Genomic DNA, 136,201 nt, shown 5'->3' on the forward strand with positions numbered 1-136,201 from the left:
CAAAGACATGGTGGTGCTTTGGGACATAGGACAGGGATGTGGTGGTGCTGGGGGACACGGCACAGACATGGTCCAGGGTGGAGGACACGGGACAAGGATGGTCCAGGGCTGGGGGACACGGGACAGGGATGTGGTGGTGCTGAGGGACACAGAAGGATGGTTCAGGGATGGATGACATGGGACAAAGACATGGTGGTGCTGGGGGACACGGGACACGGATGTGCTGGTGCTGGGGGACACGGCACAGAGATGATCCAGAGCTGGGGGACACGGAACAGGGATGTGGTGGTGCTGGTGGCCACGGGACAATGATGGGACAGGGATGGGGGACACTGGACAGGTACGTGGTGGTGCTGGGGGACAGGAGACAGAGACACAGTGGTGGTGTCAGGGGACACAGGACAGGGATGGTCCATGGCTGGGGGACACAGAACAGGGATGTGGTGGTGCTGGTAGCCACGGCACAGGAATGGTCCAGGGCTGGGGGACAAGGGACAGCGATGTGGTGGTGCTGGGGGACACGGGACAAGGATGGTCCAGGGCCAGGGGACATGGGACAAAGACATGGTGGTGCTGGGGGGCACAGGACACGGATGTGCTGGTGCTGGGGGACACGGCACAGAGATGGTCCAGGGCTGGGTGACACGGGACAGGGATGTGGTGGTGCTGGTGGCCACTGGACAAGGATGGGACAAGGATGGGGAACATGGGACAGGGACGTGGTGGTGCTGGGGGACATGGGACAGAGACACAGTGGTGGTGGAGGACATGGCACAGGGAAGTGGTGGTGTCGGGGGACACAGGACAGGGATGGTCCAAGGCCGGAAGACATGGGACAGGGACATGGTGGTGCTGGGGGACATGGGACAGGGATGTGCCAGGGCTAAGGGACTTAGCTCACAGACGTGCTGGGGGACATGGGACAATGACCTTGGGCCTCAGCTGGCACCCACGGGCCACCGGAGCCCCCGCGGAAGCAGCTCAGGGGGAGCAGCATCCATGTCACGAGCGCAGGAGCCTCAGCAAAGGTGTCCCCCCGAGCTGGGCACACGCCCAGGCCCCCTCCTTGGCCATCGATCGAGCTGTCGATGCCACCGAGCAGAGCCATCCGTCACCGGTGGGGGACAGCTGCGCCATGTGGTCACCGCTGCAGACACAGGGGCAGACAGGCTCATCCTGGGGGGCTTTGGCTCTGGAGTGGGATGGGCTGGGACCTGGGGGGCTGCCACGGCGGGGTACCACGCAGCACCCCCAGGAGGGACATCAGAACCCCCAGGAGTGACATCGGCACCCACAAGAGGGATGCTGGCTCCCATGGAGGACACGAGCACCCACAGGAGGGACATCAGCACCCATGCAAGAGTGCTCCAGGAATGGGGTGCTCCAAGGAAAGGGTGATTCAGGAATGGGGTGTTCCAAGGAAGGGGTCATTCAGGAATGGGGTGTTCCAAGGAAGGGGTCATTCAGGAATGGAGTGCTCCAAGGAAGGGGTACTCCATGGAATGGGGTGCTCCAAGGAAAGGGTGCTCCAAGGAAGGGGTGGGTTCTCCAGGAATGGGGTGTTCCATGCAAGGGGTGCTCCTAGGAAGGGGTCATTCAGGAATGGGGTGCTCCAAGGAAAGGGATCTCCAAGGAAGGGGTGCTCCATGGAAGGCGTGCTCCAGGAATGGGGTGCTCCAAGGAAGGGGTCGTTCAGGAAAGGGTTGCACCAGGAAAGAGGTGCTTCAGGAATGAGGTGGGATGGGCTGGGATCGGGGAGCTGCCCACGGTGGGGTACCATACAGCACCCCCAGGAGGGACATCAGAAGCCCCAGGAGTGACATCAGCACCCACAAGAGGGACGCTGGCACCCATGGGAGGACACGAGCACCCATGGAAGGGCACAAGCTTGCACGGGAGGGACACTGGCACCCACAGAGGGACATCAGGACCCACAGGAGAGATATTGGTACCCCAGAAGGGACTCAGTGGCCAAGCATCAGATTCAGGAGCCACTCCCCAGTGGGTGCCGATGCCTGGGCATGCAGCCCCCCATGTGGTTGACCCCAGCTCAGCCCAGGCCACCAGGCACCCCCAAAGTGGGCACGCCAAGGCCACGCCAGCTCCGTGGTGTCCCAGCGCCTCGTGTCCCCCAGCTGTCCCTCGTTCCCGCTAACCTCGTTAGCACTGGCACCCGTCAGCAGGGCAGGAGCCGAACACCAAATGTGATTACGGTGCCCGCCTCGCGCTCTGCTTCCCCCCCGGCCTCCTCACAGCCTCATTTATCGCGGAGGCGGCGAGCGAGGAGGCGATCGGAGCTGATCTGGGGCCGAGGGCAGCCTGCGCCAGCCCTGATTTATGGCCGGCTGCGAGGGACTGGGCATTGCCACCGCAATTAAAGCAGCAGGGCAGGGAAATGCAGGGCAGGGAACCGCGACTGCATACGGCCCCACACGGTGCTGCCAGAGATGTTGGGGTACCCAGGGCATTCATCCCAGCTTGAGGATGTTCTCCCGGGGCTTTGCAAGGACCATGAGTTTGGGGATGCTCTCCCAGGGCTGTGCAAGGACCATGGGTTTAGGGATGCTCTCCTGAGGCTGCACAAGAACCATGGGTTTGAGGACACACTCCCGAGGCTTTGCAAGGACCACAACTTTGGGGATGCTCTCCTGGGGCTTTGCAAGGACCATGGTTTTGAGGATGCTCTCCTACAGCTGCACAAGGACCATGCGTTTGGGATGCTCTCCTGGGGCTGTGTGAGGACCATGGTTTTGAGGATGCTCTCCTACAGCTGCACAAGGACCATGCGTTTGGGATGCTCTCCTGGGGCTGTGTGAGGACCATGGGTTTGGGGATGCTCTACTGGAACTCCGCAAGGACCATGAGTTTGGGGATGCTCTCCTGGAGCTCTGCAAGGACCATGTGTTTGGGGATGCTTTCCTGGAGCTCTGCAAGAACCATGGGTTTGGGGATGCTCTCCTGGGGCTGTGCAAGGACCATGAGTTTGGGGATGCTCTCCTACAGCTGCACAGGGACCATGGGTTTGGGGATGCTCTCCTGGTGCTGCAGCTGCACAGGGACTGGCAGCAGGACAGGGGAGTGACAATGGGACAGGGATGGCAGTGGAACAGAGGGGGCAGTGCGGGACAGGGGATGGCAGTGGGACAGGGTGGGTGGCAGCAGGACCCAGAGGGTGGGAGTAGGACAGAGGGGAAGGTCCCTGGAGCACCCCAAGACCAGGCATCAGGACAGGGGGTGGCAAAGGGACTGGAAGAGTGACAGGCAGGATGTGGGTGTGGGAAAGGAAGGTGGCAGTGGGACAGAGGAGGTGGCTGTGGGACAGGGGGCAACAAGACAGAGGGAGTGGCAACATGACAGGGTGTGGGGTTGGAGGAGTAGGACAGGGGGAAAACAGTGACCACAGGAGACCACAGCCAGTCCAGGATGAACCCCAGGAAGCCAAACCCACATCATGGGGTGCCCAAAGCCAAAACGAAGTCGTGGCTCCCCAGAAGCTCAGAGCAAGGGCCGACGTTCTGAGAAACCCCTGAGATCAGTTCAGGGATGTGTACTGGGGGAGGGAAAAAAAGCATGATCACGTTCATCAGCTCTGCCTGCGTGTGGTGAACTTTACAGAGCGGAGCTGTGCCCCGGCATAGGAACAACCTGGGAACGGGCCAGGAAAGAGCAGCGCTCGCCGCTCGCGGGCTGCAGAGCCGCGGGGAGCTCGCTGCTGGTTAGCGCTTTATTAAACCAAATGTGAAGAGCCAGCACCCGCTTCGCCCCGACCCGTGCTCTCCCGCGGGGAAAATGCCAGGAAGGAAAGCTCAAACAGCAGTAAATGAGCTTCAGCGAGGCAGGTCTGGGGTCTCAGCCTGCTCCAGGGACATATCGGACCCACAGATCCAAAGACAAGGGTGACCCACAAGTGATGGTGGCAGAAAGAGAGGGCAGGAATGAGGGGAGAAGTGAAGTGGACACTCAGCCCATGTGAAATGAGGTGCTGTCCTCCCAGGAAGATTTAATTTGCTTCCATTCAATCAACATGATATGTCATGGCTAAATTCGGATTAACTGGGGCTGTGAGCTAGAAGGGGACCAACCTGGTAGCAGAAACAGGACTTGAGAGGCCACCTCAGTAAAGAGATTGTCCTGGAAGATGCTAAAGTGCCCAAATCCAGTGAAGTCCCACCATACAGACCCACAGGGGTAACAAGGCCTCATCCCCTCTGCGGGCTGCAGCCACGCATGGGGAACAGCCCCATCCCATGGGCACGGCTGGTGGGGAGAAACCTGAGCAGGAAGAAAGGAGATGGGAGAAGGTGTTGGAAAAAAAACCCCTACGTTCACCTTGGGAAGCCTGCAAGGAGACGCCTCATCCCACTGTCTGCATTCAGCAGGCAAAGCTCATTAAAAGAGGTGGCCTTTCACTGCCCTTTTCAAACGTGGAATTTCAGGCCTCTTCCACGCCAGAAAGAGAAGGTGGATTAAGAGCTGAAATGCCGGAGGAGGAGGTAAACCAGCCCTCCAAACCCCACAACAGCCGTGCCCAGCACCAGCCGTGCCCAGAGGAAATCCAGGGAATCCTCCAGGCGTGCGTGCAGCCTCAGGACCTGCTGGCGTGTGCTCTCCCGGTCCCCAGAGTTGTCAATGACGTGAGTCGCTAATTTGCGCTTCTCGTCCAGCGGTAGCTGAGAGGCGATGCGAGCTTCTGCCTGCGCCTGGGACAGCCCGTTCCTCTTCATCAGCCGGGAAAGCTGTGTCGGAGGGTCGCTGCCAGGATGGGAGGGTGGCACTGAGACAGGGGTGCAGGAGTAAAAGGAGGGGTTCTCTGCTTTCCTTGGCATGAAGGGGAAAAGCTGGGATAAAGTGCGGGGGAGAGATGTGCCCTGCTTCATCTCAGATCCGGCGCAGGCATCCTGTGCTCATGTGAGCGGAGGCAGCACCAGCCCAGGGCAATCCCACTGCACGCTTTTGGCATTTCCATGGCCCAAAACACCAGGACAGAGCCCCAAACCCTGCCCCAGCCAATGCAGCACAGGTTCTGGGAGGTCTACAGACAGAGATTTGCCCCGTATGACGGTGCCAGGTTGCAGGGAAGCCTCAACGAGAAGCCCCTTGCACATTAGGATAAAGGAAGGTTCTGCATCTCATGCTTAAAAAAGCAGCTTTGCACCAGGGTGGCAACTAAATCCTGACAGAGCAGGAGGGTTGTGACAGTCTCCTCAGCCTCTGAGAGAGGTGGCGGTGTCCTGGTCCTCGTGGCACTTACCAATAAACCAGGATGGTGTATTTCATAAACTTGGTCAATCTGTTGGTCTCGAAGAGCAGAGGGATGTCAAGGATCACGTAGCGGTACCCTGCAGAAATGCCAACACCCCCCAAAAAAGAGGGAAAAGCGTTACTCGGATTCCTAAATCCCTCGTGCTGCATGTGCATCGCAGCCTCGGCTGCTCCAGCAAAGCAAGAGAGCTCTACAGCTCCACAATTACAGCCGAAAGGAGAGCACAGCCTGCTTCCCCTCCTCCCTCTTGGAAGGAAGAAATGGTTTTGTTCCAAGTTTCCAGAGGGAAAAACAAACCAACCCTAACCTGGATGATCTCAGACCAAAGGTGAAGCTGCAGAAATGTAATGAGGAGCTGAAACAAGAAGCTGAAATGAAAGCGCCTGTGCCTGGCTGGCGGGAGCGGCAGGCGCGCTGTCGATGCCGGCCTCTCCAGGGGAGCAGTGCCCACAGCAGAATCTGCTCTTCTCTCTTTCCCTTGTCCGAGGCTCTGCCAGGCTGCGGTCCTTTGAGCTGCTGTTTCCCAGCTCAGTTTTCTTCTCTTTTTGGAAGGCTTTGGCTAATCAGTGCCTTTTTTTCCATGGAGAGAAAGGAAACCTTTGCAGACCTCTCAGAGCCTTGACGTTGAAAGGTGGGGGGGTGCCTCCAGACCCCAAGGCCTGAAATCTCATCCCAACTGGTCACATATGGTTTAAAAACCCCATTGTCCCACAGAGCAGCCAGCGGAGGGGAGCTCGCCGTCCTCCAGACCCTCCAGCCCACCCCAGGCTCCCCATGTGCTCTTCGCAAGCACCAACTTCCCCTGCAGCGTTTGCGGATGGGGGATACACGAGAGGAGGGGAAAGCTGTAAATCAGGACCCGTGTGTGCCCCAACATCTTTGGCCCGGCTTGTGTCCCCTCTTCCTAAGCCAAACCCCCTAACCGAGCTGGCCACAAGCAAGGAAAGCCTTGACAAAGACATCAGCGTCCAACGAGACACCATTTTAGCAGCATCTCCGCCCAGAGACACTTCTTGCTGCCCTCTGGTTTGATCGATAAGAGCTTTCCTTACACAGCGATCCTTAGAGACAACATCCAGTTATCCCAAATCATTAAAACCTGACTAATGAGGACAAAGCAGCCTTCTGAAGACACACAGCGCTCTCGCCAAGGGGCAGGACAGCATCCGCCTACCGAGCCTGCAGCCTTGGGTTCAAGACTCCATCTCTGGCTCCCGGCTTTCCTGCCCACTGCTGCTTCCTTGGCGCTTCCTCCTCCTCCTCCTCACCCCGCAGCGGAGCGCAGCCCCCGCGGTGCTCGGGCACAGGCCTATTCAGCTGTCACACAGCTCAGCTTTGATAAGCGCCGCAAAACCAGACTGACTCTATTAAGACATCCTTCTGTCTACACCGAGACCTCCAAACCAGCTGGTGATCCTATCTGGCATTTGATCAGACCGAGTTTGACAGCTGTATTTGTTATATTTATCAAGGGAAAAAGCGGGACTTTGGAAACCACAGCTGTCAGCCCCGTTCTCACCTTATCGAGACTAAAAGGGCTCCACAGCTTTCACGGAAGCCCAGGGAGGTTGGGGGTAGGGAGGAATATTTGGCCATTTTGGAAGGTGTGACATTACCCAGCGAGTAATCTCAGAAAAGGCCTCACAATGCTTTCCTCAGGCCTTCCAGATGCACTTTAAACCATAGAGGAAGGTGGTGAAGGGCAGCAGTGAAAGGCAGGAACGAATCCTCCAAACACCACCGTGAAAGGCCACCGGCGTCAGAGCACAAAGGCCGTCACTCAGCGTCGGTTCCCTTTCTCCTTCCCCATCCCTCTCCCCACCTTCACACCAGAGGCAGAGCGAGCAGGAGTCCCGGCGTGCCAGGACACGGCCTCTTACCGAGCAAAAAGTACTTGAGGATCTGCTTCAGCATCTCCTTTTGGATCTCCGGGTGCGTGATGTGGTTCAGCAGCTGCCGTTTCTCCGGCTGGGAGAAGATAATGTTTCCTAGAGCCTCACGATTTATCTCTCCGTTCTCCAAGAGGATCTCGGTGCCAAAGCAACGCACTATGTGCCGATGGGCCTTGGAGTGGGGCTGCACCACTGATAACATTAAACAGCCGGAGGTTAGAGCCAGTTCTACAGCACAGGCGGTGTTTGCATCAGCAATCGGCCTCAAATGAGTTTTGTTCATTAAATAACCCAGCTTAATTCTCCTCGGCGGGCAGCGCATCTGCCTGCCAGCACACGCTGAAGCGAGCGCGGCGCGGCGCTGCAGCCGGGCAGACACCTGGCATTGGCGCTGCAGAACCGCGGCGTCAAACCAACCCCTCAGCCCAAGGTCCTTTCGAGGGCTGACGCCCAGGAGATCGAAGCAGCCTGCAGACATTAATTCAGCGCCACAACCCTCCCTCCTGCGTGCGGCTGCTCGGGGTTAGGAGTCAGCGGGGCAGGAAGGAGGACTCGCTAAGGCTGAGCTGATTCCCACTGCCCACGGGGACAGGAGATGCTGGAGGGAGCAGGACCAGCGTCAGGTTGATTTTAGCTGAAAACTTCAGCGCTAGGTGAATTCAGCCCAGCTGCTACAAGTTGGCTCTAGCTGCTACTCAGGGTTTTTACTGTTTTTCGCCTCAGATATCAAATTCTGCACGAGGATGTACACAGAAACCTGCTACGAGATCAATTCCCGATCGCAGGGACGCTGATGTTACACGAGTGTATAATTTTATGGCCACCAAAAAAATCACCATTGAAAAGGATGCAGTAATAAAACCATAATTAAGATCAAGCCAAGAGTAAACACCAAGAACCACAGCCCATATATAATTTCCTTTCCGAAATCCAGGAACGTTGCCACAGGTTGTCACCTCAGGCCAACCTAATAAAAGTCTTTAAGAGCAATTTCTTTCTCTTGTGGAATTTCTCATCCAGGCAGTTTCAGGATGGGTGAAATCCATACAGTAAATAAACACATATCAAAAAGGAATTGGAGAAAAATGAAGTGATTGGTAGAACACTGACACTCAGTGTCTGTAGTGTTTTCCTATCGTCTCTGAGGGCATTCAGCACCTCCAGCAAATTTCCAGTACCTCGAAGGGAATTACAGAGCAATAAAACATGAAGAGCATCGCAGCTTTGAGTGGCTACACGGTTAAGTTCTTTGCTAAACACAAAAGCGCAGGCACTTCAGAATGACACCGCCTGCAGCACCGCTCAGCTGCAGACCCGAAACCCTCCGCATACAGAATCAGCAGCCCCTCCTGGAGCCAGCGCCGCTCTTCTCGTTATCCCGGTGGTGCGGAGGGATTAACATCTCACCCTGCATCACGCAGGTAATCAAGGAGAGCAGGGACTGCTCCAGTCCTGCTGAGGCAACAGATCTGGATTGCTGGGTCTTTTCTGTGCCAGGAGAGCACGTTTCCAGAGTGGCGAGAGGCAGCTGTGCTGTGCAGATGCCCAGACCGAATTCCCTCTGATCTGGGGTATTTGGAGCCTCTTTTTGTTTGAGCACATTAAGTAATTTTGTGGACCAATCTCTCAGTATTTAAAACACCCAGCACAGAGGGAAATTCTCTTTCAGGCGTTTCAGCGATCCCACCTAACGTAACCGTGTTATGAGATGGGGCTGAGGGGGAACACCAGATCAGACGAAGGAACCCGCTTTCCTGAGAACCACGTTTATCCTTGGATTTCCAAGCTGGGAAGCGCTGCACTGCAGGAGAGGGAAACTCAGCATAAGATCTCGCCATGGTGTTTATTAGGACATGATCTTATATTTTTTCTTTATTAAAAATATATCCCAATTCCAATCCCGCTTGAGACAGAGGCTCCACGCAGCCTCACCAGTGGGGGAATGGGAGGGAAACGCTTATCCAATGTAGCCAGAGCACCCTCTGCCGTCTGCGCTTCCCAGCATCCATCCCAGTTGTCAGGGGAACCTCAGGAAGAAAAAGCAACCATGCAAAACTCACCCTCTCTGGCAATAACATCAGCATCAATCACAGCACAGCCCACCTCCTGGAGAACAGCCACCACCGTGCTCTTCCCCGACGCGATTCCACCCGAGAGTCCAACCAGGAACATTGTGATCTGAAATGGAAAGAAAAGAGCTTGAAAACACACCGGGATAGGGCTGTTTTGTTCCTACTGTGCACATCTAAAACAGGCAACTTCATTCAAAGCTTGTTTTCCTACATTCTCAGGGCATTATCAAGACTTTACGATGATTTTGGCACTCTCTGGGCTGGGATTCAAAGGGAGTGAGAAGAGGCATCTAAAATAAACAGTGGTGCCTTGTGAAGCCTGATATAAACCCCAAACTCTGCTGCCAAGCGAGTGCCCAGTCGCCACAAGGAGCCTTTCCCGGCGTTACGGTAGGTTCAGCACAACAGAAGGGCTGTTTCTCTGTTTATCGCAGCAGATTAAAATCCAGCCCTCCCTGGTAGGACTTCACATGCCTTCCGCAAGGGCAGATGCTGCGTGAGGAATCATAGAATCCCTAGCTTGGAAAAGACCTTTGAGATCATCAAGCCAAACTGTACCTGTCCACTACTAAATCATATCCCTAAGCACCACATCCACCTGTCTTTTAAACACCTTCATGGATGAGGACTCCACCACTGCCTGGGCAGCCAGTGCTTGAGAACCCTTTCAGTGAAGAAACTTGTCCTGATGTCCAATCTGAACCTGCCCTGCAGCAACTTGAGGCCATTCCCTCTTGTCTTATCACCTATAACTTGGGAGAAGAGACTACAACATCCCTCGGGAGGTTGTAGACAGTGATGAGGTCTCCCCTCAGTCTCCTTTTCTCCAGGCCAAACACCCCCAGGTCCCTCAGCTGCTCCCAGACCTCTTGCTCTCCAGTCTCTTCTGCAGCTCCGTTCCCTTCTCCAGACACGCTCCAGCCCCTCAATTTCCTTCTTGGCGTGAGGGGTCCAAAACTGAACCCAGGATTCGAGGTGCAGCTTCACCAGCGCCAAACACAGGGGTCAATCCCTACCCTGCTCCTGCTGGCCACGCTGTTCCTGGTCCAAGCCAAGATGTCACTGGCCTTCTTGGCCACCCGCGCACACAGAACCAGGCCTTTCCTGCACTGCCTTGAGGGGCGTTGGCTGCACTCACACGGCTTTCAAAAATACAGAAATCTCCTCTGTTCATGGAGAGCAAAACCAAGGTTTTCACTGTGGCAACCCTGATGCTCTGACCTGCGGCCACAGCAGGTCTCTCTGTCTCTGCGTTCCAAACCTCCACGGGCAGACGGCCGCTGCGAGAGTTACTGCAGGGGAAAAAGAGCACTTGGAAGGATTCACTCCGAAATCACAGCCAAACGGGGTTTCAAAACACTCGTGACGTCACAGGGCCTGCACAGAGAGAAGATCCACAGTACGGTGTGTAAATATTTAATGAGCTCAGGTCTGAACTGCACACGGGGTAGAGAGGCCAGCCCACTCCCGCAGATGTTACAGCCAGGAGCCAGAACCAGTTTTCCCCTCAAATACACTGGATTTTGGTGTATTTGGTCTGCACCAACTAAAACAAACAAGGGGAAACATGAAATGTGAGCCATAGAGGTTCATCAGCCTGGAAAACCAGCGAGTTATTTGTCCCATAAGGAATGGTGCCTCAGGAGATATAGAATCGTAGAATCATAGAAACACAGAATCATAGAACAGTTTGGGTTGGAAGGGACCTTAAAGATCATCCAGTTCCAACCCCCTGCCATGGGCAGGGACACCCCATTGGATCCAATTGAGCCAAGGCCCATCCAACCTGGCCTTGAACACCTCCAGGGATGGGGCAGCCACAACTTCCCTGGGCAACCTGGGCCAGCATCTCACCACTCTCATGGGGAACAAATTCTTCTTTATATCAAGCCTAAATCTGCCCCTCTCCAGTTTATCTCCGTTCCCCCTCGTCCTGTCCCCACAAGCCTTTATAAACAGCCCATCTCCAGCTTTCCTGAAGCCCCTTCAGGTACTGGAAGGTCGCTATAAGATCTCCTCGGAGCCTTCTCCTCTCCAGGCTGAACAACCCCAACTCTCTCAGCCTGTCCTCATATGGAAGGTGCTCCAGCCCTCAGATCACCCTTGTAGCCTCCTCTGGACCCGTTCCAACAGCTCCATCTCCTTCTTACATTGAGGATTCCAGAACTGGACATGCTGGGATTAACCTGAGCTACAAGAAGGAGGAATGCAAAAGGAATCAGCTTAAAATAAAGAGCAGTGCCCTGTGGACCCTGACATGAACCCCAAGCTTTGCTGCCATGTGAGTGCCGGGAAACCATGAGGAGCCTTTCCCAGCATTACGGGGCTCAGCACAACACAGGGGCTCTTTCTATTTATTGCAACTGATTCGTACGCCCTCCGTGAGGAGAGCTGCAGGAGGAGGCGTTTTGGCTCTGTCCCTGACCCCAGAGTTGTGCGGATGGTGGCTCCGGGGGAGCAACTCGCACACACCCAACTGGAGCACCAGCACAGCCCGATGCAGGGGAAACTGAGGCACCTTGGTCTACAGAAGCCCTTTCCTCAGAGTTATATCTCCCAGGGCAGGGAGATGTTAGATTCCCGAAAGCAGGAGTAATTCGCTGTTTTTGCAAGCTGATTAACATTTGTGACTTGCGTTTCTGCTTTCCCCTTGTTTGATTTAGTTGGCACAGGCCAAATGTACTTTAAAAAAACGGTGTATTTCAGGGAAAATTGTTTCTGGCTCGTGGCTGTAACACCTGCAGGAGCGGGCTGGCCTCTCTGCTGTCCCCTGGCTTGTGCTCAGAGAAGGCAACTCGTGCCTGGCTCGAGACCAAGTCTGGATGTGAGAGAAAATGGAGCACCTTGGTCCTCAAAAGTCGCTTCTTCAGGGTTACAGCAGGGCGAGGGAGGGGATTCTGCCCCTCTGTTCCTCTCTTGGGAGACCTCATCTGGAGGATTGTGTCCAGTTCTGGAGCCCTCAGCATATGAAGGAATCTTCCAACCCTGACTAGTCTATGATTCTACGATCAGCGTTACCTCAGCGGGGGTAAAGCCGCCACCCCATTCCCCCGGCACCGAGCCCCGTGTGCTCGCAGCGATGGCACCGATGGCCGCGCCAACCTCGCGGCGCCCTCTGTTCCGCCCTCACCCGCCCCCTTCCGCCTGGCTTCAGGCGCCGCTGGGTGTCCCGCGCACTGATTGGCTGGCGCTCGCTCGGAGCGCCCTTTCAGCCAATCAGCTCAGCTCTCGCTGCAGGCAACAGGGAAGTAGGTGAAGTCACCGCCCCTCCAGCATACCGGAAGTAGGGGAAGGCACCTCCTCCTCCAACCGGAAGTGGGGGCGGCCGCGGCTCCGGGCCCCGGCTGCTGGCCCCTCTGAGAGCTATCCCGCTGCGAACTGCCCCTCCCGCCCCCTCCCGGGAGCCAACGGAAGCCGGAGGGAACCGCGGTCCCGGCGCTGTCGCCGGCCGGACCCCGCAGACTACCGTTCCCGGCATGCCCCGCGGCGCGCGGCCCAATCGCGTCGCGCTTTGTTGCGGGGGGCGCGGCGGGCGCCGGGGCCCCGTTTCAAGATGGCGGAGGACGGTGAGACAGCAGTGAGGCGGCCCCCGGCCAGGCCCCCGCGGCCGCCGGCGGAAGACAACGACCACGAGCACTGCAGCGACTGCGAGAACGAGGCGGAGCGCGGCTCGGGCCGGGGGTGAGGAGGCGCCGCCCGGGGTGCCTGGCGGGGGCCGCGGTTCCCGGGGCCCATTGAGGCGGCGGCGCTCGGGGCCGCGCGGGCGCCCCGCCCTCCTCCCCCCATCCCGCGCGCTGATTGGCCGCGGCGCGTCGGTGCGAGCCCCCATTGGCCGGACCGCGCCCCGAAGCTGAGCAGGGTCCGGCCGGTCCGCGCCGTGGATGGGGGACCGGGTGCGGGGCGGCGGCCGCGGAGCGGCCCGCGAGGAGAAATGACCCCCAGTTCGCGGCTGTTCTTGTCCTTGCGTTAGGGTGTGTCTTCCCCCATTGGGATATGGAGGTGTTGGAGCGAGTCCAGAGGAGGGCGTGGAGGTGATAGGAGGGCTGCAGCGGCTCTGCTGTGGGGACAGGCTGAGAGAGCTCGGGATGTACAGCCTGGAGAAGAGAAGGCTCCGAGGAGACCTTAGAGCGACCTTCCAGTACCTAAAAGGGGCTACAGGAAAGGGACTGTCCATAAATGCCTGTGGTGATAGGATGAGAGGGAACAGATATAAACTGGAGAGGGGCAGATTTAGGCTTCATATAAGGAAGAGTTTCTTTTCCACGGGAGTGGTGAGACACTGGCCCAGGTTGCCCAGGGCAGTTGTGGCTGCCCCATCCCCGGAGGTGTTCAAGGCCAGTTTGGATGGGCCTTCAGCAGCCTGATCCAGTGGGATGTCCCTACCCATGGCAGGGGAGTGGAACTGGATGATCTTTCAGGTCTCTTCCAACCCAAACTATTCTATGATTCTGTGATCCAAGGGCTGGAGCACCTCTGCTGTAAGAACAGGCTGAGAGAGTTGGGGTTATTCAGCCTGGGGAAGAGAAGGCTCTGGGGATATCTTAGAGCAGCTTCCAGTACTGAAAGGGGCTCCAGGAAAGCTGGGAATGGGCTCTTGATGAGAGTGTGTAGGGACAGGATGAGGAGGAAGGGTTTTCAGCTGAAAGAGGGGAGATCGAGGTGAGATCCTAAGGAGAAATCTTTTTCTTTGAGGGTGGGGAGGCCCTGGCCCAGGTTGCCCAGAACAGTGGTGGCTGCCCCATCCCTGGAGGGGTTCAAGACCAGGTTGGATGGGGCTTGGAGCAAACAGATCCAGTGGGAGGTGTCCCTGCCCATGGCAGGGGCTTGATCTGGATGGGCTTTGAGGTCTCTTCCAACCCAAACCACTACCCCTGTCCTCCAGCACCAGCCCTGTCCCCCTCCTGGCATCTCTGGTGGCACCAGAGTGGTGGCATGGCTAGGAGCTTTGTCCCACTTCCTGAAGCCTGTGGCTTCCCCCGACCATCCCTGTGAGAATTCTGAGCTTCTTCTGTTATCCTAAACACAGCCCTGGATTTGGCAAAGCTCAGCCAATGTCGTCTTGTGGTTGGAGGAGTGTGGTGTCCAAAGGTTTGGAATGGTGATAGAGTGACAGTGAGGCTGAGAATGAGCACATGTGGTGAGGCAGTGCCTTAACTTGGGTAGGAAGCATGTAAACCCCCTGTTGTTGTATCTGTGTTTCTCACTGCCTTAATTAACGAGGTGCAGATCTGCCTCGCCATGCCTGTGGTATGCAGGAGAGCCCGCTCATTCCCAATGGCCTTGCACGCGGCAGGGCAGGGAACATTGTGTGTTTCCAGAGGCTTCCAGAGGTTTTGTGCCTTGTGTTTTGCACACTGGAGTCTCACCAGAGTCCTATTCCCACTCGCCTGGTGCCCCAGGAGCTGCTTTCCCAACCCTGCAACACGGAGACCATTGGTTTGAAGAGCTCTTCTCCCTCCATCGGCAGCTTTCCGTAGGCAATCCCGCCTGTCCAGCGACTGAAGGGAATAAAAGGTCACGCAAGAAATATCACAGAGGCTTTTTTTATGACAGCACAGATGCCGGTTTGTGTTTCCCTTGCCTCCCGGCTGCGGCACCGTGTCTCTGTAATAGGTTTAGCTGAGCTCGGGGAGATTTTTCTTGTCTTTCCCTCTGCCATGATTAGGTTTGTGGAAACCAGAGACAGGCAGAGAGGAGACATGGTGCTTAATCACCAGCCCAGCAGTGCAGCCTGCTGGGAAAAGGTCTGGCTTTGAGCCCTCGTCGTGTCCGAGCGTGGGCATTGTGCCGTCTGTAGCCCTCAGGAGTCGAAATGTTGTTCCCTGTCCCAGCCAGGGCGAGTGTGAAAGTGCAGCAAGCTGAGCAATGGCAAATACACTCAGAGAGTTTGGATCGCTTGCGAAATCATGTTAAGAGTGTGGCTGACAGGCACAGTAATAACCAGGGAAGCATCTGGCAAACCTTCTGTCCCCCCAAACCTGATGGGGGATCCATGTAGCAGAGGAGAAACCAAGCGTTTGGAAAGCTGGTGGTTTCTTTCTTAATCCACATTGATTCAATTGATCTTGTACCGCCGTGTTACACTCGGATGTGGGAGCATTTCTGCTCGCCCCAAAACTGGGGCAGAGGAAGAGCTTTGAGCTGCCGGGGTTTGCAGAGTGGTGCTTGAAGTCCTTCCCTGACCAGTTCGTGTCAGGAGTCACTGGGTCTTGGCTCAGGGGTTTAAAAAATAAAAGTATTACTTAGCGAGAGCGATGCTTCCTTTCCTTTTAAGGACAGGAAAGAGGAATTGAGTTTCCTCTGCCTCAGTCCCGTGTCAGCACTGGGAAGTGGCTGCACCGCTCTCTGCTGTGGCCGATCCCACTTTTCTATGTCACGCTTTCCTTTGTGTGGAGAGACCTTCTGCCACATCTCCAGTCCTTGGGAGTTGTACCTGCTGAGATAAAAGACACTGGAAGGACAGGGACGCTGGCACAGGCTTTGCTCCGGGGGGCTGCTGCGAGCTCGGTAGGATTCCTTGGTTCCCACGCAGTGTTGGGACCAAGGTTTTGAGTTACAAGGTTTGAGCCCTGTGAAATGGATCTGTTGTTGGCAAAACCACATGGGGAAGTGGTTTTGGGTGGGAAGAGTTCGGAGAGGATCCTGTGGCATGATATGGGTTGTTGATGGATGGGATATGGGGAAGCAAAGTGGCTTTTCCTGGTGAGACAGCAGCCTGGTCTGGTGATTCTAGTCCACGCTTACGCGGCGATGGGATATTCCTGGGACAACTGCCTTGCTCCAACACACGGGATTTTGCTCTGGGCATTGTATGGAGCCCAGCGGCGGCACGCTTAGCTGCGGGACCTGCACTCCACCATCTGCAGAGCCTCCGTCCTCGCCGCAGCCCTAATGAGATTACAGCCTAAGTACCGTGCCCGATTAGCCCCAGGTTTGGCAGCTGGATTTTCCAGCACCTAAATATGGAGCAGGGATCTACTCTTTCTCATCTGACACCTTAAGACCAGGAAGCCAGGCTGTGCTGCGGAGGGATTGCGAACTGCACAAACCATTATCCAAATTCGTGTTTCCAGCTGGGTTTTGAGGAAGAACTGGCAGCATTTGGTAGCAGTTACTGCCGTAGATGTGAGGTGGTCTGAGATCATAGAATAGTTGGGGTTAGAAGGGACCTCAAAGACCATTCAATTCCAACCCCCTGGATTCCTCTCACTGGAACCGGTTGCTCCAAGCCCCATCCAACCTGGCCTTGAACCCCTCCAGGGATGGGGCAGCCACCACTGCTCTGGGCAACCTGGGCCAGGGCCTCTCCTCCCTCACAGCAAAACATTTCTCCCTAAGATCTCATCTCCCCTCCCCTCCCCTCTTGCATCTGAAAACTGTTCCCCTCATCCTCTCCCTGCCCTCCTTGATCCAGAGCCCCTCCGCAGCTTTCCTGGAGCCCCTTTCAGTATTGGAAGCTGCTCTAAGGTCTCCCTAAAGCCTTCTCTTCTCCAGGCTGAACAGTTCCAACTCTCTCAGCCTGTCCTTGTACAGGAGGTGCTCCAGGCCTTGGATCATCTCTGTGGCCTCCTCTGCACTTGTTCTAACAGCTCCATGTCTGTCCAGAAGGGAAAAGTGTTCTCCTTTGTCAGAGAATGAACCATTGCCATCCCACAGGGAGACATTTCACAGCCTGCGTGCCCTTCTCCACCCGCTGTATCTCTCAGAGCAGCTCAGGCTTGAAAGGAGACACGGGAGGAAAGAAGCCGTGGGCTGTCGGACAGTATGGTATGGTATGGTATGGCAGTGAACCCTTCCTGGTGTGAAACAGGGTCTCCCCTCACAGAAGTGATTTTGGAACAGTGGATCTGGGACAGTGGTGGCTCTGTCCCGGGGCAGTGGTGGGCAATGCCGTTAATTTGAGAAGCATCCGAGAGGCTGCAGCTACACTGGACCATAAAGCAGATGATATTGGCTTTGCTAAGCAGACTCTGAAGTGGCAGATACCCATAACTGTTGCTTCCCTTGGTTGGATTTTTGTGTTTTCCAGTATTTTCCTTTGCTGCCGATTCCTCTGCTGTGTTGATTTTCATCTCCTGACAGAAGCAGGGCCCTTCCCCACACTTGGAATGCAAAACCTTCTCCCACCTGATGACCCCCTGATTTCTTCCAGGTCACGGCAGCTTTGCTCATAAATCAGGGAGGATTTTTCTCAGCTCCTTTACCCGTGAGCCCAGGCAGGGGCGAAGCGATATTGCTTGGGCTGAACTCATTGGCAGCAGGCTGGGAGTTTGCAGCTCTGATGGATGAAGCAAAGCGACGCTGACTGAATACGCAGGGGCTGGGAGGATTTTGGTTGTCACATCTGACACCCACAGCATCCCAATGTGGAGGTGACCTGGGAAAACACATCCATCTCTTTCTGAAGGGGCTGTTTTCAGCATCTGCCCTCGGATGTGCTCTCGACCCTTCCTTGTGCTGTCAACTTTGTGGTGTTAAATGTGTTTATTGCAGCTCACGGAGGTTGGTTTGGCTCATCCCAGGCCCTTGGCGTGGTCATCCTAGCTGGTTGGGGATCTGCCAGGTCTTGTTTCTCTGCAAGGAGTTAAAAAATCCCCCATTGCACATTTGTCACCAAAATCGATAGCGGTGTCAGCACTGCTTTGTCGTAATTACTTTTGCTGTCATGTTGGAGCTCACCTCTCCCGGAGGAGGCAAAGTGGTGGGAGGAGAGGTGAGGGATCCCTCCTGGGGATGGGTCAGCAGCACCGCGGGATGCTGAGTCCAGTGCGATGCAGCTCCTCCTTCTGCTCCGCTGCAAAGCGCTTCTGGAGAAGAGGGAGAGCTTCTCATGGAGCCCCCTTTTCGCATTGTTTGTTCCCTGTACTGGTGAGCAAGCGCTTGCTGTCTCCCTCCCAGTGTTTCATCTGGGGCTCTGCTCATAGACAGGATTCTTTTTCCCCAGCAAATGCCGTCTGCGGAGTCTCTGCTCTGTTCAGGCTTTGTCCGAGGAAAACCTTCCTCAGCTTAGCTGCTCCGTGTCCTGCAAACCAGGCGTCTCTGCTCCGCCAGGTGGCAGCTGCCTGTCATGTCAGGTTCCACCTCTCTCTCCACTTTTCCCTGATTTCCAAACTCCCTTGCAATTCAGCCCAGGGATTGTTTTAAACCTTATTCCCCTCCACGCTCTCTCCTTTTCCTGCCCTTGCCGGAATAAATAGTTGGATGCTGCTCCAACATATTTTCCAGTGTTTCTTCTTTCCTTTCCCTGCTCCTCCCTGTTCACTGCTATCTTGTGTTTGGAAAGGACACATTAAGTTGGTCCAGGAGCGAGCAGTACTCGGTGGATTTCCAGGCTTGCTGTCGCCTTGGATTCACTGTCTGGGCAGCTCAGAGCTGTGGGGTTGTCCCTGCTGTGATGACATCAATTGTTTTGGGGGTGCAAGGAAGGAGACAGCTCTGTATCATGGAGTAAACAGTCATGGAATGGTTTGGGTTGGAAGGGGCCTCAAAGCCCACCCAGTTCTAACCCCTGCCACGGGCAGGGACACCTCCCACGGGATCTGGTTGCTCCAAGCTCCATCCAACCTGGCCTTGAACCCCTCCAGGGATGGGGCAGCCACCACTGCTCTGGGCAACCTGGGCCAGGGCCTCCCCACCCTCACAAGAAAACATTTCTTCTAAGATGTCATCTCAGTCTCCCCTCTTTCAGCTTAAAACTCTCATCCTACCCCTGCCCTTCCTGATCAAGAGCCCCTCCCCACCTTTCCTGGCTTGAATCCCTGAGCTGGGATTTGGGGAAAGAAAAGGACAGGGTCTGTGGGCAGGGGCAAGCAGGGACACACCCCACAGCCTCTTGGCTGGTGGGACAGATCCAGTCCTGCAGAGCTGGTACCAGTTCCCAGCCAGACCCGCTCTGGTGGGGGGGCTTTGTGGTCGTAGATGCTGTGGATGTGGCACTTGATGGAAAGAGTGGCTCCCACCTAGGATTCCCCATGACTTTCATCTCTTTGGCCCCTCGCTGTCGAGTCAGACACGGGTTATCTTCCTTGGTGAAAGCAGGAGAGGAAAGGTGCTGTGGTTTTACTGCAAAACAAACAGGGCCAGGCCAGCGCTGAGCCATGCTGCGGGCACACGCACCATCCCCCTGCCTCGCTTTGCAGACCCCTTGTGTGTGTGGACAGCTGACAAAGTGCCCTGACTCGGTGTCACCCACGCGTCCCCTCTTATGCCTATGCTCCATCCCTCTCCAGCCATCTCTGGGGTTGAGTTTCCCCCTGAGCCGTGATGCTCTTGGGGGCTGTAACCTTGTTTTTGGGACTGTTGGCAAGTCGGGGTGACCTCACTCTGCAGCAGTAACCCCGCCTGTCCCACACTGGGATCTCTCACGCAGGGCTGGGATCACGTATCCCGTGCCGGGGCAGAGGCCTCTCTGCTGTTTCAGCCTCAGGTCTCTGCCAGACTTGCCCATCGGTGAGGCCGGACTCTAAGGGTTTCATGCTGCAGCTGCTTTGGGGTGATGGTCATCAGGATGTCCAGGAGCATCCCTGGAAGGAGGAGTGATGCCCTTCACCTGCACTCCCAGAGAGCTTTGCTGTTTGGTCTCGGTTTTCCAGCTCTGGCATAACAATGTAATCATTTCTCAATAGAACAGCTTCCCGTCTCCCTGGATCGTCACCTCCACAGGTGGGGTGACATTTGCCGTAGAATCATTGAGGTTGGAAAAGTCCTCTCAGCTCATTCAGTCCAGCCCTCAGCCCAACCCCGCTTTTTGAACCCCCTCCAGGGATGGAGACTCCACCCCTGCCCTGGGCCGCCTCTGCAGGGCTTCACCACTCTTTCTGGAAATAATTTTTTCTCAGTGTCCAATCTAGGCCTCCTCTGGCACAACTGGAGGCCATTTCCTCTCATCCCGTCTTTTGTCACTTGGGGGAAGAGCCCAGCACCCACCTTACCACAGTCTCCTTTCCAGGAGCTGCACAGAGTGATGAGGTCTCCCCTTGACTCCTCTTCTCCAGACCAAACAGCCCCAGGTCCCTCAGCTGCTCCCAGAACCTCTATTCTCCAGACCCTTCACCAGCTCTGTTCTGCTCTCCGGATGCACTCCAGCCCCTCAGTGTCCTTCTTGCAGTGAGGGGCCCAAAACTGAACCCAGGATTCAAGGTGCAGCCTCCGCAGTGCTGAGCACAGGGGAACATTCCCTGCCCTGCTCCTGCTGGCCACCCCGTGGCTGGTCCAACCCAAGATGCCAATGGCCTTCTTGGCCACCTGGGCCACTGCTGGCTCATGTTCAGCCACTGTCATCCAGCACCCCCAGGTCCTTTTCCACCAGGCAGCTTTCCAGGCGCTCCTCTCCAAGCCTGGACCATTGTGTGAGGTTGTTGTGTCCCAAGTGCAAGATCGAGCATTTGGTGTAGTGTCCTCCAGCCCCTCCGTGGTGCCTGGTCCTGCTGCAGTGCCGTATCTCCAAGGCTGGACCAGTATTTGCTGCTCCCGCATCCAGCCTTGGACTCAGAGAGGATGCAAAACCCTACCCTGAGCATCACTGCTGCTCCGTAATGTGGGTTTGGGCATGTGGGGCTGACTCGGGTGAGGTGAGGACAATGACCTGGTCACCTGTGGTGTGGGACTCACTCCTCATCACCGAGCAGTCCTGTGGGGTGGAGGGTGTTGGTGCGGGTCCCTTTTGGAGCTCGCTGCGGGGAAGAACGCCAAGGAGAGGGTGTGTGACTGCACCCCATGTGCACCTCGTGTTCCGTCTCCTGGAGACTTGGAGCAGGGAGCTTGTGTTTTCTTTAAGAGAGCTTCAGAAACCCCATAAATGTTCTCCAATAAAAGAATGACTCCAATGCTGTTTCTTTTATTCCCTAGCGGCTTGAGTCCAGCAAATGACAGCGGAGCCAAAAAGAAGAAAAAGAAACCGAAACGGAAGAAAGAGAAAGGAGGAGATCACCCTGACCAGACACAGGATCAGGCGGTGAAGGTAACCAATCTCTTCCCAAAATCCCACCTCACACAACAACCAGCCCCATCCTGAACCTCTGATGTAGCTTAGGGCAAGGAAAGAGTCTCCCCATCCTGGTTTTAGGCACTTGGCTGCTCAAAAAACTTCAAGTTTCGAGTAATTTCCCACCCTGGCTCCGTGCGTGGGAATTCCTGTTGCTGCGGGAGGTGTTTGTGGAGCAGCCCAAGGTAGATACGGGCCTGGATGTCCCAGCCTGTTCCTGCACTGCAGTGAAAGGGTCAGGCTGGCGCCTCCGCCTTATTTCCAGACACCAGCTGCCTCCTCGCAGGGAGGGAGCCGCCGCGTTGCCCCCTGCCAGCTCCCTCTCCCGCCCGCAGCCAGCACAACAAATGCCTTCTCCTACTTAGACAACAGCTAATGTTGTTGATTTTTACTTCATTAACATAAGAACAGCAGCAGGGTCAGAGCAGGGGCTGTTTTACCCCTCTTGGCATTGCCCAGTCCTGACAAGCAGCCAGTGCTTTGTGAAGGAGCATGGGACATGCAAGCGTTGTCCCTCCTGGTGCTGGCAGTCACCCCTCTTGTTCCCTCTGGGCCTGTGGCGGGGGACAAACACACAGATCTGCACATCAACAGAGGCTGGTTTCTGTCTGGTGGCCAGTTCCCATCCAAATATTCCTAACATTTTGTCCTTCTGACTGCTCAGAGCATTAAACTTGGGCTTTGAGGGTTTCAAACTTTGCTGGGAATCAAGGAGGAGGTGGGTTTGTGAATTCAGAGCTGCCCACCCTGCCAAGGTCTGCCTGAGGAGGAGGAGGGAAGTGTCTTTCACCTTGACTCAGCCCCCTCAGCCTTGTCCTGGTCTCCTCTGGAAGCTGTAGTTGACAGATATGGATCCAGCTCAGATGGAGGAGACTGAAACAGCGAGGGAGAAAGGCCACTGCAGAAAGCCCAAGTGTGGGGTGTGAGTTTACCCAAGGTGTCTCACGTCAGCCAAGGCGAGGCAGGGGGTTTGCGGCTCACAGTGCACTCCTTAACGAAGCTGAAAGCATTTGAAGGCACTTCATCGATCCCCTTCCACCCAGGAGTGTCTAGGAACCAGGGCAAGGTGTGTGGCGGGTGCCTGGTAAGAGGGTTCATCCATCTCATAGATGAGAGGTTCTAGGCTGGAGAGCGAGTCCTCTCCCTTCGCTCCCCTTTCTGCCAGGGTCGACTCCAGGTCCCCTAATGAGGAGCTGAAATACAGACCTGGTGGCTCAGCTTACTCATTTTTGTCTTCCCACCCTCCTTTTCTGCCCTCAGGTGAACTCTTTACCTGCTGAGAGGATCCAGGAGATTCAAAAAGCCATCGAGCTCTTCTCCGTAGGTCAAGGCCCTGCCAAAACCATGGAGGAAGCCAGCAAGAGGAGCTACCAGTTCTGGGACACGCAGCCGGTGCCCAAGCTAGGTACGTACAGCCCCTTCCCATTCCCTGCTCCTGGGAAGAAGCCTTGTGGGGCCAAAGCTATGCAAAAAAGCCCTCAGAGAAGCTGGCATCTGGCCTACAAGCAAGTCTCTGGACAGCACCTCACTGCTGTCCAAACTGAAGCTTCGAAGGCATCCATGGCAGTTGTCCACTGTTCTATGTCATGGACCGAGTGGCCAGCCCTGCTCCCAGAGAGCCATGCGGGCAGCTGGGGGGGTCAAGAGGGACAAGGAACTGTTTTGGATGTCCGCTTTGATGCCTCCTGCATTTGGGCATCCCTTAATCTCAGTCTTTAGCCCATGAATTAGGTCTTCCTAATGTGCCCATGTTTCATATAGGGTTTTTCCAGCCTTCCTCTTGCCAAGTCATAGAGTCATGGAATCATTATGATTGGAAAAGCTCTCTCAGCTCATCCAGTCCAACCATGAGCCCAACCCCACCGTACCAACTGAACTGTGACCCCAAGTGGCACAGGTACACATTGTTTGAACCCTTCCAGGGATGGAGACTCCCCCGCCCCCCTGCCCTGGGCAGCCTCTGCCAGGGCTTCACCACTCTGTCAGGGAAGACATTTGTCTTGATATCCAATCTAAACCTCCTCTGGTGCAACTTGAGGCCATTTCCTCTCATCCTATCGCTTTTTACGTGGGAGAAGAGACCAGGACCCAGGGTCTTCAGGGATGTGGAGCTCACCAGCTCTCCCCTTTCTAGGGGAGCCTTCCTAGTGAGGGGTCCTCAGGGTGAGATGGGGGCAGCCGGTGATCAGAGCCACTCAGGGAAACGGGTCTATGTCCTGAGCTGCCACGTTGTTGGTTTGCTGGGCTCACATCACTCTTGAACACTGGCAGGTGCTGGGGCTGGGCTGGGCGAGGGGAGCACCAACCTCTTGAGCATTTATGAGGGCAAGCAGTGATAGGACGAGAGGAGTGGCTTTAAATTGGAAGGGGGAAGATTTAGATTGGACGTTAGGAAGAAATTCTTCACAGTCAGGGTGGGGAGGCCCTGGCCCAGGTTGCCCAGAGCAGTGGTGGCTGCCCCATCCTTGAGGTGTTCAAGGCCAGGTTGGATGGGGCTTGGAGCAACCGGATCCAGTGGGAGGTGTCCCTGCCCGTGGCAGGGGGTGGGACTGGGTAGGCTTTGAGGTCCCATCCAACCTAAACCATTCTATGAGTCTGCCTGCACCCCCAAGCTGCCTTGCTGGTCTAAAGATGGGGAATCCCATCCCTCCATCCCCTTTTTCCCACTGCAAACAGCCTGGCTGCAATTCACAGCTCTAGAGCTTGCTCCAGCCCTTTCTCCTGCTTGCTCTTGATGCTGTCAGCCCATGTTAAAAGTGAGCTGTGAGCTGAAACGAGGCGTTTTCTCAGTGTGACAGGAGTGCCCGGCAGCTGAGTGGGTATGAAAGGAAGAGGGCAGCGCTGCCGTGGAGCTGCGAGGCTGGAAGGCTCTTGTTCCTGAGCTAATTGGAACAAACCTGCAGTGCTCCCGGGGTGCCCGAGGTTTCTTCGTTTAGTCTCTTTGCTCCTGCATTGCCCGGCAAAATCCACACAGAGCTCAGGAGAACCAGAGAATGAGTTCAAGCCCATCATTTTTAGATTCTCCTGAATCTTTTCATGGCTTCAGATTGGCTGCTCTGCAGTAATTTCCTCCATGGGGTTGTGTCCAGCCCCTCTTGCTGTGAACAGGTGTTTGATTCCCTCTTGGTGTTGTCAGCACCACCATGAGGCTTCCTTTGGTCTCAAAGCCTGTTTGCTGGAGGTGATAGTCTCAGCTTTGTGCTGGGAAAATCACGGTGAGACACTCCAGGCATGGGTTTACCTGTGACAGCAAAGCCTGATCTTGTGTTTGCCCTTCTTTCCAGAGGATACTGGACATAGGATCATGGAATGATTTGGGTTGGAAGGGACCTCAAAATCCATCCGGTCCCACCCTCTGCCATGGGCAGGGACACCTCCCACTGGATCCGGTTGCTCCAAGCCCCATCCAACCTGGCCTTGAACCCCTCCAGGGATGGGGCAGCCACCACTGCTCTGGGCAACCTGGGCCAGGGCCTCCCCACCCTCACAGGAAAACATTTCTCCCTAAGATCTCATCTCAGTCTCCCCTCTTTCAGCTCAAAACCGTTCCCCTCATCCTCCCTCTGTCCTCCCTGGTCCAGAGCCCCTCCCCAGCTTTCCTGGAGCCCCTTTCAGCACTGGAAGCTGCTCTAAAGTCTCCTTGAAGCCTTCTCTTCTCCAGGCTGAACAACTCCAACTCTCTCAGCCTGTCCTCGTACGGGAGGTGCTCCAGCCCTTGGATCATCTTCATGGCCCATGACAGACATCATTTGTGCTTGGGTAGACCCTGGAGGAAGGGTGGAAGGTGTCTCCTGGGGAAGGAGAGGCACAAACCACCTTGCTCCTCTGTGCACCTCATCGCTGGCTGCTCTCTGGCTGCTGCCTCGCGTGTCTTCCTTGGTGGGGATCGCGCTCTGGCACACAGCGCTATGTACAAAAGTACAGTTGGATTTTCGATTCCGGCTCACAGAGCGGTTCAGCCCCTGCTCCAAACAGCGAGGACGGCCAAGGTTCCTGGAAGCTGCCTGGGGTGGGTGTGATGGAGACAGTTCTTGCTGTGGGTTTCTTTTCACCTCCCCATTGCCTGGAAACCTTTTCAATCCTTTTTTAAGGGAATTCCTAATTAGCGTGATTTGCTTCTCTTGGCAGCGCTCAAGTGATGCCGCTGTGTTGACACCCCTGAGAAAGCTGGTGTTTGAACCGATGTCTCTTGGCTGAGTTGGGGGCTTTAGGGATTGGTGTTTGGTCAACAAAAGTTGTCTTGTTCATTGCAGCTCTTCTTTAAACACAGGAAACCCTGACACTTGCCAAATGGCCAGAGTTGGCAGGGAGAGAACTGTTCGATAGAGCAGCTCATGGGAAAGTGCTGGCCAAGACTGGGATTGTGGGGGACAGAGGGGGATAAGGCGTTGCCCGTGGACCTGGAAGACGCCTTAGAAGACGCCTGGAAGACATAGTTCTGACCCTCTGATCCGTTTGGTTGCCTCCTCTCTGCTCCACCATTGCTCCTGAGAGAGGAGTTTTGGTTCTCTGGCCCCGTGTTGCGCTGACTGTGTGGCACATCCCGAACTGTGTGGAGGAAGTGGTGATCTGTGGCTGCCGGCACGGGGAACCTGGGGTGGGAGAACACGCTGGGGAAGTGGGGCACGTTGGTCACCAGCTTGAGGTGTCGTGAGGCTTGGCCTCAGGTGACAGCATCTTCATGGCTCCCTGCTCTCTCTTGCAGGAGAAGTGGTGAACACCCACGGTCCTGTGGAGCCAGACAAAGACAATATCCGCCAGGAGCCATACACCTTGCCTCAGGGCTTCACCTGGGACGCCCTGGACCTTGGGGACAGAGGTGTGGTGAGTACAGGCATCTTGGCACACGTAGGCCGGGAGGGTGTCTCTGTTGTGCAGTCAGCAGTTCTGTGCTTGGACTGCCCAGAATGGTTTAGGGGACAGGAACATGTCCATCACCACACCGAGCAGCTCCAGCTCAGTGGTCACACCATCTCCTTGGAGTTGGGTGGGTCTGGCTTCCCTCACCCTGCAGTACCTCTCACCCATCCCATGTTGGCCTGGTTTCTTCATGGAGGTGAATGAGGACTTCTGCACAAGCTCTTTAAGCATCAGGAAGCCTGAAGCCAGGAGTTTTCAATTGGGAAGACTCTCCAGACCACGGAGCTGGTGGGAAGCAGGACTTATCTTTGTGTCCTGCTACTTAACCCAGCTCTGCAGTGGCACCAGTTCAGGACCCCAGAGCAGGAACAAGTGCCAGGAGCAGGGACACGGCTGCATGTGACACTATTGCTGTGGCCACACGAGAAGCATTCAGGGTCCCATCTCAACGCAACGGGAGGCTGTGATGGCTGAATAACTCTCCTGACCTTCTTGTTCTCTCCTGCTTTAGCTGAAAGAGCTGTACACGCTTCTGAACGAGAACTACGTGGAGGATGACGACAACATGTTCCGGTTCGATTACTCTCCCGAGTTCCTGCTGTGGTGAGTGGCACCATGACCGCGGAGCAGAGCGTGTTGGATTCTGGCAAGCCTGATCCCAGTGACAGCACACCAGCTGCCTTTGCTTATCCCATCTCTCTTCTTTCTGAAATCTCCCTTCCCCATCTGTCACCATGTGTGTCCCAGGTTCACTGCGAGAGGGGTCTCCTCCCCCAGCCTGTGATTTCTTTGAGATATGGAAGCTTAAAACCGTTTTTTTTTCCCCTCTTTGGTTTGATCCTCTGGGGTTTGTAAAACTCCCAGTAGCTGAGAAGCTTCCCAGTGTCCCGGATCCGTAGGATGAAGGCAGCTGCCAAGTAATGTTGCCAGCAGTGACACTTGGAGACCTGTTGTAGCAAAGCTGCTGTTTCCTCGGGGCATTTGTAAATCAAAGAACACGGTTTCCCTCCTGTGTCACCAGTGAGAACTCGCTTTGGCCGCAGAATTGGCCAAGAGTGCAGCAGTCCTGCCTTGTCACATCTCTGTCACCCTCTCATCCTCCTGTGTTGGGCAGTAGGAGCAAGACACAAGGCGTCCAAGGACAGAATGGGGAGGCAGAGCAGGTACACGAGGGATCTTTGGATGTGACTTCTGATGTGTCTCTTCTCCAGGGCGCTGCGTCCTCCGGGCTGGTTGCCCCAGTGGCACTGTGGAGTCAGAGTTGTCTCCAGCAAGAAGCTGGTTGGATTTATCAGCGCCATTCCGGCCACTATCCACATTTATGACACGTGAGTGCTGCTTGGCTGTGTTTCTCTGCCCCTTGGTGGCCCGTGGGGCTTCCAGGGAGCACTCAGGAGGCCTTATCTGTGGTGTCCCTCCTGACCGGCTGAGCCAGGCCTACACCATCCAGCCGTGGAGATGCTTTGCTGCTTTGGAGGAGAGGGTGGAGGATATTTAAAGTGGGCAGCGAGAGCCCTGTGCCAGGGCAGTCAGCAGCTATGAAAGCTGTTTTCCTCAGTGAGTGAGTTCAGCGCAGCTTTCTGGCTTTCCGAAATCCTTCAGAGCTGGACGGAAACCATTTTCCCTGGGAAAACCTTGGATCACAGCTTAAGAGAGAGCTCTCCAAACCCAACCCTTGCCCTCTGGCCTTCCCCGAGGCTTTGACTCTTCTTTCTCTTGAAAGGGCTGGAGGTAAATAGCCCAGGGTGTTGGAGCAATCTGATCCTTCTAGGTCAGGATGGTCAGGTCTTATTCTCTGCCTTGTTTCTTTCCCAAGAGAGAAGAAGATGGTAGAGATAAACTTCCTGTGCGTCCACAAAAAGTTGCGCTCGAAACGGGTGGCTCCGGTCTTGATCCGTGAGATCACACGGCGGGTTCATCTGGAGGGAATCTTTCAGGCTGTTTACACTGCAGGAGTGGTGCTGCCAAAGCCTGTGGGGACTTGCAGGTGAGTGACTGTGATTCTTCAAAGAGCTTGTGGGCTTCACCCTTCCCTTGCCGAGACTCCCTGTGTGATGTGTAGAATGCATGGGCTTCTCTGGGACAGGAGAGATAAACTTCAGCCTAGGTTTCTCCTCCCCACGCCATCCTTCTAGGATTAAGCCCAGCAGCTTTGCTTGAGCTGCTCGTGTATAAAGACAGAAGCCTTTCTGAAGCACAAGCGTTTCAGGCCACCTGTGTTTTCTCTGTGAAAGCCTCTTTACAAGCCAGTGTGATGTTCTCGCTTGCCCTCTCATGGCAGCTACGAGAACCTCATGCTGTCCTGCCCAAGAATAAGTCTCCCACCACGAGTGTGTTTCTGCAGGTATTGGCACCGGTCCCTGAATCCTCGGAAACTCATCGAGGTCAAATTTTCCCACCTGAGCAGGAACATGACTATGCAACGCACCATGAAGCTTTACCGGTTGCCTGAGGTGGGTGCCAGTGGGGCAGAGCTCACAAATTGTTCCTTGCTGAGCAAGGGGTGAGGCCGGGGAACTGGAAACACAAACATCTTGGCTGAGGTCAGGTCTTGCCTGGAGAGATGGGATTGGTTCCATGCAGTAAATGACTCTGTCAAGCCCCGCCTCCAGTATTATGTGCAGTTTTGGGTGCTGCAGTGCAAAAAGGCTCTAAAGCTACTGGAGAGCGTCCAGAGAAGGGCACGGAGTTGGTCAAAGGTTTAGAGGGGAAGCGTGTGAGGAGCAGCTGAAGTCGCTTGGTCTGTTCAGCCTGGAGGAGACTAAGGGGAGACCTCATAGCAGTTTACTGCCTCCTCATAAGCAGAGGAGGAGGAGCAGCAGGCGCTGAGCTCTGCCCTCTGGACCCGAGGGAATGTCAGGAAAATGCCAGGGGTTAGGTTGGATTTTAGGAAAAGGTTCTTCATGCAGAGGGTGGTGGAGTACTGGAACAGCTCCCAGGGAAGCTGTCATGGCCCCAAGCCTGACAATATTCCAGAAGCCTTTGGTCAACACCCTCAGCCCCGCAGTGTGAATGATGGAGTTGTCTTGTGCAGGGACAGGAGTTGGACTCGATGATCCTTGTGGGTCCTTTCCAACTCATTCTGCCATTCTGTGATTCTGTGACTTGACTTTATTTTTGCCTGGGTACCTGCATTCTAAGGACAGATTCTTACAGCTAGAGGACCTGGTGAGCTTTTGTTTCATGGTGAGTCATGTCCAGTCCTCCTGGTAAAACGAGAATGCAGATATGACAGCCTTCATCTGTCCAAACACCGCCTCGGAATGACCTTGAATTGGGTTAGTTTCTCATTCCTCACTCAGACTGATCGGTTCTGTCACTGCCATTGTCCTGCTGGGGAAGTTCCACAGTTGGATGTGGGAGAAAAGACAAACCAAGCATTCAAATTGCCACCACCTTCCCTGACCTCTTTGGCCTCCTTCTGTGGGTCAGAGCTGCTCATTACAGTTGGAGAGCTCTGCTTTAGTGCTGGGCGGCGCGTGGCTCGTGGCTTCTGCCTCCTGCTGCTCTTCTGTCGCTCCCGCTGTGTGCACAGAAACCCAGACCCAGAAGCGGTTTGTGCTGCTTGGTCTGGGCTTTTGCTGAGCGATCCAAACCCAAGATTAGAAATCGAGGCCAACTGGAAATAACATCAGGTGGTTCCTTGCAGTGTCTGGGCACTTCAGGGGACTGGGACACGTCTCCGCAGCACGAGCGGGAGCAGAGACCTGGAGGAAAGCAGAGATCTTGTGTCATTAGTGGGTTAGAGGACACTTCCAGCAGGATTTGACCTGGCACGTGGGGCTTTGGAACCCACTGTGCTTCTCTGCAGTCTTTGCCATCAGCATCACAGTCGATCGCATCCATCCTTCTGCTGGGGCTGAGAGTGTTGGGTTGTGGGAGTGAAAATGGTCTGATCTAAGCAGAAAGCATCTCCATGCCGCTTGTCAGAGAGCCCTTGGGTGATAAAAGCCACCATGCAAGCAACGTGAACAATTTGTCTCACTTTCTGTAGACTCCCAAGACACCCGGCTTGCGGCCGATGGAACACAGGGATATCTCCGCAGTGCACAAGCTCTTGACCGAGTACCTGAAGCAGTTCCATCTGACGCCCATCATGAGTCGAGAGGAGGTGGAGCATTGGTTCTTACCTCAGGAGAACATCATTGACACCTTTGTGGTAGAGGTGAGGGGGCAGGAGTGAGGTGGGGGAGTGTTTTCCTGAGCTTCTGCCTCCACTGGAAGAGTGTGCAGTGAGCTGTGGGAGTGATTGGAAATGCTCTTCCACGATGAGAGGATTGAGCTGCTGGAGCATGTGCTTCTTCATCCTGGCTGCCCTGAGCCTCCTCGCGGGGAGCTCACACATCACTCAGGACTGGCAAAGCCCCTCTAAAGCTCCAGCCAAGCTTTATCCTGGCCCTGACAATGTTGTGGTGTCACTTCTGGCTTCCAGAGCACCCCGGGAGAGGTGACAGACTTCCTGAGCTTCTACACGCTGCCCTCCACCATCATGAACCACCCGACTCACAAGAGCCTGAAAGCTGCTTACTCCTTCTACAACGTTCACACCAAGACGCCTCTCATTGACCTCATGAGTGATGCTCTCATACTCGCCAAGTCGGTGAGTGATGGCAGAACTGGGGTGGCACTGCCGGGCGCTGGGCAGCACTCTGGGCACCAGGCAGCTCTCTGGGCACTGGGCAGCTCTCTGGGCACTGGGCAGCTCTCTGGGCAGCTCTCTGGGCACTGGGCAGCTCTCCGAGCAGCTTACCAGGCACTGGGCAGCTCTCTGGGCGCTGGGCAGGTCTCTGGGCAGCTCCCTGCTTGCCTGACCGCCCTTGGGTTTGTGAGCAGAGCTGGTACTCAGGGCAGTACAAACCCAAATCATACAGGATGTGCTGCCCAGGAGAGAGACAGAGAACACCCTGAACCCCTTGGCCAGCTGAGCTCAGTGTGTCTCCTCGTTTCTTACAGCAACTGATATTGCTGCGAGTCTCTAGCGCTCGGATTGAGGGTGGGCACGCCAACACTGACTTCCCTATCAGCCTCGCTCCCTTCTGGGGGTGCAAAGCTTCTAGGGGTGCAAAATGCACTGATGGCTTTGTGTCTTGCCCATACAGAAAGGATTCGACGTCTTCAATGCACTGGATCTCATGGAAAACAAAACCTTCCTGGAGAAGCTGAAGTTTGGGATCGGGGATGGGAACCTGCAGTATTACCTGTACAATTGGAAGTGTCCCAGCATGGCACCAGAGAAGGTCAGTGCCATGGGGTGCAGAGTCCTGCGCCACAGCCGCTGCGCAGAAAGAGGTCTTGTGCCCTACAGAGTCCGTATTGTCACAAACAACTGCAGAGATGACCTCTTCCCTCTGTGGATGGAGGGCAGGGACAGGCAGACGGCCGCAGAGTGACAAAACTGGTCATTGTGACAGTCACCTGGGAGGTGTTTGCTGTGCCTTGAGAGCCTGCACAGGACCTGGATGTCACCCCGTGGCCCTGTGTGTCAGTCCTGTGGTGGGGCGAGACAAACTAGAGCCCCTCTAGAGAGAGCAGAGGAGCTTGGGAGCTGCTGGGCCACTGTTGAGCAAGACACCATGACGATGGGGAACTCTGCCAGCACGGTCGCTCATAGCACGTGCAGAGGGGCTGAGCCCTGGGGTTACAGAGGTGTCCCCTTGTCCCCAAGGCCAGCAGCTCGCTTCCCACCCAGCCGCTCCCAGCGCTGCAGCTGTAGACACTCCATCTCCTTCCCTGGCACCGTTGTTGGGCAGCACCCGCTTGCTGCTGTGTCTCCACCTCATCTGAAGGTGTGGTTCAGCATCCATGTGGTCAAAGCCACCTTGGAGAGAACAGTGCTTGAGACCAGAAGCCACCCAGCTGCACTGGGCTGCAGCTAATTAAGGCCCTCTGGCAGTAACGAAGCTTTGGTTCTCTTCACTGAGCATGTGAAGGCAGGTCAGTGTCAATGAGTATAAGCCCACGTGCCTTAAACCAGCCTCGCTTTGCCTCTGAGCCTTGTAAAAAGCTCCAGGGAAGTTTGAGCAGTCCCTTTTCTCACCAGGAGCTGGTGGCTTGGAGATGCTGGGATCTGCTCCAGCCGTACCCTGTGGTGGGGCTGCCCGTGGCTCTGGCAGGTCAGAGCCTGGGACGGGGCTCCAGCGTGTCCTGTCACGCAGTGGCCACAGAGCACCCAGCAGTGCCGGTGCCTGCAGAGGAACCTATCCTGATCCCAGGCTCTTGGGAAGCAGGTCCTCCCAAACCTATTGTTCTTAGCTTAGAAACAACCTTGTTTTGCAAATTGAAGCTGTCCTACACTCTGTCCAGGCTTGTCACACCCCACATATTGATCATCTGCCCAGATCGGAGCTGGGCAGGGTCTGTGCGCGTGTTCAGCCACACACCCAGGGCTCTCCCTGCTCCCAAAGCTGGTGGGAAAACCCACGTGGGTGGTGCTGAGCCCTCCTGGACGGCACGATGAGGGCTTGCAGCTGGCTCTGAGGGAGGACGCTGGGGCACATCCTGACCTGCCGTCTCCATTGGCTCCCCCAGGTTGGCCTGGTGTTGCAGTAAACGAGCCCTTGCCAGGAGATCGTGGTGCCGCCAAGGAGCCGGGCCTGCTGGAGGTGCTGACCTCATCCTTTCTGCTGAAGCCAGACCCACACCGGGAGAGGTGGAACCAAACCAGTCGCCCACCACTTCACCGACCACGTCCCGCAGCGCCGGCCACTGCTTCCCCGCTGGCATCAGCCGTCTCCTTTGTTTTGATTTAATTGCATCCTCATAAAGACATGATCAAGGGAATGTAACTGCTGGAACTAGATCATGATTGGCGTATAATGGAATTAACGGGTGAATAATAAAAGTATATATTATATATATTTTAAATCTTTCCTGTTCCAAACTGACCCGAGTTGCATTCATCTGCTGAAGCCACCTCCGAGTCGCAGGATCGTGACTGTTCTCAACGGGGCAACCGAGGTAGATGCTTGCTGTGCCCAACGGCTCGGCGTTGTGGAGCACCGCGGTGGCTGCCGAGCCCTCCTGCCAGCCTGGAGGCTCTTTGGGGCTCTGTCCCACGCTCAGCTCATTTTCCCCCCGGTTTGCTCCCTTCTCCATTAAACTCTGTCCTTCCCGCGGGTGCCTGGAGCGGGAGGATGGAATTTCTTTCTAAGGGCTATTTGTGCAAGCGCTGCCTTGTCCCTTCTCCTCAGTCTCGGAGACTCGAACCCTCTCTGCTCAACGAGTGAGAGCAGCAACGCCCGAAGATCTGGAGGGACTTTGGTCCTCGCTGCCACCAGAGCTCACCTGGTGCACCCTGCTCTGCTCAGACTTCTCGAGGTTGTTCCTCTGTGCCACCCCTCGTGATGTCCATGGGATGCTCCATCACTGCTGTCGTTCCTTGGGGCGCTCTGCTCAGCTGCTTTTCTCTGGAAGCGTAGAAACATGGCTCTACACGCTAGTGACCGCCCTGCCATTGGCATTGCCCCAGGCCTTCAGCTTCTCCAGCCACCCCGGCGCCTCTTCCACCAGGCTCGACATCTTCTGCTGCGGGAACCTCCAAGGTAAAAAGAGTTGTTTTCTTTCATGGAAACCCTTCATCCCATCAAGATGTCTTGGGAAACAAGTGCCCCAGCAGCCTGAACCTCCTGCCGTGACATGAACCAAGGCCACAAAGAGCTCCGAGCTGCTCCTGCCCTCCCAGCCAAAGGTTTCCAAAGCCACGCGCCAAGGCCAAGCCCCTGTCTATGCACTCCCAGCGTCCCCGTCCCACTGTGTCCCCGTTACACCCTGTGGTGCACCACGGACCCTGAGGGGCTTTGCCCACCCTGGCCTGGACCTGGGGAGGAGCTGGGGGCCGGGAACCCGTCACGCCGTCCCCCCCCGGCCACGCCATCGCGTCCCCCCTGCTCGGGGCCCTGTGTCACCTATGCAAGTAGCTCTGTGTCTCCTCCCTGGGGCTGGGGGAGGCTGGACTGGGGGCGTGGGGGTGGCGGTGGGACCCTCCTCTGTCCCCACGGCAGTTTGGGGAGCTGCACTCACTACCCTGTGCCCCTTGGGTGCAGCACCCATGGGTGCCTGGCACCTCCCCAGGGTGGGAGCTCAGCCCTTTTTTCACCCCAAGGGGCCCTGAGAGGTGACAAGGACACTGGGACAGGCTCTGTTAAAATAAAACCTTTATTGGACTGGCTTGACACCGGGGTGTAAATGTGTGTCCGGCGCTGGAGCAGGGGTCAGGGACATGGCCACCAGCCAAGCAAAGCCGCGACGCCGCAGGCATGGGGTGGCACTCACATCGCATGGCACTTGGTGACAGGGTCACCTTGGGGAGCACACAGTGGCAGGGTCGCCTTGCAGAGTACATGGTGACAAGATCCCCTTGCCAACCTCCTCGTGACAGGGTTCCCTCGGGGAGCGCATGGTGACAGGGTCCCCTGGCCGACTTTGTGGTGACAGGGTTCTCTTGGGGAGTGCACATTGACAGGATCCCCTGGACAACCACGTGGTGACAAGGTCCCCTTGCCAACCTCGTGGTGACAGGGTCCTCTTGGGGAGTGCACGGTGATGGGGTCCCCCGGCCAACCTCATGGTGACAGGGTTCCCTGGCCAACCTCATGGTGATGGTACCATCCTTGCAACCCAAGTTGGTCAGGGACCAGCATGGCTGGCGGTGGTGACATTTGGAGGTTGCTATCACCCGTCTCTATGGGCTGTGTTGGGCTATCAGTGGCCTGGCCACCCTGTCCTGGTTCTCACAGCATCACTGTCCCCTTGGGACAGGAGTGGGGCATCAAAGCCAGGAGATGGGGTGGCACTATGGGACATGGAGGGGTTTCCTCACCCCCTTGGGGTCCACCATCCCCTTGAGGTCCTCACCCAGCCCTGCTGTCACTGTGGCCAGGCAAGCGGTGTCCCCAAGCTGTCCCCACACAGGCAGCAGGGTGTCTGTGGCGCAGGAGGGTGCCCACCCCATGGACGGGACCACGGGGACTTCACAGGCTCTTGCATCGCACGTGCACGAAGAGCGTGGCGGGGGACAGGGACGCCCCGTCCTTGGAGAGCAGATGGACGTGACGATAGCCTGGGGACAGAGACGGGCGCTGAGTGGATGGGGGGACCGTCCCCGTCCCTGTCCCCAGGGGTGGCACCCACCCACCTTCCCTGACGCTGGCCAGCGGGAGGGTGAACTGGCCCACGAAGTCGTTGCAGGAGGTGCTGTCATAGTCCTCCACCACGAAGCGCAGCAGCGCCAGCTCGGGCACCCGCACCTCGAAGCTCAACGTTTCGTCCCAGCGCGGGTTGAAGCCTGCGGCACCAGGACACGGGATGGCCACAGCCACCAGGGCCACCAGGGCCACCTACCACCCCTGACACAGCGACTGCCTTCACCCAGCACTGCGCTCAGGTGGGGATTGGGGCAGACTGGGGCCAGGATGGGCTATACTGGGGGAACAGGGGTCATACTGGGGCTGGGCTGGGCTATACTGGGGGAGCAGGGGTCATACTGGGGCTGGGCTGGGCTATACTGGGGGAGCAGGGACTCTACTGGGGCTGGGCTGGACTGTACTGGGGGAACAGGGATCATACTCAGGCTGGGCTGGGCTATACTGGGGGAACGGGTCATACTGGGGGAACAGAGGTCAGACTGGGGGAACAGAGGTCGGACTGGGGCTGGGCTGGGCTGGGCTATACTGGGGTAACGGGTCATACTGGGGCCGGGCTGGGCTGTACTTGGGGAGCAGGGACCCTGCTGGGGCTGGGCTGGACTGTACTGGGGAAACAGGAGTCATTCCGAGGCCATGACAGGCTATACTGGGGAAACGGGTCATACTGGATCTGAGCTGGGCTATACTTGGGGAGCAGGGACCCTACTGGGGCTGGGCTGGACTATACTGGGGGAACAGGGGTCATTCCGAGGCCATGACAGGCTATACTGGGGGAACGGGGGTCATACTGGGGTCATCACAGGCTATACTGGGGGAACAGGGGTCATACTGGGGTCAGGCTGGACTATACAGGGAGAGCAGGCGGTCATACTGGGGCCAGGTTGGGCCATACTGGGGGAACAGGGGCCATACTGGGGCTGTGATGGGATGTAGTGGGACAAATGGAGGTCGTGCTGGTGCTAGGCTGGGCTTTACTGGGGGAATGCGGGTGATGCCAGGGCTGGACTGGACTATACTGGGAGAATGGGGATCATACTGGGTGAATATGGGCCATACTGGGGCTTTGGTATACTGGCGGAATGGGGATCATACTGGGGCTGGAATGGGGTATACTGGGAGAAGAGGTATCATACTGAGGCTGGGTTATACTGGGGAAACAGGGATCATACTGGGGCTGCAATGAGGTATACTGGGGTTGGGCTGGTTTGGGGGAATGGGGGTCATACTGGGGCCAGGCTGGGATATACTGGAGCTTTGAGTTCATACTGGGTCCGTACTGGGCTACACTGGGTGAAATGGGGGTGATTGGGCTTGGACTGGGTATCCTGGAGGGCAGGAGTGAGCAGCACTGGGGAGAACTGGGACAAGCTGGGACCCAGCTGCTGGTGGGGACAGGCACTGGGGGGACTGGGAGGACTGGGCAGTGGCTGCGCTGGGGGACAGGGGGACTGGGAGCCCTCGTGTCCGGGGAACTGGGTGTCCTGGGGACTGGGTGTCCCAGGAACTGGGTGTAGTGGGAACTGGGTGTCCTGGGATTTGGGTGTCCGGGGAACTGGGTGTCCTGGGAACTGGGTGCCCTGGGGACTGGGTGTCCTGGGATTTGGGTGCCCTGGGAACTGGGTTTCCTGGGGTTTCCTGGAGACCCAGGTGCTCCCAGGTGTCCCCAGGGTCTCAGTGCTCTAGGGTGTCCCATGAGGACCACGCCTTGGGGATCAGGGTGCCCTGGGGTGCTCCCAGGGATCCGTGTGCCTTCAGGTGTCCCTGGGGATCAGACACCCTGGAGATCAGGGTGCCCTGGGGGTTCCTGGAGATCCAGGTGCCCTCAGGTGTCTCCGGGATCTTGGTGCTTTGGAGTGTTTCATGAGGACCAGGTGCCCTGTGATCAGGGTGCCTTGAGGTTTCCCAGGGATCTGGGTGCCCTTGGATGTCCCCAGGAGGACCAGGTGCCTTGGGATGAGGGTGCCCTGGGCTTTCCTGGAGATCTGGGTGTCCTCAGGTGTCCCAGGAGGACCAGGTCCCTTGGGGATCAGGGAGCCCTGGGGTTCCCAAGGATGTGGGTGCTCTTGAGTGTCCCCAAGGATTGGGTGCCCTGGGGTGTCCCATGAGGATCGGGCAGCTTGGGGATCAGGGTGTCCTGGGGGTTCCTTGGAGATCCAGGTGCCTTCAGGTGTCTCTGGGGATTGGGTGCCTTGGGGATGAGGATGTCCTGGGGTTTTCTGAAGATCCAGGTGCTCTCAGATGTCCCTGGAAGATTTGGGTGCCCTGGGGTGCCCCGTGAGGACCAGGTGACTTGGGGATCAGGGTGCCCTGGGGTTCCCAAGGATCTGGGTGCTCTTGAGTGTCCCCAAGGATTGGGTTTCCTGCAGTGTCCCCAAGGACTTGTGGCCAGACTGTGGTGGCCGAACGAGTGCTCACCATTGTTGAGCTTGTGGTGGGTCTGCCGCTTGGTGCAGTCAGCCGGGACGCCGTGGATCTCCACCCGCACAAAGGGGTCCACGATGGAGCTCCCCTTGTCCCGGTTCAGCTTGGGCAGCTGCTGCGCCGTGATCACCTGGGGACAGAGGGGCCGGTGGCATGGGGCAGGAGAAGGGACACAGGTGGCACATGGCTGGGTAAGGGGACATGGGAGGTGGTTGGTTCCACCTCAGAGAAGGGACATGGCTGATACCAGCTGGGTTTGGGGACAGGGTCGGTGTCATCCAAAAGGGACATCGGTTGCACATGGCTACGGACAGGGTGGACGTCCCCAGGAGAAAGGACCTGGATAGCATATGGCTGGGTTTGAGGACAAGGTTGGTGGCCCCAGGAGAAGGGACGTGGCTGCCTTGACACTTCATCAGGTCACCCAGGAGTAGGGACATGGATGGTACCCAAACCGCTGTGAGGACAGGGTCAGTGTCCCAGGAGAAGAGGCTGGTGGCACTTGGGTGGGTGTGGGGTTGGTGTCACCCAGGAGAAGGTGTGCGAGTGGCACCTGCCTGGAGGTGGGGTTGGGGTCACCTGGGAAAAGGGATGAAGGTGGCATCTGGATGGGCATGGGAACATCATGGGTGTCACCTGGGGGGACCAGGTGGCCTCACCCTGACGCGCAGCGCGAGACAGTGGGACCCCTCTCCGGGGGGGCTGCGCAGGCAGGGGGGCTTCAGCACATAACCACAGCGCCCGTTGGCCAGGAAGCGCCCAGTGTTGAGGTCCATCTCATAGCCCGGAGTCTGGAAGTTGAGGGCGACTGCAGGGACAAGGGATGGGGCATCAGGGCCGGGGATGGCTCTAGATGGGTGTCCAGGTCATGGAGTGTCCCCCGTGGGGTCTCACCTAGCTGGTAGCCGGCATTCCACATCTCCTGGGGGTTGTAGTTGGAGGAGTTCATCTTCAGCCCCAGCGGGTAGACGCGGCTGAGCTGCCGGCTGTGGAACCGGACCAGCGCTGGGCCTGGGGAAACGGCTGAGCTGCACCCATGGGTGTCACATGGACCTCCAGGGCTGCTGTGGGGTCCTACAAGCGGCCACCGAGGTTCTGCCAGCACCCGTGTGCCTGGGGACATGGATGGAACCTGCCCGGCTGGGAGGGTCTGGAGCCCGGAACATGACCAGACCCCAAACCAGACCCCAAACCAGATCCCAAACCAGACCATGGGCTTCAGAGCCCAACTTTGGACCTTGTCTTTGGACCCTAAAACCAGACCCTGGGGTTCAGAGCCCAACCCTGCACCTCGACCTTGGACCTTGACTTTGGACGCCGGGGTTCAGACCCGAGCCCGGGACCTCAGCCTTGGACCTCGACCCCAGACCCTGACCCCAAACCTCACACCCTGGATGCTGACCCAGATCTTCATCCCAGCCCTGGATCCCAGACCCTGACCCCAGATCTTGACTTTAGCCCCCAGACCTTGAACCTGGACTCCAGTCTCCAAACCCCAACCTCCAGACCCTGATCCGAGACCTCAGACCCTGGACCCAGCCCTTGACCCTGGATCCTGGCCCTCGACCCCAGCCCTTTTATCTGGATCTCCAACCCTGATCCTGGATCCCAGATTCTGACCCCAGATCTTCACCTCTGTCCCTGGACCTTGACCCAGATCTTAATCCAGCGCCCTAGACCTAACCATGGACCAAGATGCCACACCCCAGACCTGTGACCCTCGCCCTGACCCCTGCACCAGACCCCAGTCCCACCAGAGAAGGAGAACCTGGCTGGAGCCACCACCTGTGGAACCACCCCATGGATGGAGCCCTTTGGCCTCAGCACCGCCCTGTGTCCCAGTGAGGTCAGGAGCATGGAGCCACTCTGTCCCTGTCCCCATCCTGTCACCCTCACCCGCCTCCTTGATAAGCTTCCGAGCCTTCCTCTCGCTGAAGGAGGACATCTCGCAGGGCCGGGGGTGGTGCAGGGCGTGGGCCAGGCCGGGGAAGGGGACAGCCTGGCAGTACACCACCACGGCCGACAGCTCCGGGGCCACCTGTGACACGTCCTTAGCCTGAGGGAGACACCGTGGTGTCAGGGCCACCTGCCCACCTCAGGGTTAACAGACCCCCAAAGTCATGGAGAACCTGAGGCAATGGAGACCCCAAAGCAATGAAGAACTCGAGGCAATGGAGTGATGGAGCCTGAGATGATGGAGAACTCAAGTAGACTGAGACTCTTAGATCATGGAAAACCCAAGGTTATAGACAACCCAAAATAAGAGACCTCAAGGCATTGGAGACCCCACCTGAGGCAGTGGAGACCCCAAGGTGTCACTCTTGAGATGATGGAGACCCCAAAGGAATGGAAACCCAAGGTCACGGATTTCTCAAGGCAATGGAGACCCCAGTGTGATGAAAGCCCAAGAAATGGAGCACTCAGACTGACAAGGGAAGAGGGAGGCACAGCCAAGGAGTGCCCAAACTCTGTCCTCTCTGCTGGGCAGTGACAGCCACGTGCCACCCCCGTGGTACCCAACCCATCCACCTGCCCACCTCCATCACCTGACTCACCGGCAGAGGTTTGACCTCCTGCAGCGACTGCAGTGACTGGAAGAGGAGAGAGCAAGGCTGTGTTGGTGGATGCTGGGACACGGTGGTCCCTTAGCACCACTGGGATGCCATGGTCCTCCAGCACCACCTGGATTCCATGGTCCCCTGGCACCATATCCCTGGGAGAGCTCCTTACCTGCCAGGTTCTTCCCTCCTCCAGCTTCTCCTCCTCTTCCTCTTCTTCCTCTTCCTCCTCCTCAGAGTCTGGGAGGGAGGTGACACCCCGGGGCTCGTGCCATGGCTCTGGCAGCTTCTTGCCCTTCACCAGGACCTTCCCCTTCAGCTGCTGTGGGGAGAAGGGCCAAGCTCAGGGCTCAGAGGGGCCATGGGGACACTGTGGTGGGTGGGTGGGTGTCCTTACCTCCGGGGACGGGAGGCTGTGGGGGTCCTGCCCCTCCAGCGGCTGTGCCAGCAGCATGTCCCCCAGAATGGCCTTCATGTGCCGGGCCATGGTGGCCTGCTGCTCCAGCCCACAGTGGTTCTCCAGGGACAGGATGACAGGGTAGGGGGATTGCTGGGGACAAGGACAACACTCACCACTCATCCCACAGGACCATGGGATGGTTTGGATTGGAAGGGACCTCAAAGCCCATCCAGTCTCACCCCCTGTCATGGGCAGGGACACCTCCCACTGGATCCGGTTGCTCCAAGCCCCATCCAACCTGGCCTTGAACCCCTCCAGGGATGGGGCAGCCACCACTGCTCTGGGCACCCTGGGCCAGGGCCTCCCCGCCCTCACAGGAGAACATTTCTCCCTAAGATCTCATCTCAATCTCCCCTCATTCAGCTCAAAACCATTCCCCTCATCGTGTTCCTGATCAAGGCCCTCCCAATTCTTCAGCTCACCTTGAAGGCGTAGTCGTGGATGCTCTCGATGACATCGCGGAAGAGGATTTTGGAGGTCAGAGTGTGGCCGTGGTAGACAATAGGTTCACCGTCAGAGCCCTCCCAGCAGTCCAGCTCCACGCAGCGGCATCCTGCCATCAGCGCCCTGCCACCACACCACCTCCCAGTGAGTCCCTGGGCCACCCTCAAACCATGGGAACATCCAGGCATGGAATGACCTCACGCTGCCCCAGGACAGGTTCAAATTGGACATCGGGGAAAAAAATCTTCACTGAAAGGTCCTCCAGCCCTGGCAGAGGCTGCGCAGGGAGGTGGTGGAGACCCCATCCCTGGAGGGCTTAAAAGCCGGGCAGATGAGGTGCTCAGGGGTGGTTCAGTAGTGGACAGGTATGGTTGGACTCAGTGATCTCAAAGGTCTTTTCTAACCAAATGATCCTATGATTCTGGAGCACCCACCTGACGTAGGCTTCGGTGCTGCTGGTGCCACCAATCTGGTTGTGGGTCAGGTAGGTGTTGTGGGAGGAGGAGATGAAGTAGTGGCACAGGGGTTGGCTCATGTCCTGGTGCACCTTGGTGTGCTCTTGGTTGAGGATGTCACCGGCGGCCGACAGGAGGTACATCATGAAGCCGTCCAGCATCATCAGGTCCTGCTGCCTGGCTGTGAGACACAGCGGTGGGGTGGGACCCCAGGGACTGTCCCCACCTGGATGTCCCCTATCTCCTAACGGTGCCGTGGTCACCCCAGAGCTGGCACTGTGGCACCCAGGGGACATGTGAGTTCCTTTGAGTGCCCCATCTCCATCCTGATGTCACTCATCCTTCTAGTGACATATTCACCCTGGACCTGGCATGGTGGCATCTATGAGATGTGAAGCTTCCCTGTCCCCACTCTGACATCTTCTGTCCTGATAGCACCACGTTCACCCCAGACCTGGCACTGTGGCACCCAGGGGACGTGGAGGTCCCCTTGGTGTCTCACCCCCAGCCTGGTGTCCACCATCCTACTACTGCTACACCCACTCTAGTGTTGCTACTGTAATACCCAAGAGACATGAAGGTGCTCCATTCCCACCTTGTCCTTGTAGCACCATAGTCACCCTGGACCTTCCCGTTGTGAGACCCAAAGGACACAGAGGTCCCCCGGCAGCGTCACACTCACGCTAGGCCTGGCACTACATCACCCAGCAGACACGGAGGTCCACCTGCTGTCCACCCCCACCATCATATCCCTTGAATGCCACATCCTCCAGGGACCAGCAAGGCCACGTGTTGGACCATTGACACCAGGGAAGGGACATGGGGACACTCACCCAAACCTTGGAGGACTCAGTGAGGGTGACATCACTAAGAAAAGCCCCATCCACACACTGTCCATGACCTCCCTTGGCTCTGGCAGCTCCCATCCCACCACCCCACCGCCACCGCTGAGCTGGCTGCCCTTGTCCCTACCGGTCTCGTTGAGCTCGTAGGTGTGGATGATGCCGAGGGCCCGGCGCAGGCTGCTGTCCTCGCCCTGGTCCCGTAGAAAATCCTGCAGCTCCTCAGCCGACAGGACGTGGTCCTCCCCAGAGTAACGCCTGAAGAGCTCCTCCAGCTCCGGCCGCCGCAGCAGCCGTCGGCAAAACTCCTCCAGCTCCCAACCCTCCAGCCGCTCGTTGCCTGAGCGGTCACATTCCTGGTGGGACCACAGCCCCACCTCAGGGATTGTCCCCCGTCCCTGGGGAAGGGTGCAGCCTTGGGTTGTGCCTCGGGGGCTGTGGGGACACGTCCCCTCTGTCCCCCCATCCACAGCTCACTGACCCTCCAGTCTGGGATGGAGCAGAGCAGAGCCATGTGACTCAGCTTCCCCAGGTGGAAAGGGACCTTGGAAGATGCCCATTGGAGCAGCATCCATGAGGGGAGGTGATGTCACACCTTGAGAAGCCACACAGCAGTGGAGGTGACTGCTCACCCGCCCATGAGCTTCTGCTCATCATGGGACCCAACCATTGGTGGTGGCCCCAACCACTGGTGGTGGTGGGGAGCTGTAGCGAGTTGGCAGTTCTCTGCCCTTGGGAAGGAGCCAGCGTCCCCTCCCGGTGACAGCAGTGGGAGACAAAGGCTGGTGGGGTGCAGGACAGGTACCTTGAAGAGCTTGTAGGCGTAGACATCATCCATGTCGATGTTGATCATCCTCAACATGCTTTTGACCTCCCGGAAGGACATCTTGTTGTCCTTGTTCCTGTCCGCTCGCTGCAGGACCCCATGGATCCAGCTATGCCAGGGTAAGGAAACGACCCAGTGTCAACCCCATGGCCATCCCCAACCTGTCCCCAAGCCACCAGCGCTCCAACAAAGGATATTGGTCAAGCTTCTCCGGTTGACTCATGGCTTGCAGCCGCTTCATCAGCTTGGTGAGCCCTTGCACCCAGTGGCGGGCGTCCTCCTCACCCCGGGCAGCCAAGTCGAGGTTCTTGCGCTTGCCCTTGAAGACCAGGGTGAAGCAGTGGCGCTCGGGGAAGGCGGCCCCGTACTTTCGTAGCCCCTCGGACTGGTGGCCCTCACGTACCCCCTCGATGTGCATCACTGAGACTGTGGGGACACGCGCAGTGGTGGGTTGTTGAGGTGCTCCCCGGGTGTTTCTTCCACCCGTGAACGTCCTGCAGCTCCTGCTGGCTGCTGATGGCCACCCTGCCTGTCCCCTTTGTGTCCCAGAGGATCAGGGCTTGGGTGGTGTTGATGCTGCTGACGCCGCAGCTGGGCTTAACCCACTAATCCCAGGCGAGACGGGACCGGAGCTGCTGTCGCCTGGGGATGAGGACCACAGTGGTGGGGGATGGAGCTCTCGCAGCCGGAGCTGGGCAACCACCGCAGAGGAGAGGGTGGAAAGTGATGGGTGGTATCAGGGAGCAAGGATAAAGGCTGGCCAGTATGGAGATGGGACCTCGTGCCGGTTCCAAGGGGTCGGGGAAGGTGTTGGAACGGGATCTGGGTCCAAGGTTGAGGTCTGGGTGGGGATCCAGGTCCTGCGTGGGGGTCTGATCCCAGACAGGTGCCCAGAAGGGAGTCTATTCCAAGATAGGGGTCCAGGGGAGGATCTGGGTCCCAGGATGGCGTTTGGGTCTTGAGTGGGTCTCTGGGTCCTGGGGTGAGATCTGGGTCCTGGGGTGAGATCTGGGTCTGGGGTGGGATCTGAGTCCTGGGGTGGTATCTGGGTCTGGGGTGGGATCTGGATCTGGGGTGGGATCTGGGTCCTGGGGTGGGATCTGGGTCTGGGGTGGGATCTGGGTCCTGGGGTGGGATCTGGGTCTGGGGTGGGATCTGGGGTGGGATCTGGGTCCTGCGTGGGATATGACTCCCAGGGTGGGATTTGGATCCTGGGGTGGGATCTGGGTCCTGGGTGGGCTCTGGGTTGCAGATCGTGCCCGGGTCCCTGTGGGTGGGTTTGGGTCACTGCCCCCGTCCCACCCCCTCCGTGCTGCTCGAAGCTGTGCAGGACATGGGCCGAGGTGCCCCATCCCTGGTCGGTCCCAGCACCGGCACTCACAGCTCTGCTGGGAGCGAGTGCGCCTGAAGCCCCCCTCGAAGCAGACGGTGGCCCCGTCCTCCTGCAGGCGGAAGAGCCGCTCCCCGAAGCCCCCCCGAGACTTGATCTTCCAGAGCAGGGAGCCCCGCAGCATCCGCTGGATGTCCTCGTCCTCCGACAGACCTGTGGGCAACCAGGCCATGGGCAACCTGCACGGCTACTGAGGTACTGGGGGGCACTGGGAGGTACTGGGGGCTCTGAGGGTGTGCATGGAGCGGGATGGGGTGGGATGAGATGAGATGAGATGAGATGAGATGAGATGAGATGAGATGAGATGAGATGAGATGAGATGAGACGAGACGAGATGATGAGATGAGACGAGACGAGATGAGGTGGAGTGCGGTGGGATGGGGTGGGATGGGATGGACAGGAGATGGAGATGGGATGAGTTGGGACATCGATGACACGATGTATGTACGTATGTATGACACGATGGGACAGTACGGACAGGAGATGATGGGACAAGATGGGACAGGTTGGATGGGACAGGACAGGGTGGAGCAGGTGGGGTGTCAGGAGACAGAGTTGGGCTGGACAAAGATGACAGGACTCAACGGGATGGCACTGGGTGGGATATCAAGGCATGGATGGGACAGGATGGGACGCGATGGGACACACGGGATGGGATGGGATGGGATGGGATGGGATGGGATGGGATGGGATGGGGTAGGACAGGGTGGGATGGGACAAAGAGGAGAGGACAGAGTCCAGCCCCTGCCAGCAGCTGCTCTGGGTCACGGTGTGGCCGTCCGGGGGACAGCGTGGTGGCCCAGCCCTGCTCCCACAGCTGCTAAATCCCAGCAAAGCCGCCCAGATCCCGTGTGGGAAGCACCAGGACGATGACGTGGTGGCCTCGGGGACTCATGGGCTGTGTCCAGGCTGGCAGCAGGGCTTGGACTTTTCCATCCATTCTCCAAGCATGGTTGTTTTGTTTTGTTTTGGCAACCACTCCATAAACCACCCCAGTGTCCGTGTCCCGGCTCCGGCCGGAGACGCCGCCCCTGGGCCAAGCAGGGACATCCGGAGCCGTCCACAGCCTCAGGGACACCGTCACCAACTGCCACCACGCAGGGTGACATCCTGCCCATGGGGAGAGAGCAGGTATGGACACATGGACACGGGGAGGCACAAGCACATGGATGCATGGATACAGGGATGTGGGTATGAGGATGGAGAGACACAAGGATTGGTGGACACACGGACACATGGGGTCATGGCTGCACATGTGTATGGATGCATGGACACATGGATGCATGGACACATGGATACACGGACACACGGATACATGGACACTTGGATGCACAGCCACATGGATGCACGGACACATGGATGCACGGACACATGAACACATGGACATACAGACATATGGATGCATGAACACATGGATGCATGGCTACATGGACACACGGACACGTGGACACATGGATGCACTGTTACAGGAACACATGGATGCATAGATATAGAGATGCAGGGATGTGTGGATACATGGATGCATGTGCACAGAAATGCAGGGAGAGAAGGATGCACAGATGCAGTGATGCAAGGATGTATGGGGAGTGGATGCATGGACATGGGGACACGGGGACACATGGACATGGGGACACATGGACATGGGGACACAGGGATACACAGACCCATGGACACAGGGGGTAACAGACTCATGGACACATGGACAAAGGGACACAGGGACACATGGAACACAGACACACGGACACACAGAGACACAGGGACAGGGACAGTTGGATACATGGTCACAGGGATACACGGACACATGGACACACAGACATATGGTCACAGGGACACTCAGGGCTGCCATGAGGACCCCTCCCAGCCACAGGGACCCTTCCCTGCTTTCAAACAGGGGGACCCTCTCTGCCATGGGGACCTTCCTGGCCATGGAGGACCCCATCCCTGTCACTGGGGACCCTGTCCACCTCGGGGACCTCTCCCTGCTGTGTGGGTCACCATTCACCTGGAGGACCTCTCCCAGCCACAAGGAACCAACTCTGCCATCGGGGTCCCCATCCACCTTGGGGACCCTCCCTGCCATGGGGGTCCCCCTGGCCATGGAGGACACCATCCGTGCTATGGAGGACCTCATCCACCTTGGGGACACAGGGAGAACACCATCCCTGCCATGGTGGTCCCCATCCACCTTGGCGACTCTTCCTGCCATAGGGCTCCCATCACCTTGAGGTCCGTCCAAGCCAGGAGAACCCTCCCGGTTCCCCCTCCAATCCAGCGTCCCCAGTGTTCCCAGCCCACCCAGTAGCACCGGGACTCACCCATCTTCTTGAGGGCTCTGGGGGGCCGTCGGGGGTCACTGGAGTTGTCGGGGTGCTCGGTGGGACGAGCCCTCCTGCCGCAGATCATCGTGCGGGGCTGCCACAGCCCGTTCCCCGGTGTCAGAGGTGCCCCAGTGCTCCCAGTTCTCCCAGTTCCTTTGGTCTCGAGGGGCCCCCAGTGCTCCCAGTTCCCCAGTATCAGAGGTGCCCCCAGTGCTCCCAGTTTCCCCAGTAACACAGGTGCCCCAGTGTTCCCATTCCCCAGTGCTCCCAGTTCCCCCAGCATTGGAAATGCCTCTGGCACCCCCGGTACCCCCAGATCCCCCGGGGTCGGCGGTGCCCCTGCTACCCTTGGTGCTCCCAGTACTCCCAGTTCCCCCGTTCCCCAGTACCCCCATTATCCCGGTGTCAGAGGTACCCTCGGTGCTCCGTGTTCCCCTGGTACCCCCAGTGCCCCCGGTACCCCCGGTTCCCTGGTCCCCCAGATCCCCGGTGTCGGTGATGGTCCTGGTGCTCCCGGTACCCCCGGTGCTCCCCGCACGCCAAGTACCCCCCGTGTTCCCGGTACCCCCGGTTCCCCGGTGTCCGTGATGTTCCTGATGCTCCTGGTGCTCCCGGTACCCCCGTACCCCCGGTGTTCCGGTACTCCCGGTGCTCCCAGTGCTGCCGGTGCCCCCAGTACCCCCAGTTCCTCGGTATTGCTGATGCCCCCGGGGCTCGCAGTGCCCCCGGTTCCCCGGTGTCGGTGATGCCCCCGGTACCCTTGGTGTTCCCTATTCCCCAAGTCCCCCCGGTGTTCCCGGTATTCCTGGCACCCCCGGTTCCCCAATGTCGGTGATACCCCCGGTGCTCCCGGTGCCCCCCGTTTCCCGGGTACCCTCGCTGCTCCCGGTGTGTGTCCTCGGTGCCTCCGGTGCCCGCGGTTCCCCGGTGGAGCGGTCGGGACGGGCGGCGGCTGCGAACGGGACTGGGCGGGAGCGGGGAGGGACCGGGAGGAGCCTCGGGGCAAAGCCTTAACCCTTTGTGCCGGGAGGGGAGAGAACCGGGATGGGAACCGGGATGGGAGAGGAACGGGGAGGGAACCGGGATGGGAGAGAACCGGGATGGGAGAGAACTGGGATGGGAGAGAAACGGGATGGGAGAGAACTGGGATGGGAACTGGGATGGGAACCAGGATGGGAGAGAAACGGGATGGGAACTGGGATGGGAGAAAAATGGGATGGGAGAGGAATGGAATGGGAGAGAAACGGGATGGGAATCAGGATGGGAACCGGGATGGAAGAGGAATGGGATGGGAGAGGAATAGGATAGGAACCGGGATGGGAACTGGGGTGGGAATCGGGATGGGAGAGAAACGGGATGGGAACCGGGATGGGAGAGAAACAGGATGGGGGTGGACCAGGATGGGATAGAACCAAGACGGTGACAGACCAGGATGGGAGAGAATAGGGATGGGAGAGAACCAGGGTGGGAAAGAACTGGAATGGGGATGAATCGCGATGGGAATTAACTGGGATGGGGAAAAAAAATGGGATGGGGATGGAGATGGAGCAGGATAAGAGAGAACCGGAATGGGGATGAGCTGGGATGGGGAGGGAAATGGAATGGGAGAGAACCGGGATGGGAGTGAACCAGGATGTGAAATAACCGGGATGGCGATGGACTGGGATAGGGATGGAACCGGGATGGGAGAGAATCAGGATGGGAGAGAACCGGGATAGGAGAGAACCAGGGTGGAGATGAACCCAGATGGGAAAGAATTGGGATGGGGATGAGCTGGAATGGGGAGGGACTGGGATGGGGGGGGATGGACCAGGTTGGGAGAGAACAGTGATTGGGATGGGAGTGGACCAGGATGGGGATGAACTGAGATGGGAAAGAAGTGGGATGGGAGTGAACAGGAATGCGGATGGACCGGGATGGGGATGGACCAGGATGAGGATGAAGCAGAATGGGGATGGACCGGGATGGGAGAGAATGAGGATGAGAGTGAACCAGGCAGCTTGGCGGCACCCTGGGTGATGCCTAAGTGTCCTGGAGCAACATCTGGACACACTGAAGCATCTGGATGGTCCTGGGTACGCAACACCTGGGCACTCTGGGTGATCTCTGGTTATCCTGGAGCAACATCTGTACTCAAAGGGCAACATCAGGGCATCCATGGTAACTTCCAGGCACCCTGAGTGACACCCGAGTATATTGGGATAAGATCTGGGGCACCCTAGGGTGACACCCGAGCATCCTGGGTGATAGCCAAGTACCCTGGGGGCAACATCTGGATGTCCAGGTCAACATCTGGTCATCCTCTGTGATCTCTGGTTGTCACGGAACATCTGTATGTGCCAGGCAAAATATGGACATCCTGGGGCAACATCTGGGCACCTTGAGGTGGCGTCAGGGAACCCAGGGTTATCTCCTGGACCACCAGGACACATTTAGGGATCTCCTGGACCCCTCTAGGACCCCCAGGACTCCTCTAGGGACCCCCAGCACCTCTCTAGGACAACCAGGACCCCTTTAGGGACCCCCCAGGACACCTCTAGGGACCTCCAGGTTATCCAAGAGCAACATCTGGACACCCAAGGCAACATCTAGACATTTTAGGTGATGTCCGAGCATTCTGGAACAGCACCTGGGCACTCTAGGACAACATCTGGGCACTCTGGGTGATCTCCAGTTATCCTGAGGCAACATCTGTGCATTCAAAGCAACATCTGGGGCAGCATCTGGGCATCCTGGATGACTTCACGACACCCTGGGTGAGCTCTGGTTGTCCTGGAGAAACAACCGCACACCCTTGGCGACACCTGGGGAGGAAACCAGGGGCTGCGGTTCAAGACGTGGGTGAGGCGCACACATCTGGAACAGCCGGGGCCACATTTGGGCAGCCCCTTGGCTGTGTTGGGGGGGACACGACACAGTGGTCCCTGAGTCCTCTGGGGACATGGGGATACCAATTCCCCCTCTCCCAAGGCATTATCAGTTCCAGTGACTCGGAGCCAGTGAGCCCCCATGGTGCCATTCCTGGGCGGAAACCCTGAGTCAGAGCTGGGAAACAACAGCGGCTTTAAAAGCTTTGTTCCTTTTTTTTTTTCTTTTTTTTTTTTTTTTCTGCTGGATTTGGAATTTATAAAAGGAATTTTGCTCCAGGGAAGGATGTTCTGCTCCGCTCTGGTGAGATCCCACCTGGAGCCCTGAGTCCAGTTCTGGAACCCTCAGTGTGAGAAGGACATGGAGCTGTTGGAACAGGTCCAGAGGAGGCCATGGAGATGATCCGAGGGCTGGAGCACCTTCCATCCAAGGACAGGCTGAGAGTTGGGGTTGTTCAGCCTGGAGAGGAGAAGGCTTCGAGGAGACCTTAAGAGAGACCTTCCAATACCCAAAGGGACTACTGGAAAGCTGGAGAGGGGCTCTTGACTGGGGAGGGCAGAGAGATGACAAAGGGAACGGTTTGAAGCTGAAAGAGGGGAGATTGAGATGAGATCTTAGGGAGAAATGTTTTGCTGTGAGGGTGGGGAGGCCCTGGCCCAGGGTGCCCAGAGCAGTGGTGGCTGCCCCATCCCTGGAGGGGTTCAAGGCCAGGTTGGATGGGGCTTGGAGCAACCGCATCCAGTGGGAGGTGTCCCTGCCCATGGCAGAGGGTGGGACCGGATGGCTTTAAGATCCCTTCCAACCCAAACTATTCTGTGATTCTCTGATCATCTCCATGTACTCAGCACTGGGGAAGCCACACCTCAAACCCTCTGTTTAGTTTCTCCCAGTACATTGTTCCAGTGTCCCAGAGCGTCATTCCTATCCTATCCTATCCTATCCTATCCTATCCTATCCTATCCTATCCTATCCTATCCCTATCCCTATCCCTATCCCTATCCCTGTACCTATCCCTATCCCATCCCCATCCCCATCCCATCCCCATCCCCATCTCCATCCCCATCCCCACCCCATCCCCATCCTTATCCCTATCCCTATCCCTATCCCCATCTCTATCCCATCTATATTCCTATCCCTATCCCCATCCCTATTCCTTTCCCTATCCCCATCCCCATCCCTATCCCTATCCCTATCCCTATCCCTATCCCTATCCCTATCCCTATCCCTATCCCATCTATATTCCTATCCCTATCCCCATCCCTATCCCTATTCCTTTCCCTATCCCTATTCCTATCCCATCTCCATCCCCATCCCTATACCTTTCCCTATCCCTATCCCTATCCCTATCCCTATCCCTATTCCTATCCCATCTCCATCCCCAACCCCATCTCCATCCCCATGCCTGTCCCTATCCCTATCCCTATCCCTATCCCTATCCCTATCCCTATCCATCCCTATCCCTATCCATCCCTATCCCTCTCCCCATCCCTATCCCTATCTCCATCCCTATCCCTATCTCCATCCCTATCCCTATCCCTATCCCTATCCCTATCCCTATCCCTATCCCTATCCATCCCTATCCCTCTCCCCATCCCCATCCCCATCCCCATCCCTATCCCTATCCCTGTCCCTATCCCTATCCCTATCCCTATCCCTATCCCTATCCCTATCCCTATCCCTATCCCTCTCCCATCCCTTCCCCCCCCTGCAGTTCCCCTCCCGGCCCACAGAGGGCGCCGCTCTCACCCTCCTCTCCGCTCTCTCCCCATTCCCTCAGGAGGAGGCGTGCGCCTCACCTCCCCTCCAGCACCGAAAGAGTGCGCACTCACCCCTTTGGCGACGCCACCGATGTTAGACGCTCTCTGATTGGTTATTCTCCGCGAGCCTATAAAAGACGAACGTTGATTGGTCGTCTTAGAACAGCCCGGCTCTGATTCGTCCTCTCGCAGAGCCCGGATGTAAGATTACTTCTGATTGGTCTCAGGGAAGCGCCTGGATGAAAGGCGAGCACTGATTAGTTCCAACTCTCCCGCAACCCGGAAGAGAAGCGCGGCGGCGCGGGTGTCATGGAGGAACCGGGCTGTGGGGCGCAGTTCCGCGCTGCCGTTCAGGTTATCCAAGGGCTGCCTCGAAGCGGTGAGTTGGGAAGCCGGGAACGGCCCCCCGGCCCCGTTCCCGGCTCCGCTGAGACCTTGTGGGTTCGCAGGTTCCTATCGGCCTTCGTACGAGGAGATGCTTCGCTTCTACAGCTTCTACAAACAGGCCACGGCTGGGCGATGCCAGGGACCCCGGCCCGGCTTCTGGGACCCCATCGGGCGGTACAAGTGGTGAGAGAAGAGGAGCGAAGGGGCTGTGGAAGAGAAAAGGAGACCTTAGAGCAGTTTCCAGCACTGAAAAGGGCTCCAGGAAAGCTGGGGAGGGGCTCTGGATCAGGGAGGGCAGAAACAGGATGAGGGGAATGGGTTTTGGGTGAAAGGGAGTGAGATGAGATCTTAGGAAGAAACGTTTTTCTGTGAGGGTGGCCCAGGTTGCCCAGAGCAGTGGTGGCTGCCCCATCCTTGAGGTGTTCAAGGCCAGGTTGGATGGGGCTTGGAGCAATCGGATCCAGTGTGAGGTGTCCCTGGGCTTTGAGGTCCCATCCAACCCAAACCATTCTAAGATTCTACGATCAGCCCACCTTGTGCTGGTGAGGCCGTACCTCAAATCCTGTGTTCAGTTTGAGGCCACTAACTACAAGAAGCGACCTGCCAGTACCTGAAGGGGCTACAAGAAAGCTGCGGAGGGGCTGTTTACAAAGGTTGTGGTGACAGGACGAGGGGGAATGGGTACAAACTGCAGAGGAACAGATTTAGACTAGAAATTAGGAAAGAATTTCTTCACGATGAGAGTGGTGAGACACTGGCCCAGGTTGCCCAGTGCAGTGGTGGCTGCCCCATCCATGGAGGTGTTCAAGGCCAGGTTGGATGGGGCTTGAGCAGCCTGATCCAGAAGGATGTGTCCCTGCCCATGGCAGGGAGTTGGAACTGGATGATCTTTAAGGTCTTTCTAACCCAAATTATCCTATGATTCTTTGATTGCGAGGCTGGGAGTGCATCCAGAGAAAGGGAGGGAACTGGAGAACAGGGGTTATGAGGTGAAAGTCAGGGAGCTGGAGTTGTTAACCTAGAGAAAAGGAGGTTCAGGTGACCTTATTGCTTTCTACAACTACCTGAAAGGAAGTTATAATGAGGCGGGTGCTCATCTCTTCTCCCAAGTAACAAGTGAGAGGATGAGAGGAAATGGCCTCAAGTTGTGCCAAGGGAGGTTTAGATTGGATATTAGGGAAAATCTCTACTGACAGTGATGAAGCCCTGGCAGAGGCTGTCCAGAGCAGTGGTGGAGTCTCCATCCTTGGAGGTGTTCAATAAACGTGTAGACGTGGCACTTGGGGACATGGTTTAGTGGGCACGATAGTGTGAGGCTGAGATGGACTGAATGAGCTGATAGGACTTTTCCAACCTCCATGATTCTATGAACCGAAAGGGTTCTCGGGCACTGACAGAGGCTGCCCAGGGAGGTGGTGGAATCTCCACCCCTGGAAGGATTAAAAAGACAGGTAAATGATGCTCGGGGATGGTTTAGCAGAGGACAGGTGCTGTTGGACTCCATCTCTAAGGTCTTTTGCAACCAAATGATTGTATGACCCTGGGGAAACCCCAGCTCCGGTCCCCTTCACCCCCTTCCTCTTTGCCTCATGGCCACTGCTCCCCACAGGGATGCCTGGCACAGCCTGGGGAGGATGTCCAAGGAGGAGGCGATGGCCGCGTACGTGGCCGAGATGAAGAAGGTGGCCCAAAAGGTAAATGGGGAGGGGGAGAGGTGGTGGGGTGCTCGGCGGTGCCCATTGCAAGCTGCGTCCCACCCCAGATCATCGACACGGTGCCCATGGACGAGACGACAGAGGAGATGTTTGCATACTTTGAGCCACTCTACGAGGTGATCCATGACATGCCCCGGCCCCCCGAGTCCTTCTTCAAGAGGAAACAGGGTGAGTGAGAGTCGCTGTGCCCTGCTTGTGCCCAGCGCATCCCCCATCTCCGTGCCACACTCCTGGCACGTCATTCCTGCTGTTCCCTGCTTGCTTGCACACCGGTGTGGCTGTCAGCTCTGTGCTCGGCTCGTGCCTGGGCCTCTCTGTGAAGGGTGGATGGGATGGACCCACCGCGCCCCATATGACTCCCCTGCTGTTGAACTGCTTGTTTGGGCCCCACCAAACCAGCATCTCTTCAAGTGGCGCAGGTGTCTTTTCAATCTGGGCTTTCTCCCTGCAAAACATTGAGGAGAGAGCGTGAGATTTGGCCTCCAAACACCCCTTGGCCCAAATTCCTGTGCGAGGCCGGGCAGGGGACCAACTCCCATGGAGTGTTGCGGCCGGGAGGCTGGTCTTCCTCTTGGCGCTGGCCCATCTCTGGGCTGTGCGCAGGGAGTGTGGATCATCCGGTGTAAATATCTGGACAGGCTGGCCGGTTTCTGCCACAGAGTGGATATGGAGAAACTGGGGTTGAGGAACAGGGATTACTGGGGCTAGAGGAGAGTCCTTCCCAGCCTTTTCTTTCCGTGCTCATGTTGGGAGGTGGCTGGGGACCTGTGCCACCCCTGGACCGGGGCAGCCCCCGTTGTACCTGACTCGTGGGACGTGTCTGAGAGAACAAAGAGCTAGATGTGATCATCAGTCTGGAGGCCTGGCTGTGCCACATCCCCGGGGGATCAGCCCAGCAGCAGATGAGCTTTTGGGGCATACCGCAGCTGGTGTGCAAATTATCAGAGCTTTGCTCGTGTCAGAAGAATGCTGACAAAGACACCCGCTCGCTGCCTGTCCGCAGCACCTGTCCTGTGTCTGACAGCTACCGCCACCCCTGCTTCCGACAAGGATGCTGAGAACACATGGCCTTGTAGGGCTTGGCCTCAGGATGGCTGCGCCTCTGCCTGGTACCCAAGGGTTTTTCTTCTCTGTTTTGATGCAGAATTCCTTTAAAAGGCAAATAGAATCGTCATAGTCTGGGCTGGCAGGGAACTTAAATGGGGAATGGGGTTATGGGCCCATAACTCAGAGGCCCAGTGCCACTCTGCTGGCCTGGAGGGCACAAGCGGTTGGTGTTGGAGCGTGGCAGTGATGTGTGAGGTGACAGATCCCTGCCCGTGCCCCCCACCTCACAGAGCCACCTCAGGGTCACAGCACATATGCTGAGAAAGGATCTGGGGGCAGCGATGGGCCCTGGTGCAAACTCCGTTGTGGGATGGGGGCTGTCCTTGTCCCCCTGGTCTGGGCTCAGGATGTCCCACCTGGGTTGCTGTGGTGGTAAAGGCAGGCTGGGAACGCAGGCCTGGCGCAGACGGTGGCGCCACAGCCCTGCCCGGGCAGGAGCAGGGAGCAAAGTCCCCCGGCTGCTGGGAATGTGGCTGGGCTTAACCCCATGGGCTCCATGGGGCGATGGGAAGGGCTGGATCCTGGGCAGGCAGCTGCCCTGTGCCCTCCTGGGCTGCTTGGCAAGGCTTCTTGCATTAGGCTGTGTTCGTTAGCCTGCCTGTGCCCTGCCAGCAGACGGGGATGGTGGCATCACCCATCGGTGTTTACCCAGCGGCTGGTAAACTGTGCTGCTCCCTCTGCCACAGGGGCCTGGGCGACAGGGACACCCCTGAGACCCCGTGTGGGCAGGGGCAGACCCTGCTGACTGGTTGAGTTCACACGATTCCAAAGCCCTCAACTGAAGCCGGCTTCTCTCCGTCCCTGCCAGCTGATGGCTGTGTCCGGAGGCTGCCACGAGGGTGGCCCTACCTCCACGTGTCCCCCGGCCACGCTGGCCAGGAAGCAGTGCCGAGCACAGCACCTGCAGAGCTTTAATTCTCCTTTTTTTGCCCCTCTTTCTCCATGCAGGCAGCCGGGAGCAGCTGGGAGACCCCAGCCAGGATGAGCCAGTGAGCAGCCCAGCTCTGGAGTGCCCCGAAGACCCCGTGCCCCAGGAGCAGCGCAGCAGCCAGCACGTGCCAGGTTGGTCTCCCTGGTGTGACCAGGCAGAGACCCTGCGGAGGAGGCACTGGCGACAGGGCTGAACCTCCAGCTGCCCGCAGAGGTGTTGGCTTCAGGCATGGCTGCTCCGACCCTGCCGGTGTTCCAGGCGCTGCCTGAGTCACAGTGAGCTGGAGTTGTTCTCCGAGCCGGGGTGACGCTGAGCGTGTTGATTTGCCTCTGACCTGTGTGAAGGGGCCTGATTCTGCTAAACCGCAGTGAGAAGGGGAGGGTGTTGCCCCATGGACTGGGAAAACATCACCCTACAACATTCGTGTTCCAGGAAGGGATGTGAAAACATCACCCGTGCTCCACGAGGGGTTGTTCTCCCTTTACTCGAGCCAGATCTGTCCCTTCCACGGCACTGCGGAGCCCCAGCCCTCGCTCCCTGTGCCATGATCAACACCTGGGTCCTGTTTTTTCTTGCACAGCCCTTCGTACACTCGCCCACCACCACCGTGTGCTTCCCTCGAGGGTACATGCGGCTCTCCTGGCCCAGAGGGGCCTCTTGCTGTGCCCAGGGCTGGGTAGGTGCTCCAGAGAGGCGTTCCTGCCATCGTAGCCCTCCCCTGAGGAGCATACATGATCACCAAGCAAGCACCGGCATCCAGGCCTTGCCTGTCCTTGAGTTCACCGGGGCCACCAGCGTGTGGGGAGCTGGGCAGCTTCCCTGCTGGCTCAGTGGCAGCCGGCATCGTGCGAACGGTCCCTGCTCCCTGCCGGAGCAGACAGGGCCACGGATCCTGCTGGAAGGGCTCCACCGGACCAGGGTTTTGGCTGGTGTGAGCCACGCGTGAGCAGAGAAACCCACCCTAAAATGTCACCGTATTGGGGCATGCCCGACGGTGAGCAGGACTCTGTGACGCTGTGGGCAGGAGAAGGGGAAATTCCATCCTCAAATTCCATCCTTGGATTCACGGCCACAATCCAGGGGTGGTAACAGAGCCAGTTCATCCGTCCTCTGTGCCTCAGTTTCCTTCTCCTCCTGCCTCGCCTTGTGCACACAGATGCTGCCTGTCTGCCCGCTTGCGGATCTTGCGGCTGTGCTGAGCTTCTGCTGCTCTTCGGACACGGCCGGAATGCCTCTGCCATGCTGGTGCTGCTGCGGCTGAGCCGTGTGCTTCCCTTCCAGGAGGTGGGCTGGCTCCCACCACCGAGGCGCTTGAGGGTAGCCAGGTGACCAGTGACTCCGAGGGGGACGTGTACTGCGATACCCTGGAGCGGCTGGAGCCGGAGCAGGTAACGGAGGGCTGGGAAGCGCCCGGCTCCCGCTGCACCGCGGTGGAGGCTCTGCCAGCCCTGCCCTGCCTGCACGGGACAGCCCGATTCCTCCGGATCACCACCTCTGCGCGCTCGGCGCTGCCATCCTGAGCCCGGCAAGACTCCTGGAATGTACGGGGCCACCGCTCGGTGCTTTGTGTCCCTCTTGGAGCCTGGGCTCCATCACCCAGGGGAGAGCAAGGAGCCGTCACCGTGCACAGCCCCCATTCCAAGGCGCAGCTCGGTGGGCGGCTGGGGCTGAGCGAGGCTGGGAGCCCCGCGTGCGGCTGCTCTGGGCACCTTGCTTGCACCTCTGCCATGCGTTCTCCCTGCTACAGATCCAGCGGGGAGGAGGGAGGAAGCTGCCTGGCTTCTCCCTGGGAGCAATTTCACTGCCTTGAGCCATGGCACAATCATTGCTTTCTTGGGATTCTGCTCTGCCACCTCCCAAACCGTGGTGGGATTCGGTTTCTCTCAGCCCCACATGCCCTCCACCACCAAAAATGCCACTGCGGGGCAGAGAGAGAGACCCCACCACCACCCTGGCATTGCCTGCCTCCCGCTTGCCGCGCTCCCACAGCTCCAGGGAGGGGAGCGGGGGTCTCAGGGCCCCTCTTCTCTCCCCCACGCAGGCTGGGCAGCCGCTGGGGCTCTCCCCGAGCGGTGGGCAGGCTGAGCCGGAGCCCCCGAGGCCCCACGATACTGGGCAGGGGGAATGGGGTGAAGGCAGAAGACTAGAGGGGAGGAGCAGCGCTGGCCTCGCAGCCCTCGGCTCTGAGAGAGGTGGGTGCAGCGTTTGGCTCCTTCCCGCTGCTCCCTCCCCACCTCCCAGCGAGCAGGGCTGGATTCTGGCGGGGCTGAGCAGAGAGGCGAGGGCAGAGCGTGGAGAGCACAGGATGACTCCGGCACCCACGGGTGCAAAGAAGTCCTGAGCATCCACTCTCTTCACCCCTCGGTCCCTTGTGTTGCCCATTTCTCTCAGTGGTGCTAAATTCCCTAAACAGGGAGGATGGGTCCCTGGCTGCTTGTTCCCAGTTCCTGGCGCCTTTGGATGCGGGTGGTGCCTGGGGTGAGCTCTCTCATCCTGGAGGCACCAGGACACCTCGTTCTGCAGCACCGCTCCCCACACCATTGCTGCCAGCACCTTGGAATAATCAGCCCCTGTGCCGTGCCGATGCACTGAGGGGACCGGGAGCCTCTCCTAGACATATCCTGGGTGTTTTCTGCTCCAGGAGGGCATTGGGAGACTCTCCTAGATGTATCCTAGCTGTTTTCTGCTCCAGGAGGGCATTGGGAGCCTCTCCTAGATGTATCCTAGCTGTTTTCTGCTCCAGGTTGGCATCAGGAGACTCTCCTAGACACATCCTGGGTGTTTTCTGCTGCTGGGAGCCTCTCCTAAAACATATCCTGGCTGTTTTCTGCTCCAGATTGGCAGCAGGAGACTCTCCTAGATGCATCCTGGGTGTTTTCTGCTCCAGGAGGGCATTGCCACCCTCGCTGTGGGCTGGCAGAGGTGCTGCTGCCACCTCACCTGGTCACCCCTCTCGCCTTCCCAACTGCTCAACCTTGGGATCTAACTGGGACCGAGCGGGGCTGGATTGTCCCAGGGTGCCAGTGTGGGGGCTGGCAGCACGTCCTTGCTCGCCCCACGGATTATCCAGGGCCTTGTCGGAGCCCGAGGGGCTGGCAGGGAGGCAGTGGCACCCTGGTGAAGCGAGGTGTCCATGTTGGCGGGGCGGAGGTCACCTGCTGTGCTTGGGGCCGTGAGGGGTGCTCAGCCTGACCTGAGGAGAGTGAGGGGCGCTCAGCCTGTTCTGGGGTCCCTGAGGAGTGTGAGGGGTGCTCAGCCTGTTCTGGGGTACCTGAGGAGAGTGAGGGGTACTCAGCCTGTTCTGGGGTCCCTGAGGAGAGTGAGGGGTACTCAGCCTGTTCTGGGGTCCCTGAGGAGTGTGAAGGGCGCTCAGCCTGTTCTGGGGTCCCTGGGGAGTGTGAGGGGTGCTCAGCCTGTTCTGGGGTCCCTGAGGAGTGTGAGGGGTGCTCAGCCTGTTCTGGGGTCCCTGGGGAGTGTGAGGGGCACTCAGCCTGTTCTGGGGTCCCTGGGCAGAGTAGGGGGTGCTCAGCCTGTTCTGGGGGTTCCTGGGGAGAGCGGGGCGGGGGCCCAGCCTGACCTGGGGGTCCTCAGGGGGCATGAGGGGCACACCCCCTGTCCTGGGGTCCCTGTGAGCATGAGGGGTGCTCAGCCTGACCTGTGGATCCTTGGGGAGATTGGGGGGCACTCAGCCTGCCCTGGGGGTTCCTGGGGAGAGTTGGGGACGCCCAGACCCCAGAAGTAGGGGTCCCCAGGGGGTGTGAGGGGCACTCACCCTGCCCTGACCCCCATGGCTCCTGTGAGCATGAGGGGTGCTCAGCTTGCCCTGGGGAGACTGGGGTCCCTGCGGAGAGTGGGGGGCACTCTGCCTGCCCTGGGGGTCCTTGGGGAGCATCAGGGGTGCTCAGCCTGCCCTGGGGGTCCCTGGGGAGCATCAGGGGTGCTCATCCTGCCCTGAGGAGAGTGGGGGGCGCTCAGCCTGCCCCAGGACAGCCACCTGCCCTGTGTGCCCCCCCTGAGCAGCCCCCATCTGTGCACCCCCACAGATCTCCAGCTGTCGGGGGGCCACCAGGATGCCGCGAGTGCCCCAAAGGGGCTGCCGGCAGAGCTGGACGCCCGCGTGGCCGTCACCGTCCGAGCCCTTCAGTGCGATATGCAGCGAGTGCTGGAGCGCCTGAGCCAGCTGGAGACGCTCGCCGCCGCGCAGGTACGCGCTGGGCGGCCATGTGCCAACGCCAGGCCGCGATGCCCACGCCGGCGCAGGCCGTGTCCGCGGGGTTTGGCTCTGATCCCTGGACACGGGCAGCTGGAGAGTCCGTGGGGTTTGGTGACACAGCCTGAGGCTGGCGCCGCTCTGGTCCACCCTGGGGTGTGGGCAGGGAGCCTCTGCCCCCCTCATTTTCCCCCTCCCGGGTTCTCGCTCCATCCAGATCCCTCCTTTCTGCCCATCCCTTCCTTCTCCCGGGGATGTGGGGGCTGGAAGGGGGTGCCCAGCCCTACCCACACCCCAAAGTGCTTCTCTCTCGCAGGGCGCCGCAGCGGGGACCCCGGCTCCTGCCCTGCAGGTGAGTCGGAGGGGGCACCGGGGGTCGGAGGTGGCACTGGGGGGTGGCCCTGTCACTCCTGGGGGGAAAAGGTCCCTCCGTGGGGGAGCACGGGACGTCCCTGGGGATGCAGCCGGGTGCCGGCAACATCGGCGTTGATGCAGGCGCTGGGAACGATGGCGTCGATGCCAGCTCCTGCAGGATGGCAGCTGCGACGAGGGCTGCCACCACCTAACCGGGGGGCAGGTCTGGTCACTGTAGTGACACCCCTGTCCCCCTCTCTGTCCCCTCGCCAGGCAGTGGCCCCATGGCCCCTGGCCGTCTCCCCACACACGCTGCTCTTCCTCATCGCTTGGCCCTTCGTCACCCAGTGGCTGCTTCGCCGCTGGCAGGGCAGGAAGAGGTGACGGCCGCATCCCGCTGCCACCCCTCCTTCCCGACCAGTTTAGGAGCTGGGGAAGCACCATGAGATCCAGGAGGGCACGGCTTGGCCTGGTAGCGGGGTCTGTGCCGGCCGGGACCCCAGCCCCGAGGGAGGGGAAGCCACCGCACACGCCGCACGCCGCCACTCTCAGGGTCTCACCAGCACCGCCGGGATGGCAAAGGAAGGGGAGCGGGATGGGGGACCCCCTCATTACCACGGGCACAGCCGCCGTCCCGGCCCCACAGACGCTTCCATGAAGTGCTTGGGCATCGGAGCCCCCGGAATTAAAGCTGCCTTCTGCACCCGGGCCCTGCCTGCTGCCTGTCCCCACGTCCCCTCGTCCATCCTGGCCATCCCTGCAGCCAGAGGACCCCCATGTCCCTGCTCCATCCTGGACCTGCAGCCCCACCCAGTCCCCGCAGCGAGGGGACACCTGTGTCCCCCACCCCAGCCTGGGCACCCCTGCGGGGTGTCCCCCTGCCCCGGCCTCTCCTCCATCCTCTCCCGTCCTCATCCTTAATGTCCCCCCACCCCACACAACACTCTCAGCCCCCATAGCCCCCCCCAACCACAGGCACCCCTATAGCCCCTCGCTGCCCCCCATGGCTCCCCCTCCCAGTCTCCCCATCACCCCCCCAGTCCCCCTGGGCCTCCCCATCCACAACCCCCCCATCCATCCCCCCCAGGTCTCCCCCCCATAGCCCCCCTCGAGCCTCCCCCTTGCCACGGCTTCCCCATAGCCCAGCCCTGGTTGTGGGGCACCCATGGGCCCCCCCCTCCACATCTCCCCCCCCCAGTAGCCCACCACCATCCACACCCCTCAACCCCACCCCCATGGCCCCCCAGTCAATACACCCCCCGCCCATGCCCACCCTACGCCTCCCCCCATGGCCCCATCCCTGGCTCCCCAGTGCAGGGAGGCTCTGACACAGCCCCCCCACGGGTCCCCCCCACCTTCCCCCTCGGCCACTCCATCCACCCAGACCCCCATAGCCCCCCCATGTTCCCCTATCCAGCCCCCATCCACACCACCCATAACCCCCCCAGACACTCCCCCGCCATGTCTCCCCCCATCCTCACCCTCCCCCATAGCCCCCCCCAGCCCGGCCTCTCCCCCGTGGGGCCCCCAGCGCAGGAAGGCTGCGACACAGCCCCTCCCGTGGGTCCTCCATGCCCCCCCCCCGTACACCCTCTCAATGGACCCCCCCATCCAGCCCCCCCATAGCGCCCCCCCGGACCTTCCCCCCCCCTAAGATCCACACACCCCGATACCCCCCCCGGCCACCCAATCCAACCCAACCCCTCCAGACCCCTCAGGTCCCCCTCCCTGCCATGCCCCCCCTTCATCCACACGCCCCCCCAGCTCCCCCATCATCCCCCCCCCCCGGCCACCCTGTTCCACCCCCGCAGCCCCCTCCGGTTCCCCCTCCCTGCCATGGTCCCCCCATCCACACACCCTATAGCTCCCCCCTTTCCCCCCCTCCAGCCCCCAAAGCCCCCCCTTGAACCCCCCCATCCCCACTGCCCCTCCGACTCCGCCCCCAGCCCCGCCCCCGGGGCACCCAGCGGGGTCCCCCATGGCCCCCCATCTCCAACCTCTCCACCCCCCCCCACGCCCACCCAATCCAACCTCCCCCTTCTCCATAGCCCCCCCATCCTCGTCCCCCTCCCCCCCGCCATGCCCCCCCCTCTCAGCCCCCCCAGCCCCGCCCCCGGGGCCCCTGTCAGGCTCGGGCCTCCTTCCCCCCCCTCAAACCCCCGCTAAAAGCGGCCGCGGTGCCTTTAAGCCGGGACTTCTTTCCGCTCAGGTTTGTTTACATCTGCTTCCGCGCAGCCGCATCCTCTCCCGCAACCGAAGCGGCTCCGGGATCCCTCCGCCCGCCCCCTCTCCCTCGACCCCGCTGCGACCCCACCCTCCCCACCCCCCCACCCCGCTCCCCTCTCTCCAAAGCCCCCGAGGCTCGGGCCGGCGGGGCCGCAGCACGGCGCCTCCTCCGCGGCGCGGGGACTCCTTTCGGACCGGCCCATTCGCGGGATGGGGGGCGCCGGGGGTTCTGCCCTCGTCGCGGAGCTGAAGGTCGCCGGGCGCGCGCAGCCCCGCGCACGAGGGCGCCCCCCGCGCGCGTGGTACGGCCCGGCCCGCCCCCGCCGCGCTGCCATTGGCCGCGCCCGCGCGACTGACAGCCCCGAGCGGCCCGTGGCGCCACCGCCCCCCGATTCCGCGGCTGGGGGGCGTGGCCAATCGCGATGCCACGCCCCCCGCGCCTTCCCATTGGCCTCGGGGAGGGACGGCGGGGGCGGGGCGCGCAGCGCGCGTGCGCGGGGCGGGGCGGCGCGCGCGCGTATATATAAGTCGCGGGAGCGGGCGGGGAAAGGCAGTCGGGAGCGGGCGGCGGTGGCGGCGGGCGAAGGGCGCGGGGGAAGGGGGGACGGTTGCGGCGCGTGCCATGCGCGCGGGGGGGCGGGCCCGGCGGCGTTAACCCCTCAGCGGCCGGTAGAGGCGGCAGGAGCGGTGGTGACCCCCGGGGCCTCGGCCCCAGGGCATGGCCTGAGGGCGCGGGGGGAGCGGCCCCATGCGGCGCGGGTAGCGCCGGGCCCCCGGGGAGCGGAGCCGAGAGCGATGGCAGAGCCGGAGCCTCGCAGCGAGCCCGAGTCCCGGTGCGAACCGGAGCCTCGCAGAGAGCACGGGTCCCGGGCTGAGCTCCAGAGTCCCGAACCGGAGCTTCGCGGCGAGCCCGAGCCCCGGCGCGAGCCGGAGTCCTGCAACGAGCCCGAGTCCCGGTGCGAACCGGATCCCCGGAGCCAGCCCGAAGCGGAGCCCGATGAGCAGGCCGAGCCCCCGGCGGAGCCCGAGCGGCTGCCGCCCCCCGGTGCCGAGGAGGCGTCGGGGCGGCCGGGCGGAGCGGGGCGCCCCGGGCTGGGCCCGCGGTACCGGCCGCCGGCGGGAGGCGGGGGTCGCCCCGAGGAGTGGCCGGTGAAGAAGAAGCACCGTCGGCGTCCGTCGAAGAAGAAGCGGCGCTGGAAGCCGTACTCGAAGCTAAGTTGGGAGGAGAAGCAGCAGTTCGACGAGAGGCAGAGCCTGCGCGCGTCCCGGCTGCGGGCGGAGATGTTCGCCAAGGGGCAGCCGGTGGCCCCGTACAACACCACGCAGTTCCTGATGGAGGACCACGACCAGGAGGAGCCCGACTTGAAGACCGGGCTGTACCCGCGGCGGGCGGCCGCCAAGTCGGACACGAGCGAGGAGGATTTCCTGGAGGAGGCGGCGGACGAGGACGGGGGCAGCGACGGGATGGGGGGAGACGGGAGCGAATTCCTGCAGCGGGACTTCTCGGAGACCTACGAGCGGTACCATGTGGAGAGTCTGCAGAACATGAGCAAACAGGAGCTGGTCAAGGAGTACCTGGAGCTGGAGAAGTGCCTGTCCCGCATGGAGGAGGAGAACAACCGGCTGCGGCTGGAGAGCAAGAAGCACGGGGGGGAGGCGGAGGCGGCGCGGGTGCGGCAGCTGGAGCTGGAGGTGGACAGGCTGCGAGCCGAGAACCTGCGGCTGCTGCGGGAGCGGGACCGGCCCGGGGCGGCCGAGTGAGGGGGTGCCGCCGGGACCCCCCCCCTTTTGGGGAGGGGACGCGGCTGGGATCCCCCTTTTGGGGAGTGGGAGGGGAGTGCCCCAAGTGACCCGGGAGGGGTTGGGATAGGGGAATGGGGAGGAGCACAGCCTGGACACCCTCTTTGGGGGAGGGGGTGGCACAGCCTGGACACTCCCTTTTGGGGAGGGGGGTACACGGTTGTGGCCCCCCCCTTCTTAGGCGGTGTCAAAAGGGGGGGTAGAGTTGGGACTCCTGAGTGACTTGGGGGGGACACAGCCTGGATGCCCCCCAATGGGGGAGGGGCCGTGGCTGTGACCCCCTTTTTCTGGGAATGGAATGGGGAACAGCTGTGACCCTTTGAGGAGGGGGGGGTGCAAATGTGACACTACCTCCCCCAGGTGACTGGGGTGGGTGGGATGCCCCTCTTTGGGAATGGGGAGGGACACAGCCAGGACCCCCCCTCTTTGGGGGGGGAGGATATGTGGCTGTGCCCCCCCTGCCCCCTTTTTGGGGGTATGGTAGGGGGACACAGCCAGGACCCCCCCTCAAGTGACTTGGAGTACAGATGAATGGGAGGGCATGGCCAGGACCCCCCCCTTTTTGGGGAATGGGGCTCATGGCCATAGCTCCCCTGTTTTGATGGGGAGGGACACATATGGCTGGGGACACCCCCCCCCCCGTTTTTGGGGGAGGGACAGGACCTGGCCAGCAACCCTGCTTTTTGGGGAGGTCCTGGTTGTGCCCCCCCCCCTTTTGGCTGAGGGGGGTAAATGGTGGTGCCCCCTCTTTTGGGGGTGGGACACAGCTGTGCTACCCCCTTTTTAGGGGGGTGGGAGGGGGACACAGCCAGGACCCCCTTTTTTGGGGGGGGGATGACGTCTGGGCAAGAGTGGGGTCATGGTTTATTATTATTTTTTGTGTCTAAACCAAAAACGTTCCCATCCCCAGGAAAACTGTAAATTGGCCAAAACTGACTATAAAAAAAAAGTATAGAGGTCTAATAAATTTAATTACTTGTAACTGTACTGTGTTCGGTGTCGTTTCTGGAGGATGTGCAGGATGGCGTTCCCAGGGGGATATGTTTGGAGTTGTTTCCATGCTGTTCAAACTGCTCTGTTCGATTAAAGTTAGCTGCCATTTCCCACTTAACCCTTTCTGTTCTTTTTTCCTCACTTGTAATGCCCTTCCTGGAGCTGAAATGGTTGAAATGCCTGGAAGAGGGGTTAAAAGAGTTTAATATTCTGTGTATGATGGACACGGCTCTGTGGTAACACCCTGAAGTGTGTTAAACTACTTAAACCCAGCCCTGTTCCCCCCCACCCCGAGGTCCAGAGGAACCTAATTCTGTTGGAAATGGGGGCCAAAACTGCCCAAAAAAGGGGAGCGAGGGGAAAACTTCAAGTTTTGGAGCAGGCCAGGGAGAAGTTTTGGTTGCCAGCGCTTGGCTCTGAAATGGCTGACGGGGAATGGTGGAAGGTGCAGGGAAGGGACGGGGAGAAGCAGCCTGGTCTGGGGAGGATTTTGGGAGCATCAGGTAAATAAAGGATAAAGAAGTCCCTTAATTTGGGTGTAAATAAAAGGCAAAGGAAGTGAGAGGCCCGGGGTTGTGCTGTGGTGTAATCCAAGGCTGTCAGCTCAGCGTTGGGAGTGAAATGGGTACCCAGAGAGCAGGGGATCAGCTGGGATCACCACCCCCCTCAGCCAGGAAAATGTTTTTTTTTTTCTAAAGAATAGCAGGATTTGAGTCCTAGGGGGTGGGAAAGGTGTCCCCAGAGCAGTGTGGGGAGAGTCCTGCTGCTAGGACTTGGCTGTGAGGATCATGGTTTCCAACAACAGTCTGGGGAAAGCCTGGCCTGCTCCGGGCACAGGCTGGCATCGCAGAGAGGAAAAGGACAATTCTTCGAGGGCCACTTGCTCAGGAGCCGAGCAGCCACTTGTGCTCGCTTCCCTCGGCCATGACATCATGCAGCAGTGCAGGGAGGCACTCCGAGCCGGGATCCTGCTGGCCAGGGAGAGCTGGGAACTCCCAATCCTCCTCGTTCATCCTGGTGCTTCTTCCCAGCAATTCCCTCTCCGCACTTGTGCTGCCTATGATCCTCATTTTCTCTGGAGGCAGGATAACCATGTGTGTCTGAGCTCCGGCGGTGTCACTCCCCTTCATGGATCCCAGGGAATGCAGCTCCCAGCACCTGAGGGACTGAGAGGCAGCACAAGGAAACCGAATGAGCTCCACATAGCAGTGTGGCTGCCAGCGAGCAATGGCTGCAACCGGGTTCAGAACCCCACAGGGTTTGTCCCCCACCCCTTCACCCCAAACCTGTCACCTTTAACTCCCAGGAACAAATTGTCTGAGTTCTCTGCAAATCCTTTAACAAATTGAACTAAAACACCCAAAATGGCCTGTAAGGATGGACTCTCCAGGGGGCTGTGACTCTACCAGCCCTGCCTACTCCACTCCACGCTGTCTGAAGGAAAAGGAATCTTCAGACAAAGCTGGTTACACCAACCCCACCTCTGGCATGTCACACGGCACGTATCCTTGCAAAGGCTCTTTCCACCTCCCATGCCCAAATATCCCAGCAGACATGAACCGACACCACATGGGGTGCTCTGAAACCTCTGAGGGGGTCAGGACCAGGCAAGGAGCTCGCTGGCACTTGGCGTCCCCAATCCCAGGAGAGATGTCCCCACGTCTCTGCCTGGAGCCAGTTGGAGAAGACGCTCTCAGTGGCCGCTCAACTGTTTTGAGGGGAACACATGAAATCTTGGAGGTGCCACAGTGCTGGCTGGGATGGGGTCAAGGGCCTCTCTGGTGTGTACCAGCCCTCTGAAGCACATCCTTTCTCTCCCTGGTGGCACTTCGGTCTTTTCAGGGTTGTGGAGCCAAATGGCTGTTACTCCGGCTCCTCCAGTGAGCCCAGGAACCCCCTGATCTCCCCAACCGGGCTGTGCCTTGGAGCGGATGAGTTTGCCTGTTGGAAATCAACCTGGGGCTGAGCAGTGGGAAGAAGGATTTGCTTTGTGGCAATACGGCTTGAAAACAGAGCGCAGAGGGACCCTCTGGCTAAGGGACCTTCACAGCTCCTCCCCTCGCGAGGGTTCCCCGCTTGGTCGTAAGGAGAAATAGGAATGCTCGCACCAAGGCAGAAGCCAAGGGGATGAACACATCCCACCAGCAGCGACGGCTGTTTTCCAGCGCAGGAAGGACAGAGCAGGTCCCTGAAAACGCTGCCGTCTGCAAGGAAATAAAAAAAGGAAGTAGTCCATCTTACCAGCCCAAAGGGAAACCCGAATCCCGCCCCTTAGCACCGGCTGGAGGGGATGTGCTGCTGCCAGCCCTCAAAGTTTCCAGCACTGGGCTGGCAGTGCTCACTGGAAGGGCAATCAGCTCCTGAAGGCCATTAAACCCGGCTGTCAGATGTCCTGGGTTTATGAATCAGGGATACGGTGCTCACAATGATGCTGTTACCCTGCTTAGACTTGCACTAATTGCATTTACTTTCACGAGGTTTACACTCTGAGGATGCACACCACCATTCTTTGGGCTATCCTGGCGATTCCGTGCCGCAATGCCAGCAGCGTTAACCTGTGGCACAGCTAGAACCACGCACAACGAGGCCATCGCCAACAACCTGGCTGCTGTCAGCCCATCCGCAACACCTCAACCCCTGTCTGAGAGGATCAGGCCCTTCCTGAGCTTGCTGCCCGCTCCCACCCTGCAAAGCCCTCTGACAACCCGGGCAGGTGCAGGGCACGCGGCTCCAGCTCAGGTAACCCCACTTATTTTGGTAAAATTGACCCAGAATTAGATCTTTGTCTGTTGTGCGAATACACAAAGATAAACCTGCCTGCTTTTATAGCACAGCAATTCCTAACAATACAAAGCTTCCGAGTTTAGGGACCCAATAAAGCAACCTGGGAGTCAAAAATCACCATGAGAGCCAAAACAACAAAGCTGCTTCCTCAGAAAAAGAACATCAAGTGCATAAAGGTAAAATAATCCTGGTTTTAACTGGAAAAGTGCACATTTGACAGCACAATCTGGTACCAGAAGCCTCCAAAATCTCACTGGTTCTACATGTAAGCCGAGTCCCGTGGATACCAGGGGATGAGCCATCACAAGCTCCCTTTTGCAGAGGGAAGAAAACGTGGCCGAGGCACTCGATTAAAGAAACCCAGCCTGTGACTACACTGGGAGCTCAGCCCAGGCTCACCGGCTACTGGGAACTGAGGGTAGATGCTACTGCTGGCTCAAAAATACCCTGGCACTGAGCGTTTTTATTTGAAAAAGTGGGGTTTTTTTTAAGGAAGAAAAAAAAAAACCCAAAACAGGTTTTTCGACTTTGCACAGGGGAAAAAAAAAAACCCCACACTCAGCTGTTTCTACAGCTTCCAGCAGCCAAAGGAGGGGCACCGATAACTCCAAGACAAGGTCCGCTCCCATTTATTATCAGCTGGAGAAGTTACCCCTTCCACCCTGGCAACGCTTTTGTTTCTTGGTCTCTTAGGGCTCTGCGGCGGCAAAGCCGCTGCCTCCGCAGCAGGGAGGCCATGTTAACTGCGATCCACTGGATCTCGGGGGGGGGATTCCCTTTGGGAATCTGTCCGTGGTTTGGCTAGAACGTGTGAAACAAAGGATTAAAACCCAGGGGGTATTCTTCCCTGCCGCGGCCACACCAAACAGTTAGGGAAACGTGTTCCCTAACCCAAATTTCGCTTTCCACCTAAAGCCATGCTGTTCCCCGCTCGGGGCTGGGCCGAGGCGGGCGCAGCCGGGGTTGCTGCTGCTGGGCGGCTCTCAGACCCCCTTTAAAGCGGGTTTTGCTCTCTAAACACCCCCCAGAGCCGTGTAGGCAGCGCTCAGACACTCTTTAAAACCAGTTTTGCTCTCCAAACCTCCCCCCACAGCCGAGTAGGCAGCGCTAAGACCCCCTTTAAAGAGGGTTTTGCTCTCCAAACACCCCCCAGAGCCGCGTAGGCGGCGCTTTCCCAGCGTAGCGAGGCCCGGCCAGGACTCTCCCGCCCCGCCGCGCCCTTAGACCCCGCGGGGGCACCGGCCCGGCCCGCAGCACCGTCTCAGCCCCGTGGGGAGGCCTGGGCCGCGTTCCGGGGACCGAGGAACACCGGGCCGGGACCACCAGAAGCCGCGCTCCGCACACACAAAATGGCGGCACCGCCTCAGCCCCCGCCGCCCGCGCGCCAATCGGGAGCCTCCGTGCGCCTGCGCGCGACCAATGGGAGCGGCGCGCATCGCGGAAGGGGCGGGGCGAGCCCACCCCGGGGTATTGTCGGAGTTGTAGTCCACCCCCGCCCCAATCCCAGTTTCTTGCAGCGGCCTCGGACTCTCCGTCCCGTGATGCTCAGCGGGGCGCCACTTCCGGGTGCGGCGCGTTGCCGTGGCGACCGGCGGGGCCCAGGCCCTGATGGTGCGCGGGGCCTGGGGTCACGGTTAGCTGCCCAGGGTCGCAGTTGGCAGTCAGGGATCACGATTAGCATCTTGGGATCGCGATTAGCAGTCAGGGATTGCCGTTAGCAGCCTGGACGCGCAATTAGCAGTCAGAGATCATGGTTAGCAGCCCAGGATCGCAATTGGCAGTCGGGTATCGCGATTGGCAGCCCGGGATCACGATTAGCAGTCAGGGATCATGATTAGCAGACAGGGATAGCAATTAGCAATCAAGGATTGTGATTGGCAGCCCAGAGTCGTGATTGGCAGTGCAGGATCACAATTAGCAATCAGGGATCACGATTAGGAGTCAGCGATTGTGATTGGCAGTGCAGGATCACAATTAGCAATCAGGGATTGTGATTAGCAGCCTGGGATCACGATTAGTAACCTGGGATCATAAGTAGCACCCTGGGATCACATTTAGCAGTCATGGATCGTGATTAGCAGACAGGGATCGCAATTAGCAGCCCGGGATCATGATTTGCAGCACAGGATCACAATTAGCAATCAGGGATCGCAATTAGCAGTCAGGGATCACGATTAGCAGCCCATGAACACAATTAGCCATCAAGGATCACAACTGGCAGCACAGTATCACAGTTAGCAGTCAGGGATTGTGATTAGCGTCCTGGGATCACGACTAGCAGCCTGGGATCATAATTATCAGCCCAGGATTGCAATTAAAGCTGTGTCTCCCTGCAAGGAACACAGCCCCTTGAGTCCAGGAGCTGGAGGTAGTGGCAGTTTGCGCCCCAAATCACCTCTGCCTCCTCCTGAGGCGCCCAGGCTCCACTTTGGATCCCAGGGCGAGGAGCGACACGAAGGGCGGAGCTTTTCCAAGTGTTCCCCTTGGACTTTTCCCAAAGCCTGGGTGCTGGAAACGTTCCTCCGTGGCTGAGCCAGGGATATTTGGATGGTGCTTTCAGTCTGCAATAGGTGAGGGAATAAATAATGTGCGTTTTGGCAATCAGGATGCATAAAAGACAAACCCAAGCAATAAATCTTGCCTAAAAGCCAAACCCGAGGCTCTTGGTATGAAGGCAAACGTCTGGGACTTGGCTTTCTTAGAGGGAAGCGCGGGGCAGGCTGGGCCCAGGCCGTGATTTTGGGAAGAATGGTGCAAAGAATTGGTCTGTGCAGCTGCTTGAAGCTTTTTGAGTTGGGTTTCTGCTGTTACAAAACCACAAAGAGGTGGGGTTTTTTTCTGGGCTGGCGAACCCCAAAATCACAGCCACTGCCTATATTTGTGATTTTAGTGAGGGGGCGTTAATTGTGCTGAAGGATTTCTGACTGAAGGGTTGGTGATGGAATGGCCTGGCTGTTCCTGAACAAAAAGGGGATTGGAAGGTGTAAAATGGGCCAAACCTTGGGAGTTTGGGAGGGAAGAGGGGGCAAATCCACCTCTCCCCCTCCTCTTCTCCCAGCATGACCCTGTAATGGATTTGGGGGGACAAGCCCCCTTTGCACAGCCCCAGAGTGGCTGCAGATATTGGAGATCCCTGGGGTCACCGCTGAAACTCTTCCCGTCCCTGACCAACACTGGGGTGGCAGCACCGAGACCCACACACGGTGATGGCAGTGACTGACACAAATCCTCACTTCTCTCAGAGGATTTTGTGCCCCAGGGCTCTGGGAAATATTGGAATCTTTGTGTGGGTAGGAGGGAGGCAGAGCCCTGCTCTCCGGGATGCTCCTCGGACATGGTTGCTGCTCCTCACAGCCTCTCAGCACACCCTGAGCTCCCGGTGGTCAGATGTGCTCCTGCTGCTGACCCATCCTGGCAGGCTGGGGGGAGGAACCCCCTTTTTGGTGGGTTTTCCAGGTTTCAGTACCTGTGGTACTGGCAGCTCAAGGAGACCACAGTCCCCAGGCAGTGCCGGTGGGCTTTGCCTCCCTGCATGTCCCATTTCCTGGGATTTTGTGCCTTCATGGGGTCAGAGCCCAGCCACAGCCCCCTCGATCCAGGGCGTCTGTGCTGTGGGACCCCCCTCCCTGCTCCTGTGCCCCCTCTTGCTGAAGCAGCACACGAGGTGGAGGCACAGGGAGAGTTTGTGGGCACAGGGAACAGCCTGGCATGCTGATAAGAGAGCAGCCCTGCAGAGAAGGACTTGGGGTGCTGGTCAATGAGAAGCTCAACATGAGCCATAACGTGTGCTCACAGCCCAGAAACCAACTGTGTCCTGGGCTGCATCCAAAGCAGCGTGGCCAGCAGGGTGAGGGAGGGGATTCTGCCCCTCTGTTCCTCTCTTGGGAGACCTCATCTGGAGGATTGTGTCCAGTTCTGGAATCCTCAATGTAAGAAGGAGATGGAGCTGTTGGAACGGGTCCAGAGGAGGCTACAAGGATGATCCGAGGGCTGGAGCACCTCTGCTACGAGGACAGGCTGAGAGAGTTGGGGTTCTTCAGCCTGGAGAAGAGAAAGCTCCGAGGAGACGTTATAGCAACCTTCCAGTGCCTGAAGGGGCTACAGGAAAGCTGGAGAGGGACTCTTCATAAAGGCTTGTGGTGACAGGACAAGGGGGAACGGGTATAAACTGGGGAGGGGCAGATTTAGACTGGACATTAGGAAGAATTTGTTCCCCATGAGAGTGGTGAGACCCTGGCCCAGGTTGCCCAGGGAGGTTGTGGCTGCCCCATCCCTGGAGGTGTTCAAGGTCAGGTTGGATGGGCCTTGGGCAGCCTGATCCAGTGGGATGTCCCTGCCCATGGCAGAGGGGTTGGAACTGGATGATCTTTAAGGTCCCTTCCAACCCAAACCATTCTATGATTCTATGATTCTCTCTTTACGGTGAAGCTGGTGTCAAACGGCCCTGGCACAGCATCCACAGCTGCTTCCCACAGCCACCACCACCCAGTGCCCACTGCCCAGTATCCCCCAGCACCCAGTATCCATCACTCAGCATCCCAGTTCCAGTAACCCAGCACTCTCAACAGCCCAGCTTCCCAGCAACCACTTACCCAACATCCATCTCCCCATCTTCCAGTGGTCCCAGCACCTTGCATCCGTTTCCCATCTCCCTAGCACCCAACACCAGCCTCCCAGTCCTCCCATTTTCCCAGCTCCCAGCGCTCCCATCTCTCAGCACCCAGCATTCCCAGCACTCTGCACCGAGCTTCCACTGCTCCCAGTACCCAGCTCACAGAACTCCCCTATGCCAGCACTCCTAGCATTCCCAGTATTCTATACCCATCTCCCAGCACTCCCAGCTCCTGTTTCCCAGTGCTCCCAGCACCCTACACCCATCTCCCAGTGCTCCCATCTTCTAGCACCCAGTGCTCCAACACCCATTTGCCATCGTTCCCATCTCCCATAGCTCCCAGCTCCCATTGCTCCCAGTTCCCATCTCCCAGCACCCATTTCCCATTGCTCCCATCACTCCCAGTACCCATCTCCCAGCACCCATTTCCCACTGCTCCCAGCTCCCATCGCTCCTTGCTCCCATGGTTCCCATCTCCCAGCACCCATTTCCAATTGCTCCCATCACTCCCAGTACCCATCTCCCAGCACCCATTTCCAATTGCTCCCATCGCACCCAGTTCCCATTGCTCCCAGCTCCCATCTGCCATACCTCCCTGCTCCCATGGTTCCCATCTCCCAGCACCCATTTCCTATTGCTCACAGTTCCCATCTCCCAGCACCCATTTCCCAGCACCCATTTCCAATAGCTCCCATCACTCCCAGTTCCCATCTCCCAGCACCCATTTCCCATTGCTCCCAGTTCCCATCTCCCAGCACCCATTTCCAATTGCTCCCATCACTTCCAGTACCCATCTCCCAGCATCCATTTCCCATCTCTCCCAGCTCCCATAGCTCCCGTTTCCCATCTCCCAGCATCCATTTCCCATCGCTCCCAGTGCCTATTGCTCCCGGCTCTCATCGCTCCCTGCTCCCATTTCCCATTCCCATAGCTACAATTGCTCCCAGTTCCCATCGCTCCCAGTTCCCAGTCAGACATCTCCCACCTCCCAGTGCTCCCAGTACACGGCTGCTCCTCCCTCCCCGGGCGCTGGGCGGCGCCAGACCCGGCCTCTTGCGCCCCGTCTGGCCCCGCCCACGGCCACCCTGGCCCCGCCCACTGCACCACGCCATGATCTCGCCCTTAGCCCCGCCCACAGAGACCACCTCCCCCGCTAGCCACGCCCACACGGAACACATCCCCCTTAGCCCCGCCCACACAAACACTGCACCGCCCTTAGCCCCGCCCATGAGAAGTGCCCGACCCCGCCCCTCACACAGCCCCGCCCACAAGTGGAGACTGATCCCGTCCTTGGTTCCGCCCATAGAGAGTCCATGGCCCCGCCCCTGCTATTGGCCCCGCCCCATGGAGCCCCTGATCCCGCCCCCACCCTCGACCACGCCCACACGGGACTTCATGGCCCCGCCCCTCCATTGGCCCCACCTACAGGGAGCTCATGGTCCCGCCCCTGGCCCCGCCCACACGTCACCCTGGCTGCGCCCCCCAGGGTCCCGGTGCCTCCATTGCCCCTTCGGGGCCTCCACATGTCCCCATGTCCCCTACGTGTCCCCTTGTCCCCCTGGGTGTCCCCATGCGTCCCCTTGTCCCCAGTGTGTCCCCATGTCCCCTGGGTATTCCTACGTGTCCCCATGTGTCCCCATGTCCCCTGGGTATTCCTACGTGTCCCCATGTGTCCCCATGTCCCTCACATGTCCCCTGGACACCCCCACGTGGCCCCATGTCCCTTGGGGGCCCCTGTGTCCCTTGTGACCCTCTGTCCCTCAAGTCCCCACATGTTCCCATGTCTCCTGGCTGTCCCCTTGCCCCCCATGTGTCCCCATGTCCCCTGGGTTTCCCCATGTGTGGATTCCCACCAGCTCTCCTGTGACCCCCCAGGTGGTCTCCATGTCCCCTAGGTGTCCCCACATATCCCATGACCCTCTGGGCATCCCCGTGTCCCCTTGGGTGTCCCCATGTCCTCTGGGTGTCCCCACGTGTACTCATGCCCCTTTGGGTGTCTCCCAGTGCCCTTTGTGCCCCCCGTGTCCCTCTGTGTCACCCACATGTCCCTGGACCCTCCCAGGTCCCTGTGGCTTCCATGTGCCCCCGTCCCTGGTGTCCCCATGTCTCTTGTGTCCCCCTGCATGCCCCCACGTCCTCCGTGTTGCCCATGTTCCTCCCATGACCCCTGTGTCCCTCATGTCTTCTTTGTCCCTCCGTCTGCCTCTCATGTCTCCTTCATCCCCAGTGTCCCCTACCTCTCCTGTGTCCCTTCCATGTTCCCTTGGTGTCCCCTGTCCTCTGAATACTTGCCTTTGTCTGTGGTGTCCTCCTATGTCCCCATTTCCTCCATGTGCCCCCACGTCCTCCCCATGTCCCCATATGCCCCCGTGTCCCCTGTGACCCCCAGGTCGCCATGTCCTACACGTACCCATGTCTCCCATATCCTCCATATGGCCATGTCACCCACATCCCCACACACCTGGCCCCAGTGCACACGCGCCATCCCCAGATGATGGGGAACAGAGACCACCCTAGATGGTGGGGAGCAGGGACCATGACCTTCTCAGATGGTGGGGAGCAGAGACCATGACCACCCTAGATGATGGGTAGCAGGGACCTTGCCTCCCTAGATGATGGGGAGCAAACAGACCCTCAGATCCAGGTGAGGTGACCCCATCCCCCCAAGCTACCCTGTTGCCAGGTGACAAAGTCCACCAGGTGGATCCTGCAGCAACACCATTTATTGTAGGGCCTACAAAAAAGCAGAGGCACCTGAATCTGCCCAGAACCCCATGTCGAGGGGGCCTGGCTCAGCCCAAAGGCAGCTCGGGGGGGTCTGGGTCAGCTTGGGGGGGTCTGGTGGCACCCCAAAGGGAGGATGAGCGGGTTCATGATGGGACATCACCTGGAAATCCCATCCTGGCTCTGCCAGGGGCTTTTCCAGGCAGATGGGGACAACTTGATCAGCCAAAGGGAACCCCTGGGTGCCTGGGTACGAGTGCTAACAATTAATTAATTCATTTTATTTATTACTTTCACTAATTAATTTATTTTATAATGTACAAGAAGAGGATATCCATGGCATGTAACAACATTTCCGATGGGGCACCTTCCCTATTCTGAAAGCAAAGGGACAAGATGGGATCATGGCTGTTAAACGAAGCGCCGTCGGTAATGACGTTCGTTTTGAAGGCTGGAAAAGACCAAAGGACGAATGGATCTGCTTATCCATCCCCAAACCGGCTTGTTTGTCCTTGCTCCTTAAAATCCTTCCAGCTTTTCCGACTGTTGATCCTAAACTCCTGAGGATGCTCCAGCAGATGAGATTAAGGGGAAATTTGGTTTGGAGATTGAAGATTAAATGTTGGGCTTAGAGGAGGCTGAGCTGGGCTCTGCTCCCACGGGAATTAAAGGCTGGGAGTGGGATAACTGGTGGTGCTGGGATGAGGCTGGGAACAGCCGTATTGTCCCACACCAGTGCTTGGTCCCAGGCCACTTGTTATCCTCACTGGACACCAGGAGAAACCATATTGATGTCCATTGGTGGCAAGAAGCTGAGCGTAGATGGTGCCCAGGGTGGTGACCCATCACCATGATGCCCCATGCCATCCAGGGACTCCAGGCTGGTGCCATGGGGCTGTGCTTTGGATGCGCCTTTCCATCTGGAGGGGTTGGGTGGGAAGCAGCTCCTGTGGGATTTGCCCTCCAGCCGAGCAGTGGATCGCAGTGTGTCCTCGTGGGGACGGTGGCTGCTGCCACCCCACCCAAAGTCCCCCCCCCCAGATTCCACATCTTTTTCCTCTCCTGGCCTTTTTCTGCTCATTGTTGCTCTCCGATGAGCATCAGGCCAACACTGACATCAAGTGGCTGCTGGGATCCTTCGCTTGCCTGGGCCATATCCTGCCTTTCCCGGTGCTGGGAGCAGCCCAGTATCACCCACATGGACTCATCCTGCCCTGGCGAGGGGCCTGGAGCCAAGCGGTGTCAGGAGCACAGCTGGTGGCGCCGGACATCAATCTGGGATCCCATCACCCCTCACCAGGCAGGCAGGATGCGGCCGGCTCCTCTCCATCATCATTTTGGCTGGCAATGGCTGAACATGAGCCAGCAGTGGCCCAGGTGGCCAAGAAGGCCAACAGCATCCTGAGTTGGACCAGCCATGGGGTGGCAGCAGGAGCAGGGCAGGGATTGGGCCCCTGAATTTGGCGCTGGTGAAGCTGCACCTCAAATCCTCGTTTCAGTTTTGGGCCCTTCACTGCAAGGAGGACATTAAGGGGGTGGAGCACGTCCAGAGAGGGGAACGGAGGTGGGGAAGGGTCTGGAGAACAGAGGTTCTGGGAGCGGCTGAGGGCCCTGGGGCTGTTTGGTCTGGAGAAGAGGAGGCTGAGGGGAGACCTCATCACTCTGTGCAGCTCCTGGAAAGGAGGTTGTGGTGAGGTGGGTGTTGGGCTCTTTTTGCAGGTGACAAGTGATGGGACGAGAGGAAATGGCCTCAAGTTGTGCCAGGGGAGGTTTAGATTGGATATCAGGAAAAAATTAATTCCAGAAAGGGTGGGGAAGTGGGGAAGGGGCTGGAGAACAAGGGTTATGAGGAGCGGCTGAGGGACCTGGGGTTGTTTAGCCTGGAGAAGAGAAGGCTGAGGGGAGACCTTATTGCTCTCTACAACTGCCTGAAAGGAGGTTGTGGAGAGGAGGGAGCTGGGCTCTGCTCCCAAGTGACAGAGGACAGGACAAGGGGGAATGGCCTCAAGCTCCGCCAGGGGAGGTTTAGATCAGACATTAAGAAAAACTTCTTCACAGAAAGGTCTCTCAGGCCCTGCAGAGGCTGCGCAGGGCGGTGGTGGAGTCTCCACCATTGGAGGTGTTTAAAAGTCAGGTGGGTGAGGTGCCTGGGGACATATTTAGTAGTGGACAGGGATGGTTTGGCTCGATGATCTCAAAAGTCTTTTCCAACCTAGTGATTCTATGACTCTCCGCTCACCCCGCTGCCTGTCCCCAGCCAGCCCATGGCTGTGTCCTCCTCCTGTCCCCAGCGTCCCCGGCAGTCGATATCGGGGCTGAGCCGAGCGCGCTGCGGTCATCGCCGAGCATCCGCTGCCGGGATCCCCGGCCACGGCACCCCCGTTCCACAGCTCTGCGCCGCTGGTGGCAAGGTCACGGGTGAGCAGCGAGGTGGTGGTGGCCCTGCCACCGCCCTGGTGCTGGGGACACTTCTCCCTAACACCCTGCCGGCAGCTGTGGACTTTGTGCCGAGCACAGGAATGGTGACGTGTCTGCCAGGGCCCCGAATCGCCCGCCAGACCTGGCGTCCGAGCAGCAGGTAACTCCGGGGTGACACCCTTTCCACTCAGGGTGACGCTGTGGCATGGGGCTCCCCACGGGGATGGGTCCCCCCACGGTGCTGCTGCTCCAGTCCTCAATCTGGAGGCACCTCCAGGAAGAACTCACGGTGTTCTGATTTATTACAGAGGAACCGGAGCCGTGGCGGGGTGCTGAGTGCCCGCACAGTCCCGCTTTTGGGGAAGAAAGGCTGGAAAACCCCATTTTTGCTCCAAACTTCAGGGTTTGGAGGAGTTTTGCAACACCCCATCCCACTTCCTTGAAGGCCAGGCTGGATGGGGCTTGGAGCAGCCTGATCTGGTGGGAGGTGTCCCATGGTGAGGGGGTTGGAATCCAATGATCTCTAAGGTCCCTTCCAACCCAACCCATGCCATGGTTCTATGATTCCTCCCAGTTTTTTTAAAATATCCTCTTCCCGTTCCTCCCAGTTTCCCTGAACCCAGAGCCAAGCTCACCTGGGGAAGCCCAAAGCCCAGGGTGGCTTTCAGGGAGCTCCAAGGAGCTCCATGGGCTGCAGGTGGAGCTGGGAATGGGGGCACAGGTGTGGGTGCTCAGCCCCCTGCAGGAACCCACTTAGGGGTGGGGAAGGAGATGGGGATGTGCCGGGGTTGGGCTGCAGGTGGTTTTAGCTCCAGAGAGTTGGGAGAACTGAGCTCTCTGCTGTGCGATGAGGTGGGTCAGGTCTCTGCAAGCCCTTCTCTCTGTGTGAGACCCCCTAAAGGGGGGGTCAGGGCTTTGGGATGCCGGACATGGTGTGGGGAGGGCTCAACAGTGATGCTGGTCGTTGTTTATCCCCTAAGTCCGGAAGCTTTCTGCTGGGAAGGAAAGGGAGGGGAGAAGTGGGACCGTTCCCAGAACTGGAGCGGGAGGGATGCTCCTGGCTGTGCCTGGAGACACCTCCGAGACACCCCCATCTGGATGGTCCCAGTGGTCCTTGACCCTGGTATTGCCTCTTCTTCCCAGCTCCCTGGTGTCTCTGCAGTGACTGGGAAGGACCAGGGACCTGCTGGTGGCCTGAGACAGGACAGAAACAGGTGGAGACAGGTCAGTACTGTGGCTCTTGAGTTGGGTGCTCCTCCCAGCACCCTTGGGTGTCATCACCCTGGCCTCCTAACGTTCACGTGGATGGAGCTGGGAGGAGAAGTGTGTGACGCAGCTGGTCCTTTGCCCCAGAAGAGCAGCTTTTCCTGGGGATTTCCTGGCTGATGCAAGACGGGACGTGAGAAAAACAATGGCTAAGGTGCTGCTGAAAAGAGGTTGTCCCCACCCGAGAAGGGACCTTGCTTTAAGATGGGGTTTGGCTGCTTGCTGGGTGTCACTGGGTCCACCAGGATGTCAGCTCTTGGGTAGGATGGGGAGTGTGGGTGGAGATATACTGGTGGTCTCGCATGGCAGGGAGAAGGTGCAGGGCTCCAGGGAGCAGCTGGAGTGGACCCAGAACATCAGCTGCCTCAGCACCCTCCTCCAGCACCCATCCTGACTGCGCCAGCACCCAGCGAGGAACTGGTGACACCACCATGTCCCAGGCAGAAGGTATTGCTGAGCCCTCCGTTGGTCCTGAGGGAGGGTCAGGCTTTGCATAGGGACCCCAGTTCTGGTGTGACACCCCCCCATCCCAAACCAACACCCATCTCCCTCCCCTCCTCTTCAATCACCTGGCTTCCTTTGGGTTTTTGATCCAAGCCCTGGTCTGCAGGGTGCTGGGCTGCTCCAGGAGATCCTGTGGCAGCAGCTCCTGTCCCCATGTTTCCCCTTAGTCCCATCTGCACTGCACGGGGAGGTGGTTGGACCTGGATGGATGAGGAGTGGGCACAGAAATGAGCCCTGGAGGGGGAACGCAGGCTGCTGCTCCCCAAAGTGTGAGGGAACCATGCATAGACCACCTTGCTCCATCCCTCCCAGGAGGCAAGGAGACCTTTGAATACTGTGATGTGGTCATCAACAGCCAGGAAAAGGTTTCCGACGTGTACACGCAGCTGGAGAAGCTGGGAGAGTAAGTGGAGGTCCCAGTTCCCCACCTCTTTGGGGTGGTCCATGGTTCTCCATGCGCAGCCCATGGTGGGATGCAGTGTGGTGGTGATGGATCTTCCATCCTCGCTTTGTCCCAGGGGAAAATTTGGGACCGTGTACCGGCTGCAGGAAAAAGCCACCGGCAAAATCAGGGCTGGGAAATATTTCCGGACGCGGACAACTAAAGAGAAGCAGGCTGCTCGGGCCGAGGTGGAGCTCATGAACCTCTTGCATCACCCACGCCTAGTGCAGTGCCTCGCCGCCTTCCAGGGTCCCGCTGAGCTGGTGATGGTGATGGAGTAGTGAGTGGAGGGGCAGAGTCAAATTTGGGGGCAGTGCTGGACCCTGCAAGAAAGGGTGTGGTAGGTGGGGAGGTGTCCCTGCATTGTGGGGTGTTGGCACGGGCTGTAGGATGGATGAGGAACCTGCAGAGCCTGGAAGCAGGGGTGGGGAGATCCTTCCAGAACGCTGAGTCTGGGTTGCCCCGGTGAGGCTTCTCCTTGGATCTGTTAGACTCCAATGGGGCCTCCAGATCCTTGTCCTCCTCAGCATGGCAGTTGGGGAGGGGTTCTTGCGCTGTGGGGTGCTGGCATGAAGTGTAGGATGGATGGGGAACCTGCAGAGCCTGGAGATACAGGTGGTGAGATCCTCCCAGAGCACTGAGTTTCGGCTCTCTGATGAGGCTTCTCCCTGGTAGACCTCAATGGGGCTTTTCCAGCACCTTGTCCTCCCCCAGAGTGGCAGGTGGGGAGGGGCCCTTGCATTGTGGGGTGCTGACACGGAGCATAGGATGGACGGGGAACCTGCAGACCCTGGAGATATGTGTGGTGAGATCCTCCCAGAGTGCTGAGTTTGGGGTCCCCAGAGGGTCTTGTCCTCCTCAGGGCTGGTAGACCCCAGCATGGTCCCCAGCACTTTGCCATCCCCCATCCAGTGTGGCAGGTGGAGAGCTCTTTGAGCGCATCGTGGATGATGACTTCGAGCACACGGAGCCCAGCAGTGCCCAGTATGTGCAGCAGATCCTGGAGGGGCTGCAGTTCATGCACGACCAGGCCATCGTCCACCTTGACCTCAAACCTGAGAACATAGTCTGCATCAGTCCTGGTAGCCACTGGCTCAAGATCATCGACTTTGGCTTGGCGCGAAAGCTGGGTGAGCATGGAGGGGGCTCCTGGGGAACCAGGACAGGGACTGTCACTGTCACAGGGACGTGATCTGGTGTCCTCCTGCCTGTGCCTTTGGCACAGACAGCTCTGTGGCACCATGATCTGTTCTGGTGACCATAAGATGCTCTGGAGAAATCTGAGGTGGGGATCTCCTGTGGGTACCCAGCACCCAGGGATGTTCTAGGAGATCACCAAGACCTGCAATGAGTCCTGGAGTGGGGCAGATTCGCCTGGATGCAGGCGCTCATCCACCCAGCACCTGTTGGAGTGCAGCTGGGCTGCCCCTGGGAGATCCCAGCTGGACACTTTCCCCATCTTCTCCATCTTCTCTGCAGCTCCAGACACCCCTGTGAAGGTGCTGCACGGCACTCCTGAGTTCATGGCTCCAGAAGTGGTCGCCTTTGAGCCTGTGGGCTTCACCACAGACATGTGGAGCGTTGGCGTCATCTGCTACATCCTGTGAGTGGCCTCCTGGGGACAGCAGGTTGGCCTGGAGGGTGTTGAGCTGTCACTGATGTCCTTGCATCACGTCTCCAGGCTGAGCGGGGAGTCCCCCTTCCAGGGGGACAATGACATGGAAACGCTGAGCAACATCACAGCTGCTCAGTGGGACTTTGAGGAGGAGACCTTCTCGGAGATCTCTGAGCAGGCCAAGGACTTCATCAGTGAGCTGCTGCAGAAGGACCCCCGGTAGGACCTGGGAGGTGGTTGTGGGGTGCATCCCATGCTCGGGACTGGGGTTGGGCTGGGTTTTGGGGTGCCAAGGGAATGGGCAGGAGAAAGCACTCGATGCGGTTGGTGGAGGTGATTCTCCATACCAGCTGCTGAGGGTCTGGTGGTGGTGCAGCCCCCCCATGACCACCCCATCTGCCTCCCAGACACCGTCTCTCCAGCGCGGGGGCTCTCCTGCACCCCTGGCTGCAGCAGCCCCAGCCCAGCAGCTCAAAGGCACTGTCGAAGGAGAGGATTAAGCAGTTCCTGACTCGTCGGAAGTGGCAGGTACCTGGGGGGCTGATGAGGACGTGAGGATGGGGATGGCTCTGGTGGAGCTCAATGCCCTTCCTCTTCTCTCCAGAAAACAGGCAAAGCCTTGCTGGCCCTCAACAGGTTGACCCTGCTGTCCCAGACCCCGGAGAGGAAAGCATCAGAGGCTCAGGATGAGGAAGGTGAAGCACCATCCCCAACACATCCCATCAGCCCATTCTCTCTACTCTGCCACCCCCAACTCATGCTTCTGGGCAGCTTCTCCCACCTTTGTTCCAACATACCCTGGTTCCACCAAACACCCAGGCATTGCTGCTCCAGCTTCAGTGCCCCAGGGTCCTCTCCATCCTCATCTCTTTGAGATGCAGCCTTGGAACAGGCGCATCCCACTCTTCAGGGCTGGGACCTGTGTGTGATCCCAAGCTGATCCCTACAGGATCCCATGGATCACTCATGGGTGCCACACATGTCCCTCAGCAGAGAAGGGAGGTTGAACTCTGCCATCTCCTCACTGTTCCCTCTGTCCATCTGCCCACAGACCTGGGCTGCAGCCCGGAGGAGGACCAAACCTCTGGATCTCTGCCCCAACCAGGACCTACCGGCTTGGAGCTGCTGATGGACCGAGAGGAGGAGGAGGAGGATCGTGGGAGCACTGTGGCTGGAGGGGAGGCCGAGAGCAGGGTCGGCATGGCCGTGCCACCCCAGCCCTAGACCCCCGCGAGCAGCTGGTGAGAGAGGAGCGTGGAGTGGTGGAGATGGAGCCTCCTCCTCCAGCAGCTCACACGATGACCTGGACCCCCGGGTGGATACAGAACCTGGTGCTCCTTTCTCGTAGGTGGGCTGTGGTGTCCCACGGTGTCCCTGCGCTGGTGTGGGGACAGCAGGTGTGGCGGGAACCAGCGTTCCTGGCTGCATGGCCACCAGGGGTTGAGCTGTCACCAATAAAGCACTGAAGACCTCTGTACTCCCTGTGCTGCTCCTTGTGTCCCTGAGAGGGGTGGGAAAGAGCTGCCAAAGCTGTGTCTGCCCTTTGGGAGCTGGTACCAGGCTCCCCTGTCAACCCGGGCCACCACCTTTTGTCTTCTCCAGGAGAGACGCTGGCCCTGGGGACAGGGACTGAGCGGGGATGGCTCTGGCAGCGGCCCTAAAGACTTGTTTGGAGGTGTCCTCTCATCATCAAGGGGTGGTTGGCTTCGTACGCCGAGCCCACAGGCAGGTGGAGCCAGGATGAGCCCTGGGATCTCTGGCCTCTCTGGGCCAGCTCTGGTACCAGCAGGGCTAGAGAGGCCCGGAAACTTCTGAGTGATCTCCAACCTTCTCCTACAGATGCAGCGTGGGCAGGAATCAGGGTTTGGGAGCCCGTCTTCTTCATGAGATGCCCAGCCCTGCCCTTGGGGAGGGACAACCCCGGGCACTGGGCTGTGCTGGGGGGCACCCAGCTGGGAAGCAGCTTGGCAGAAATGGACCTGGAGGTCCTGGTGGACACCAGGTTGACCACGATCCAGCAATGTGACCTTGCTTCAAAGAAGGTGAATGGTGGTCTGGGCTGCGTTAGACATCGTCTTGCCAGCAGGTGGAGGGAGGGATCCTTCTCTTGAGTCAGCGATGGTGAGGCCACGCCTGGTGTCACGTTCTGGTCTCCCCAGTGCAAAAGAGACGTGGATGTACTGATGACCTTGATTAAGGATGACGGAAAGGCTGGAGCTCCTCACCTATGAGGAAAGGTTGAGGGTGCTGGGACTGTGTAGCCAAGAGAAGAGAAGGCTCAGGGGCCACCTCATCATCATCTTTAAGTACCTGATGGGAGGGTGTCGAGAGGATGGAGCCAGGCTCTTCTCGGTGGTGCCCAGTGACAGGACTAGAGACTGTGAGCACCAGCTGAAACACAGGAGGTTCCATCTGACCCTCAGGAAATGCTTTTTAACTGGTGGTGGAGCACTGGCACAGGTTGTCCAGGGACGCTGTGTGGCCTCCATCTTTGGAGATACTAAACTATCTAGGCATGGTCCTGGGCACCCTGCTCTAGGGGGCTCTGCCGGAGTCGGGGGATGCACCAGATGATCTCCAGAGGTCCTTTCCGACCTCAGCCATCCTGTGGTTCTGTGAAAACCCACTTTCTGTTCTCACTGGGCTGGGGGCTGCTCTTCCTGAGCACTTGCTGATGCCAGAGGACTTGAGAAGGGGCTCTGGTCAGAGTGGTCCATCCCTGTGCCTGCTGAAGGCTGCAGCTGTGCCCTACAACTCCTGGCTGAGACACGGCTTCAACTCTTCCTCCTCCAGCGCCAGGCGAGGCCACCAGAGGAGTAGGAGGAAAGTGTTATTTTTACTGAACAGAACCAAATCCACCCACTCTCATAACCAGGGCAGAGGCACGGGTCTGAGAGCTGCAGCGTGGGGCCACCCATGGGACAGGGATGAGAAGGAGCATCAGCTACCGGAGCTGCTGCTGGTCTAGTGATGACAAACCTGCTTTTGGATTGTTTGCTGAACCCTCTAGGAAGCTGGTGGCCACCATGGTAGGAGGTTTCCATATCAGAACGTGGCATCCTGCTGCCTCCGGAGATGGACAGACCAGCCGGAGTGCCTGTGGGCCCTTGGCTGGGGGGACTTCATGGCTCTTATCTGCGCTCCTCTTGGGGTGATGGGGGGTGGAGTGCTGTCACCTTCCTGTTCTACTGTTGTGGCTTTATCGGCACCCACGCCTGACTTGAATTTCTGTGGCAAAAGCCTGTTCTTCTTAATAACACCCATGGTCGCTTCTGGGCGTGTCTGGCCATGGCAAACAGGAGACCACCACGGTGCGGTGGAGTTGTAAGATGCTCTGGACAGGACTTGGTGGTCTCTTCCACCTTAAGAGGAAACTTGATGTGGAATCTGATCCATGGACCTCCAGCCAGAGCATGGGGAACCCTTCCAGCGAACCTCCAACAATGGTGAGGCCGCTTTGATTTTTTTTTTTTCATTGCTTGGCATGCTGGAGGTCATTTCTGCCAGAGTTCAACCATGAGTTTTTAACAGCTGGGCGAGACATCTTCTGCCAGAGCTCCCCAGCTTCCCGTTCTGTGTTTTCAGTAGGAGAAGTGGATTCACTGCTCTGAGTTGGAGGAGATGCTCCTTAGAAACAAATAAACAAACACCACCATTCCATGTTTGATCCACGGCCTTTGTTTGCCCTCCCCAGAGCAACAGCGGTAGGCCGAGGAACCCCTTTCTGCTCCACTGCTCTTCTCTTGGTGTTCACACACATCTAATCCTGATTTTTCTCATTATTTATTCCTTGTTTTCCTTGTTATACAGACTGAGCTCACACACATCCCTTGGGAACTGAGCTGAATGCCTTCAAGCTGCAGATGATAAGCAAACACCAAGTTCCGTATAATCAATCCCTTGATGAGCTATTTACCATGTGGCGTTACCAAAATATTTCTGGTTGGGAACTATGTTTATCTTCATCTGTTTTCCAAACTCCTCACAGCCCTGAAAATCCATGTCCCAGGGCTCCAGACAGGAGCTTTCTCTCCGTAATCCTGGGTTTCATGCTGTAAAAGCTGGTTTATCATAGAATCATTAGGTTGGAAAAGACCTTTGAGATCATCAAGCCCAACTGTACCTGTCCACCACTAAATATGTCCCCAGGCACCTCATCCACCTGACTTTTAAACACCTCCAGGGGTGGAGACTCCACCACCTCTCTGGGCAGCCTCTGCAGGGCCTGAGAACCCTTTCAACGAAGCTTTTCCTAATGTCCAATCTAAACTTCCCCTGATGCAACTTGAGGCCATTCCCTCCTGTCCTATCACCCGTCACTTGGGAGAAGAGACCAACGCCCATCTCTCCGCAACCTCCAGTTGTAGGCAGCGATGAAGTCTCCCCTCATCCTCCTCTTCTCCAGGCTAAACAACCTCAGGTCCCTCAGCTGCTCCTCATAACCCTTGTTCTCCAGCCCCTTCCTCAGCTTTGTTGCTCTTCTCTGGACATGCTCCAGGATCTCAATGTCCTTCTTGGAGCGAGGGACCCAAAACTGAACCCAGGTTTCGAGGTGAGGCCTCACCAGTGCTGAGCACAGGGGGAGAATCACTCCCCTGGTCCTGCCACCACCTACAGAAGAAGCTGATTTACCTCCAGAAGGTTCACATTTCTTCTTCCACCACCTCTCTTGGCTTAACACGTTGAAACGAGGGCTTGAGGAAGCTGTGGACTAAAGGAAGAGTGGAGCTGTACCTGTGACTCAGGACAGCCACCGAGAAATTCAGCAGCACTGAAAATAGAAACCCAACCTCAGCATCTCAGAGGCAAAGAAATCATAGAATGACAGAATCATTAAAGCTGGAAAAGACCTCTCAGCTCATCCAGTTCAACCACTGGCCCAATCCCACCATCCCTGTTAATTGTGTCTCCAAGTGCCACATCTCCATGGTTTTTGAACCCCTCCAGGGATGGAGACTGCAGCCCTGCCCTGGACAGCCTCTGCAGGGCTTCACCACTCTTTCTGGAACTAAATTGTTCCCAATATCTAATCTAAACCTCCTCTGGCACAACTTGAGACCATTTCCTCTCGTCCCATCACTTGTCACTTGGGGGAAGAGCCCAGCACCCACCTCACCACAATCTCCTTTCCAGGAGCTGCACAGAGTCATGAGATCTCCCCTTGACTCCTCTTCCCCAGACCAAACACCCCAGGGCCCTCAGCTGCTCCCAGAACCTCTGTTCTCCAGACCCTTCCCCAGCTCCGTTCCCCTCTCTGGACACACTCCAGCCCCTCAATGTCCTTCTTGCAGTGAGGGTCCCAAAACCAAATTCAAGGATTCAAGGTTCGGCTTCACCAGGGCTGAGAGTAGAGGACAATCCCTGCCCTGTTCCCACTGGCCACCCCATGGCTGATCCAAGCCAGGATGCTGCTGGCCTTCTTGGAATTAAGATCTTGATTCTTCAATCCAGAAAGACTCCTGGGTTGACGTTTGCTTCAGGCACACAACTTTAGAACAGATCATGACATCAGAAACCCTTCGTAAGGCAGAGAGGAAGCCAGATGCCCTCGGGGAAGCTTGAGGAGCCGTTCCCCCCTACCCCAGGTTCATCCCAAGGTCCAGCTTCTTGGAGGTACAGGAGGTGGGGTCAGCAGTCCAGATACCCTCCACCTTCTACAGCTTAATCCTTCAGTGCCAAGATATCGTGATGATTTATTCGAGGAATCTCAGTCTAGGAATGCTCTTTTGGATGAGGAAAGCTCCACCATCAAGAAATGGTATATTTTGTTGACCTGCAAATTCAGGGGGAAAAAGCACACGAGTACCACATCTCCTTGGGTGTTTTCCACACCAAGTGGAATTAATGTCAATGTTAATTGACATTAATTAAGAAAACAAACCTGTCTGAGGTTAACCTTCCTGTAAAAAATAATTAGCCCTGGGCACAAATTGAAGATGATTATTTGAACACATCATTTCTAGAATGGATTTTCAAGGGCTGTTATAGCAGCGAGCGAAGAGCCACCACATCATTTGGGTTGTCAGGTAAAAGCCTTCATGTTTTGCAAAGCAAAGAGCAGAGAAGTGGTGAAAGGAGACACGAGAGCACAGGGACTTGGTAGCAAGAGACACAGGGGCAGAGGAATGAGGATGGAAGATGGACGTGATCAGACAATCATGGAATGGGTTGGGTTGGAAGGGATCTCAAAACCCATGCAGTCCCACCCCGTGCCGTGGGCAGGGACACCTCCCACTGGATCCAGTTGCTCCAAGCCCCATCCATACCGGAAAGAATCACAGAATCACTAGGTTGGAAAAGACCTCCTGGATCATCGAGTCCAACCATTAGAAGCTTCTACGAATTCTCCTTAAGGAGACCCTGTAAGGTCCTCCCTGTTGAAGGAACATCAGTAATGCACTCGTCTCTCAGTAAAGCTCCCCGAGTGAAGCGGAGTATCCTCACCTTGCAGGGTGCATGACCAGGTCCAGGCCAGGCTCTAGGGAGATGTCAGGAGGCTCCTCATGGTCACAGGGGTTGGACAACCATCATCCCAAAGTGCGGCTCCCAGGACGGGTCGTACAGGTCTGGCTCAGGAGCAGAGCAGGTGGAAGCCATGAAGTCTCCCAGCTGAGGGACCACAAGCACTCTGGCTGGTCCTGGTCACCATCTCTGGAGGTGTCTCAGTCTCTAGGGTTGAGATGAGGGATGAGCAAAATGCTCCCCCACCTCATCCTCCTGGTAGCACTGGTGCAAGGCCTACCATGCCCAACCTCCACCAAGGACTTCCAGTACCCCAAAAGGCAGGACTGGGCTCCCTCTTTGCAGCTCAGCACCATTCCTGCAGGGATCTCTAGTGAGACACCTTCCCATGGAAAGGAGGCCACAAGCCCTGTCCTTCCCAGCGCACAGTCCCCATCCCATGGTCTGCTCTCGTGGCCTTCATCTCAGCATTGCAGCCCTCCCCATGGCCAGGAGGTGGTACCATTGGCCTCATCTGGCTTCTCTTGAAGCTGGAGAATCACAGTTGTCCCTCCTATCAACCCCATCTTGTCCAACTCTGCCTGTTGGTGATTGCACTTGCCCTTGACGTGGGCCATCCCACCCCACATCAGGAGGGACCTGATGGGACCTTTGGGATGAAAGTCTGGCCCTGCCTGGCCTACCAGGCAGCCTGGGACCTGTCCTAGCACCCATCTCCCACCACGATTGGTCCATGCTGGGTGTCCTGCATGGAGGTCTCCACTCCAACCCTGCATCCCCAGCTGGAATCTCAACCCTGGTTCTTCCCATCAGGAAAGGTCCTTGCGCCCTTTTTCAGCTGTGATTAGGAATGTGGGTGCTCCAACGGCACTGAGGTTTCACCTTAGCGTGCAAGTGGGATCTCATGAGGGCAACCAGACCCTGGAGTCTCCCTGGACCTCCTGCCCCACAGCAGAGCCCGTCCTTGGTGTGGGACAACACTGAGTGGAAAGCCTGGTGTCCTCACATATGGTCCTGGTGACATCTGCCCTCCTGGACACACCGCGGGTACTGCGTTGAAGTGGCCATCTCCATCCCAGCAAAGGGTTGCATTTCCTTCCCTTCAAAACTGGGCTCCGGGAATTAAATGCCAAATATTTAATGAGATGCTGAAATATTTAATGAAGTGCAAAGATTTCATCTGCAAAATTGAGCTTTGGAAAATCAGAACGAACCCAAATGTGGGTGACCCCGATTTCAGTGGTGCTGAGCCTCCCGTGGCTCCTCTTTGATGTCCCAGACTCCCAGCGATGATGGGGAGGACACAGCATCACGCCAAGGGCATCTCGGGAGTCGGTGGCAGCTGCCTGGTCACCTCCTGTGGCCTCCAGATGGGGTTTGGGGTTGGTAGAGCATAGGAGAGGTTGGTAGAACAGGTCTGGCACGTTCCCCTGGTCTCTGCGGTGCCGAGAGCCTTATCCTGACACCTCGGCAGGTCTTGCTCAACAGGAGATGCCATGAAAGCTGGACCGACGTGGTAACATCGGCATCTGGGGTTGGGAGGCGGGATGTTTCTGGACCATGGCAGATCCTGGGTGTGCCGGGATCTCATCTAGATCTGTCTTCCACCCATCCTAAATCTTGGCAAATCTTAGCAAATCTTGGTAAATCTCACCCAATCTCATCAAATCAATCGATCAAAATAAAGATAAGAGTTGGGGTTGTTCAGCCTGGAGAAGAGAAGGTTCCAGGGAGACCTTAGAGCAGCTTCCAGGACTGAAAGGGGCTCCAGGAAAGCTGGGGAGAGGCTTTTTCCAAGGACATGGAGAGATAGGACAAGGAGGAATGGCTTTAAATTGGAGAGGGGAAGATTTAGGTTAGACATTAGGAAGAAATTCTTCATGATGAGGGTGGGGAGGCCCTGGCCCAGGGTGCCCAGAGCAGTGGTGGCTGCCCCATCCCTGGAGGGGTTCAAGGCCAGGTTGGATGGGGCTTGGAGCAACCGGATCCAGTGGGAGGTGTCCCTGCCCATGGCAGCGGGTGGAACTGGATGGGCTTTGAGGTCCCTTCCAACCCAAACCAAACCATGATTCCAAAGGTCAGGCTGCCCCGCAGCCCTTGGCTCTGCGGAACGTGGGGAGCAACGCTGAGCGAACTGTGAGCCAAATCCCCCCCCCATGATCCTGTTCTGGTCTGGACTGGTGGAAAGCTGAGTGGTGGCTGGTGGCACCCAAACCGGCTAAGACGGCCTTCTGAAGGTCCCTTCCGACTCAAACAATTCTGTGATTCTCTGGGTCTAATAATAAACATTTAAAAAGTAAATTAAGTAAAATAGATGATAAAGGAAAACAAAGAAAGAGGTAAGGAAGAAAAATAAATAATAAAAATAAAGAAAAATATTAACATTTAAAAAAGAAAAATAAGTAATAAAATAAAAAGTAAATAAAGAAGAGTAAATAATAAAATAAAAAGAAAGAAGAATAAAAAAATAAAAATGGAAGAATAAATAGTAAAATAAAGTGAAATAAAAATGAACAGTAAAATAAAAAGAAGAATAAATAAGAAAATAAAAAAGAAAAATAATAAAGTGAAAAAGAAAAAATAAAAGAAAAAAGCAAAAAGTAAAAAAAGAAAAAATAAAATAAAAAAGAAAAAATAAAGTAAAACAAAAATAAATAAGAAAATAAAAAAGAAAAATAATTAATAAAATAAATCGGAAAATAAAGAAGAAAGTAAAGAAGAAAAAATAATAAAATATATAAAAAAATAAACGAAAGAAGAAAAATAAAGATAAAGAAGAAAATAAAGAAGAAAAATGTAATAAAATAAATAAAAACTAATACATGAAAGAAGAATAATAAACAATAAAATAAAAAAGAAAAATAAATAATAAAATAGAAACCCAGTGAAATAATAAAATAAAATCTAAAAAGAAGGAAGAATAAATAATAAAATCAAAAGTAAAAAGAAAGAAGAATCAATAATGAAATGAAATGAGGTGTAATGATATGGAATGGAATGAAATGAAATGAAATAATATAAAATAAAATGAAATAAAATAATAAAATGAAATGAAATAATATAATGAATTAAAATAAAATAAAATAAAAAAATGAAAAAATAAAATAAAATAAAATAAATGAAATAAATAAAATAAAATAAAATGAAATAAAATGAAATAAAATAATAAAAGGAAATGAAATGAAATAAAATAAAATAATATAATGAAATAAAATAAAATAAAATGAAATGAAATGAAATGAAATAAAATAAAATAAAATAAAATACGTGGTAATCCCAGTGCAAAGAGCCCCCACCCCGCTCCGGTCGGGGGCAGCAGAGGAGGGCGGAGGCTCCGCGGGGGGGAGGGCAGGTGGGGGGGGCGCTGGCGGCGCTCCCTCCCGCGGGGCGGGGCCGGGGGGGGCGCACGGAGCGGAGCGGCTGCCGCGCATCCCGCATCCCCGGTCCCGGCATGGGGAACGCGGCCGGGGGCCTGGAGGGGCCGGGGGGGCGGCGGGAGCCCCGTCCGCAGGGAGCGCCCCCCGCCGCCCCCGCCCGGCAGCCGCGGCCCCGCAGCGCCGAGCTGGAGCGGCGCTTCCAGAGCGTCCTGGTGAGCGGGGTGGGGGGACTGGGGGGGGCCGCGCTGCGGGGACCCGCTCTGCTCCGGGGCGCGGACGGGTCCCCCGCATTGCGGGGGTCAGCGGGCTCAGGGGTGTCCCCCACATTGAGGGGGTCGGAGGGGTTCCCCACGTTGGGCGTCCCGCTGTATTGGGGGGATCACAGGTGTCCCCCACATCAGGGGGTCCCCCACATTGGGAGGGTCGGAGGGGTTCCCCACGTTGGGGGTCCCCCGATATTGGGGGGATCAGGGGAGCTCAGAGGTGTCCCCCACATCAGGGGGCTCAGGAGGCTCAGGGGTGTCCCCCACATCAGAGGTGTCCCCCACATTAGGGGGTCAGAGGGGTTCCCCACATTGGGGTTCCCACTATACTGGGGGGCTCAGGGGTCTTAGGGGTGTCCCTCACATCAGGGGGATCAGAGTGGTTCCCCACATTGGGGTTCCCCCTATATTGGGGGGATGGATCAGGGGATTCGGGGGTGTCCCTCACATCAGGGGGATCAGAGTGGTTCCCCACATTGGGGTTTCCCCTATATTGGGCGATCAGGGGGCTCGGAGGTGTCCCTCACATCAGAGGGTTCCCCCACATTGGGGGGGTCCCCCACATAAGGGGGTATCAGGTCTCTGCCACACTGTGGGGTGTTGGGGCTCCCCTGCATTGGGGGGGGGTCTCCCTATATTGGGGGAATCAGGGGCTCGGGGACTCCCCCTATATTAGGGGGGCAGGGGGTTCAGGCATGTCCCCCACATCAGGGGGTCCCCCCAGATTAGGGGGCTCAGGGGGACGCAGGGGAGTCCACTATATAAGGGGGTGTCAGGGCTCCCCTACAATGGGGGCTCAGGGGGGTCCCCCACATCAAAAGGTCCCCACCTCGGGGGGCTCCCCCACACTCCCCACACATAAGGGGGTGTCGGGGTCCCCTAACGCTGGGGGGGGGCCCTCACATCAGGGGGGTTGGGGATCCCCCTGCCTCAGAGGACTCAAGGAGCTCCCCGACATTGGGGGCACAGGAGGGCTCGAGGAGGTGGATTTTGGGGGCTCGGAGGGCTCCTCTGCCCCAGGGGGTTCCCACACATCACGGGGGGCTTGAAGGGAGAGGTTTTGGGGGCTCAGGGCTCCCCCACCTCGTCGGGGTTCAAGGGGAGCTCGAGGACAGAGATTTGGGGGGCTTGGAGGTTCCCCCATCTCGGAGGGCTTGGGGGGAGCACAGAGGATGGGGTCTGAGGGGGGCTTGAGGGTGAATTTTGGGGGTCACAGGGAGCACCCCGTGTCGGAAGGGGGGGCAAATCCTGCTGGCCGCTCCGTTAGCACCGGGACCGCTGCTGTCCGTACTATTATATCTTCATTATTTTAATGATTATCACAACATCCTCTCACCGTGTTCTATTTCTGATGTATTTTATCGTGATGGAGTTGATTATTTCCATCCATCGCTTTATTATTCACATGATTTCGGTTCTTATTGTCATAATTTAATTTATTATTTGTCATTATTTAAACTGTTCTATTTGTTATTCATAATATTTCTCCTCTCCGGGTCGGGGGGGTTCGGGGGGTCGAGGTGTCCCCGGCTGTGCCGCGGTGGCGGGGCTCGGAGGCGGCAGCGTGCCGCAGGCTGCAGATGTCAAACCACCTTCTCCTTCTCCCCGATGCCTTTTTTTTTTCCCAAGGAAAACCATCGGTGTTGCTCCCGGTTGTGGGATGATGCTGAAACCGCGCTCCGGTGGGGTGGCAGCTCCCTGAACCACTTGGAGCTGTGCTGGAGCAGATGCCACTCGCTCCTCTCTGTCCTTGAGCAATGCCGGCTGGCCGTGACCTTCATGCCGGGCGCAGTCCCACCACCGAGCCAGGACACTCCATCCCCTATCCCTGCCCTTCCCAAAAGCGCTCCGTGATGGAGAGTCAGGACATAAAAACGCTCCCGGGAACCCTGGGAGATGCAGCCCGTTTGCCGCACCCCGTGCCGGCGAGAGATCCCGGCAATGCTGGGGTCTCTCTGGTGGGATCCATCATCCCAACCTTCATAGAGTTTCTTTGGAAGCTTTTTCATCCCGTGGTGTTTATAGGAACGTTGCGTGGGAACGAGCATCGCGGCCGGAGCCGCTGCCGCTTCCCTGCTGCCGGCAGCCTCGGCTCGGCACAGCTTTGCCAGGTGGGGATCCGCATGGGATCCCCAAATCCCAAAGGATGGGGAGGTGGCTGTGCTGGGCAGACGACTCCCGGGTGCCGTGGTGGCAGGAGGGGACCTCGGGGTGCTGCGGGACCTCAGGAAACGGCGCCTTCCGCCTGGCTGGGTGGTGGCAGCTGGTGACCCTAAGCCAAAAACCACGCGGGCGAGGGCAAAGCGATGCTCCAGAGCCTCGCCACCACCTGAGCCTCCTCCATCCTGAGGGAAAGCCCTTGCCCAGGAGTTGGGGGGACCCAAGGGGTTGGCGTTTGGTCGGAAGGGAACTGGCTGTCTTGTGAAATCGGTGTCCCAATCTCGCTTCCTCCTTTCACAGGTTCCCTTCCCCCTTCGCACGGCCGGGAGGGCGGTGGGACCCCCGGGGGGATGGGGACGGACGATCCCTCCACCCTCACCCACCCTGACCACCTTCTTGGACTTGGGATTCCATTTGTCCGCCTCCTGAGCTTGGGATCGGTGATGGGGTGGGAGCTGATGGGGCGGGAATCTCCCCGTGGGGCATGATTTGGATCCGGCATGTTGTCACGGTTACGGTGACACCGTGAGGGCATGTACGTGCAAACCGGTTTTGGGTGGACATCCCAAACTGGGAGAGCTGGTGCAGCAAAGCCTGGCAGAAAGGCCAGTGGTGGAGTCTGGAGGCTCCAAACTCCCACCGGGAAGGGGATGGATAAACCCACCACGTGCCAAAACCCAGGGAATTCAGGTTTATTCCCCAAAAGTTGGCATCTTCCCAGCTAGGGCACTGTGGCAGATGCCACTTTGGCAGAGCAACGGGAGGGTTGTCCCAGTGCCAAGTGGTTTGGGTTGTTCCGAGGTGGTTGGTTGGGATGGAGCTGAGGAAGGGGGGCATCTTTGCTGCCAGGATGGGGATGTTCAGATGCTCCTGCTCAGAGCAGCTGGGGTTTCTTCTCCCATTGTCCATTGAGGTAGAAATTAGGAATAAATAAATGACATTGTGAGTCCAGGGTGCAGTGAAGGTGAAATGGCTGCGAGGGTTTGGCCGGAGCCTCGGAGGGTGTCTGATGGGGTCAGGGCTGCTCCAGCCGGGATGTTTTGCTGGCAAGGGCTCTGCTGCCGCTTCTCCCAGGACCTGGAAGAGAGCGTGGCAAACGTCACTGCTGCAGATGTTTGCAGATGTTTGCAGATGTGCTGTTGGCCCTGGTGGTGGGACCCGGTCACCAGCGAGCCCCGGTTGTGGGATTGGCCTCAGCTCAACCAGGAAAGAAAACCGGTGCTGGACTTTCTGCAGGATGCATCCTCGGGATGGGCCAGTTGGGAGCTATGGGGCTGCGGTGGGGTGTCCCCATGGGGTGTCACCACGGGAGGAAGGGAAGAGGAGGGTGAGCTGAAAACTGCTGTGCGAGGCTGGATCTGGCCCTGGGTGGATGAGGAGAGCATCGTGGTGTGAGGATCCCTCTCCCTGGCTGGATCTGGCCCTGGATGACCTAGGAGGACATCCTGGTGTGGGCAGGAGGATGAGTCTGGTGGCAATTGGGGTTGCTGGATGGGAGGTGCTGTAGGGCTGGGCATGCCCTGAACCCCCTTGGGTGGGAGCATCACGCTCCATGACCACGAGAAATGGGACATCCTGGGACTGGGATGGTCTTGGTGGTGTTAGTCCTTCTTGTGGTTGGTGAAAGCCTCTAAACCACCACCTCGAGGCTGCTTCGACCCTGTCCCTGTGGCAGGTAGGGTTGGTAGCCAGTGTCCAGACTGCGATGTTCTCCCATGCCACGTGCCACCAAAGCTTTCCATGGATGCGCATCCCCGATGTGTCCTGGAAACAATGCTCGTTGGGTTCAGCCCGGTTTTCACTCCGACCCCTCGGTGTTTTGCAGAGCAAACGCTTCCGTAAAGGTTGCTTCGAGATCTTTTGCGCTGGGGTTTGGTGCAGAGCGCAGCTCGGCTCGCGTGCGGAACAAAAGGGTGCCTGGCACTCAAAATAGCTCTGTTCCCCGCCACCAGCAGCCCCGGCGCTGCAGATGCTGTGAGATGAAAAGGTCTTTTCGTACCGGAAAATGATGTTTGTGCTGCTTCGCCTCCTCCCTGCTCTCGGTTTTAGGTGTTGCGTTAAGCCCAACTCAACCCCGCAGCGAACCCGCCCTGAGCTGGGGGGTCCAGGTGGCTGCACCCCAACAGATCATGCTACAATGGGGCCTCTTGTATCTCAGGAGGGTTGGAGAAGGACCTTTGGTGGCATCCCTTTGGCAGCGAGGTGGGCTGGGACGTTGCTGCAGGCTGAGAGGAGGGTGGGGAAGCCCCGAAACCAGCGTGAGACAAGGGTGCTGGATGACAGGAGGTGGAATATGGTTCTCCATGGCCATCCTTGTCCCTCAAGGATGAATAAGATGAAGTCCTTCCACTGTCACCTTCAGGGTGCTTGGCTGCTGCCCCACATCTCCCAGCAGGACCCACATCCCTTGCCCTGCCCCACACCTCCCCCAGCACCGGTTCCCCCAACCCCGGCAGGAAATGAGAACGGGTTTCTTCGCGCTGCTGGCTGATGATGGGGACCACAGCGGAGCCACTTCCTCCCCCCAGCACCACGTGCCCTCCTGGAGCTGTGGTGGGATGCAGCCACCACCCAGTTTGTACCAAACCGTGCCACATCCTGCCACCCTGCCCAGCCCTGTGGGGCTTGGTGGCAGAGCCACCTCCACAGGGACGTCCCAGCATCTCCTGCTCCACCTGCATCCCTGTGGCAGTGACCCCATGGGAGATCCTGTCCCATGCATGGTTGTATTTATTCCACGTCCCCGTGCATCATCCCTGGAAGAGGTGGTCTATGTGGTGGGTGCCGCTGTCCCCTCTTTGCTGGGGCACCTAAGGGATTGTCCCACTGAGGGTGCCACGGGTGCTGCCGGAGCCCTGGGTGGGGCTTTGGGATGTGTCCCTCTTGGCGCAGCCTTGTCCCTTGAGCTGATCCTCCTGGAGGGTCTTATCAGTCCCAGGGATGGCAGCTTGGGGACAACGGGGACAGGGCTTCCCGGCAAAGGGGGCATCCAGGCGCTGCTGCCACCTCGCCCATCCTGAGGCCCACTCGACAGCTCTGGTGCAGCCCCAGCAGCTTCACGTTGAGGCTGTTTTTGACCTCACAGACCCATTTGACCCTCCCTGCCCAGCTCTCCATGCTAGTTGTCCCCAAGCCACGTCCAGACGAGTGCTGGCTCTTCTCCACCCATGACTCCTGGCTTTGGCTTCTTGCAAAAGCAGCTTAACAGGTCCTCGGTGGAGGTGGGCACTGAGGTTTCTGCTCCTGCCTGCCACCGTGACACCTCTTCTCTTGGACCTTCTCCTCTGTGGGCAACCAAACCCCTATGAGATGCCTCTTCTCCAAGGATGTGGGTGTCCCATTGCATGCTTGCACTCCACATCACCATCCTCAACATCAGGAGACCCCAAATCCGGAGGTTAAGGGTGACTTGGGGCTCTGCATCACCTCCACGTGCCATCGTGCCAGCTTGCTTGAGTTCTCTGGGCAAGGAGCTACCTCAGCTCCTGCTTTTCCCCCAGGGACCAGATCCCCAAGAAACGGGTCTTTTGGGCAATTTGGTTGGCCGTGACCCGAACTGAGCTCCCAGCATGACCCAGGCCATGTTGGTGCCCTGTTAGAGGCTCTGCTGATCACCCTATGTTGCCCCCATCTGTCCCTGAGCACCCCAGAGGCAGGAGCTGCCCCCAGGGCCTCCTGGAGCCCCCGCTGTGGCGTGGAACGGTTTTGGCAGCCGACTTGTGCCGTTTGGAGAGCGGAAACCACGTCACGTCCTGCTGGGGTGGCCCCAGGGGGGGCAGCGGGGGACAGGGTTGTGCAACAGTGGCATGGAGGGACATGGTGACACTCAGGCCCTGACATCATGTCTCAAAAGAAACACTGATTTCACCAGTTGGGTTCATCACGCGCCCATGGGGGCACTTGGAGGTGGCCGTCACCCTCAAGTGGGTTCCTCAGCGATATCACCAGCCTGTGTCCCTGTCCCTCTGCTGGGGACAGGCGCCGGTCTGGCTGAGGCCTGGAGCATCATACGCTCATGACATGGATGGACTGGTCCAGTTTTTCCTCCTGTCCCCTGCTAATACCCCATGTTCTCCACCTCTGGGGCACCCAGGTGGGGATATAGCTGATAGGTCCATGGCTGGTGGGATGCTGACATGTTAGGGATGATGATGTCCCCATCCTCCCATTGGTGGGACCCCCGTGATGCCCAGATGAGGACAGGGCTGGTGGGTTGTTAACATCCTGGGGATGGTCCCCATCCTCTCACCAGTGGGACCTCTGGGGTGCCCAGGTGGGGACGTAGCTGATGAGTCCATGACTGGTGGGATGCTGACAGGCTAAGGATGGTGGTGTCCCCATTCTTCCACTGGTGGGACCTCTGCGATACCCAGGTGGGGACGTAGCTGATGGGTTCATGGTTGATGGGATGCTGACATCCTGGGGATGGTGATGTCCCCATCGTCCTGCCGGTGTTCCCAGCCTCCCCCTGATGTCCTCATCATCCCACTGCTGAGCAAGGACACCCGTTGGTGGGCGAGCTGGGGGTGCCACAGCCCTGGAGGGGTTGGTTTTTGGGAGTGATGCCCAACCTTGACACCCATTACCCTGCAGAACTCCATGAACCTGCCCCCCGACAAGATGCAGCTGCTCAACCAGTACGACAACGAGAAGAAGTGGGAGCTCGTCTGCGACCAGGTGAGGTCCAGGCATCACAATGTCCCCGGTGCTGTCCCTGTCCCCAAGCGCTGGCAGGCATCGACACGGCACGTGCCAAGTGCTGACATCCATCTCCGTTAGTGCGACTGCACCTTATTAACCTCATTAAATATTCATGTGCGACCATATGCAGCGCAGGGGTGGGGACAGGGACACGATGGCCACCACAGGGATGGTGGCATGTCCCCATGCCATGGTGGGTGGCCCAGTTTCAGCCTCTCTCCTGGGCTTGTAGGAGCGTTTCCAGGTGAAAAACCCACCGTCTGCCTACATCCAGAAGCTGAAGAGCTATTTGGACACGGGTGGTGTAAGCAGGAAGGTGAGGGCTCCCCCTTCCACCCCTTGTCCCCATCCTGGGTTGGACATGAGGACAGTGACAATGGCTCTCCTCGTCCTCCAGTTCAAGAGGCGAGTGCAGGAGTCGACGCAGGTGCTCCGGGAGCTGGAGATTTCCTTGAGGACCAACTACATCGGGTGAGGAAGGAGGACCTGAGGGTGTCCTTGTCACCCAGCTGCAACTGCTGTCCCCAGCATTGCTGGGGCAGGGACTGTCGTGTGGTGGCCTCTGGCTATGGAGGTGACAGTGGGATGTAGAGGCTGCTGGCCGCATCCTGCTCCTCCGGGGTGGCTTTGACAGGAGGACGCAGGTGCTGAAGCAGCCAGCTGTGCTGTAGGACCCTATTTTGGGTCTACCAGGTGGGCGCCAATCCGGTCCCGTGGGTCCCCTGGGCCCTCGTGGTGTGGTTGGTGCTGAGCTGAGGATGTCCATGGTCCCAACTCCCCGGTTCCCCTTGGGTGCCCTCGTGGTGTGGTGGTTCCTGAGCCATGGGTGGCCATGGTCCCACCATGCAGGGCTGGGCTGTCCTGTCGTGATGGCAGTGGCGGTAGTAGAGGCCACAGACTGTGTCCTGTGGCCATCAAGAGCCAAGGTCACCATAGCACCCACCTGCCTTGGTGAGGTGGTGCCACCTTGTGTCCCCAGCATGTCTCACCCTCACTGAGAACCTCTGGCAGGGGTTGATGCTGCTGGGCGGGGGGAGAAAGGAGGTTGATGAGGGCTGGTGGAGCCCCCCCTAACCACCTGCATCCCCAGGTGGGTCCAGGAGTTCCTCAACGAGGAGAACAAGGGGCTGGATGTGCTGCTGGAGTACCTTGCCTTCGCCCAGTGCTCTGTCGCGTATGTCCCCAGCTTGTCCGCTTTCCCAGGGTGCTCCGTCCCCAAGGGTGGGATCAGCTCCCCCTGGGACTTGGAGGGGCTGGAGGGTCTTGGGGTGGGGTGGGCTGCTCTTCCCCATCATTGGAGTGGTGGAGTTGAGGATGCTCCGTGGCTGGAGTGGAGCAAAGCAACCTCAACACTTCTGTGCCCACATTCTCAGGGAGGTGGTAGAAGCCCCATCCCTGGAGGGGTTCAAGGCCAGGTTGGATGGGGCTTGGAGCAACTGGATCCAGTGGGAGATGTCCCTGTCCAACTTGACCCAGAGGGTTGGAACTGGATGACCTTCATGGTCTCTTCCATCCCAAACCGTTCCATGAGTCTATGATCCCCAGCCCTGAGGACCCCGGAGGGGCACCTGCCCGTGTCGATGTGGGCACATCTCACCCGTCCTTGTGTCCCCATGGGCCACCAGGTACGACATGGAGAGTGCCGAGAACGGCAGCCCAGGCTCTGACAAGGGCAAGGTCCTGGAGCAGTCGCTGGAGGACCTGAGCAAAAGCAACTCCTCATCGCCCACCCAGGGCGCCTCCAAAATGCGACACCTCACCGTCAGGTAACGCGTGGTCCCGTGTCCCCACCCTGTCCCTGCGCTCTGCCTCGCTGCACCCCCGGCTGCGCTGTGCTCGGAGAGGGGCTCGGTGGGGACACGCAAGCCTGGTCCTAGAAACGAGTCCCCAGCGCTGGTTTGGGGGGGACAAAGCCACAGCCTGGTCCTAAAAACAGGTCTCCAGTGCTGGTTTGGAGGGGACAAAGCCACGTCCCCACGCGTGTGCACCTGCCAGGAGCTGGGCTGGCTCAGCGCCCCAGGCTGCTGCCACCCACCCTCAAGAGATGCTCTGGAGAGAACTCATAAATAAGCAGAAATTGGAGATGCTTGAGGTTTTGGGGGAGCGAAATCGCCCCCCCTGGGTCCAAACTGGGATGGAGGAACGGGCCTGCGTCCCCCGAGCTGGTGGCCGGTGGCTCTTGCTTGGTGTCCCTCGCCTCGCAGCCCCTTCTAACCCCGCTCTTCTCTTGCACGCTGCCGGGGACGCGCTGACGGTAGGTGATGGGGCCGGGGCGCTGGCGTGACGGGGACCCCACTGCGGGCACCGGCGTTGGGGACGGTGCCTTTGGCACGTCCGCGGTGGGCAGGGGGGGTCCCAGGGGACACCCCGCCGCGGTCACCCCGGGAGCCGTAACGTGGCACCTTTGGGGACCGCGGGGGTCCCTCGCCACCTGCCAGCAGCTCCGGAGGAGCCCGGGTGTCCCCAGCAGCCGCAGGGACAGGTCAGGAGTGATGTGGCATCTGCGGGGGTCCCAGCCCTCGTGTCCCCACCTGTGTCCCCAAGCTGGGTGTCCCGCGGGAGCTCCGTTTCTCCCTCCTGTCCTGCAGGCTCTAACGCACCTCCAGCTGCTGCCTCTCGAACCAGTACATCCACACCCTCCTCCGCCACGTCCACCCCAGCGTCCCCTGCGGCGCCCCGGGCAGCGATGGGGACAGTAGCCCCAGGTCACCCGGTGCCTCCTGCCCGCCCCGGTGAGCCTCCGCGACCACCCGGGCCACCCATCTCCATCCCACCCCACCATCACACCACCACCTCCAGGGCTTGTAGACGGGGATGGACGCTGGGGGGTGTCTCTCATGGGGTCGCGACCGCCTGGGTCCCCTGGTGTCCCCACCACGGCTGCCACCCCCCGTGCGCTGCCCCCTCCCTGCTTGCGCTGCGCCCTCCCCGCCGCCCCCCGGCCCCCGCTCAGACGCCCTCTCGCCCACCCAGGTTGAACCCCTCGCACAGCAGGAAGGCGCTGAGGAACTCCCGCCTCGTCAGCCAGAAGGACGACGTCCACCTCTGCATCATGTGTCTCCGCGCCATCATGAACTACCAGGTGGGAGAGGGCCCACCTGGGGCACCCCAAAAGTCTCCAGTCCCTGTGGTCTTCAGGGTAAAGGTTTGGGGTGGGACCCTTTCTCCATCCCATTGCTCCGAGTTGTCTTCACTCAATGGGAGACTATTGTGTCCCCAAGGGCTTCTAAGCCACCGTACTGTCCCTTGTGGTGGCTTCTGAGCTGCTATGCTGTTCTCAACCTCATGTCTGGTGGGGACGTAGTATGAGCATGTCCCAAGGTCCTGGAGCACCCCTGGGGTGGGGACAGGAGGACACACAACCCCATTAATGCTTCATTCCCACCCAAGTCTGGCTTCAGCCTGGTGATGAACCACCCAGCCTGCGTCAACGAGATCACCCTGAGCCTCAACAACAAGAACGCCAGGTAGGACCCGTCCCTGTCACCCATCTCCTGTCCCCTCGCCCACCCCACAGCACTGACCCCCTCACACCTTGTGTCTCGGCAGGACCAAGGCGCTGGTGCTGGAGCTGCTGGCTGCTGTCTGCCTGGTCCGAGGTGGCCACGACATCATCCTGGCCGCCTTCGACAACTTCAAGGAGGTGAGTCCCCAGCAGGGGCGTGCGGTCCCCACTCTGACACCCATGCTCTGGTTGGGTTCGTGCCTCAGTTTCCCTGAGGGCAGAGCTCTGCATCATCAGTCCGTTGTCCATCCTGAAAATGCCCTTCATGTGACTTGGTTGGGGATACTCCAGCCGCTCGCCTTGGTGTCCCCATGCCAGCATGTGTCCCCAGGGCCATGTCCCAGCTGGACTGGGCACCAGGCAGGGCTGGGATGGTGTCACTGTTGGGTTCCTCCTGCCCTGCCACCCACCCTGGGTGCCCACCCTGGTTGTGTCCCTCCTGGTCCTCAGTCCTTGCTCCCACCCCAGGTCTGCGGGGAGAAGAACCGCTTCGAGAAGCTGATGGAGTATTTCCGAAATGACGACACCAACATCGACTTCATGGTGAGCAGCTGGTGAGGCCGGTGCTCTGCTGTCCCCAGGGCACCGTGTCCCCAAGGTTTGCCAAAGCCACCAGGCCGTCCCTGGGGTACCACATCCCAAAGGCTGTCAAGCCGTTGTGCTGTCTCCAGGGCTTTTTGTCACCAGGAGCTGCTGGTCCATCCCCAGGGTTTTGCATCCCAAGGGCTGTCAAGCCACCATGTTGTCCCCAAACCATTGTGTCCCTAGGCGTTACTGAGCCACCATGCTGTCCCCCGGTCATCGTGTCCCCAAGTGCTGCTGAGCCCCTGTGCTGTCCCCAAACCGTCATGTCCCCAGTGGCTGGTGAGCCACCATGCTGTCCCCAAACCATCATGTTCCCAAGCCATTGTGTCCCCATGGGCTACTGAGCCACCGTGCTGTCTGCAGGGCTTCATGTCCCCAAGTGCTGCTGAGCCATCAGACCTTCCCCAGGTCCCCACACCCCCAGGGCTGTGACACCACCATGCATTCCCCAGGGACGCTGCGTCCCTGAGGGCCACCGATCCACTGCACAGTCCCCAAGGCACCATGTCCCCAAGGACTCCTGGGCCACCATGCCCGCGCTGAGCCTGTGCCCGTCCCGCAGGTGGCCTGCATGCAGTTCATCAACATCGTGGTGCACTCGGTGGAGAACATGAACTTCCGCGTCTTCCTGCAGTACGAGTTCACCCACCTGGGGCTGGACAACTACCTGGAGGTGGGTGATCCTGCACTGCCTCGGTGCTGAGCTCCTGATGCCGGGTGGGTGCTGCGGGGGGTGACCACCGGCTGTCCCCTTGGCAGAGCCTCCGCCTCACCGAGAGCGACAAGCTGCAGGTGCAGATCCAAGCCTACCTGGACAACGTCTTTGACGTGGGAGCCATGCTGGAGGACTCGGAGACCAAGACGGCCGTGCTGGAGCACATGGAGGAGCTGCAGGAGCACGTCAACCAGGTGGGACGTGGGCGTGTGGGCAGGAGCTGCTGACGCAGGCTGTGAGGGAAGGACGGGGATGGGGCTGAGCGACATCGCCTCGTCCTCCGCAGTTGACGGAGAAGCTGCAGGATGCGGAGAACGACTCCATGGCCAAGATAGCGGAGCTGGAGAAGCAGCTGAGCCAGGCGCGGCGAGAGCTGGAGGCACTGCGGGTGAGCACCCATGGGCGCTGCGGTGCTGCAGGAAGGGATGGGTGCTGGTGGAACCGGGGATTTGGGGGTGCAAGGGGGACACCGGTGACGTGCTGCGGCTTGTCACCCTGCAGGAGCAGCTGAGCCCACCGCGGCCACCCAGCCCGCCAGCCCTGCAGCCTCAGGAATGTTACCGGCTGGCGCTGGAGCGACGGCTGGCGGAGCTGGAGGAGAAGGGATTGGTGCAGATCCTGCGTGGGCCTGATGGAGATGTCGCCATCGAAATTGTCCCTGTCGTCATAGAAACTCCGGCAGCCCCCGTGGTTACTGGAGAGGCCACCACCACCGGCACTGCCACCGGCACAGGTACCAGGGGTGTGCGGGGAAGGTGGCAGCCCGTGATGTCCCCTTCCTGGTGCGGATGCTCAGTGCAGAGGGGTGGCAGCATGTGTGGGGCAGGGAAACTGAGGCAGGGATGTGGGGATCATAGAGTCATGGAATGGTTTAGGTTGAGGGGACCTCAAAACCCATCCAGTTCCACGCCCTGCCTTGGGCAGGGACATCTCCCACTGGATCCGGTTGCTCCAAGCCCCATCCAACCTGGCCTTGAATACCTCCAGGGATGGGGCAGCCATGGCTTCTCTGGGTGCCTCACCAGGGCGTCCCCATCCTCATCATGAAGAATTTCTTTCTAATATCTAATGTAAATCTTCCCCCCTGTAATTTAAAGCCATTCCCCCTCGTCCCATCACTCCAGGCCCTTGGAAAGAGCCCCTCCCCAGCTTTCCCGCAGCCCCTTTCAGTGCTGGAAGCTGACTCGTTCCAGCAGTTCCGGAATCCCCAACATAAGAAGGACATGGATCTGTTGGAGCGAGTCCAGAGGAGGCCATGGAGATGATCCAAGGGGTGGAGCACCTCCCGTACGAGGACAGGCTGGGAGAGATGGGGTCATTCCGCCTGACGGGATGTGCCCAGGGACACGAAGTCACTTGGTGGCAGAGGAGCTGAGGGGGTGGCACCGTGTCCTGCTGTGCCACCATCTCACCCACATCTTCTTTCCATTGCAGATGCTCCATCTCCGTCTTCCCCCTCAGCGCCCGTCCCCCCTCCTCCACCCCCTCCACCTCCTCCACCTCTGCCGGGGGCTGAGCCCGTCCCCCCGCCACCCCCCGCGCCCCCACTGCCCGCGGGCACCGTCCCACCCCCGGCTCCTCCACTCCCCGGTGCCCAAGTGCCACCTCCACCACCGCTGGGGGGACCGGGGGCACCCCCACCGCCCCCTCCACCACCTCCACCGCTCGGTGGGGACCCCCCGGCTGGGCCAGGTGCTCCTCCTGCTGCCAGCGGTGCAGGTGAGTGTGACCGTCGCCCGGGCGAGGGCTGGGGACACCCTGGGGTGGGATTGGGACTCCCCCAACCTCGTGACGTGTCCTCCCATCCCTGTCACCTCACAGTGAAGGTGAAGAAGCCGATCCAGACCAAGTTCCGCATGCCTGTCTTCAACTGGGTGGCACTGAAGCCGAGCCAAATCGATGGCACCGTCTTCAACGAGCTCAACGATGAGAAGGTGCTGCAGGTGAGGACACGGGGGGTCCTGGAGGGCCTGGGCGCAGGGTGTTTGGCTGGGCCACCAACCCAGTCCGTGCTGCGCCCACGCTGAAGTTGCCCACCTTGCGTCCATCTGTGGTGTCACATGGCTGCTAGAGGAGCTGGAGGTCAGAGCAGCTCCTTGATGCCGTGGAGAGGGACATCATGGGATCTGCCATGCTTCTCCTGTCACTCTTTGTCCCCTCAACTTGTCCTTATTCCCTTTCTCCTTCATCCTCACATCTTGTCCATATCTTCTTCCTCAATTTTGTCCTCTGGTCCCCTCAACCATCCCTTTGCCCCATCTTAACCCCTTCAACTTGGCCCTATCTTCATCCTCTTGCCCTTTTCTCCCTTGTCCCGGTCCTCTGGCCCCGTCCTCATTGCTGATGTCCTGCATCACGTCCCCGCTGTGCCCTCAGCCCTGTCTCCCCGCAGGAGCTGGACATGAGTGACTTTGAAGAGCACTTCAAGACCAAGGCACAAGGTCCCAGCTTGGACATCAGTGCCCTCAAGGTGAAGGCCACTCAGAAGGCTCCCAGCAAGGTCACCCTCATGGAATCCAACAGAGCCAAGAACCTGGCCATCACCCTCCGCAAGGGTGGCCGCAGCATCCAGGACATCTGCACGGCCATTGAGACGTGAGTGTCCCCTCTTTGGTGAGAGCAGGTGGGGAGAAGGTGGGGTGTGAGCCCAGTTGTGTTGAGGGCTTGGGATGGCAGAAAGTGCAGGAGATATGGGGATTGAGGGATCCAAGGACCAGATATGGAGATGGAGGGATGTAGGAATCAGGTACGGAGAAATGGAAGGATGCAGGGGTCAGATGTGGAGATGGAAGGATGCAGGGATCGGATGTGGGCGTGGAAGGATGCAGGGGTTGGATGTGGAGGTGGAAGGATGCAGGGATCGGATGTGGAGGTGGAAGGATGCAGGAATCGGATGTGGAGGGATATGAGGACCAGCTGTGAGGATGAAGGGAAGATGGGAACCAGCCATGGAGATGGAAGGATGTGGGGACAGAGGAAGATGGGAACCAGCCATGGGTGATGGGACGTTCTGCAGGGTCTGACTGCGCTGGGGGTCTCCACCACCCGCAGATATGACCAGCAAGCCCTGAGTCTTGACTTTCTGGAACTGCTGCTGCGCTTCCTTCCTACTGAGTATGAGCGGACACTCATTGGGAAGTTTGAGCGGGAGCAGAAGCCGCTAGAGGAGCTCTCAGACGAGGACCAGTTCATGATCCGCTTCAGCAAGATCCCGCGCCTGGCCGAGCGCATGAACGTCATGATCTTCCTGGGCAACTTCAATGACACGGCGCAGCTGCTGATGCCGGTGGGTGCTGGGGGACACGGGATGGCCGTGGGTGGCTTCCGCAGGGAGACTGACGCTTCTCCTCCCACCTGCAGCAACTCAACGCCATCATCGCCGCCTCCATGTCCCTCAAGGCCTCCAGCAAACTGCGCAACATCCTCGAGGTGAGGACCTTGGGGTGCAATGGGGGGATGTTGGGATGGGATGGGCGCACCCTCACCCCAAGGTGCCCCATCCGCGCGGGGTTGCGTCCCTGAGCTGCTGTGTCTCCGCAGATTGTCCTGGCCTTTGGGAACTACATGAACAGCAGCAAGCGTGGGGCAGCCTACGGCTTCCGGCTGCAGAGCCTCGACGCGGTAGGGTGGGCGTGGGGACACTGACCACCCGGGGACTCCTGGGGAGGGACACCGGGACCGGCTGGAGGGTCTTGGGAACCTGCTGTGGGGATGGAGGGATGCAGGGACCATCCAGAAGGTTTGGAGAGGCATAGGGAGCAGCTATAGGGGTGCAGAGAGCAGTCGTATGGATGGAGGGACAAAGGAATCAGCTGTGGGAATAGAGGGATGAAAAGGCCACCTATAGAGCTGGAGGAGGGTGAGGAGCAGCTGAAGGGATGGAGATACTCAGGAACTGGCAGTGGGATTGGAAGGATGCAGAGAACAGATATGGTGAGACTGAGGGATGCAGGGACCATCCATGGGGATGGAGGGATGCAGGGACCATCTATGGGGATGGAGGGATGCAGGATCAGCTGTGGGGATGGAGGGATGCAGTATCAACCGTGGGGATGGAGGGATGCAGGATCAGCTGTGGGGATGGAGGGATGCAGGGACCATCTATGGGGATGGAGTGATGCAGGATCAGCTGTGGGGATGGAGGGATGCAGGGACCATCTATGGGGATGGAGGGATGCAGTATCAACCGTGGGGATGGAGGGATGCAGGATCAGCCGTGGAGGTTGAGGGATGCAGGATCAGCCGTGGGGGTGAGGGGCCACCAGAGCTTGCCCTGAGCAGAGGAGCAGTGGGTTGGGGCTGACCCCACTCTCTCTCAGCTGCTGGAGATGAAGTCGACGGACCGCAAGCAAACGCTGCTGCACTACCTGGTGCGGGTGATCGCGGAGAAGTACCCCGAGCTCACCGGCTTCCACACGGAGCTGCATTTCCTCGACAAGGCGGGTGCAGGTAGTGCCCGCGGAACTGGTCTGGGGTCATGGCAGGCTGCAGCCCCGGCGCAGGGGCTCTCAGAGCCTGCCCTGACCCCGGTGCTGGGCACCGCTCACCCTCTCCACAGTGTCCCTGGACAGCGTGTTACAGGACGTGCGGAGCCTGCAGCAGGGCATGGAGCTGACCCGAAAGGAATTCATGCGGCAGGACGACAGCCCCGTGCTCAAGGAGTTCCTCAAGGTCAACTCAGAGGTGATGGAGAAGCTGCAGGCTGACAGCAAAACCGCCAAGGTGGGTGCTGGGGGTAGTGCGAGGTCACGAGACAGGATTGGAACCCCATTCCTGTATGGAGGCACCCCAGGCTGCCCTCTGCTCACACTTCTGCACCACAGGAGAGGCTCCAGGTTGAGGTGTGGGTCCAGCAGGAGCTGGGGGGATGTGGAGGGGGATGCCAAGGTGGGAGAGGCTGGAAGGAGGCAGTGAGCAATGAGGTGCTGCTGCCGAGCCCCAGCGCCCCGGCTTGGGGTGTCTCTGCCCGCAGGAGGCGTACGAGTCGGCTGTGGAGTACTTTGGAGAGAACCCCAAGACCAGTCCCCCCACCACCTTCTTCCCCGTCTTCATGCGCTTCATCAGAGCCTACAAGGTAGGAGGGGTCGGGATGTGCCCTCTGGGGGACGGGAGGGGATGTGGGGGCGCAGGAGGGCCTGACCCCCACTTTTGGGGTAACCAGCAAAAGCCACCCACGAGGCTGGGGTCTCGTGGGGCAGATGGAGCCCAGGGCTCAGCGCCGCCCTTCAGGGAGGTGAGAGATGCTGAAGTTGGGGCGAGCGAGGAGATTGCGAGGGGAGGAGAGGGTGCGGTGCTCCTCAGAACCCCTCTGGCTCAGCACACCCTCCCTGCTCTCTCCCAAGAAAGCAGAGCAGGACATCGAGCTGTGGAAGAAACAAGAGGCCGCGGTCAAAGAGGCAGAATCCGGCTCCCCCAGCAACGAGGAGCAGCCTGAGGTGAGGATGTCCCTCATGTCTTGTCCCCGTGGGGCCGCTGCGTAGTGGCAAAGGGCGAAGTGGGTCCTGGGGAGGGTGAGCTGTGTGTGTGGCACAGATGGAGGCACCCCATCTCCATTGGGGTGCGGTGGGAGGCCACGCCGTTCACCCCGTGCTGTCCCCAACCGCAGCTGCCCACCCAGAAAGCCAAGCGGCAGCAGATGGACATGATTGCCGAGCTGAAGAAGAAGCAGATGGTGAAGGAGCCGCTCATCTATGAAGGAAAAGATGGAGCCATCGAGGACATTATTTCAGGTGAGAGATCATCCCAGGAGAGCATCTGAGCATCCCACCCGCAGCAGACCCGGCCCTCGGTGATGGGGGGGCTGCGTGGGATTGTCCCAACCAGGAGCTGCAGAGCCACCAAGCCCCATGACGTGACCCAAACCCACCTCTAGCATCTTCCCATCCCACGCAGCCAAGCTGTTGAGTGCTCTCTGCTGTGTCTCATAGCTCTTCCTCTTCTGCTTCTTCCTCCTCCCTCTTCCTCCTCCTTGCTCTCTCTGGATTGCTCTGCTCAGCTCTGAAAACTGTTCCTTTCACGGCTCGGACGGGCAAGCGCTCGTCCCGGCTCTTCTGCGACGTGAGCTTCAATGAGGAGAGTCCTCTGTAGGTAACGTGGGGCGGACGGGCTCGGGGCGAGAGCACGGCGCAGGCGGGGGCTGCCAGACTTTGCCTCCCTCTTGGGCTGCACGGTGGATCGGCCAAACTCTGCCCCAGACTCAAAGCCACCCCTGGGGCACCCCAGCCCCACGGCATGGTGCTGGGCTCCTCAAGAGCCGAGGGAGGAGGGGGTCCCTACACTGTTGGCAGCTGCTGCTCCTCCTGTCTCTGCGTGGTTGGCGTCTCCCGCGCATCCTCCTACCCAGCCCGGGGGCTCCTGGGCGGATGGGTGCCTGGCTCCCAGCCTCCGCGCTTTCTCCCACTGCAGATCTGCGGAACAACCCTTACCGGCGCGCAGACAAGGGCCGCAGCAGCGCCAAGAAACGGGCTGCGGGGCAGAGCCTACAGGCGACGCCGGACATCTCGCTGTGACTGGTGTGGGCCCCACGGCCGCCAGGACCAGGGCAGGACCATCCTCCCACCACAGATGGGACCACAGGACATCAGCCCGCTGGCTCAGGACAACCCAGGGTGGAGGGCAGTGCCTGCTCCCAGCTGCTCCAGCCGCTTAGCGTGCCGGCTCCCACCCTGCATGCCCGTGGGTCCGGCACAGGGATGCCCCAGCGCTTGCTTAGCGATGCCTCCGAGCTCCTCTCCTCCAGGCTGGCAGGGCTGGGGGATCCCCCTGGGGACGGGCAGGGAGGGGCGAGCACAGAATGGGCTCCAACTTGTCCTGGAAGGAGAAGAGGAGCCACCCCAGCCCCACCGCGGAACTGCTCCCCTGCACAGCCATCCCAGGGCCAGCCCTGGCGCTACCATGCCGTGCTCTTCAGCTTGCTGGTGCCTTCGATTTCCCACCAGCCCTTGGAGAGCCGTGTTCTCATCCACTGCAGAGCAAGCGGGCACGGGCTGTGCCTCTTTTGTGCTGCAAAAATCCCACCCTGGGCACTCCCCGGACCCCAGGAGATGGCAGGGGTGCTATTTTACAGCGATTTTATATGTCTTCCTTAAAAGCTCTGTGCGCTATGGTAGCAGGGACTGGAACACCCAGACACAGGGTCTTATCAGGATCCTAAAGCTCCTCTGAGCCTGTTCCTCACTGCAGGGGAGGCTCTGCAGCTGCGACCACCAGCAGCCGAGTCAAGGATTTGCCATCCTAACTCTGGTATCCAACTGCCCTCCTGCATCCCAGCATCCGCGGCCGGGGCTGGAGCCTCTCTGAACCAGCAGTGACCGTCGGCGCTGGGGGAGCACGAGGCTGCTCCGCGTTGGCCGGCAGCCGCAGGATGCGGGATGCAGCGGGTGCTAAGCATCCTCTGCCTCTGCAGCACCCTGAGCGCTGCAGCAGCCTCCGCGTAAAGCACTGGATGTCGTTCCTCCCCTGCTGCTGCTGAGTAAATCTCACCCGGGCACTGTCACCATTAACCTGTTTAAAGCATCTCCTTCGTTTTGGCCCAGGGCGCGTCCTCGCTGCACGCCCGAGCGGCCGCTGCTTCTGCTGTAATTACAGCGCTAAGCGCCAGCTTGGCTCCGTATCGCACACACGCTCGACGGGGAGGGACGGGAAATGAATGTGTAACTTATAAATGCCTTTAAGCCAGAAATGTAAAACATTAACTGCTAATTTGTATACATTATTTTTATATACAGAAGGCCTGTTTAATCTAAAGCAGAACTGGTAATAAAACTACTCTTAAGGATAACGAACTCAGCTGTGAGGAGTGAAGCTTTGCATGGCGGCGATGTTGGGAGGGATGGAGGGATCATAAAATTGTAGGATGATTTGGAAGGGACCTCAAAGCCCATCTAGTCCCACCCCCACAGCAGGGACACCTCCCACTGGATCCGGTTGCTCCAAGCCCCATCCAACCTGGCCTTGAACCCCTCCAGGGATGGGGCAGCCACCACTGCTCTGGGCAACCTGGGCCAGGGCCTGAAGAGCAAAACATTTCTCCCTAAGATCTCATCTCAATGTTCCCTCTTTCAGCTCAAAACCGTTCCCCTCGTCCTGTCCCTGCCCTCTCTGATCAAGGGCCCCTCCCCAGCTTTCCTGGAGCCCCTGTAGGATGAGCTGCTGCTGGTGCTCCGCTGATGATCTCCTGCATAAAGAACAGTGGCCAGGAGTGGTGACCACGCTCCTTGGAACGTCTCGAAGTGGAAGATGCATTTCTGATTCATGCGCTGGAGGTAGGGTAACTTCAAGACTGAGCTCAGCACTGCAAGGACGGGCTGAAAACCAGTCTTTCTAATGGGTGAAAACATGATGAATAAGAGTGTCGTGGAACAGTGGAAGGAAAACCAGGACTTGGGGCTCTTCCAAGGGGCTACACCAGTGTCCCAGACCCAGGCACCCAGGAGCCCACAGCTTCTGCCATCGCATTGTGGAGGAGCAGAATCATAAAATCATTAGGTTGGAAAAGACCTTTGAGATCATCAGCTGTACCCGTCCACTACATAGAATCATGGAGAAGAAGACGACTCGTGAAGAGGCTGAGTTCAGCACAAAGGTCCAGGTTTCACACCACTTCATGGTTGGACTCGATGACCCCGTGGGTCCCTTCCAACCTAGTGATTCTATGATTCTCAGCTGGGCTGTCCTCCGAGACAAGAGGTGCTGCCTAAGCTGAGCTGTGTCTTCACAGGGAAGTCCAGTGACAAAACACCCACTTCTTCTTTTGTGGACAACTGATTTAACTTCCGTGTTCACTGTACAAACACAGGTATGTGACAGCAATCCTCCCCAAAACCCAGCCTGGGGGTTATGTTCTGAGACAGACGACCACACTCGCTGACTGGCACAGCCACCACTGCGCCTCCAGTCAACGGCGCCGACTACTCGGGAACCTCCGCCCAAGAGGAGACAAACCAGCAGCTCCTGCACCCACACGGAGCAGAAGCACTTGCTGAAAGGTGTGGGCGAACCTCCAGCGCGCTGCCTAACCTCGTCTGCATCCCAGCCCTACTTCTCCCCTACTGGGGGAGCTCCCAGGACAGCGACTCCCCCTTCCTGCACGGGACACGAGGAGGAAAAGGGGTTCTCTACCTGGAAATGGAGAGAGATGCCAGTATGTTTAGTAAATCTGTGCTCAGATCCAACAGTTACTGCTACCTCTTCACACCCAGAAATGACTTCTCCCTGCGTCCCCCCAAAACCAGGGCGATACGCAGCAGAGTTTAACCAGAGTGCGCTCACCCCTTCTTGAAAAACACCTTATTCAGCACCGTTCCCGTGTTCTCCAGGACCGCGTACCCAACCATTAGCAATGAGAAGGAAGGATCTTTTCTTTTTTCTCCAGCTTTATTTCTTTTTCCCTGTGAAAATGCAGGTCAAAACCGTTAATTTCAAGAAATCACAGTTTTATAAAGTGTCATTTGTTCAATACAAGCGAGTCATCCCCTCGCCTTCACCCACGCCAGCGCTGCCCACCCCACACGGATCATCAGCTTCTTATTGCTTTGCCAACAGGGATTTTGTTCCTTTTTGGAAGGAGCTACGTGACAAGAGCCATCTGTGTTCATCACTCCTGTCCTCCCTACTCACAACTGGGGTTCTGTCCTTGAGATCGGTTACTACAGACACCTTCAGTCCAATTTTAAGATGGATAACGAAAAGCTTTCCCGATTTTCTCTTCTGCCGGTGCTGCACAGCCAGCCTCGAGCTGGAAGCTGGAGTTTTTATGCCTGTCGTTGCATAAAAATGAGCAGCTGAATGAAGAGGAAACTGTTCTGGCAGTAGGACAGAGTCGAGGAGATCCCAAGCTGGTGGGTAGCAAAAAGCTCCTCAGAGGAGAACCACGTTCCAGTCAGAAAGCACCAGTGGTTTGTGGTATTAGCCGAGGTGTCTTTCCCATCCAGCAGGGATTGCTGACACCACAGCCCGCTCGCCTGGCCAGCTGTCACGTAGAAGATTCGTTAGGAGGAAATCTGCAGCCTCATTTTTTCACTTGAGGTGGCAGCAAAGTAGGACTGAAAGTCCTACTTTGGACTGAAGTTGGACAAAGTAGGACACAAGGACCAACCAAACAGGATGGAGATCCTGGCTAATGCTGGTGTGAGGGTACAGGAGAACGTGAGCATCTCCATCCACCCAACAACGACATTCCGGGTTCGTAAGGGTTTCCAGCCTTCACACAGGCAGCCCGAGGTTCCTGTTAATGCTATAGGTGAAGTGTAAAGCTCAGAAGTCCTGAGAAAAGAGGACTTGAGTCCAACATCCAAGAACAAACCCTACACCCGTACATCAGAGCATTTTGCAGACAGCAGTGAAAGCCATGAGATGCAGTCTTGGAGAAGGGAATGGATCACGCTTTCGTATTGACACATCACCAACAGCCGTGTGTCATGTTGACACATCACCAACAGCCTCTTCTTAGAAACAGCCAACAGGTTTTTCTCCTCCCCCCTCAAAGGAAGCCCAGGAGGGGTGCCAGGCATGGGGAGATGGGTTGCTGCACAGAATATATGCTTGGGAGCTCCTGGGAAGGCATTTTGAGTCCTCCTGCTCCAGAGCTCACAACTCTTAGTAGTTTATGGCGTCTGAAAAAACAAAATCGAGCCAACCTACCCATTCCCCCCACTCCTTCCTGGAAGAGATGTAATGTGTTAACTGTTTACTGAAAAGACTCTCAACGTGGCATTTCAGCTATAATAATTAGGTGTCTATTTTGGACAACATTAAGTGCTTTAGAACAAAAAGTGCTATAAAAATATACCCATAGTGGTGACAGGTTGAATTTTTCTTCAAGAGTTCCACCCTTTTTATTGCAGCACAACTTTTATTTTCTGCTAGGGATGTCACTGCCTGGTGTATCAAACCCAACCGATGTTGTGGGAGACCAGAGGGGAGGACAGCAGTTGCTCAAGGAGCCCTGGACCTTAAAAAGGGAGGCCCACAGTACAACCTTTCCAAGCTGTTTTCTAAGTGAACATCACTGCAGACATTCCTGCCCCGTTGTGTCGCCCAGAACCAGCATGGATCCAGCAGGGCCAACTGCGCTTTACGGGAGCCGTTCCTCTACTCAGCCTGGATGTAGAGAGCTCCTGCTCAGAGGCCACACAGTGGAACAGCACACGGGAAGAGTGACTGTGATCTCCAGGCATACAAGGACTTGGGGCAGTCCTGAAGAAGTCCACCCACAGCTCACCGCCTCCTCTGGGTTTGTTCTAGGTTACAGAAGAGCTGGCAGCACCTCCTATCTGGATGTGACCTGTGCAGCCTCAGTAACCACCAAACAACTCAAAAATCAGTAAAAAATAAGGTCAAAGCTTAAGGCATCACGGGCCCGGCTGCCCATCCCACTCCTTTAACACTTTCTGACATAAAGGGAGCAGTATGAAGTCTCATGCCAGTCCGTGAGTGCTCATGAAGCACGGAACTGGGGTGCTGAGCTCCAGCGGAGGGGATGAGCGGCCAGCCGGACCGACAGCTCGGAGTGAGGCTTCTACAAACACCACAGCAGAATTCAGACTTGTCTGAGCTGCCTGAGGCACCGTCCCTTCCCCTTCCAGGGGGAGCTGCCTGGACTGGACAATTCACACCAAGTCCCAAGTCAGCAGTGGGAACAGGATGGAGGAGTGGGATTCTCCCACCCTGTCCACCCAGGAACACCATCCCCTCCTCCTGCCCCGCCTGCCAGACAACACTGGCAGCAACACCGAAGACAGAGCACCAGAGAGAACACCAGAGAGAGCTCCCTCCTGAGTTGGGAGGAGACCTGAAGACGAGAGCTGCAAGCAAAGCTCTTTCTGGGAACAAACTTCTTTTCTGATTCAAGAAGGAAGCGTCTGCGGGGAAGGGTGGGAGGTGAAACCAAGAACCCAGCTAATTACTGCTGTCGATTTTCCCCATGCAAAAGGCTTGAGGTAGAGATGATGCTACCCAAAGCCTACAGAAACATTCAGTTTTTCCTCCAGCTAGAAGGAAATTAGCCACCTCTCCTCAGCACAAACAACCACAGCTGCACTGAAGATACCCAACCTCCTCCTTTGGGCAAGCCCAGCAACTACCGGCTTCTCCTCGGAGGCTGAGGAACAGGAGTTCTCATCCAATCCCCCTCTGCTCCTGAAAAGCACAATCACATTCCTCTGAAAAGCAGGAATTTCCACCTACCATTCTGAGCTCAACCTAACACTCACACCCGAAACAAGTAATTCCCACTGTTCTGGGGAACATCTAAGCTCAGGACATTGTCTTGGAACTGGATCAGAACAGACAACAGAAGTGAGGCCTGAGAGCAGTGAGCTGCTGCACCGCTATCCTACTTCAGCACAAAAACCAGCAACTGCACTCGGTGTTCCATGGCAGGGGTGGTTGGAAGCTTTTGCAATTCCTTCTTTCAACAAGGTAAAACCCTCCAAAACAGGAATGGCTTCATGGTCTGTTCTCCAGCTGACCGTGTTTGACTCGCCACGTCCAGCTGACGCTGCAGTCAGGGGCAAGGGTGCACTGCAGCTCAATCCCAGAGTCGGGGACCTCCATGTCGTAGCGAACCGGCTGCCCTTCCTTAGTCACCAGACTGAAAGCAGGGACTGGGATCTGTGAAGCAGAACAAACAGTTCCGAGTGGTACTTCAAGTCAGAACATCAAAGCAACAAACAGTTTCCCAGCCCAAGAAAAGCTCCTGGAGAAAGGCTTGTGTTTGGCAGGAACATCCTAACCTTCTCTTGTAAGGAAGGATCTCAGAAACTGGACTAGGGAGCATTCACCCTGCTGACAAATTGCCTCACCCACATTTTGACCATGGTTGGTGGTTCCTGAGCTGTCAAGGTTTGGGCACTGTGAACTCCTCGGCAGGCAAGCGATATTGGCTTTGCTATGTCCACGGAAACAAAGCATGCCAACGAGACCCAGCACCACTAAACGCTTGCTGGATTTGTGCAAGCTCTTCGTTTAGAGAGGATCACCGCATTTGACACTCGGATGAGTCACGGTCCCACAAACACTCAGGAGATCCTTTCAGGCACTGCCAAAGAGGCCCACAGCGACGTCGAGTCTGCCAATACCTCCTCCAACCTAAGAGGCAGGAAGAACCTCAGCCAAACACAGCCCGTGTCCCTTAAGCTGACATAACTCCTCTTGATGAAAAAGTCATCCTTTGGGGAGAAGGGAAAGAATTTAGAGTCGAGGAGAAGGATTTTTGACCTGCAGCACAGGTACTTTCTAAGATAGAGTCCCCCTGACAATTAGCAACAGCTTATGGTTCAGAAAACATCTTCTGGTATCACTCAAAACAGGAGCACTGCAGTTATCTTACTAAACGGGTCTTCTGACTTCTGGGTCACTGGTTTTAAGCTATTATGTAGCTGCATTATAGAAGAAATTGCTTCTCAGACAAAATGCTGTGCTCAATTCCCAGCTTTGTCTCACCTGGCTGCTTATCCCAGTGGCAATGTCTCCCACCTTTGTCCTGTGGAAATCCCTGATGTGTAAATTTTCTCCACTTAGCAACTGGATCTGGATTTTCACTCCTGAAAAAGCACAAGAGAAGTCATTCCTGTCTGCTGTAGGCATAAAGACTTCACAGTCCAACACCAAAATTGATGGGCAAGGCACATAGATGAGAAGAACTGGGGTTTGTCATTAAGCGTTTAATTTCTGTAGGTCTTTTGCTGACATGGAGGTGTTGCTGACGACAACAATCACAGAGCAGAGCTGGAATTAGCAAGAAAGAAGCTGAAGGGATCTATCGACTTGCACAAAATGCCCTCAAAACTACTTTGCAGACATTTATGGTTAAGAAACATATATTTTTGCACTTGGCAGCTGCACGAGGCAGTCCTACAAAGCTGAACAAGTCTCTGTGTGTTCAGGATCCTCTCTGGTTTTTACCAGACTACACAGACTTGGTGCCTCCTGTAGGTACTGCGAAAAACTCAGAGCTCTGAAAATGGGGTTTCATTTGTGTTTGAGAGAGTATTTTAACACTTTTCAGAGAGTATTTTAACACTTTTCTCTGTACTAATGCTGTCACATTTGAGAGGCAGTGGTATGGTTTGCTGTGGTTTTATGCTTTGGCACCAGCCTGTAATGTGTGTGCCATCATGCTCTATATTCAGGGAATGAATCCTCGCGGCAATATTACATTTCAGACCTCTTTATGGGATAATTACGATAAAGGATGTTGTGATTTCCATAAATACCCAACTACCTACACAGAAGTATGTCAAGACTTAAGAAAATGTAGCTAAATCCTATCAAACCAGTTGTCACTTAGCAGCTTGTCCTTTGTTTAACTGCAGAGGAAAAAAGCTGCAATGGATCAGGGAAACACGTGATCCCTGCAAGGGATCAAGCAAGTGAAATAAGATGCTGGACTGCAATCTTGGTGATCTGCTTTAGATATTATGGGTTATTAAGTAACCAAATTATATTCAAATAATTCAGCATCTGCTTCATCAATGAGTGAGCCAAACTGGGCTTCTGGACAATGTGTGTGCTGGAGGAGGGTCTGCACTGACAGAGAGAGTAAGAAGAGCTCAAAGACTCCCTATCCCTCTGGAAAATGATACCAGACCACTGATCCAGGCTTCAGGAATTGAGACTCACCGTTGAAATGGCTGGGAGTGTCTGTGTGCCGACTGCGATTCAGCAGGTTGTTCCAACTGAAGCTCTGTCCATCTGCCTGGCTGTTCCAGGAATGAATCCCAGAGCTCATAGTGTCCCTCAAGCTATGAGAGGCCTTCATGGAGTTCTGCAGAAGCAAGCAGAAGTTTGTCAATGGCTCCTAAAGAGAATGAGCTTCCATGAGATAAACATTAACGTAACCTCAGGAAGAAAAAGGTAGAAATCCAGAGGGATCTAAGGCTGGGGCTTGAGTTATTTGACATTTACCTCCCATCTACAAAAGGGGATGAATGGCAATGTGACAGTTTGCAGACATAAGGTGGGCTGCATCCAAAGCAGCGTGGCCAGGGAGAGGATTCTGCCCCTCTATTCCTCTCTTGTGAGACCTCATCTGGAGTATTGAGTCCAGTTCTGGAATCCTCAACGTAAGAAGGAGATGGAGCTGTTGGAACGGGTCCAGAGGAGGCCACAAGGATGATCAGAGGGCTGGAGCACGAGGACAGGCTGAGAGAGTTGGGGTTGTTCAGCCTGGAGAAAAGAAGGCTCCAAGGAGATCTTAAAGCAACCGTCCATACCTGAAAGGGGCTACAGGAAAGCAGGAGAGGGACTGTTCATAAAGGCTTGTGGGGATAAGAGGAGGGAGAACGGGGATGGAGAGGGGCAGATTTAGACTGGACATAAGGAGGAATTTCTTCACCATGAGAGTGGTGAGACATCGGAACAGGTTGCCCAGAGCAGTGGTGGCTGCTCCATCCTAGGAGGTGTTCCAGGCCAGGTTGGATGGGCCTTGGGCAGCCTGATCCAGTGGGATGTCCCTGCCTATGGCAGAGGGGTTGGAACTGGATGATCTTTAAAGTCCCTTCCACCTCAAATGATTCTATGATTCTATGGTTCTATGATTCTATGATAAGATACCCTCCATAGTCAAACCAATAATCAGATGAAGAGCTGGATGAGAAAAGGGGGTTTTATCATTCTGAGTGACAGAAGGATAAAGCGTCAGATACAATCCTCGCATCAACAAGTGACAAATAATACAGGAAAGCAGTTAACTCTGCATAAACAACTACGGGTTCTGCACTGCTGTGCTGATTGGAAAAGCCTGTACTATCCTGGAGTCACAGAAGGTCAATCTGACAACATCGGCGCAGTGGTAAGTACCGGTCAAAAGTCAAATTGAATGGTAGGGTTAGGGGGAAAAAAGAAGCAGAGTCCCGTCCCACGCTGCACACCTGAACTCTGCTCACTGCTCCTCAAAAAGCATCAGAGGGCTGGGAAGAGGAACAGAAATAGGAAACAAAGACGCTCACAGTCAGAAATGACTCCTGTAGATGGCAGACTACACAATTTTGGCCTCTCTTTGAAAACAATGACTGAGAGCTTACGTCCCTCCCTGGTTCAACAAGGCTTATTCAGCGTTTGTCACTGGTTCTTCAACACCAGAGGCAGAGCAAACAAAATTAAAGTTAGTATTTAGGTAACTCAGACTGCATAAATCATTGGTACAAATGGGTCAAAAGAAGTTCACAAAGAACAGATCCATAGGCTGGGAATGAATACCCAAGATCAGAGTCTGTGTTCTTCTGGTCTTTCCCTAAACACCCCTATAGTGGCTGTTGCTGGGAAGCAGACCCAGGGCTGCGCAGCTGTCTGGTCCAACGTGGTGCAGCTCTTACGCTCACCACTGCTCCTTCTGTTCCTTTCTTCTGCACAGGGAGGGTCAAGACCACTGAGATTTTCCATATTCAGACACTTTCTGTGAGGACACAGCAACTGGAGAAAGGGATCCACGCTGGACAGAAAACTGAAGCACAACTACAATCCTAAATACCCTGCTGTCCAAGAGCAAAGATTCCTTCCCAAGGTGCTCTCCAGCAAACTGGGAGTCAAAAAGCAGCAAGAAACCTGAGAAGCTTCAGCTGTCCATGGGTCACAGCTTCCAGTCTCCAGAGGTGGTTCCCCTGCCACCCTCTGATAACACTGATACCCACCTTCTCACTGGCATCCGACACAAACGGGCTGTCGATGCTGAGACATGAAAGCATTTGTTCTTGCTCTTCCAGTGAGTAAGGCTGTGAAAGGCTGTTCAAAAACAGTTCTGCAAGCAAACAGAAAGAGAAGGAAGACATTTCTAGTGTTTCCTTTCCTGCCTCCCCGCTCTAATCAGTTACTGCAATTAATGCCCAAAACTTCTTCAGCATTATCTAATGAACATTGATATTACTGTCTGCAAAACACGCCACTCAACACCTCTGCTAAGCAGAGGCTATGGCACCACTGTGAGAACAGGGAAACTGAGGAAGAAAGGACAGAAGATGTGTGCGATGACGTGCAGAATGCCAGAGACAGCACCAGCACTCAGACCTGCCCAGCTCTTGCCCATTATCATAGAATCATGGAATGCTTTGGGTTGGAAGGGACCTCAAAGCCCATCCAGTTCCACCTCCATTCTCTGCTCTTTCAGCTTATGTCACCTATCGGATCCATATCGGATCCATTCTCTCTGGATCCACCAACATTAAACCCAGGGAAAGGACAAATTTATGTACTTAACTCTTGCAGTAACTTGCACTGAATATCCAGACCTCACAAGGCTGCTCAAGACCCAAAGCCCTTTGAGAAGAAAGCTGACCCCTAAATGCCATTCCTCAGTTCTGGGACAACAGTTACATCTCAAGACACTTTCTTCCTAGCTTGAAGTTTTAAATTCATTTAAAAAGACTAGAAAATAAGGGATACAAAAGTGAGAGGTTGAGTTCTACAGGGGCAATGGAACTGGACTGTTACTCCACTGATTTTCACAGTGAACTTACTGCTGGTTTTCAAACTCTGGATTGCTGCTGCTCATCAAATTCGTTGGCTGGTGGCTATAGGTTTTCCAATGCCCAGAACAAAGCAGCTGCAGACTGATTTTAACTATCCTGCTTTGCTTGGCATCCCCCATCCAATAGTCTTATCCCTTTATTAAAAGAATTATGTTTGAAAACCCAACATTTCAGATGATTTGGAATCACAGGCACTGTTTACACAGTGCACGGAAACACAACCTGAAGCTGGCTGTTTTTTTAAAGGTTCCTGCACCTTTCACCAAAGTTCTCTCCACTGTTCAGAGTGGAAGGAAGTCCTGAGCGCCACCTTTGTGGCCCAGTTAACTGGTTAAGAACTACTAGTTTTGGTAATTTCAAGGAAGGCTGAGCAATTTCTGTAGTGAGAGAGGAACTACGAACGAAACGACATCCAAGCTCAAACCCCAGCAATAACTGTCAAGAGGCCAAATGAAGCAGCTGTATTTTTGTCCTGCTCACAAGCCCAGAGCCGAATTCCCCACATAGCACATCACTTACCTATTTCCAGCTGCTGAAGCTCTTGTTCCGAAATGGTTGTTGCTCTCTCCACATGGCTGCAGCTCTTCAGGGGGAGAGCAGTCGAGGAGAGGGGTAGAGGATCCCAGGTCTTGGATAACTCCTTGCTCACGTTCCAAGGGGTTCCCTCGGCCTCCTCTCTTTGTTCCAGAGGTGGTGGTGGTAGGACTGGGCTTGCACAAGAAACTTTGACTGCCAATTTTGGGTCAGAACCAGTCTCAGAAACTGGGCTCACTGTGGGGGACAGGGACGTCCGTGGATTGTTGTCTTTGTTCAAAGAGAAATGCCTGGGCTCTCTGTATTCACCTCTCCAGGGGCTTGTCACACCTCCCACTGTAAAACCAAAAAGCACACAAACATTATCAAATAAAGAAAACAAAGAGCTAAAGCTTTTGCTTCACAATAAGAGTTTCTGAACTGTATCTTGCCGTAAAGCACCCAGCTTCTTCAAAAGACAAAACCAGATCACCTTGACAAATGCCTGCTGTTTTACAGTCCTGCTGAAAGGTTCTACGTTGAAATAAATTATGGATAGTCTTGGAGGCAAGACCACAAGCGTGAGTTACAGGTCAGGATGCACTAAACCTCTGCTTTCGGTTTTGCTGCACGTCAGGCTCTGCCTCACCGGATGCAGTTTATACTTTGGCTGAATACGAGCCCAGCCAGAGCACACACCAAAAAATCCACATAAAGCACAAAATCATCTGCTTTGAGCAGAGAAGGAAGAACAAGAGTGTGACAGCACACAGGACATTTTCATTTATTTGGGTGAGAAACACCCAGCTGCGGGCAAAAGCTATCAACCCAAACGCACATCTCAGTGCTGAAGCCTGTGCAAAGGACATACTGAACAGTAAAATATGCTCGTCTTCCCCATCGGATCACTCTGACTTAATCAGCAACCATCTGCTTTATCAGTTGGAGAAGAAGCTTTAGATACAGGACATTTCTACCTTCTTCAAGTGCAACACTGGTCTTAGTTTTCAGTTCGGAAGCAGATGCTCTGTGAACAGGCTCTTTCTCCAGACCCATTTTAATAATCTCAGCAGTGAGAGGGTTGCAGGAAGGTGGAATTTCCCTCAGAGGAGGTGGCTCTTTAGCTATCTGTGTAACAAACAGGAAGCGAAAGAGGTTAGACTAGGGAGGCTTCATTTGATTTCAGAAAGGTTCTTCCCACCCTGAGAGCATTTCCAATTGAAATTACAGCATGAGAGACCTGAGCAGTAAATTTATTGCAGCAGAATGGCTAAAAGTCACGCCCAGGCTCTGAGCAGGATAGGAACGAAACGGCCCCAGCGGTGTAATGTACGGCAGTCTCAGAGGGGTAAGAAACGATCGGCTTCCAAGGCAAGGCCACAGAATCCTAGTTGTCCAGTTGGCTCGTAGCCAGCCTTCCTGAAATGACAGCCCAGGTACGATGAGATTGGACAGACTCACCGAGCTGTTACTGGAGATACATTGAGTCACTCACCTTCAGGCAGAGTGGGTGGTTGTAATACTGGGTCCAAGGGTGGCACCCGTTCAGCATGTGCAGCATCATACAGCAACTGCTCCAGACATCCACCTTGGAGTCACAGCGCTTCCCCATGACCACCTCTGGAGCCATGTGAGTCTCTGTGCCAGGCACGTAGTTCCCTAAAACCATCCAAGTGAAAACGCACCGCACGTAAACTAGAGAACCGTTCGAATGCAGCTGCTGGGAAGCCTAAGGCAGCCTCCTCATCTTTTCAGTTAAAGGGAGAAACAAGTCACCTTAACCCAAGAAGCAACACTGTGTGCTCTTATATGTTGTTTGAAGACTACATAGAATCACAGGATGATTTGGGTTGGAAGGGACCTCAAAGCCCATCTAGTTCCACCATGGGCAGGGACACCTCCCACTGGATCCGGTTGCTCCAAGCCCCATCCAACCTGGCCTTGAACACCTCCAGGGATGGGGCAGCCACCACTGCTCTGGGCAACCTGGGCCAGGGCCTCCCCACCCTCATGGGAAAAATCTTCCCCCAATATCCAATCCAAATCTCCTCTTTCAGCCTAAGATCATTACCCCTCGTCCTGTCACTACACTCACTCCCTGATCAAAAGCCCCTCCTCCAGCTTTCCTATAGGCCTCCTCTCCATATCAGTCCTATCCCGTTTACACAGAAAAGGCATTAAACTTCCCTTCCAAGGAGATCTGGGAGGCAAAGTATGATGCTCCATTGGTGAGCTGGGCAGTAGAAAGCATCCTTCTCGTTCAACAGCTGCATTAACCATAAAGTTTAACTGCCCAAAAGTCAGGAAGGAATTTTGCTTTGGTGGAGATCAGGATTCTCCAGCTGTTCAGTGAAGTTACACGACAAGTCAGGGTTAGATTTTTAAGTATCAATGTGATTTCTTACTGATCGATGAGAAGCTCGACATGAGCCGTCAATGTGCTCTCACAGCCCAGAAAGCCAACCATGTCCTGGGCTGTGTCAAAGAAGTGTGTCCAGCAGGGTGAGGGAGGGGATTCTGCCCCTCTGCTCTGCTGAGAGCCCACCTGGAGTCCTGTGTCCAGTTCTGGAATTTCCAACAGGAGAAGGAAATGGAACTGTTGGAATGGGTCTAGAGGAGGCCACGGAGATGATCTGAAGGCTGGAGCACCTCCGCTATGATGGCAGGCTGAGAGAGTTGGGGTTCAGTCTGGAGGAGAGAAGGCTCTGGGGAGACCTTCAAGCAGCTTCTGGTATTGAAAGGGGCTCCATGAAAGCTGGGGAGGGACTTTTTACAAGGGCCTGGAGTGATGGGATGAGGGAGAACGGCTTTAAATTATAGGAGGGAAGATTACATTAGACATTAGGAAGAAATTCTTCATGATGAGGATGGTGAGGTCCTGGTGAGGCACCCAAAGAAGCCACGGCTGCCCCATCCCTGGAGGTGTTGAAGGCCAGGTTGGATGGGGCTTGGAGCAACCAGAACCAGTGGGAGCTGTCCTTGCCCATGGCAGGGGGTGGAACTGGGTGGGCTTTGAGGTCCCTTCTAGCCCAAATCATTCCATAATTCTATGATTCTTGCACTTTCAATGTGATTTTCAATACTCTGACTATAGTGCACTGCCATAATCTTATAACATATCCAACATGGAGACAAGGAGCAGCTCCCAGCCTGGAGTTCATCCTGGCTGTCAGTGGGGTACATGCCAGAGTGATATCAACAAATGCAGGACTACGAGCAATGTTAAGTCTGGGAAACACAGCTGCTGGTAAATAAGCCACACAGAAATATTCAAAAAGAAAGAGCGAGTCAGTAGGGCGAATCTTTAGAACCGCAGCAGAGAATCCTTACCTGTGACCAAGCACTTCCCCAGGCCGTCTGGGTGAAGGTGAGCAGAGTGACCAAAGTCGCACAGGAGAGCCCTGCTTCCGTCATCAGACAAGAGCACGTTTTCCGCTGGCAATGAGAAGTTTTGAATTAGTCAGTCTCCTTTGTATTACGATGACTGAGATGGGAAAGAAGTCAAAAGCCAACAGAACCACAGTTTTCTGAGCCCAAACCAAGGTCTGTAACTCGTATGAAGTGTCACTGGCTTAAGCAAGAACACAACTATAATTATTTCTACTTACAAGCTACCAATTATCAGCTCTGGAGATTCTCCTACCGTGGTGGTGGGCAGCCTGGGCAACCAGCCTGTCAGAGCCACCGGATTACAGAAAGAAAGGTGACAAATACGATATGCCCAGCTGTTTGGAACCACGTTCTGTTCTAATCTCAAATGTAGAACTCAAAACCTAGTAAATAAGCTTTTGCCACTCAGCAACTTCACCTCCAAGCAGTTTGCCCCTTCTAAGCAAAATGGAAGAATGAAGTACCTCAAATACCATCCTACCTTTTACATCTCCATGGAGAATGTTTTGAGCGTGAAGATACTCCAGGCCCTCTAACGCCTGGCCCAAATAACTGAGGGCTCTGTCCTCTGGCAGGCAGCCGCTCTGTTTAATTAGCTGACCCAGTGAGCCACCTAGGAAGAAATCCAGAGAGTCCATGTTAGCTTATCCTTAAACTCTCCCCAGCACTATCAGCATTCCTCATTGTTTCTGACAAAAAAAAGAGAACTGCCGGGTCTGACAGGCTTTATCTTGCCCACACAGGTCTGTTCCTTTTGTTTATTCCCAGAGTTCTACTGCCCAAGAAAATGGGCAGTAGAAAATGGGCTTCTGGGTGAAACCTTTTGCTTAGTGTCAGTTCAGTGGTGTTGCTTTGTACCAAAAAGAACGACTCTGTGATCCTATCAAATACTTCTAGGTGCTACTGATCACCAGCTTGATTCTTCACAGGCTGTGTGTTCCATGTCTTGGTTGGAAAAAGGAGCACCAAGCAATGGAAGCATCCAGTTTGTGGATCCAGCATCCCCTCATCCAGTACAACGTGCTTGACGTGGCACTGTGCAAATAAACATGAAAGCAAAAACCAGCAGCATTTTGGGTTCTAGTGAGAATTTGCAGCTGCTGTTCAAGACTTACACAGTGAACTAGACTGAATCATAGAATCATAGAATCACCAGGTTGGAAAGGACCCACCGGATCATTGAGTCCAACCACTCCTAACACTCCCTTAAACCATGTCACTCAGCACTTCATCCACCCGTTCCTTAAACACCTCCAGGGAAGGTGCCTCGATCACCTCCCTGAGCAGCTGTTCCAGTGCCCCATGACTCTTTCTGTGAAGAATTTTTTTCTCATATCCAGCCTGAACCTCCCCTGGTGCAGCTTGAGGCCATTCCCCCTTGTCCTGTCCCCTGTCACTTGGGAGAAGAGCCCAGCTCCCTCCTCTCCATGACCTCCTTTCAGGCAGTTGTAGAGAACAATAAGGTCTCCCCTCAGCCTCCTCTTCTCCAGGCTGAACACCCCCAGGTCCCTCAGCCGCTCCTCGTAACCCCTGTCCTCCAGCTTCGTTGCTCTTCTCTGGACACACTCCAGAGCCTCAACATCCTTCTTGTGGTGAGGGGCCCAGAACTGAACACAGTACTGAAGGTATGGTCTCACCAGTGCCGAGTACAGAGGGAGAATCCCCTCCCTGGCCCTGCTGGTCACACTGTTTCTGATCCAAGCCAAGATGCCATTGGCCTTCTTGGTCACCTGGGCACACTGCTGGCTCATGGTCAGTCGGCTGTCAACCAACTGAAGCAGGACTGGAAATGACTTCCCGCAAGACAGACGATTGCTACACACCAGCAGGGGCGGCACATACCTACCCCAGTCCCCTCAGGAATTAACGCTAGGAACACTCTGGATACACAAAAGCATTAACAGATTTAAAACTGGGGCAGGAGGAAGAGGAGATCAATGTCCATTGCACTCAACAGTTAACAATGGTGCTTCCAAGTGGTCGTTCCCTTCTCACCCTCCATCAGCTTCATGAAGATGGTCACCCAGGGTCCCTCCTTCACAGCTCCGTACAAGGGGACAACTTTAGGACTTGTTATCGTAGCGCATGTCGTTAATTCTTCAGCACGGAAGTGTTCAACTTGTACCTAGAGGAACAAAGAAGCAGCACTGAACAAAGTTTGTGAAGGACCTTGGCAGCAGCAGCCCTCCCGGATCCATCACCTTCGCGAACAGGAATCAGCAGGTACAGCAATAGGTGGGAACACTCAGAACGATTCCAAACAAGGACAACCAGAGTCCCTAAACCCTCAGTGCTCCAGTGAAGTTAAGATTTGTCAAAAAAAAAGATGCCAGGTTGCAGTACCTCCGGCTTATGGCTGAGTACTGGTAATCTTCAGGAGAAAGGTACCTTCTGTCTCAGGTAAGGCGATAACACTGACAACTTAAGCGTTCTGCTTTCATGGAAGAAGAAATAAATATCTAAGGATGGTGCAGTACCTGGTGAAAATAGAAAATCCCCTAAAGAGGAGGGAATATGAAGCATGGCCACAAGCAGCGATCAGCACTATCACCTTTTTAGGTAGGACTCAGCTTGCATGGAGAAATGGTTGAAGAAAATCTCTATCCACCACGTTCAGCCAAACAAAATAAACCAAGAACAGGAGTAACATGAGTCATTAAGATTCTGGTAGGAAAAGGTTGTATCATGTTTCTTCATTGTCAGCAATCCAGCTATAGCTGGTTTTTGTTTAATCTCAAGAATTCGGAGAGCAGGTGCTTACACCACCAAGTAAGGGCAGGTAGTCCCCTTCTGCCCCAGGCAGACAGCAGTGATGCCACACAGTTACTGGTGGGAAATGAAATATGTTGGAGTAAGTGTTCCACTTGCATCTTAGTTTGGTCTGATAGATGTTGCAAGAGGCAGCCCAGGGAGGTGGTTGAGCCTTTATCCCTGGAGGGGCTTGTAGATATCACACTTCGGGATATGGTCTGGTGGTGGGCTTAGCAGGGCTGGATTCGATCTTAAAGATCTTTTCCAACCAAAACCATTCTGTGATTCTATGTATTCTGGATCTACAGACACATCCTGTCAAGTCCACCAGTAATTATGGAAAAAAAAAGAGAGACGTTTCGAACGACTTCAGCTTCTCCTACTCTCATGTCTGTCTTTTCAGCACTCCTCCTCCTCCTTCCTGAAAATATTCCCCACTGGGAACAGCTATTTCTCTTAAGACTATGTATTTGCAAAACGGAGAATAAATTACTGTCAGGGAGCAAGCTGGTCATGTTGCCACTAAATCCCACAGTTAAAATGTGAGGAGGCAGAAGAGGAAATAACTTTTTATATGCTTTAAATACATTGCTTCTATATAGCCAACAAATTAAATGGTTAAAGACTGGACAAGCTGGCTTAGTCTCACCCCTTCCACCTTTCCACAGGCAACGCATCAAGTTGAGACCAGTGTAAACAAGAAAAAGCAAACATTTTTCAATTGAAAAATGCAAATTCCAATTCTTTTTTGCACCTAATATCTTTGCACTCAAGGCAAACACTTCCCACACACTTGTTGAACTTTTCTATTGGAGTAATACGAGAAACATTGGTTCACAGAGGTGATGAAACTATTCAAGTGTTAAGTTCAAACAAAATAGTTCACATTCTCATCATTTGCTTGCGTTATCACTCTGCCTTCACCTCAGAGGCCCTTCCATCGCTGCCTGCAAATCAATAGTCTGATCCAAGTTATATTCCATACGCTTCATACATTGTATGACAGTAGCGTATCTTGCGGCACAACAGATTGCTGTGATGAGCTTAGAGCAGCTTCCAGGACTGAAAGGGGCTCCAGGAAAGCTGGGGAAGGGCTCTGGATCAGGGAGCACAGGGACAGGACAAGGGGAATGATTTTAAGCTGAAAGAAGGGACATTGAGATGAGGTCTTAGGGAGAAACGTTCTCTTGTGAGGGTGGGGAGGCCCTGGCCCAGGTTGCCCAGAGCAGTGGTGGCTGCCCCATCCCTGGAGGGGTTCAAGGCCAGGTTGGATGGAGCTTGGAGCCCCTGATCCAGTGGGAGGTGTCCCTGCTCATGGTGGAACTGGATGGGCTTTGAGGTCCCTTCCAACCCAAACCATTCCATGAATCTATTCTATGATTTTGGAAAAACGCACATCCTTTGCTGCATCTGTACAGAATCGCCTCAGTGCGATGGGCTGGTATTGCACAACACTCACTGGACATACAAAAGGCGCTGCTTTAAGTGCCTTAATTTTTTCCTGCTTTACTCCTTTTTCAGCAAAGAAACAGCTGCCGTCACCATCTACACTGGGTGTATTTTAAGATGAGAACAGTTGGATAAGCAGGTCCCTCACACAGCCGTTTCTCCCCGCAGTCACCAGGAACAGAGAGCCTTCCTGAAATCTCTGCAATTGGCCTGTTCTCAGCACCAAACCCAGTATCCTTTGTTGCACCTTTGAAGGCCAAGTGAACCTATTCCTGCTCGACCCTCTGTGCACACACAGATTCTCTGTCTGCTTCTCCTCTCCATGGCATCACTATGAAGTTTTTCCTTGGAGATAACCCCAGCAGCATTTCACTGTGACTCCATGTTAAGGCCCCTACAGTCCACGGCAGCTGGAAGGAGCTCCATGCACCTTCTTGAGCCAGGAATCCCCCCCTTTCTTACCCATAATTACCTTTTTGGCAGCACATTGAAATCCTGTCTGTTTGTCCTCTATTTTGTATACTTCTCCAAAAGAGCCGATGCCCAAAGAACCATGACACTTGGTCCAATGAACCTCTTCTCGGTACTCATAATCCACTGGCTTTAGTTTCTGGAAGTCGAAATCAGAAAACAAGATGAAGCAAGGAAAGAAATAACTGTTGAGGTACACAGAGTGAGACCAACATTTTCAGTAAAGGCACGATGATGGATACCACCACACCCCTCTAACAATCACTGTACATAATTCTGTCATGGGCTTGAGAAGAAACGATATGGGAGGATCTACTTGGTTTCTATGGGCTCTGATCTAAATGAGTGCACCTCATTGTTGTTAAGAAAGGCCACTTGTATTTGGATAGCTTTGGAGCTCCAAGCTATTCCCTTCCCATGCAGGACATCGCTAGGAAGCTAAATCCTACAAATAAAACAAGATTCACATGACTAAATCTTGACATCTCTGTGTGAGTGAAACCTTTTTTATAGCCAATAGACCGAGATGGTTTCTCAGGTCTCAGTGTAAACATACTCAGGCAAGTAAGTCACACCTGAACTCCACCACCAACAGTTTGACAGTGGGTCAAACTGGTTCCAGTGAAGAGTCCTCAGAGAGGAGGTTAAGGTGGCAAGACAGACCTGAATTCAGCAGAAATGAATCACGCCTCTGAGATTTACATGCATTTGCTATGCCAAAGCGCTGCGCTCGGCAAGGGACAATGGGCAAGCTGCTTCCCAGCAGAGGCAGCAGACACGCTTTTTGCACCTCCGCACTTTCCATCTGTCTGGTTTCTGTCTGTCACAGCCCAGGTCATCCATAGCCAATCCAACCTTGCAGCCTGTTTGCCTGAATGGACTGAGTTCTTTCAGGGACAGAGAGGCCGTGTTTGAAGACTGACTAAGCACAGAAAAACTTCTCATAGACCAGCACGCATATTTTGTGAATGAGTGAACAAATTACAGCCCTGAGTCTAACTTTATATCCTTCAAAATCCTTTATATCCCTTAAAAAAACAAACCCACTTCTTTAACCAGCAGTCTTCGACCGGATCAAGAACCATTCAGAATCATAGAATGGTTTGGGTTGGAAGAGACCTCAAAGCCCATCCAGTTCCACCATGGGCAGGGACACCTCCCACTGGATCAGGGGCTCCAAGCCCCATCCAACCTGGTCTTGAACACCTCCAGGGATGGGGCAGCCACCGCTGCTCTGGGCAACCTGAGCCAGAGCCTCCCTGCCTTCATAGTAAAGAATTTCTTCCTAATGTCTAATCCAAACCTTTCCCCTTCCAATTTAAAGCTATTAACTCTCATCCTATCACTACATTCCCCTGCAAAAAGTCCCTCCCCAGCTTTCCTGTAGCCTCCTTCAGGTACTGGAAGGCTGCTCTAAGGTCTCCCCGGAGCATTCTACAGAAGTTAGCGTGTGGATGCAGATTATCTGTCTTCTGAAGCCCAGCAGAAACTCTGCCTTCCATGACACTAGAGCGTAGGACAGAAGATCACCTCAGTAAGTAGCACGCCTTCATTTTCATCTGCTTCATGAAACTGTTCCTTCAGGTCCAGACCTCCTCCCCTCCACGTCTTGGCTAGGCTGGCTAAATTTTGTGGCTCACCGAAACTCACGCTGCCCTTCAAGGCATCTACCAAGTATTCTTCCACAGAAATCTTGTCCGAACTGGTTTTCATGGACTGGTTGACACATTTGGGGAAACTATATTCTAAATTTAGGCCAGATAAGCGCTGCTCACTGTCTTGATAGTTGAGATCACCATGAATGTACGTCTCCAGAGCGTTACGTTTCAGGGCATGGAGAGGATTGTTCAGATGTGGGAAATGAGGGGGTACTATATTGTAGGGAAAAGGATGGAGGGTTTCAGGCTGTGGAACACCGTCCCTCTGATAGTGCCGTTTCCAAACATGATTAAGGCACTGAATAGGGCTTATCAACTTGTGCAGTTCGGTTTTGTATTGGCTTCTCGGTGAATGGAGTTTGCCCGTGGACAGAACTGTCTCGTGTTTCTCAAACGGCAGCGGATCATAAACCAAGTCCTTGTTAAATTCTGAAACCCAAAAACTGTTTCTGTAAAGAATATTTTGGTGTGATTCATCCTCCTAGAAAGTAAAACAAAACAAAACAGCTGAGCAGGAACTTCAGCATAACCACCCAAAATTCAACCGAATCAGGAGTTTGCAGCACCACAAAAGAAAAGCTTCAGGATTCTCACCTGGACGGGAATCGGGGTGCAGCTCTCTTGTTCTGGAGTTCTGGGACCTTGCCTGCCAGCAGCCACAGTTTGTATTTTCAGCTTGGATCTTTTCTTGTGACGTTTCTTTTTCGTCTTACCGCGATGCCTCCCCCTCCAGCAGGTAGGTGCCATCTTCCCCTCCGTTGCGTGGGCCACATTGTTTGGGATTTGATCGAGACTGTCTGACCGGCTGTTGGAAACCAAAACGCATGAGGTGTCTTAGATCTGACAGTGAAAGCACACCTCCAGTCAACAATTACGGCCCACAGAACAAGAGTGAGAACTAGCGATTCTGCCTCCTGAGATTTAAAGAATAAAGAACAATAAAATAACTTCTTGCCTTCTAATACGTAGCTTTGTAACTTCAATATCAAGGCACAGTTGTGTACCTGGCATTGTAAGAAAGAAATATAGGCGGTCTGAGGGGGAAGCAAAGCACTAAGCCTCCAAGTATTGGCAAATTCCACAAGGAAGAGCAAGACTAGACAGCGAAGGAGATAGAAAAGCACTGAGTGTCTCCAGCTCGCTTTGAGACACCTTGTGTCGATGATTTACAGTGAACACGGAGATTATGCGTAGATACAATAGATTTTAAAAACCTCTGAAAATTAATAAAAGCGGTCCTAATATAAACGTCGGCTCTATTTGAAAGGAGAACAGGCTTTGCACCAAAGAAAAGCGATGACTAAGTGCATTCAAATAAAATAGCATGAAAAAGCCCAGGTGTTCTGGCATGTGAAGCTTGGTACAACAGGATTTCTAGGAAGACATACATACACAAAAGAGCACTGGCCAACACCGAGTGGGTCTGTACAAACAGAGGCCGCTCTCGGGAGGACCATTTACCTGCAGTTATTCAATATCAATCAGAGTAGTTAGAGTTTTTTAATCGAGTTATAACAGAAAACAGGATATCTGATCTCCAAATGAAGAAATCCCAGCTGTTCTGTTGAGCTATGCAGGATATCATCAGCCTCTGTTGGGCAGCGACGCAGTTCACAGCCAGAAATGCTGTTCCAGCGCCCCACTGAGTGCTAAAAGATCCAATGAGCAGAGTTCGAGGTGATGGCATTACCACACTGCCTTGAATCTGAAATGTTCCTCTGTGAGGGTGGGGATGCCCTGGTCCAGGCTTCCCCACAGAAAGTGTTCCAGGTCAGCTTGGATGGGGCTTGGAGCAACCGGATCCAGTAAGAAGGTGTCCGTGCCCATGACAAGATGTTGGAACTAGATAGGCTTTAAGGTCTCTTTCAACTCAAACCATCCTGTGGTTCTGCAGTTGGTGTGTATTCCACATTAACCCTTGAAGAAATGGCTCGCTCTGCATTTACTCAGCTTGTTCATGGGACAATGCCACGTGAGCAATGTCAAACCTCACCGGGCCAGATTCAGTCGGAAAGCTGCCAGAAAACAAGCAGCACCTAATTCTAGACCCCAGTCACCCACTTCAGAGAGGGCGGGAGGTGCTCAATAAAGCGCCAGTGCTTAATAATGCCCCAGTACGTGCCCCAACAGGGCACATATTCTTCATGAAGAAGAGGTTCACTCCCAGGCAACTTCAGAAAAGCGAGTCCCAGGCCTCTATTTTTCCATCACAACTGTTACTCCCCCTTGGCCACTTTCAGCTTCTCTTCACAACTCTATTTCTGATGCTGTCATTAAGCAAAGTTTCTTCTCTCATCCCCTTTTGTTTACCCTCCCCAGAAACAAAATAGTTCCCTTTTTTTCAGGACCACTTCTAGCCACAGCCTGTGTTTCCCACTTTTCAGAGAGGATGGTGTAACGTGGTTTCTAACGCAGTTTCTAACACATCAGGGCAGTTAAAAAAGACAGAAAATTTCCCTTGGATCCTTCTCCTTCAAGCCCATGAACCTCAAAAAATCACTCAGTCACTTCAAAATGAATTTGGCCACCCAGAAAGAGAGGCAGAAGGCTACAAGGGCCAGTAAACCAGCAGGTATTTACAATAAGACAATGCAAGGTGTTTCAAGTGCTTTGTGCTTCAACTTGTATTTTCTCCTAACACAAAAAGGTTCCAAGACATCTGGGGAAAGACACGCTCTTCCTGAGCTGCATCCAGGAAAGCTCATTCTAATGACAGTGCTTTGGGAAAAATTATGGTAAGCACAAAGAGCCAGGGCGCATGGGAAGAAATCAGCACACACAAAAGATGTCTCTCACCTGTAACGCTTACTATGAGCAATAAAGGATCTCTCTGATAAAGTGGGACTGAACTCCTGACTGTTTTCACCTGTGTGAAAGAAAACAGGATCGTCACATGTCTGTGGGATCAGGCAAAGGCTTTCCTCGTAACAACCAGACTAAGATAACTCTACCAGCTTGCTAACCCAGCGATCCAGACAAATCACCACACAGCCATGCCACATCACCCACACGATGTTCTTCCTCCCCCAGCAGTCGACAGCATCCCAGCACTCCCATCTCCTGATCACCCTGACAGCTTGAGTTTGTTTTTCTTCTCTTCCCCACAGTCCTTTAAAACACCTTTCGGAAGTCAGCCAAGAACAGATGACACAGATTTCCAAAGCAGCTAGATGCAATGGCCACACGCTGTTCTGTTATTTATGCTTCATTCAGTGGATGCTGCCACATTATTAGGAGCTTTCATGAACTTCCTAAATAGAGACTGGGATGTGTCACCATCTCCACCCGGCTTGGGATTACAAATAGATCTCGTCTCAGCTCTCCAGGAGCGCAAAGCGAGTGAAATCTCATACTGCATTACACATTCCTTTTTCTCAATGAAGAGCAAACCGCCCTGCTACTTACATTCTGCTTGGGCAATAATAGAAATTGATGCACAGCCTCCTTCTGTTTCTTCTTTTGCTGTTCCTTTAGTGATTACATCATTTAGGATTTTCCACTGACTGTGAAAGATGACCTTCTTTGAATCTTCTACTTTGCATGCACTGCTCTGCTTTTCACTCAGTGTCTCGTTCAGCCCTTTGGTAGCTGTGAGCTCCTTCTTGTGCTTGACGGCTGGATCAGGAGCTCCTTGGCACGTAATTCCCATCACTGCCATTTCCCAGGTTCAGAGAGTCACTGAGTAAGAACAAGAAATCAAAGCAAAACATTTGTCAAAATACTTCACAGGCAGAAATAACTTCAAATTCAAGAAAATCAGGAGGCTGCTGAAACAATCAGATTATGGAATGATTTAAATCAAATTAAAGTCCTGCCCAGCCACTGAGCATGGAGCTGAAAAGAACACAAGACTGCCAGCGTGCCACCCCTGACTTATACCACTGAAGATCCGAATGATCAACCTTAGAATCATAGAATGCTTTGGGTTGGAAGGGACCTTCACAGGTCATCCAATCCAGCCTCCCTGCCATGGGCAGGTTATTCACTCCAGGTTATTCCCTGCCATGGGCAGGGACACCTCTCACTGGATCCGGTTGCTCCAAGCCCCATCCAACCTGGCCTGGAACCCCTCCAGGGATGGGGCAGCCACCACTGCTCTGGGCAACCTGGGCCAGGGCCTCCCCATCCTCACAGGAAAACATTTCTCCCTACGATCTCATCTCATCTCCCCTCTTTCAGCTCCAAACTGTTCCCCTCATCCTCTTCCTGCCCTCCCTGATCAAGAGCCCCTCCTCAGCTTTCCTGGAGCCCCTTTCAGCACTGGAAGCTGCTCTAAGGTCTCCCTGCAGCCTTCTCTTCTCCAGGCTGAACAACCCCAACTCTCTCAGCCTGTCCTCAGACGGGAGGTGCTCCAGCCCTTGGATCCTCCTCTGGACTCGCTCTGACAGCTCCGTGTCCTCCCTGTGCTGAGGGCCCCAGAGGTGGACACAGCACTCCAGGTTATTCTCAGTATTAAAAATATGTGACCGCACAGGTTTCAAAGGGACATTTATTTCTCAGTGTATTCCCTTCACTTAAATACAAACAGTAAAACCATAAAGAAGAGGGAACTCTCGCATTACTAAACAGGAGGAACACTCACCCAAAAAAAAAACAGAAAAAGAGAAGACACGAAAGATTTTCTCCTAGAGTGCACCAAGGAGAAATTACATTGTGGTCTTACACCACAGACAATGGCCATAAAATCTTGCTAATTACTTTCTTCCTTGTTCTCAGCCACCCTCAAATCCATTTCTCATTTTTCCTACCAATGACACAAGGCCAGGCAATCAGCTGCCCACACAGAACTCCTCTCTCGTTCCCCTTCCCTCCTCTTAATGACCAGTAACTTCTGAAATCCTTGGTCAAGCCCGACAAAAGCAGAGCTCTTACAGCGTTTGGATTAATGCAGGTTGGTGTTGGATACAGGATGGGGCTGGAAAAGACAACCCCTCGGCTTGGCAGCAGCTGGCGAGTCAATCAGCAGGGCTGCTACCTGACCGCTTAGCGTAAATGCGGCTCCAAACAAGTCCCAGCAGATGCCAGATCTTGGCCAACTGGCAGCACCGGGGAAGGTGGAAGGGAGCCAGGGGTGCAGAGGGAGAGGCACAAAGAAG

At 56.5% G+C, this 136,201-nt stretch overlaps 8 protein-coding genes across 25 annotated transcripts in view; 5 read left to right on the forward strand and 3 right to left on the reverse strand.

The window, feature by feature from the left end:
- Positions 1-3,710: 3,710 nt before the first annotated feature.
- On the reverse strand, positions 3,711-12,351 carry DCAKD (dephospho-CoA kinase domain containing). 6 transcript variants are annotated; one of them, XM_054088699.1, is made up of 6 exons: positions 12,246-12,351; positions 10,449-10,604; positions 9,216-9,333; positions 7,144-7,347; positions 5,252-5,339; positions 3,712-4,752 (listed from the first exon to the last, which is right to left on the reverse strand). In XM_054088699.1, exons 3-6 carry the CDS (start codon positions 9,325-9,327, stop codon positions 4,467-4,469), a joined length of 690 nt encoding a protein of 229 aa, XP_053944674.1. In that variant the 5' UTR covers positions 9,328-9,333; positions 10,449-10,604; positions 12,246-12,351; the 3' UTR covers positions 3,712-4,466. The 6 variants fall into 6 exon arrangements, with proteins under 6 accessions (XP_053944677.1, XP_053944674.1, XP_053944673.1 ...); XM_054088698.1 differs by having other exon boundaries at positions 12,071-12,343; XM_054088700.1 differs by having other exon boundaries at positions 10,449-10,519; positions 12,246-12,308.
- Positions 12,352-12,556: 205 nt separating this feature from the next.
- On the forward strand, positions 12,557-32,934 carry NMT1 (N-myristoyltransferase 1). The gene is made up of 12 exons (XM_054088235.1): positions 12,557-12,908; positions 21,075-21,186; positions 22,471-22,615; positions 25,916-26,034; positions 26,582-26,673; positions 27,282-27,398; positions 27,887-28,057; positions 28,415-28,523; positions 30,065-30,235; positions 30,503-30,670; positions 31,170-31,307; positions 32,599-32,934. Exons 1-12 carry the CDS (start codon positions 12,781-12,783, stop codon positions 32,617-32,619), a joined length of 1,491 nt encoding a protein of 496 aa, XP_053944210.1. The 5' UTR covers positions 12,557-12,780; the 3' UTR covers positions 32,620-32,934.
- A 136-nt stretch (positions 32,935-33,070) lies between these two features.
- On the reverse strand, positions 33,071-47,892 carry PLCD3 (phospholipase C delta 3). Its single transcript, XM_054088234.1, has 17 exons — positions 47,802-47,892; positions 46,925-47,021; positions 44,601-44,762; positions 43,417-43,645; positions 43,199-43,328; positions 42,524-42,749; positions 41,531-41,732; positions 41,075-41,219; positions 40,590-40,742; positions 40,365-40,514; positions 40,190-40,225; positions 39,531-39,690; positions 38,529-38,645; positions 38,294-38,442; positions 37,629-37,764; positions 35,204-35,353; positions 33,071-35,128 (listed from the first exon to the last, which is right to left on the reverse strand). The coding sequence occupies exons 2-17, from the start codon at positions 47,010-47,012 to the stop codon at positions 35,040-35,042; spliced, it is 2,322 nt and encodes a 773-aa protein (XP_053944209.1). The 5' UTR covers positions 47,013-47,021; positions 47,802-47,892; the 3' UTR covers positions 33,071-35,039.
- A 3,845-nt stretch (positions 47,893-51,737) lies between these two features.
- On the forward strand, positions 51,738-61,151 carry ACBD4 (acyl-CoA binding domain containing 4). 4 transcript variants are annotated; one of them, XM_054088339.1, is made up of 10 exons: positions 51,756-51,931; positions 52,002-52,122; positions 53,549-53,633; positions 53,702-53,822; positions 55,710-55,823; positions 56,974-57,080; positions 57,734-57,884; positions 59,736-59,896; positions 60,219-60,254; positions 60,530-61,148. In XM_054088339.1, the coding sequence occupies exons 1-10, from the start codon at positions 51,862-51,864 to the stop codon at positions 60,638-60,640; spliced, it is 1,077 nt and encodes a 358-aa protein (XP_053944314.1). In that variant the 5' UTR covers positions 51,756-51,861; the 3' UTR covers positions 60,641-61,148. The 4 variants fall into 4 exon arrangements, with proteins under 4 accessions (XP_053944316.1, XP_053944314.1, XP_009565598.2 ...); XM_054088340.1 differs by having other exon boundaries at positions 51,787-51,906; positions 60,530-61,151; XM_054088341.1 differs by lacking the exons at positions 59,736-59,896; positions 60,219-60,254; positions 60,530-61,148 and adding an exon at positions 58,106-59,728 and having other exon boundaries at positions 51,738-51,931.
- Positions 61,152-62,677: 1,526 nt separating this feature from the next.
- On the forward strand, positions 62,678-64,377 carry HEXIM1 (HEXIM P-TEFb complex subunit 1). The gene has a single exon (XM_054088338.1). It carries the CDS (start codon positions 62,693-62,695, stop codon positions 64,241-64,243), a length of 1,551 nt encoding a protein of 516 aa, XP_053944313.1. The 5' UTR covers positions 62,678-62,692; the 3' UTR covers positions 64,244-64,377.
- A 13,463-nt stretch (positions 64,378-77,840) lies between these two features.
- On the forward strand, positions 77,841-83,105 carry LOC104064904 (myosin light chain kinase, smooth muscle). 5 transcript variants are annotated; one of them, XM_054088426.1, is made up of 11 exons: positions 77,841-77,973; positions 78,957-79,037; positions 79,389-79,526; positions 79,896-79,986; positions 80,102-80,305; positions 80,938-81,155; positions 81,505-81,628; positions 81,707-81,859; positions 82,048-82,168; positions 82,245-82,335; positions 82,692-83,105. In XM_054088426.1, the coding sequence occupies exons 3-11, from the start codon at positions 79,511-79,513 to the stop codon at positions 82,862-82,864; spliced, it is 1,191 nt and encodes a 396-aa protein (XP_053944401.1). In that variant the 5' UTR covers positions 77,841-77,973; positions 78,957-79,037; positions 79,389-79,510; the 3' UTR covers positions 82,865-83,105. The 5 variants fall into 5 exon arrangements, with proteins under 5 accessions (XP_053944401.1, XP_053944400.1, XP_053944403.1 ...); XM_054088425.1 differs by lacking the exon at positions 77,841-77,973 and having other exon boundaries at positions 78,735-79,037; XM_054088428.1 differs by lacking the exons at positions 77,841-77,973; positions 78,957-79,037 and adding an exon at positions 79,046-79,233.
- Positions 83,106-91,494: 8,389 nt separating this feature from the next.
- Positions 91,495-111,192, forward strand: FMNL1 (formin like 1). 5 transcript variants are annotated; one of them, XM_054088605.1, is made up of 28 exons: positions 91,495-91,691; positions 98,496-98,579; positions 98,836-98,919; positions 99,001-99,074; positions 99,694-99,777; positions 100,229-100,369; positions 101,210-101,335; positions 101,577-101,685; positions 101,994-102,070; positions 102,153-102,246; positions 102,577-102,651; positions 103,256-103,366; positions 103,453-103,602; positions 103,695-103,796; positions 103,910-104,141; positions 104,843-105,127; positions 105,230-105,351; positions 105,801-106,003; positions 106,460-106,694; positions 106,769-106,837; positions 106,949-107,029; positions 107,728-107,857; positions 107,967-108,130; positions 108,381-108,482; positions 108,751-108,843; positions 109,014-109,137; positions 109,404-109,495; positions 109,814-111,192. In XM_054088605.1, exons 1-27 carry the CDS (start codon positions 91,554-91,556, stop codon positions 109,493-109,495), a joined length of 3,381 nt encoding a protein of 1,126 aa, XP_053944580.1. In that variant the 5' UTR covers positions 91,495-91,553; the 3' UTR covers positions 109,814-111,192. The 5 variants fall into 5 exon arrangements, with proteins under 5 accessions (XP_053944580.1, XP_053944579.1, XP_053944583.1 ...); XM_054088604.1 differs by lacking the exon at positions 109,404-109,495; XM_054088608.1 differs by lacking the exon at positions 101,210-101,335 and having other exon boundaries at positions 98,836-99,074.
- Positions 111,193-112,781: 1,589 nt separating this feature from the next.
- Positions 112,782-136,201, reverse strand: part of MAP3K14 (mitogen-activated protein kinase kinase kinase 14) — a 31,170-nt gene continuing 7,750 nt past the window's right edge. For both annotated transcript variants that reach the window (XM_009567283.2, XM_054088532.1), the window contains exons 2-16: positions 134,511-134,783; positions 133,902-133,971; positions 131,700-131,910; positions 130,978-131,586; positions 129,449-129,586; positions 126,772-126,901; positions 125,258-125,389; positions 124,717-124,821; positions 122,882-123,045; positions 122,364-122,514; positions 121,393-121,743; positions 120,040-120,146; positions 118,031-118,175; positions 116,852-116,952; positions 112,782-116,020 (exon numbers count right to left, since the gene is read on the reverse strand). In XM_009567283.2, coding sequence (XP_009565578.2) covers positions 115,856-116,020; positions 116,852-116,952; positions 118,031-118,175; positions 120,040-120,146; positions 121,393-121,743; positions 122,364-122,514; positions 122,882-123,045; positions 124,717-124,821; positions 125,258-125,389; positions 126,772-126,901; positions 129,449-129,586; positions 130,978-131,586; positions 131,700-131,910; positions 133,902-133,971; positions 134,511-134,763 — 2,832 coding nt within the window. In that variant the 5' untranslated portion in view covers positions 134,764-134,783 and the 3' untranslated portion in view covers positions 112,782-115,855. The remainder of the gene's footprint in view (positions 116,021-116,851; positions 116,953-118,030; positions 118,176-120,039; positions 120,147-121,392; positions 121,744-122,363; positions 122,515-122,881; positions 123,046-124,716; positions 124,822-125,257; positions 125,390-126,771; positions 126,902-129,448; positions 129,587-130,977; positions 131,587-131,699; positions 131,911-133,901; positions 133,972-134,510; positions 134,784-136,201) is intronic.

Source organism: Cuculus canorus, chromosome 25, assembly GCF_017976375.1.
Source record: "Cuculus canorus isolate bCucCan1 chromosome 25, bCucCan1.pri, whole genome shotgun sequence".
NCBI classification, from domain to species: domain Eukaryota; kingdom Metazoa; phylum Chordata; class Aves; order Cuculiformes; family Cuculidae; genus Cuculus; species Cuculus canorus.

Excerpts from the sequence above, each read along its gene's own strand:
- ACBD4 (XM_054088339.1), top strand. The coding sequence starts at position 51,862 with ATGGAGGAACCGGGCTGTGGGGCGCAGTTCCGCGCTGCCGTTCAGGTT. Across the intron at positions 52,123-53,548 it reads CCCATCGGGCGGTACAAGTG|GGATGCCTGGCACAGCCTGG; the intron begins GTGAGAGAAGAG and ends TGCTCCCCACAG. Across the intron at positions 60,255-60,529 it reads CCCCGGCTCCTGCCCTGCAG|GCAGTGGCCCCATGGCCCCT; the intron begins GTGAGTCGGAGG and ends TCCCCTCGCCAG.
- NMT1 (XM_054088235.1), top strand. The coding sequence starts at position 12,781 with ATGGCGGAGGACGGTGAGACAGCAGTGAGGCGGCCCCCGGCCAGGCCC. Across the intron at positions 12,909-21,074 it reads GAGCGCGGCTCGGGCCGGGG|CGGCTTGAGTCCAGCAAATG; the intron begins GTGAGGAGGCGC and ends TTTATTCCCTAG. Across the intron at positions 27,399-27,886 it reads ACTATCCACATTTATGACAC|AGAGAAGAAGATGGTAGAGA; the intron begins GTGAGTGCTGCT and ends TTCTTTCCCAAG.
- FMNL1 (XM_054088604.1), top strand. The coding sequence starts at position 91,554 with ATGGGGAACGCGGCCGGGGGCCTGGAGGGGCCGGGGGGGCGGCGGGAG. Across the intron at positions 104,142-104,842 it reads CGGCACTGCCACCGGCACAG|ATGCTCCATCTCCGTCTTCC; the intron begins GTACCAGGGGTG and ends TTTCCATTGCAG. Across the intron at positions 106,838-106,948 it reads AACTGCGCAACATCCTCGAG|ATTGTCCTGGCCTTTGGGAA; the intron begins GTGAGGACCTTG and ends GTGTCTCCGCAG.
- LOC104064904 (XM_054088423.1), top strand. The coding sequence starts at position 79,382 with ATGGCAGGGAGAAGGTGCAGGGCTCCAGGGAGCAGCTGGAGTGGACCC. Across the intron at positions 81,860-82,047 it reads CTGCTGCAGAAGGACCCCCG|ACACCGTCTCTCCAGCGCGG; the intron begins GTAGGACCTGGG and ends TCTGCCTCCCAG. Across the intron at positions 82,336-82,691 it reads AGAGGCTCAGGATGAGGAAG|ACCTGGGCTGCAGCCCGGAG; the intron begins GTGAAGCACCAT and ends ATCTGCCCACAG.
- PLCD3 (XM_054088234.1), bottom strand. The coding sequence starts at position 47,012 with ATGATCTGCGGCAGGAGGGCTCGTCCCACCGAGCACCCCGACAACTCC. Across the intron at positions 40,515-40,589 it reads ACAGCCTCCCGTCCCCGGAG|CAGCTGAAGGGGAAGGTCCT; the intron begins GTAAGGACACCC and ends TTCTCCCCACAG. Across the intron at positions 39,691-40,189 it reads AGGAGGTCAAACCTCTGCCG|GCTAAGGACGTGTCACAGGT; the intron begins GTGAGTCAGGTG and ends TGTCTCCCTCAG.
- HEXIM1 (XM_054088338.1), top strand. The coding sequence starts at position 62,693 with ATGGGGGGCGCCGGGGGTTCTGCCCTCGTCGCGGAGCTGAAGGTCGCC.
- DCAKD (XM_054088702.1), bottom strand. The coding sequence starts at position 9,327 with ATGTTCCTGGTTGGACTCTCGGGTGGAATCGCGTCGGGGAAGAGCACG. Across the intron at positions 7,348-9,215 it reads TGATGTTATTGCCAGAGAGG|TGGTGCAGCCCCACTCCAAG; the intron begins GTGAGTTTTGCA and ends TAATGTTATCAG. Across the intron at positions 5,340-7,143 it reads CCTCAAGTACTTTTTGCTCG|GGTACCGCTACGTGATCCTT; the intron begins GTAAGAGGCCGT and ends GCATTTCTGCAG.